Source organism: Populus alba, chromosome 3 (genome assembly GCF_005239225.2).
Source record: "Populus alba chromosome 3, ASM523922v2, whole genome shotgun sequence".
Taxonomy (NCBI): domain Eukaryota; kingdom Viridiplantae; phylum Streptophyta; class Magnoliopsida; order Malpighiales; family Salicaceae; genus Populus; species Populus alba.
In genome coordinates this window covers 11,698,390-11,823,615 of record NC_133286.1, presented here as the reverse complement: position 1 = coordinate 11,823,615, position 125,226 = coordinate 11,698,390, and the positions used below count along the sequence as shown (strand labels likewise).

At 31.2% G+C, this 125,226-nt stretch overlaps 11 protein-coding genes and 1 long non-coding RNA gene across 16 annotated transcripts; 7 read left to right on the top strand and 5 right to left on the bottom strand.

Annotated features, from left to right (window-relative positions):
- Nucleotides 1–1,889: 1,889 nt before the first annotated feature.
- Nucleotides 1,890–6,609, bottom strand: LOC118062937 (putative glucuronosyltransferase PGSIP8). The gene is made up of 5 exons (XM_035076827.2): nt 6,035–6,609; nt 3,417–3,675; nt 3,108–3,309; nt 2,792–2,939; nt 1,890–2,693 (listed from the first exon to the last, which is right to left on the bottom strand). The coding sequence occupies exons 1-5, from the start codon at nt 6,523–6,525 to the stop codon at nt 2,153–2,155; spliced, it is 1,641 nt and encodes a 546-aa protein (XP_034932718.1). The 5' UTR covers nt 6,526–6,609; the 3' UTR covers nt 1,890–2,152.
- An 11,881-nt stretch (nt 6,610–18,490) lies between these two features.
- Nucleotides 18,491–20,136, bottom strand: LOC118062936 (uncharacterized). The gene is made up of 2 exons (XR_004689848.2): nt 19,560–20,136; nt 18,491–18,974 (listed from the first exon to the last, which is right to left on the bottom strand). It is a non-coding gene; the product is annotated as an uncharacterized lncRNA (long non-coding RNA).
- Nucleotides 20,137–29,124: 8,988 nt separating this feature from the next.
- On the top strand, nt 29,125–37,480 carry LOC118062934 (chaperone protein dnaJ 13). Of its 3 annotated transcripts, XM_035076826.2 has the most exons (14): nt 29,125–29,304; nt 29,410–29,582; nt 29,756–30,042; nt 30,487–30,684; nt 30,774–30,888; nt 31,261–31,347; nt 31,854–31,942; nt 32,662–32,746; nt 33,874–33,927; nt 34,610–34,690; nt 35,420–35,497; nt 36,074–36,313; nt 37,031–37,138; nt 37,219–37,480. In XM_035076826.2, the coding sequence occupies exons 2-14, from the start codon at nt 29,439–29,441 to the stop codon at nt 37,270–37,272; spliced, it is 1,620 nt and encodes a 539-aa protein (XP_034932717.1). In that variant the 5' UTR covers nt 29,125–29,304; nt 29,410–29,438; the 3' UTR covers nt 37,273–37,480. The 3 variants fall into 3 exon arrangements, with proteins under 3 accessions (XP_034932717.1, XP_034932716.1, XP_073264138.1); XM_035076825.2 differs by having other exon boundaries at nt 29,125–29,582; XM_073408037.1 differs by lacking the exon at nt 29,125–29,304 and having other exon boundaries at nt 29,445–29,582; nt 29,691–30,042.
- A 1,087-nt stretch (nt 37,481–38,567) lies between these two features.
- On the bottom strand, nt 38,568–44,619 carry LOC118062933 (protein arginine N-methyltransferase 1.6). The gene is made up of 14 exons (XM_035076824.2): nt 44,139–44,619; nt 43,848–44,070; nt 43,467–43,592; nt 42,396–42,560; nt 42,196–42,314; nt 42,046–42,125; nt 41,091–41,356; nt 40,773–41,006; nt 40,467–40,540; nt 40,255–40,348; nt 40,017–40,166; nt 39,837–39,911; nt 39,053–39,149; nt 38,568–38,833 (listed from the first exon to the last, which is right to left on the bottom strand). The coding sequence occupies exons 1-14, from the start codon at nt 44,510–44,512 to the stop codon at nt 38,679–38,681; spliced, it is 2,232 nt and encodes a 743-aa protein (XP_034932715.1). The 5' UTR covers nt 44,513–44,619; the 3' UTR covers nt 38,568–38,678.
- Nucleotides 44,620–46,032: 1,413 nt separating this feature from the next.
- LOC118062932 (bifunctional adenosine 5'-phosphosulfate phosphorylase/adenylylsulfatase HINT4) lies at nt 46,033–48,055 on the top strand. Of its 3 annotated transcripts, none has more exons than XM_073408005.1 (6): nt 46,033–46,189; nt 46,315–46,361; nt 47,004–47,080; nt 47,202–47,268; nt 47,568–47,645; nt 47,755–48,055. In XM_073408005.1, the coding sequence occupies exons 1-6, from the start codon at nt 46,115–46,117 to the stop codon at nt 47,777–47,779; spliced, it is 369 nt and encodes a 122-aa protein (XP_073264106.1). In that variant the 5' UTR covers nt 46,033–46,114; the 3' UTR covers nt 47,780–48,055. The 3 variants fall into 3 exon arrangements, with proteins under 3 accessions (XP_073264106.1, XP_034932713.1, XP_034932714.1); XM_035076822.2 differs by having other exon boundaries at nt 46,034–46,189; nt 47,766–48,055; XM_035076823.2 differs by lacking the exon at nt 47,004–47,080 and having other exon boundaries at nt 46,035–46,189; nt 47,766–48,055.
- A 6,285-nt stretch (nt 48,056–54,340) lies between these two features.
- On the top strand, nt 54,341–56,261 carry LOC118062931 (probable aspartyl protease At4g16563). Its single transcript, XM_035076821.2, has one exon. It carries the CDS (start codon nt 54,536–54,538, stop codon nt 56,024–56,026), a length of 1,491 nt encoding a protein of 496 aa, XP_034932712.1. The 5' UTR covers nt 54,341–54,535; the 3' UTR covers nt 56,027–56,261.
- Nucleotides 56,262–68,588: 12,327 nt separating this feature from the next.
- On the top strand, nt 68,589–72,723 carry LOC118062929 (phosphatidylinositol/phosphatidylcholine transfer protein SFH11). Its single transcript, XM_073407802.1, has 11 exons — nt 68,589–69,648; nt 69,767–69,866; nt 70,025–70,291; nt 70,493–70,570; nt 71,338–71,439; nt 71,512–71,561; nt 71,690–71,798; nt 71,901–71,969; nt 72,121–72,213; nt 72,299–72,340; nt 72,431–72,723. The coding sequence occupies exons 1-11, from the start codon at nt 69,260–69,262 to the stop codon at nt 72,473–72,475; spliced, it is 1,344 nt and encodes a 447-aa protein (XP_073263903.1). The 5' UTR covers nt 68,589–69,259; the 3' UTR covers nt 72,476–72,723.
- Nucleotides 72,724–81,867: 9,144 nt separating this feature from the next.
- LOC118062927 (vesicle-associated protein 1-2) lies at nt 81,868–86,359 on the top strand. Its single transcript, XM_035076816.2, has 8 exons — nt 81,868–82,103; nt 82,192–82,262; nt 82,474–82,555; nt 82,661–82,776; nt 82,872–83,036; nt 83,132–83,182; nt 84,230–84,307; nt 85,865–86,359. The coding sequence occupies exons 1-8, from the start codon at nt 82,052–82,054 to the stop codon at nt 85,973–85,975; spliced, it is 726 nt and encodes a 241-aa protein (XP_034932707.1). The 5' UTR covers nt 81,868–82,051; the 3' UTR covers nt 85,976–86,359.
- Nucleotides 86,360–86,501: 142 nt separating this feature from the next.
- On the top strand, nt 86,502–88,033 carry LOC118062928 (small heat shock protein, chloroplastic). The gene is made up of 2 exons (XM_035076817.2): nt 86,502–86,962; nt 87,370–88,033. The coding sequence occupies exons 1-2, from the start codon at nt 86,728–86,730 to the stop codon at nt 87,789–87,791; spliced, it is 657 nt and encodes a 218-aa protein (XP_034932708.1). The 5' UTR covers nt 86,502–86,727; the 3' UTR covers nt 87,792–88,033.
- An 843-nt stretch (nt 88,034–88,876) lies between these two features.
- On the top strand, nt 88,877–90,599 carry LOC118062926 (uncharacterized). The gene is made up of 3 exons (XM_035076815.2): nt 88,877–89,267; nt 89,357–89,464; nt 90,110–90,599. The coding sequence occupies exons 1-3, from the start codon at nt 89,030–89,032 to the stop codon at nt 90,439–90,441; spliced, it is 678 nt and encodes a 225-aa protein (XP_034932706.1). The 5' UTR covers nt 88,877–89,029; the 3' UTR covers nt 90,442–90,599.
- Nucleotides 90,600–94,826: 4,227 nt separating this feature from the next.
- On the bottom strand, nt 94,827–95,800 carry LOC118062925 (uncharacterized). The gene has a single exon (XM_035076814.2). The coding sequence runs from the start codon at nt 95,628–95,630 to the stop codon at nt 94,944–94,946; it is 687 nt and encodes a 228-aa protein (XP_034932705.1). The 5' UTR covers nt 95,631–95,800; the 3' UTR covers nt 94,827–94,943.
- A 10,426-nt stretch (nt 95,801–106,226) lies between these two features.
- LOC118062924 (copper-transporting ATPase RAN1) lies at nt 106,227–115,017 on the bottom strand. Its single transcript, XM_035076813.2, has 9 exons — nt 114,565–115,017; nt 112,841–113,455; nt 112,063–112,492; nt 111,535–111,860; nt 110,676–110,734; nt 110,218–110,560; nt 109,687–109,887; nt 109,327–109,584; nt 106,227–106,907 (listed from the first exon to the last, which is right to left on the bottom strand). The coding sequence occupies exons 1-9, from the start codon at nt 114,880–114,882 to the stop codon at nt 106,431–106,433; spliced, it is 3,027 nt and encodes a 1,008-aa protein (XP_034932704.1). The 5' UTR covers nt 114,883–115,017; the 3' UTR covers nt 106,227–106,430.
- Between the last annotated feature and the right edge of the window lie 10,209 nt (nt 115,018–125,226).

Sequence of the window (125,226 nt, the reverse complement as noted above, 5' to 3'; positions counted from 1 at the left end):
TGGACAACCAACCTATTTGTTTGGGCTAAGGCCGAAACAAGTTCTCTTTTTTTTTTTCTTATCAGAATAAGTTTTATCATATTTTTATTTTTAGTAAGTAAAAAATTAAAATCTTGAGTTGAACTCGATGTATAAAAGAAGTCACTGAATATATAAGTTTGTTAAACCTCATGATAAATAAATAAAAATATCTACCAACATGATAATTAAGATTCTATTGGTTATGACGCTAGTTATGTCTTGTGGTAGCTTGTTGAGATACCAAACAACCTCTAAATGTTACTAGTTATTGGTTGTTATGCCTCGTTGTGTCATTAATAGGAAAGGTTGGCTCTCGTAAATGATTGACGTGAAAAGTTGGTGTCATATTGACAAGGTATGCATCGTACTTGTCGTTGTTGATGGTTATCAGAGAGAAAACTAAGTGTCGTACTAAAGTCTTAGAGTTTGTAACACTACATTATTGTGTGTGTCAATAGCTTGGCTTCTAGGAATTTGTATAAGATTAGGATTTGATCCCAAGGTTATTAAGACGAGACCCAGATATGATTTTTTTTGTTGAAAGCTTAAAAGACAAGGTTGTCGTAAACAAACATATTATCTTGAATGGACAACCAACCTATTTATTTAGGTTGAGCCCTAAACAGGTTCTCTCTCTTCCTTCTTATTTTTATATTTAATGGGTAAAAAAATTAAAGTCTCTACAAGTTGAACCTAATGTATGAAAGAAGTCATAAATAAGTTTTTTAAACCTTATGATAAATAAATAAAATATCTACCATAACTTTAATTCAGATTCTATTGGTTATGCTATAAGTTATGCATTGCAGTGGCCTCTTGAGATACCAAACAGCCTCTTAGGTGTTACTAATTTACTTCTCATGCTATGTTGTGGGTTGAATTATAAAAAAATAATGTAAAAAAAAAAAAATCCAAGGTATGAGGAGCTCTATGATATTGTTGGTAAATTTGGTATAACAAGTTAAATTTAAAAACTCCTAACTCGACTCGTTGCCGAGTCCAGGTTTCAAATTAAATCGTATGGAAGTTGCCTTGAAGTGATCGAGTTAGCTTGACGAATCTAAAAGAAAAAAACAAAGATTAAATGCATAAATTTAAAGATAATTTGGATAACCGACAAAAATTAATTTGAATTTTTTAAGAAAATTTGAAATTGATATCTTTTTTAATAAACTTTGAGACAATGATATATTAGATCACTTTTGGATAATCTAAATTAACTCGTAAAATCATGACCTAGGTTGTGGCCTCCAAGAATAACATTTTTTTTATTTTAATTATATAATAAAAAAATAAAATTAAAATTAAAATCAATCTAATATTAAATGATAAAAATAAATAAATAAATAATTCATCAAAATTTTAATATTAAAAGTAAAAAAAAAATTATACCAAACTTGCAGCTCCAGTGCCCAGAACTATAAGGTTTTAAAATGGCCTAATAAAAAAGAAGCTTGAAATTTTTTTTAAAAAAAAAAAATGTACACGAGGTTCATTTGCGTCCTAGTTTTTTCTAGTTTTTGTTAATTGATCATGTTTTTAGTCTCGTGTCTGGTGTGGTGGGTGGCTTGTTGAGCAAAATAATCTAGTACATGTAGTCAATTTTCAACAAATCCCTCACGAGTAAAAGGTTTCATAAATGAGACCGCATTATGGGCCGCGTATCCCTTTAGAGTGGCCCAGGACTGAGACATTTTATAGGACCTGGGCCCATCTCATCAAGGACCAGTCTGTCTTGTTAAAGTGAGGGGGCTTGGTATGGTCAAAGTCAATGCATAACATACATTGATAAGAATGCAATTGTGGCTACAAAATAGGGGGGTCGTAAATGGTAAATAAGTGTCAGAAGCATCTGTACAACAATGGAGTTTAAGAAATGAAATGGACTAACAAGCTAAGAATCAACGTCTACAATGGCCGCCTTTTCCTCTAACAGTAATAGCCAATCAGTAAGAAGTGTGGAAAGGCTTACAATGAGACACGACACAAGCAGAGGAAGCTTTATGCAAAATCAAACTTCCCCATTTATCTTTTCTTCCCTCGTGAACAACCACCTTTAAAATCTGTCTGGAATCATATGATGCTTTCAAGTCCCCGCGACGAAATCACGACGATTTGAACCATTAAGCCACTAATACAACTTGTTGAATCCAGAAGGCGGCGAAGATTCACCCAATCTAGGGAAGAAATTTTCCCTTTCAAGGGATGCTTGAAGGCTTGCCATGATCTTAACCACTGATACCCAGAGAAAAGGTGCAGCACAGAATGCGTAGCAAAAAATAGATAATGCTCTTATAATGCCATTCGAGTAAAAAGGAAATGCCATGACCAGAAGGACCCCAAATATCCCTAGACATGGAGTCAGAACTGGTAACGTCGGCAGCATAAATGCATTGATCGCTATAGTGCAAAGCGCAAACGAACCGAGCAAGTACAATCCCCAGCCTAATAATGGATGAATTGTGCAAGGAATGATGATGAAGGGGATTATATAGGCTGCAAGAATCGACCATATTGCTAACATTTTAAGACCGGCTTGGATAACGGAGACGTTCTTTTCTGTTCGCCGATAGCAAAGCTTGGAGATATTTGGCCGCGCTAGTCGTGTTACGGCTATTATTCCTCCGAAAACTATGCACTGAATGAGTGCCATGGTCGTCTCCGCTCCGTACCTGCATAAGAGATATTAATCACCGGCATCAATAAAACAGCTTTAAAAATCTCATGAAATGTTTGGCCGTCGAACCGAAAGCTTTGTCTTTTGACTTACCCCATATTTTGACGACGTTGTTCGTGCCATTGAATGCCCAGTGGCAAGACAGGCCATGACCACCAATACCATGGTTTCAACCACAGAGCACCGGGGAAAGTAATCACGCTGTTAGGCCCACAGGGTACATTCCAGCGGAGTCTAAGATCTGAAACCAACAAAAACCGAACACATTTCAGATATCGTCTCATCACACTTTTCTCGTCACTTTGATCATAAATTTGCAAACGTATCATGTGATGATACTCCAGAATTAGTGATAGAAGTAGTTCAAAGCGTTAAAAATTTAATATTTGAGCATTCTTGATTCACTCACAGTAATAAGTGGCGTCCATTTGGTAGCCTAAAGGAAGTCTATAAGACCCGTTGACCGTGGTGCCATTTAGAGGTGGATGGAACATTGGCATATCAAGCAGGTCAGGAAAGTAGCTACTAATAAAACCTTGGTCTGCACCGTCTGGGTTATGTTTCCCAATTTCCAACTGATGAAGCATGTCGTTGAACACTTCCATGGATGGCTGCAATACCAAATTCATAATGCCAAGCATAAGTAAAAAATAAAAATACTTTCATAGATGGAACTTTAAAATAAAAAAGCAGCGAGAGAGAGGTGGATTAAGATTACCTGTACGACAAAGAGGCCGGTATGGAAGATACAGGGGTTGATGAAGGCTGCACAGAATTGTCCACATTGGAACAACTCATCAGGTTTTCTGAGGAAAAGATTGTCAGCATCAAGCATGACCACCCTCTCATACTCCACCAATTTCCATACATAGAGTTTGTTCAATGTTAATAGAAATCTCCTATCAAAATTGGGTTGGTTCTTATACGGATTATTCACATTTTCCACTCTCATCACCCTTGCACCATCTTCCTGTTCCCTGGATCACAAAACATCAACTTGTTACTTATTTTTATCAATACAGGTGATGAAATTAAAGCTGCAGTACATTTAATTTAACTAATTTGTATTCATTACATAGAATGTCAAACTATGCATTTGTCTATCACCTGCTGTGAGAAATAAATTAGCTTTTGTATCAATTAAACTGGGGGTATGGAATAAGAACGTCATATATTTGACCTTAAGCATTTGTGTGTTGAAATAGGCTCATAAAACTTTATGACTTTAAGATATAATGGAGGATCTTTTATTGAAATCAATATCTAATATCACTAACTAGGCACATGCAGGTTAGGACTTTTGACCAAGAACAGCTAAATTAGATAGAAAATTAACAATTTTGCCTGAGCAGACATGGCATTCCAGCAAGAGACCAAGCGAGTTTCACATGCAAGAACGTGCTAATGAATAGTCACGGGACCGGCGGCAACAAAGCACAAGCAAATGGGTTGAATATTTTATAAATAATTACGGTTCATATAGAATAGGAGTAAAATTCAAAAAAATAAAATAATGTTTTGAACAATGGATGATGTTTTAGCCGACCCAAACTAAATCATGCACAACCCGAAATTTATTTAAAAAATCATGTAAAGACACACCCAGGCAACCCTTTCACGTTGCTACACATGAGACAATGGCATAGCCGGTGATGGTGCCCAGGTTTTTCATTGAAAAAAAAAGAAGAAACACCCCTTCACGTTGCCCGCAAAGCGCGGTGGCCATCGGTGGCCAGACCGTGTGTTGCACCACCCCATGCCATTCATGACCACCAACCACGCTACGTCTTTTGGGCCAAGGTCCAAACAGTCAAATTTTCTCCTCTTTAATCCTACATTTTTCCCACGCAATCTCTCTCATTCCACTTATTTTCCTCTAGTTTTTTCAATAACAAATGTTGTAGAGCAGGTATTTTTAAGGAATTGGGCTAAGAATATGTACTCAAAGTGTACGTAAAAACAAATAATAATAAAAAAGTTTGTTGAGCTTGGTTATTATGCCCGCTCTGTTCTTTTCAATTTAAATTTTTTTATTTTAATATACTATATCAAAAATAAATTTTAAAAATAAAAAAATATTATTTTAATATATTTATAAATAAAAATAATAATTATCACAATGCTAGTACGTCATACTCTTATCCACAGGACACTCCAGTACTCCACTGGAACTTTTCCTCATTCATGGAATAATTAAAATGTCAGCTATTATTACCATATAGATTAGCACTTTAAGCACTTTCCTACCTAAAGATATTGATTATCGGGATAATGTTCAACATCATGGAGTTAAGTGCGGTTGTCTATTTATTGGAACTTTCTCTAATTAGTGGGACCGCTTCTCATTTCCTTATACTGCATAAAAAAACATATTTCAAGAATTAAGTTTTTTTTTATTTTTGTTGATTTTAATTAGAAATATCTATGGTGTTAGATAAAGGAATTTGAAGTAGACTATCTTAAGAGATAAAAAAATAAATAAAAAAAAAAAAAAAAGCAAGTCAACCAGTAATCTTTCCTTCCCCGGTGATGGCATCTTAATTCAAGGAAAATCTCCGCTAGAAGAAGCACTATTGAAGCAAGTAATCGCCTCCCGCGATGCGAGGACACGTCTAAGTTCTGATATTGCATTTTAATTGGGGGGGGTTTAAAATTAAAAAAAAAAAAAAAGATTATTTAAAATTAAATTTTTATATTTTTAAATGGTTTTAATAATATATCAAAAATGATTTTAAAAAAAATATATATTATTTTAATATATTTTTAAATAAAAAAATATTTAGAAAAACAGTTATTAACAAACTTTAAAACACCCGTTATGTAACGTTGAATGGAAACTCGCTAGTAAATGGTAAATGCTAGAATAACTCGTGTCACGTGCTCTTTCCTGGCAGTTAATTGCCGCCCCCTTAAAAATAGATAGTGCCCAGCTCTATCAACCAATAAGGTTACGGGCCTAAATGGATTCTTATCAAAAACTCCATAGCTTTCCTCATGGTTTTGATTAGCAAGAACTGTGGATTAAGAACAACCATGACTGATGTTACTCCAGATAATTATACCCCATTAAACTTTTATTCTGCCGAGAAAAATCGGTATTGAATTATTGATCCCCAACCCAACCCCTATGCTCCTCTCCCGCAAATTGATTTCAACTAAGTTCACCTAATACCAAAATCTTCGTCTGACAAAAACAGTAGTAATTATAATAAACTTGAGAGGATTTAGCGGTGGCCCAAATTATAGCAATCTAAGTTGAACTGAGATAACGGCGGGGGGACAAAAACCGGCGACCTTAAATATAAAAAGCAGAGAGAGGGAGGGAGGGACGCTTACATGGTATGAACCCAACGACGAGGAACATCGTGGGAGGCAATGACGACGAGATCAGCGTCCACTTGTAATTTATCAAGAGATCTGAGCATGACCCGTATAGCAACGTAGAACTCGTAGTCTCTTGGTGTCCCCATGTACATCATCGTCGCGTATGCGTTTTTGTGCCGTTGCGGTGGCCCCTCCTGCTGGTGCTGTTGCTGCTGCTGCTCTATCTGGCTAGCCTTCACGACCTCTCCAAACGCTGTCGTTTTATATACAGCGAAGCCTAAAAGCAACAGAAACCTCAACATTAACCGAGGCTCTCGAGAAGAAGCCATGGTGGGTTTTTCTGTCTGGGTGATGGGTTTTAAAATTATATGAAATGAAGTGAGATTAAAGAGCCCTTTAAATTGAAAGAGAAGGTAGCAATGTGTGGTAGTTAATGTGATGAGCTTGAATAATATCTGATATATAAAATGCAGCTCATACGCGGATATTGTCTTGCTTGACATCCCAATGGGTGTGCTGTTAACCTTTATAGTAAACTAGCTATGAGAGAGAAGGGCATGTTTGGATTGGGGCCATGGAAGCGTACAGGGAGAGCTCTTCTAAAGTTTTAAAAAAGCTTTGGATTAGACAGGCAATTTTATTATTATTTTGCCTTCCAATCCTGTTAAAAAGATCTCCGCCGTTGGTTATGGGCAAAGTGGATTTTGGACTATCGTACTGCCATTATTGACCTGGTTTCATGTAATTATCATTTTGCTATTTTAACCAAATAAAAAATAAAAAAGAATTAGAGAAAACTACCTGCTATTTTATTGAAAAATAAAAATAAAAATAAAAATAAAAATAAATTTAACAAAAAAAATTAAAAAAATAAGAATCAAGTTGAAAAAAATAATATATAATAAATTTAGACTAATGATGAAATTGAAAACTAATAAAACTTTACAAAATAACCAAGAAAAAGAAATGAAAAATCAAAAAAATAAAGATTTATTGAAAAAAAATACTTTGCAATTGAGATTGAAGGATAAAATTAAAAATAAATAAAAATTTTACATATGGATCATGAAAAAAAATTAAAAATTAAAAGAATAAGGATTAAAGTTGAAACATCAACAAAAAAAAAAAAACAAACTTGTAATTTTCAGGAGAGGACAAAAAAAAAAAAAAAGCTTCACCAAAAATAAATTGTTCCGTCACAATTGACACACATTGCACCAAGAAAAAAAAGACAGTGATTCCAACGACATGATAAAATAATATTTTTTTCTACTAAAAGGCATTGTATGAGTTGCTCAAAAGTCAAAATTCGTTGTAGCCTTTTATGCATGGTTTAATTTTTTTGATTTAAAGTGAAAACTTATCATTTAATTGTATTTTAAAAAAAAAGACATAAATACTCTTGTGTGTCAGTTTTAAAATTTTTAATTTGGATGGTAATTAAATCACTTTAATATGCTTAAAAAAAATAAAAAAGACAGTTATACACCTCGTCAGTCCTTTAACGACTAAATAGGTTATGAAAAAAGACTGAAATATCTCCACCACCAATACATTTCAAAAGAAACCGAAGAAATGTATTGCATTTTCATTGAGGAGAAAAAAAAATGAAAATCTAGCAAAAACGAAATAGTTGGTGGTAGATCTTTTCTAGCTATTTACTCACCAGTACTAGTGTCTGGACACCATCCCGGCTAAAAATCAGAAGCTTCCGGAAAAGGGCCGAAGTTGTACGAGTGTTTGGACAACTTCCCGGCTGAAAATCGGAAACCACCGGAAAAGGGCCGCATGGTACACGCATTTCTGGAGAGCATGGATTGGCAGATTGTCACTTCACTTCTATATTCGAGCAGGTTTTTTTTTATTTAAAAATAATAACTTTTTATTTTTTTATTAATATAAATATCCAAATAAATTTATATATATCTTAATTAATCTTATAAATTCTAAAATTAACGATCATATTTATTTTTATTGGTTCTAAGATTTATAAAACTCCAATCGATAACCTCTAAAAAATAAATCTAAAATCTAATAGCTAATTTATATTTTTTTATAATTAAAAAAATAGTTTTAAACAACACTTTTAAACAATAGCCATATCTGATTACATAATTTATTTATTTATTTATTAATAATTCTCGAGGACTGGATTCATTTCCGAGATAACAAAATTGTTTGTTGATTTCATAAAAACAATTGCATCAGATTCTACCAACGTTTCGGTATTTTGACGGAATATCACAATATTTGCTCCAATCGAGATTGCCGAGCATAAAACTAATCAATTTTTTTTTATTACAATACAATTCTTTACATAGAATGCTGCTCTTTCTTTCCGTCAGATAGAAATCTTAGTATTTCAATCAAGGAGATACTAAAATAAAATAAACTTTTTAGCTTCCACTTGGGATTATTCAGCGTAGTTTGATTTTCTATTTTAATGAAAGTATGTTTGGTGCCTTAACTTAAATAGGAAGTGGTAGTGTCTAGAATTTATATTTTAAAATATTTTTTGTTTGAAAATATATTAAAATATTATTTTTTTTATTTTTTAATATATATTTTTAACATTACCATATCAAAAAAATTTAAAAATAAAAAAAAAAATTAATTCAAAACAAAAAAAAATCAAAAAATAACAAAACATTGATTCAATCGTAACACCAAACAAACGCTTAAATATTGGGGGTATTGAAAAGAAAAATGTATCAAATACAATTAGAAATCAAAAGAATAAGAGTCGAATTTAAAAAATATATATTACAAATAAGGATTGAATGATAAAATTAAAAAAAAAAAAAAAAAAAAAGGTCAAGAACAAAAGTTAAAAATCAAAATAATAAGGGCCGAAGTTAAAATATCAGTAACTATAAGAACAATTCTTAAATTTTGAATGGCCAGTGCAAATTTTAAAGGGAGTGAGATAAAAAACGGGAAAAAATAAAGGGTCATCGCCGATAAATTATGCCAACTCTATCGACTCAATAAGAAAAGGACATCGTGAAAATTCCAAAGACATTACGAAAAAAAGTTTTTGGTTGCAAGGAGGCTCAGCACTCGCATCTAAAAGAATGTGGGAGCCTTTCACATGCTAACAACTTTTCTATTAAAATATTATTTTATAATTATTAAAAGATTAATTTATTCTCAATCAAGTTCATAATAACAAAAAAAAAAAACTTAATGAAAACATGAAAAACTCATGAACTCAAGATTTATAAATTTTAACTTTAAGATTAATTGAGTCATTTTACTTTGCATAACGAAGCATAATGACTAAAAATCCCCTTGATAATAGTTCGAAATTTTTTTCTTTTAAGGTTAACGGGTCATTCCATTGTACTTTAAAAATTAAAAAGATAATTGTAGTCCTGATGGTTATAGTGATAACTAATAACCTTATAAAAAAATTAAAATACCCCCAACAGCAATGCCGTTGATTTTTTTAGGAAGGGAAAATGATAATTACATAGTCAAAATAAATAATAATTTTAGTCCATGTGTACAATGATTTTCCTTTCCACTTTAGTTTTTTTGTTTTGTTTTTTTACCAACACCGACCACTCCTTTTTGTTTGATTCTTTTCTTTTATTTTTTTTTCTTTTTTCTTGTTCTTGTTTTTTAAATTTCTAGAAATTTTCTATAGTTGTGATTTTTTTTTATCAAGGATCAAATCCAATTCAAATTTATATTAGATCTTCTATTTTTTATCTTGTGCTAGTCTAGATTAGTATATAAATTTATGTTTTACGAGCATTTTATAAAACACACACACCCCTTTTTTTAGGAGCATAGCTCCATGTTTATTAGGGTTTTAATCCTTCTAAATAATGTTTTCTTATTGTTTTTATTGGATGAAGGGCCTAGTAGTGTAATCCCTTGTTTTGTTCATGTGATATGATTAAACTCATATATAAGATGCAATTTAACAAATTTATGAAAAGACACCCCAATGCTAGAAAACTTGAAGGGTTTAGTTTGTCATCCAGATTAATAAAAGTACATGTTGCTACTTATAAAAGGTTAGTTTCAGCCGTGATTACTGTCAAGATCTTTTTAAAATATTAAGATTTAATTTCTACTATTGTTATCTTTCTCGTGATTGTAATGTAAAAATAATTTTGTATTTGTATCGTTTTTTTTACTAATGAAATACTATTTTTCATTCTAAAAAATTTAATTATTATTATCATTGCTAACTAATTCCTTATTGTTTGATTAAATTATCCTATTTTATATTAAAAATGAAAAGGATAAAAATAAAGATTCATTTACTCTTTAATGAATATACAAAAAACCAAAGGTCTGGAGAAAAATTAATTTAGTAAAATAATCAAAAAAATTCAAAAAAATAAGGATCAAAATTGACACAAATAATAAAAACAGTGTTTTGATTGAAAGGTGAAATTAAAAATAATAGTAATTTTTACAAAATAGCTAAGAAAAAAATTTAAATATAAGAACAATGATATTCAAATTGAAAAACATAAAATCATCAATTTGAATTGAATAATAAAATTGAAAATCAATCAAACTTTTACAAAAGGTACAAAGCAAAAAATTAGAAATCCAAAGAATGAAGATCAAATTTAAGAATATAATATCTAGTAAGTTGGGTTTGAATAATGAAATTGAAAATAAATAAATTTTTTATAAAAAGACCAAGACAAAAATTAGAAACCAAAAGAATAAAAACTAAAATTGAAATATCAACAACTAAGAAGGTCAAACTCTAATTTTCAAGGGAAAAAGAGAAAAGAATGAGGGAAAGGCCCACTAATGACAAATTAGATCACCACCGGAAACACATGTCACACTAACAAAAGGAGGGCAGACCAGCACTTCAAACAGCACCGCAGAAAAGTATTTTTGGATGCAAGAAGGTGCTGCATGGGCCGTTAGAAAGGTGCTGGCACCTCCCACTCCCCTTCAAGTGCGCCGCATGAGCACATCGTTTTTCAGTCAAACACCTAAGTGCCGTGATTTGACTTCATATTTAAGATTTTTGCATTCAATTGTATTTTCATTGTTTTATTATGTATTTTAATTGTTTATTATTTTTTAAATCTAGTTGAATATCAAATACATAGGTAGTTACCTAGAAAAAAAAAACACATGTCACGCTGTTGACCTCTCAAGTAAAACCAGTCATTGACATGATAGGCATATTTTAAGGGTGTTTGGGACAACTACAAAAGTTATGTTTTACTTGAAAAATATATTAAAATAATATTTTTTATTTTTAAAAATTTATTATAACATAAGCACCTTAAAATAATAAAAAAAACATTAAAAAATTAATTTAAAATACTCCAAAACATCGCCTCCAAGAAAGCATCCAACCGCTCTTCGAGAATCATAAACAACAAGTATTTCAGGAAAAAAAAAAAACAGGAATAAGAGGAAACATCAAATCGAGTCTTTTCTATTTTGTCTACATGACCGTTTTATGACATCCGTTTGTTTCTTTATTGCCTAATTGCTTATCTCCCGCTTTGCCTAGTTGCCGTCTCCACAAGTGACTTGTGTGAGAATGGTCGTTCATTAATTGAAAACATGCTGATGAATTATTGAAAAAACTTGAGATAAAAATTGACCTTTTTATAATTGGGTTTATGGATGATGATATAGCTGGGTTTGATTGCAGATCCTCTAATTTTTCTGCCAAAACAAGTTTCTTTATACACTCAGACCTTCAAAATTTTTAATAAAAAATATTAATTTAAAATAATAAAAAAAAAAATGTGTATTATCACATACAGTCTTGCTTTCACTTTCAAATGCGCGTGCTGAGACGCGCCTCGCGACTTGTCAACCAAAATATTATTTTGACGATGACAATTTTCAATTGGTCAGCAGCGCCACGACCTTAATTTTTTTCTTGTATTTTTGGTTGAGTCATCGTGCTAAATAAAATAATAAAGGCATCCAATGCAATATCCTTTTGAGGATATACCTGAACCTGATACGGTGATACCCTCACTCTTCAGCTTATCACCAATCTCGATTAATCTCGATTAAAAAAACATCAATATTAAATTTATGGCAGGCTATCTTTGTGCCGATTATTTTACTCTTTTTTGTGTGCATGTGTCTCCCCCGTTCGGTATTGCAATCTAAACGGGTTGGATAAATTTTGAAAAATAATTTATTTTAATATATTTTAAAGTAAAGAAATATTTTAAAAAATAATATTCAGCAGGATACTAAGTCTCGTAATTACGTAGATGAGTGGTACGGGTGGGGATCAACGAAGTAAATCATTGTATATTCAAGACTCCATTGATAATAAGAGCAGGCGGCCATTTTTTAAAATTAATTTCGCCCCCCCCCCCCCAGTTTAGCCACAGCAAATCAAGAACAGGTCAAGAATGCGAGAGAAATATTGTATAATCAATTTAAGTTTATTTTATTTCCGAAGCCGTTTAAATCCGTTAAACTCCTAAGAGTTTAATTATAATATATCAGGAACAAACTGGGCCAAATAAAATTTGACCCTTCCTGAATTTTTTATTTTTAATATGGCCCTCTATACCTGATATCCTGCTCCATCCCTGAACATAATCAAGATATTTTTTAGGGACAGATTAAACTAAAGCATAAATAATATATGCAACTTGTATATATTTTGTCCCAAGATCTTAATATGTAATTGTGATGAATTGACCTAGTTTTTCATGTATGGGCGGTTATTTTATATTTTTTGAGCAGCAGTTTGGTATCACTGCCATGTCCATCCCCAGCTAACGGTCAATGCGTTGTTGTTGACCGTTTCTTCTCCAGTGTAATTGATGTTTGGCATTTTCTGCTCATTGTTTTTCCAATGCACCATATTTTAAAGGAGTTTGGAAGTATAGTAATTAAATATTTTTTAATATTAACATGTTAAAATAATTTAAAATTAATTTTTATAAATGGACAGGGTGTTCGTACACCATGGTATTCCTACGGAGAGTAGCTGCACCAACCGCAGGTGACCAGCTGTCAATATATTTTATTGAATGATGGGATTGTATTTTAAAATATTTTTTAGTTTAAAATATTTAAAATAATATATTTTTTTTTTAAAATTATTTTAAAATTAAACGCGATTAAAATATATAAAATAATTAATTTTTAATAAAAAAAATTTAATTTTTTAAAAAATACAGATTAACCTGCGTTTTCAAATAATCACTTCCAAACGAAAACACCAGGGAAGGTTGCTTCCACCTTCTATTTCGTAGGCTAAATTCCTCTTCACGCGACATTCTTTCTGGATACATATATCTTGCTTCTTTTTTATTTTTGTTGCCCACTACAGATCATTAATCAGTGTAAGTTTAGCCGTCTTTTGTGACCGGATAATTCTAGTCTCCGGCCTCCAGGTTCCCGTGTTAAAAGAATTCTCTCTGACCAGAATAAATAGCTTGCTCAACAGACTTTTCAACCCACTCGTCTACAGTGACCTTGACACTTTTGAAACGCTTTTCATGGAAATTTAAATATTTATTTATTTTTTAAATTTTTTTGATATATTAATATCAAAAATAATTTTTAAAAATAAAAAATATTATTTTAATACATTTTAAAAAATAATTATTACCCTACTATTAAAATAAAAACATCTCAGACATAAAGTTCCCTTCTTGACTATCCGGCCCATATTATCATCAACGAGAGGGCTCTAATATAGGATGTATCACTTCCGAGTCATCAACGTGGAATGCCGGAGATACCTCGATTCTATAAAGATAATTATAACCTAGTTCCTGGACTTTATTAAAATAAATATATTATTTTTTATAAAATAAAAATGATTAAATAATCATTTATTCAGTATTGATTATGCTTAATTTGATAATATTTTATTCTGAATAATGTTTTTTTTCTCGTACATTCTTCAATCCTATTTTTTTTTTGTGTTTCTTAATATGAAAAATCAAAATAGACAGAAAGAATTAAGTCATGGGTCTATTAAATATATAGTTTCATAAATCACAAGGAGAAATTGCATAGTTTCTTTAAACTACATAGACTAAGTTATAATAAACTCCATTGCTATATTTACATGTATAGCTACGTACCATGTTGAATGTGGAATCAAGATCCACATTCTAGCTGAAGTAGTTCTATTATTTCTATAGACTCCAAGACCTTCCCTTCATTGTTTTTTTTAGATATTTAGTTATTTAGAACAATTTATCTTAATTGATGTATAAGTTTATTCAAGGAAACATTAATAATGGCATGGCAGTAAATACATACAACATAATTTAGGTAAATCCGAGACAAGTCCTTCGGTTATATAGGGATTACGATTCTTTTTATTTCTTGAACATTTGAAAGTGTTTTAATGGAAGTTTTAAAAAATAATATATTTTCAGAATTTAAGTCTTTTTTATTTGTAAATTCCTTTTCTATTGTTTTTTTTTCTAAAACATTTCTAAAAATCTTATTTATTGAATATCTTTGAAATATTTTATTTTAACAAGATAAAAAAAAAGATAAAAACTCGAAATAGCTTAAGTTGTGTTTGATTGGTATCTCAAGGCAGAAGAGACAGAGAAAATCAAGATAAGATAAAACATGAGATAAAAATAGAATTGTATTTGATAGTGATATAAAAAATAAAGTAGTTATTTCTATATCTATTTAATTAGTAATTAATAAGATATAAAAAAAATTTATTTTTTTTGTATTGCTATCAAACATGAAAGAGTTGTATTTAAAAGAATTGTATTATTTAAGATAACCCTTTCCTATAGTGTTTCCATATATAGTGCAATTACAACCAGCATGAAATATTTTTCCTATTAGAATGAACAAAACAATTCTATCTTTCGAATCCCTTAACAACAAATATATTTTTTTTCATTATTATTAGAATGATAATCAAATTTAAAATTGACTCGTAGGACTTGATTGAAAAATAATTGAGATTGTATTTATTGTAAAATATATGGATGCAAAACTTTAGTTAAGGTCTTACTGGGATAAAAAAATAAAATACAAGGACTAAAAAAGTTTCAAGACATTTTAAGGACTAAAATGTATATCAGTAAAAAATTGTTTACTTTGAGTAGATAAAACTTGTCATAATTTGTTAATGTTTGTGATAAGAGAGATAATATTAATATAAAAAGGCAGTATAGGGATTCCTTAAACACACCAAAAAAAAATGCAAATACATGCAACATTATCCCGAAAATGAGTAGCTCCCAATAATACAATCCCTCGGGTGATATCTTCTCTTTCTCCCTTGCATATAAATCATCATTGTCCACAACATACCAATAAACCACAAATGTGGCTCCTAAAGCATTGATGATGGCTCAAGCTATAGCAATAGCTAGCTATTTAACTCATATTCCGTGGCATGTTATATAATTTTTTTTTTAGTAAATAAAATAAATATGTAAGCTTTACCAATATGTTTTTTGACCATAAAAAATTAAAAAAGTTATACATGCATTTAAATAAATAAAATGAGAATTATTTGTGCCAATAAATACATAAAAAAGACATTAATGATTAGTAAAGATTAAACTAGAAAAATCAAGAGGTGAATGCAAATCAAGATATTTGATCCCACAAGTTGTGTTTACTAACTTTGTTTATTTGAATAAATATTTTATTTAATCAAAATAATTATTCATGCCAATAAAATGATGTCTACCAAATAATATTTTTTAATTTTATTTTTTAAAAATATCATGAAGTGAGCACCTTATGCTTACATTTAATCAATTAATTTAATGTAATTAAAAATATATTTTCTAAAAAGATAGTAAAATTTTAAAAAGAATGACAAATAAAAAGACCTGCGATAACCCAGATCATTTTCAAAATCATTGAAAATTATATAGAAAAAAAAATAAAAAATAAGGAAGCTCAATTCCAATTAAATAAATGTTGAGAGATAAAAATGAAAATATGAGCTTAGAAAGAGAAAATAAACAAAACAAATCTGAATGAATCTTTTAATCCCATGTTAATCTCTTAAACCCGCACCTATGAAATTCTAGACTCGGGCTCAATCAAGAAAATAAATTCCTGGTCAATTTAATGTTGGAGAATGAAACAAAAAAAAATCAATTTAAAAAGTTTGTAAAAAAAAAAAGGATCAAATATGATAAGAAAATATTGAACGATGAAATAAAAAAAAATCCAATCATAAAAGTTAATTAAAAAATAGTAATAAAAAGAATATAAACCTAATTTGACATACAAAAAATTAAGGGAGGATAAAATTAAAAATAATAATTTTATGAACTATGTCAAATAAAAAAATAGCAATCAAAAGAACATTAATCATATTTGAATGAAAAATAAATTGAAGTGCTGCTTTAAAACTTTACAAGATTAGGCGCGGAAATTAAAGAGAGCAAAAGGAACAAAAAAATTCTTGCCGACACCAAACCAAAGTTCCTTTCACCATACATGGTGTTCAAGGATGGAGAAGGCCATCAAGACGATTCAAATATCACCTTAAAAGCCATTGTTTGGCTGCCATAAACCTTACCACATGTCTTTTGAATGGCGTGAGAGCAGTCTACGCGCTAATGTGAGCAATGCACTTGGGAGAAGCTTTTTAAAGGAAAATAATGTTAGTTATCTAAAATTACCAAGTTTTCCCTCCATCAATTTAATTATATCAAAAATACCATAATGAAAATATCAAAACACCCCTAACCACTAGTAAATGAGAATTTATTTTTATGGACAGCTTAATTATTTTACTATGCATAAATAATTAAAAATACAGAAATACTCCTAGGCAGTGGTTTTAAAAAATTAATTTCAAGGGTAATGTAATGATTTTAGTGTGCATAAAAAATGCAAAAAAAACTGAACTAGCCTCAATAAAAACAGTAATGACCAATGGACCCCTATAAAAATATCATATTATCGCCATTAACTAGTTATTTGATTTGTTTTGAGAATAACAAAATATTTTACTACAGTATTTTATCCACGGTTTTAGTTTATGAACTAAGAGGTTGGAAGTGAGATCATTTAGGGAAACCCGAATCTTTTAAAAAAAAAAACCATCGGATAATCTTCTATCTTTTGCATCACAGTTGGGCTTGGGAGTCCATAATACTAGCCTTTATAAGCCTACATAGTAGAGTGGGCCATCTGTGCACCAACAAGCTAAGACAGGCTGATTCTATCTCCAATTTCATGAGACTGGGCCTTATCCTACCAAGGCCCAGATGGACTCTACCAGATTCTTTTCCAGCATTAATAATTTTTCTTTTCCAATATTTTGTAAAAGAAACATCGTTGATACATTTCTTAGGAAAAGAAAAGCAATGCAAATACACCGACGACACATTTTGGTGTGAAGAGAAACAATAATCTTTATCACAGATTTTATAACTTCTAACATTTTAAGATTTGATGTTAATCAATCCACTAAAAATTAATAAAAAATTATTTCAATATAATATGCACTTTTAAAACTCCACAGTATACTTTAATATATGTGATGATTGAAAACTTGATCATCTAATATATGGTTAGTGTAAAACATGATATTTTAAACACATGTTATAATAAGTAGAGATGAGAGAGAAAATAAAACAAAGAAATACACTTAAAAATAATCTGAAATTTTGATTATAACACTACTAACATTGTAAAAAAATCTTAACGAGATAAATTCAATAAAATTAAAAAAAATTATCAGCACAATTAAAATGAATTGCATTTTTTTTATAAATACAAGTGCAATTATAATAAGGAGAAAGGATAGAGAAAATAAAAGGAAAATATACCAAATGCCTTGTTTGCCACCAGCCACATCTTAAGATGTATTTTCTAATCATGATATGTAACAAACTGTGCTAATTCATTAAAAAAAATTTAAACTGTATTATTTTTTTTTTTTTTTAAACAGCGTTAATTTTTTTTTTAAAAAATGAGACCAGTTAGATCACATTTCCCTATATTGCCCAGTACAAATCTAACGACGTCCTGTCATTCCTTCCTTTCCATAGACAACCAATCTACAAGCCACTAGTTCTGATACAGAGCTTCACTAGTCAATTAACCTACGCTTTGCTACAAGTTGGATAAATGTTTCTTAACGCAAAAAAAGTGCGGTATTCTAAATGCACTTTTTAACATCAAAATAAATATAGAATTAGTTGTCACAATAAATATTCAAAAAAGTTATTTACGCTAACTAAAAATCAAATTAAAAATATAAAAAATAGATATAGATTAAACTATTTGACCTCATACAGTGAGAAGCCTCAGATTTGTTTTATTTAATTATATGAGGTTTAATTTATTTTTTTGGCAAAAAGAATATTAATTTAAATTATGTTAAAACAAGATGATCTATGGGTACAATTCCTATTTTCTTTTTTTTTTTCTACGAAGAAATATCACTTTTTTTGTCATATGTTCTCAATTTAATAAAAATAAAAAGAACTCAGAACAAATATATTCAAAAAGAAATTGAAATATTTGAAATAATAATAAAAATTTAGACCTCTAAATTAAATCCCTCCATCTCATCAACATGCTCCATTTTTTCTTAGCATTTTTAAAATACAATATTTGTTTTTTAGACAACGTATCATCATAATTATAAAACCATGTTTTAGTTACAGGAAAAGAAACCCTAATGAGTTAGACGCTGATGCACCACAAAACCTTTGATTGGTTGTTTATACGGGGAAATAAAAGGAGGGGTTGATGGGCCTTCTCGTCTGATCTCTGCATCAACAGGAATGCCGGAAAGACTAAACGGAGAAAGCAAAGCACCATTGGATGTGTGTTTCCCGGCCACTCAGTCTTGAACAGCCCCACATTTGGGCGGGACGGTGGCGCTATTTCAAGAGTTTGCTGAGCTTCTTGTGGATCAATGTCACTCCCCTTCGCCGCATCATTTATAAAACAGTGGACTGGATTGTCGCCGGTCTGACAACAGCCGTATCCACTTTTATCTGGATAACTACGTTAGCGATTTAGAATCGCAACATCTATTAAATATAACTGTGTTTTTGGCTAATTCTTTTTTAAACTATACTGCTTTGCTATTTTTTAATTAATTGTGCTCATATAGATATACACACACACACACATACATACACACACACTGAAAAAGGAAAGATTTTATAGCCATATATCAAACCGAAAATCTTCAAGCTGAGAAGTAATGCTTTCAAGATTTCGAAGGAAGAAAGGGTAATGGGCTATTTTATCATGTGAAAATAGAACGCAATGTTCATAGTTATAACAGTCTAATTTAAAAAATTTATATAAATTATTTTATTCTCAACAACATTGTTTGAAACAAAAAAATTTATAATTGCACTGTTCAACAGCATCATTTGTTAAACCGTGATATTATTTGTTGTTTTTAAAATCGTGATAGTTTTTTTTTTTTTATAAAAAAAATTACTTGCTATTTTGAAAAGAAAATCTGGATTCCAGTGCGAACAGGCCGAGGCCACCAAATTCTTAAAAGTGGAAACAAAATCATGGAGGTTGAAGACAAAAGTGAAAAGACATAATTAACACAGTAAAAGCCCATTACCTCTTTCCGTTACCATAACTTGACTAGAGAGAAAACATGGAGAGGGCATTGAAATTATCCTCATCATCTTGTGTGGTTTGTGACCTTCTTGTTCTTGTTACTCTCTGATAAATTAACCTCAGAGCTCTCCTCAGTCTGGTGCTATTATTGCCTACCGGAGCAGGTTGATCAGTATCGAAGGCGATTTGGCTCAACTGAAATAAGAAGAGCCTGGATGAGTGGAGCAGACCGGTGTAAGCTCGACGAAAAAGCCTGACAGTGAACGTGAGTTTAAGCACGTAAGGGAATAGCAAGAAAGTAACCAAGGAGGCTCTGGTGCGGGAAAGGAGGTTGAGCTTCGCCACCGCCACCATGGGTAACCCCATGGTTACATATAAGCAGATGAATCTTGAAGACAGAAGGTGGAATGTGGCTAATCAGTGAAAACAGTAAAAGAAATTCAAAGCAGCGCTGTCGTGCAACCTGTCAGAAATTGAGAAAGTGTACGTGAGTTTACTGTCCGAGACGTCCTTGTAATGTTCATTATTTATGCCTCAATTGCATTGTTTGGACAAATATGCCCATTATTGCAATGACATGATATACCTTTTTTTTTTTTTTCTAATAATAATAATAATAATATTTAAATTCCAACATGAAACATATTAGTAAATACTAGTTTATTGGGCAGTGCGGGTCAAACAATTTCTAAACATGAAAAAAAAATATCCACACCACATGCGATAAAAGTGAAGGGGGTTTCCCAATTCTATCCGTATAAAACTTAATTGTTAATTTACGCCAAAAAAAAAAAAGAGTAATTGTGAATAGATGAAAATCTAGAACCGGAAATCGCGTGTACCCATAATATAAAGCAAGTTTCCTAATCAAATTCAGTGGGATCTTTGATGACAGAGTAGCTTTATTTTATTTTATTTCAACAAGACTAGCTGTAATTAAATTATAAAAAACTTTAAAAGGTACTGGTATTTCACTGCAGCAATCAACAATAAAATATTCATTTTGCTCTAAAAAAATAAAATTATAAAATGTGTTATTGTAGGTAATTTTGTAATTTTACAATGTCTATATTTGTCTTTGTTAGATTTAAAAGGGGTAATTAAATCTTTTTATTTTTATAATGCATTGTAAAATAATTATTCTACCATTAAATTAAAAAAAAAAAAACTTACACACATGAGTTTTTTTATATATATTTTTAGTTTTTATGGAGAGTAAAATAACTTACATGCCTTTAAAGTGGAATTTTCTATATTATAAATATTATTTTATAAAAAAGTTGTTGACAAGTTTATTGCACAAGTTAGCATGTGAGTGACCCTCATGCCCTTTAGGTGGTAAGTGTGAGGTTTTTTGGTGACCAAACATTGCATTTTGCAGTGGTGTTTGAGTTATTTTGGCGTCTTTCTATGACATGTCAGCGTGTGTGCACAATTATTGTTGTTTAACCTCGCGATCTTTTTTTTTTCTTGTTTTTTTTTCCTTTCTCCTCTTTGATTTTTATGTCTTCCTCTTCAAAATTTTAAACAACCTTTCAATTTGTTATTTCTTCAGATTTGGTCCATATTTTTTTATTGCTTTTTGTTTTGTCTTGAATAATTTATAAAATTAGAATTATTTTTTAATTTCACCCATTTCAATTTTTTTCATCTTTCAAATTTGGTCTCCATTATTTAGATTACTATTTATTTTATTTGAGATAATTTTTAAATTATTTTCTTACAACTTCATCATCCATAGGTTTTTTTTCTATCAAATTTGATTCTCATTTATTTGATAGCTATTTTTCTCATTTTGGCAATTTTTTTTTTATTTGTTGCTTCAATATTAAATTGGTTTGGAATTGAGCGTCTTGATTGAGTTCGGGTTTAGAATTTCATGAGTTGCAAGTTTTAAAAATCAACTAATGTTTATGAAATTTGCTCTAGTTATTTTTTTTCCTTGCTTTTCTAATCTCAAGTTTTTTTTCTTTCACTTTCCGACTTTAGCATTTATTTAAATAGAGACTAGGTTTCGTTGTTTTTATTTATTTTCTTTCTATAGAAATTTTTACTAATTTAAAAACTAGTCGAGTTATCTTGATTTTTATTTATTTATCGTTCCTTGTTAATTTACCTTGACAGCTTTTTTAAATTAATATTTTTTTTCCAGTTTCATCATTCAACTCATTAGATTAATTTTAAATTATTATTTTTTCAAGCTTCGCCTTTCAACTTTGAGTTTTTATTTATATAGTTGAGTTTTGTAGTTTTAATCAATTTCTTTCGTTAACAACTTTTCTTTTATCTTTTATTTACACGGATAATCATTTGATTAGATAAAAAAATTTATTTTAAGAAATATAGTTATTAAACACCATTGAATACATGGTCTGTGTTGTAAAATGAAATATTTTAATTTTATTTATATCTTGATCAAATATATAAATTTAATTAATTAGATGTATATACAAGTATTTTAATTTATAATATTATAGTAGTGGTTGTTTTTTTAAATTTTTTTTTTGCATCAAAATAATATATTTTTTATTTTTTAAAATTTATTTTCAATATCATCAAATCAAAATAATCTAAAAACAGAAAAATAATAATTTGAAATAAATTCAAATTTTTTAAAAAATATGCAAAAACAAACTGTGATTAAAATAATAATAATCCGGACCTGATATAAGAATCTGTCCAGGAACATTAATTTATTTTTATTGTTGAACCATGTATTGTTTCAGGGATATATTGGTAATATCGTACGATAAAAGTTCTCGCAAAAAGCAATTCTATGAGTCCACATCACGCGTGCAGAATATATTTATTTTAAAACGTGTTTTTTAAAAAATTAACAGCTGAGAGAGATGGGAGGGGTAGATGGGATGCATCACCAACCACATTTATATGACTCTTCTTTGAAATAGCTGTCTCAATTATTTGCTTCCCTGGCATGAAAATACACATAGCATAGGTTTCGTTTTGTTATTGAAAATGAAAAGAATTGGAATAAAACTTGAAGAGCCTGGATCAAATTTTAATTTCAATATCTTGTTTGAAATAATAGTAAATAATTGAAATAAAATTAAGATTTCTTAATGTTATTCTTTTAAAATAAAAATAAATAATAATCAAAACACTGATTTTTTTTTAAAAAATGATGATAAAATAATAGAATTGATATTTATGGAGGTTATGTGAGGAGTTTAATAATAATAATAATAATAATAATGCATGATTAAAAAAATATTATTGAAAAAAATATAAGGATGATGATTGCAACAATAATGGTGAATGTTATAGAAATATATGGCTTTTTAGAGATTAACTGGGTTATTTTGAGCGCTATTACCGCTAAATGAGATTTTAAATTGAATTATATGAGAGTTGTTCTTGTATAATTATTGACTGGCCAAGTATATATAAAAAAATTAAAGGATAATAAAAGAAACAATCTAAGTTAATCTTAGTCAATTCAATCTTATTAAACTTGCGACCCGGGTTATGGATACCGTTGGATTAAATTATCATTATTTTATTTTATTATACGATAAAAAATAAAAAAACTGATTTATAATTAGTTTAATTCTAAAAGATGAAATCCAATAATCCAACCTAAATATAATCGTTTGGTTATTGCCTCTTGTCATGAAAGATGGAGGCAATTGAGACATAAATATGTTTTGGTCGAAGAGATAGAAACATAGACATGAAAATAAATATGTTATTTGAACAATTTTAAAATAAATTTTTATACTTTCAAAATAGGAGTTATAAAGAAAACATGTCTTTAGAAACAAAATTTATTAATTTTTATCATTAAAATGTTAATATAAAAAACTCTTAATTTCAAACTTGTTAAACTATAATTTACAATAATAAAAATGATTATTATTATAGTTTAAAACTCGATTCAGGAATTGCTATGGAACATGAATTGGGTCACATGTTAGGAGGGTTAACATGAATCAAATCAACATTTTTTTTTATAAAAAAAGACCAATGTCATTGTGACAGATTTATTTTAAAAAAAGATCAACAAATTTTGATTGATTTTTACCATGCATTAACCGGGTCGTAGATTGACTCGAGTTTTTGACAAGGTCATGGGGTCAATCCTTTATCTACTCCTTTTTACACCAGACTGGTTTAGGCTTCAGGTTGGTCAAGTCTCGAGTCAACCCACTAGATCGATCAAGGTTTTGTAACTAAAATTATTAATTTTAAAACTCAAGTATAAACATGAGAAACAATATCTAATTATAATTTCTAAACATATAATTTTTAAAAATAATATATATTAAGGTTAAAATATATATTTTATATTTTATCACAATCATTCTATTTTATATACTACTACTAGATACAATTTTATTTTCATCTCTTATTTTACCTTATCTTCTTTGTTTTTATTTTCTCTTTTGTTCATAAACAATAACTAAATGCTACCTAAAAGATGGAATTTTCTTAAGAAAAAAAAAAAATGAAGGGTCTGCTACATGAACGTATGGGAACAACAATCGTTCCTAAAAAAAATTAATTTTTTTTTGCAAAAAATTAATTTTTTTTATAAAAAATAATCTATGTTTGTATATTTTGATGTGCTAATTTTAAAAATAATTTTTTTTAAAATAAAAAAATATTATTTTAATATATTTCAGTATAAAAAATATTTTAAAAAATATTCAAAACAACTTTTAAACATACTGCTAAATCTTTTTTCTATTTACAGGGGCCCTTCTTTTTTGACAGATGGTCTGTCACCTTCAACCTAATAATATTAGCTTGACTCGAACCCGCAACATTCGAATCATTAGTCATACATTAACTAATTTAGCTAAAGGATAAAGATATTATAAATCAATTAAAAAATTATATTAACCTGGTTCAATTTCCATACAAAAATTAAACCAACCCGAGATACTTAGTTGTTTTATTAATTGGTCATTTTGTTTTACTTGTATAAATAAGGGCACTTAATCTGTGCTAATTTGGTACTCATTTCTGCCTTTCCAAGTAATTTGTTTCGGATTGACCAGTGTTTGAGAAATATAACTATTTGTATTTGTTTTTGTATTTTAAAAATATTTTTGAAATATTTTTGGATATTTTGAATTTTTTTTTTATTTAAAATTTTATTTTTTTTGATATTTTCATATCATTTTGATACGTTGATGTCAAAAATATTTTTTAAAAAATAAAATAAAAATTATTTTGATGTATTTTCAAGTATAAAATTCTTTGAAAAACAACAACAACTGCGCTCCCAAATATTCTTTTAAATTGAGAAGGAGTCACTCCTTTTTTTTCCTCTAAAGGTATTCACTTAAATAAGTAATGACTCAAAAAAAAAAAAACAATTAATAAAAGATATTGGTCAAAACAAAACAAAACAATTGGCATCAAGTAATTAAAAGAAAAACAAAATCCTTGGATCACACCTATTAGCTTATTTAGCAGTATAGTTTTGGTTGCTTTTTAAATAATTTTTTCATGTCAAAATGCATGCTAATAATTTTTTTTTTTTTAAATTATTTTTGACATCAACACATTAAAATGATTTGAAAACACTAAAAACGTATTAATTTAAAGTTAACAAAAAAATAAAATTAAATTAAATTTTTTCAAAAACGTTTTTAAAACGCAGAAACAAAAGACATGGCCATGCTAGTACAAGCATTCATATGATATACAACCATCAATTTAACTTGGCCCGATTGTGTTTTACTTTTAAGTCTGCTTGGGAGTGTGGTTGTGATTGTTTTTTAAAGTACTTTTCGTGCTGAAATATATAAAAATAATTTTTTTTTTTTTAAAAAAAATTATTATTAAGATCGGTGTATCAAAATAACCCAAAATATTAAAAAAAAATTGAACTTTTTAAGAATATGGTTTGCACCACAAAAAAAAATTGATGTATCTTGCTCCATTGTTCCTGTAATAATCTACTAGATCATGGACGAATCCTATAACGATTACAGAAGGACTTAAGTTGAATTTAAAAGATGGAGGTGGTAAATTCTAAAAGAAAAAAAAATTATTCATGAAACGACTTCACCTTAAACCAATATAGCTCAGGGTAATTTTTTAGTCTAATGTTATAAATATTGGACAACAAATTCAAATTTCGCACATTCAAACAAAGGAACGATGAATTATTTACAACATCAAAAGTTATGAGTTTTTTTTTTTTTTTAATAACAATTAGGGAGTACAGGGACGGTTATGTCAAGAGCATTATCCTCAATACAGTTCAAAAAATAATGTCTTCTGAATTATACAAAGAAGAAGAAGAAGAAGAAGAAGAAGAAAAGATGTCACCACTTAAACCAACATGTTTTTTTTAAGTTGGTGTTTGCAATAACGGAGCCGGAATATTTTAAATAATAGGACAAATTAATCATTAAATACTATATTATATAGATATGTATTAAAAATTAATTCGAAACAAATATACTAATTCATATAAAGTAAAATTAATTTAAAAATATTTTTTAAATAAAAAAACTTACATTATAATTATTCTCTTTAAGTTTTCATAATAATAAAATTAAGTTCAATTACATAATAATTGTAAATTTTTCATATGAAATCCATGATAAAATACATATTAATTTATCAAAACTCATTTCACACCCTCAGTACCATATAACATGCTGTATATAATGCATGTATATGAATCAACATTGATAGTTTAAATTTATCATGATAAATTATTTTTAAAAAAAAAAAAATAGTTTTTATCTTTTTTTTTAAGAAAAAAACAATATTTGATTTTGCAAATATCAATCTTTATTCACGACAACAATTGAAATATTTGCTTGTTTCATCTCGTAAAAAAATTTAATTCCATACCGTTACCAATTTAATTAAAAATAACATAATCTTTAATTAATTCAAAACAACCAAATTAATAATTACTATTAAAAAACAATTAAGGGGGCAATTGCCCCCTTAATATCCTATGTGGCTCTGCCACTAGGTGTTTGTGATAATTATAAAAATTATTTTTTAAAATATTTTTTTGTGTGAAAATGTATTAAAATATATTTTTTATTTTTAAAATTTATTTGTAATATTAGCACATCAAAATAATTTAAAAATATTTTAAAAAATTTAAAAATTTTAAAAGGCATTATTATACTGCATAAATAATTTGCAAAATGCATTCGCATTGAAAATACCTTAAATTTAATATTTTCTTAATACCTTATGGTGATTCTAATACCTTTATGTATTAAAATCATTAAAAAAAAAAAAAAACTACACACACTAAACGACGTTTGTGAGTTTGGTGATATGTTATGAAGTATATAATTTGTCATGTTGTGCAATATATTGCGCGAGTGATTACCCTTCCAACATCTTTTTTTCTGGATCATTTTTAATTATCAGTGTTTTTTAAGCCTTTTAGCAATAGATGGGAGTTGCTTCAATGTAAGAATCTGGCGGCCATTTCCCATCATAATACATCTCTAAACCCTTCTCTACATGGCGCAGTCACCTCCAAGCAGGCGCAGAATCGCAATTACAGGAGCAGGGATGCCAACGTGAAAAAAACTGGAGTAAACTTGAAAGTGGAATAGCAATGAACTAGATAAATCCCTGTGCTATGCTGCAGATTTTCTTCAAGTTGAGAAAATGAAGAATTTGTTTGTTTTTATATTTTAAAAATATATTATTTTTTTTTAAAAGATTTTCTTCTAGTTGAGAAAATGAAAAATTTGTTTGTTTTCATGTTTTAAAAAAACGTTTTAAAAAAATTTAATTTTTTTTTAATTTCAAATTATTTTTTTTAATGTTTTTATATCATTTTAATATGTTGGTATCAAAAATAATTTTTAAAAATAAAAAATATAATTTTAACACATTTATAAATAAAAAATATTTTTAAAAACAATCACAACTAGATACTTTTTTAAAAATATATGACACGAGCCTTTTACATCTATTCCTTTTATGAGCTTCGGAGCTTATTTTTTATTATTAATAATAATATGAATATCCGAGTGAGTTTATGTAGAATAATTCCACTCATACCTTCATAAATTTTAAACCCAGTTTATTATACCCATTTCAAGGAAAAATCAGACAAGGTTTATAACATAATAGCACAACATGCGATAATATAATCAATAAAGCTCTAAAATAATGTATATGATATAATTTTTTTTCCACTCTTAATTTCTTGCTCATCTCTTGATATTAAAATGCACAAAATGATTGGTATTTATAGAGAATTTAAGAAGCTACCAATTATTCATTACATGGAAGTAGCCTTTGTACAAAATATTTTCAAAGTGGTTAAAACCATGCACAATCGGGGCTCTTCTTGGCTAGTTAATTTTAAAGATTTTTTGTCCCCGATGCACTTGATTTTTCTCAAGTTCTTCTACCTAACTAGGTTCATATGACCCTCGTATTAATGCATGATCCTTCTAAGATCTATTTTAATATACATAGAGAGAGCAGAACCACATAGGAATAAAAAGGAGCTATTCCCCCTTAATTTTTATTTTAAATATTTTTTTTATATTAAAATATTAATATAATAGTTTGGTGAATGATTAATACACAGCAGTAAAGTTATTATTGTTTACTTATATCTTAATATTATATATAATATATATGTCCAGCTTATAACCCTAGATTTTTTATTTTATTTTTTTTTTCTTTCCCTAACTAACCGAGAGTTTTTTTTTTTTTTAGTTGTTATTAAGCAATTAACTTTTTTTACCTTTTTTTTTAGGTAAATTTTTTTTATTTGTTTTATTATCTAATTTTAGTTTTATTATTTTATAATTAGTTATTAAAAATATTAATTTTATGATAATTTAAGGGTTTTGATATGAATATGTTCAAAACAAATATTTGAATATGTTAATTTAATCAATTAAATGTTTATTTTCTTATTACAAAGAAATAGATTAATATTGTCAAGAGTAGATTGCGGAATAGGATAAGAGATAAGTGGATGAATTATAGTTTGATTGTATACATTGAAAAATATATATTCAATAAGATTGATAATAAAATTATTATGAAATGGTTTTTAAAATATGAAAACTTAAAGATAACAATTATAATGACAGTAAATTGTTTTCATTTTATTTTAGGTGAAATACACTTTTTAAATATTATAAAAAAATCATAAATATTTTTGTTATTTGTTGATTATATTAAATTTAGTCTTTAATTTTTTTATTGATATATATATATATATATTTAATTGTTTTTATTAATATATAGAGTGCAAATATTTTTACTAATATGTTTGTTGGAAGTATTTTTCTGTATAATTGTGAACAAAAAAACAAGATCTCTTTTGGTAGAGTGCAAACAACATCTTTTCAGATCTAGCAAAAAAACAAATGCAATAACTTAGTAATTCGTTTGTAATCTTTCTCAATTAACACAAATAAATAAAATTAAACATATAAAATAAATTAAAACTATATTTAAAAAACATTTTATTTTTTATGCTGGGCTGGCAAATCACGAGATTCTCAATTGGGCCGGTCTGCATTCTTTAGTCCAAATCTTCGTTAAATAAAAAAGCCCAAACGTTTTCCCCATGTACTTGGGTCTGACGTTAGTTTGTTTCGTCCTGAGTAGCCGGAACTGTGGGCAGTAATACGGCCACGAACCGAGGGAGTCAGTGACGGAACCCCCACGCTTTGCAAAACAAAACCCCTCGAACTCTAACCAGAAAGGAATAAAACCCAAACCCCTCTTTTCTCCTGCTGCTGATCCTCAAAACTTGAGTAGACGCACAAATACTCTCTCTCTCTGCTCGTAAAAATTGATTTTAATTAATAGGAACTAATAAGCTTTTCTTGATTTTGTTTGTTTGTAAATCGATTGAAAAGAAAAAAAGAAGGAAGCATAGAGGAAGAAAATGGAGGAAGAAGAGGCGGGACCGCCGAAGAGAGAACTGTACGCACTGCTCCAAGTGTCACCGGAAGCCACCGACGAAGAAATCAGAAAGGCTTATCGACATTGGGCTCAAGTTTATCATCCTGACAAGTACCAGGACTTTCATGTAATTCGTTTTTCTTTTTCTTCTTGTTTTTTTTTTAAGAAAAAGTTTTTCTAGTTGTCAAAAGTCCACAACTCGAGTGATTGGCTGGGGTTTTTTTTTTTCTCAAAGGGGGGGCTTCTCTTGGTTTCCTTTCGTTGTGATTCGTGATTTTGGTTGAAAATGGTTATATTCAGATGAAGCAAATAGCCACAGTGAACTTTCAACGAATATGTGAAGCTTATGAAATATTATCGGATGAGTATAAAAGGCAAATATATGACATATATGGCATGGAAGGTATAACTTCTGGTCTGGAGCTTGGTCCGAAGCTCAATAAAGTAGAAGAGTTGAAGGAAGAGCTTCAAAGGTTGCGAAAGAAGAAGGAAGAAGAGAAGATGTTTGCGCATTTTCGACCTTCTGGCACTATACTCGCCCATTTGTCCATGCCACAGTTTCTGGACGGTGATGGCATTATGCGAGGGTACAGTCCCCCCACCATTTTTAATTATTAGTTTAACCTTCATCCGATGTCAACTTCTAAAATGGTTTGATGATCTCTCTGCATAAACTTACCAGAAATTTTCTAGAAGCATGTCATGTAAATTCTGAGGATCGATTTGAAAAAGTGCAGTAACAAATTGTTTTTATGCAAAACTGAACTCGAAAGGTTTTTGTGCTCTCTCTTGCCTTCTTACGTGCATGCACACCCAGCAAGCACAGACAGTATTTTACTTTTGTTATCAAATGACGTTTCATTTTATTATGATTATCACGGTAGTCGGCAGTTATGCACATTACTGTTAAATTGTGTGTTTCTTGAATTTTACTATTTTATTTTGTTTCTCAATATATGATCGCATTTCGGATGAGTGCTGTATCTTGTGACTGCTTTCTTTGTTAACTGGTCTCTTGACTTCCTCTTCAGAATGGCTATGGCTAGCGAAGTTCAATCTCAATTATCTAAACGTACTGCGATTGCTATGGGTGGCAATTTGGAAGTTAATGGAAATTCTGGTGGTGGAGCTGCTTCGACTGTGCTCAGGCACCAGCTTTCTCCAGTCTCATCCATAGAACTCGTAGCATCAGCTGGTTTACGAGCACTTATTGGTGTGCAAACAACACGGTAGGGAATTTGATTTTGGAACCTACATAACTATCTGGCACATTTATTGGGTTTGCTTTATCTTTTTTTTTCCCCATCCGATCTTGTAGTAACCTATCTTCACACTCAACGGCTACAATTGCCATAGCAAAGTCTCTGAGGGATGGCTCAATTAATCTTTCCAATACCTGGACCCGCCAACTCTCTGAAACGGCAAATGGAAATGTAAATACTTCTGTTCATTTATATGTGCTTTTCTTTCTGCTTTGTAGCATTAGCATGATTATATAACTGGATGTTTATTTCAAGCATTGAACCAAATCGGTCAGTGGCTCTGATGCATATTATCCCAAGATTTTCAATGCAGCTGCTTTTATCTATCAGATAGAGGGTTTAACATAGTCAAATTAATAAAATAAAATACATTCTTGTATAATTACACAGACGCTTAAAAAATATCAATTACCAATTTGATTTAGTGGAATTATGGGTAAGGTCATAAAGGAAATAAAACAAAAGAGTTACGTTTGAATATCTTTTGTATTCTTATTGTAAAATCTTTGAGTTTTTGTATGTTTGGCACTTTCTATTTTTCAGATACAGCTTTTATTAGGTCCTGAATCATCTATAGCAGTTGGATGGCAAAAGAAGGAGGAAAAAATGTCTGCTTCTGGAGAGCTGAAGGTACATCTAATTACTTTTTCAACCAGGCAAAACATTAATGACAAAAAAGTCCACAAAACCTTGGGAAATAGTTTGAAGTAAGAAAAATCAAACCATATCATGACTGCTTCAAGTTATGTAGGGGTTTGCCTACAAGCTCTAAAGTCACATGCTTTGACCATTTTTAAAGTGACTAGTTATTGCTTGATACAGATTAGCCAAATGCTTAATCTTTGTTATCTGCACTAAGTTTACTTTTTGGTTACAATCAACTGTGAGAGAATAGGACCTATAGTTAATTTGATCTAACCTCAAGTTGCCCATGACCAATTGATTTGCTATGTACTTTTCTTTTGTTCTTTTTCATCCTTTTAAACCTCCATTTGTATCATGTTCAATTTTCTGTTTATCTTCAGCTATTTCATATTCCACACATATCACCTTGCTCGTACTATTTTTAGAAACTCACACTAAGTTTATGCTCATCTCTTCCCCTTTTCTTGTTTGTATATGATACTTGACTGCAGATTGGCACAAGTTCTTTTGCCGCATCAGCACATTATACTTGTCGCTTTTCTTCAAAGTCTCATGGTCGTATTGCAGGTAGATTTGGAAGGTATATGCTCGAAATATTTATAAATGAGGATTTTTCGGAAGTAACTAATATTATTTAGATTATGTTTTCCTTGTATTTACTAGTTTTTCATGTTCCCATTTGTACCAGTAGATGTATACAGTGAGTTTTCATTTGGACAAGATAGATCATTAATTGACCAAGTTTGCTTCGCGTATAGGAAATGTTATAATCCTGCTTTAAAATTACTATTGTCCATATCATTTGGATTAAGATGTTGAGTGGGAGCACACATTTGAAAGGGAGAGGAAAATTTCCATTATAGGAGCCATCACTCTCAAGAGGTATTTAACCAAGAAGGAAATAAGATAGAGAAAGAAATGCTCCTCATTCTACACTTGACTGCAGCTTATTAGGAACCACTTCTGATGTGCATATTCTTTTATAATAGGAGTTTTTCATGTCACTAATTAGAAACAAACTATTCTGTAGATTAGAAAGTCAAAGCATTTGGGTCATATTATTACTTGCACTGATGGGTAATGACAGCAACTATAAAACTACTGAAAGTTTTCATCATCTGTTGGAAAGAGGAGTAATGCACAACTTTCATGTGATACAAACAGCCAATCAGGAGAAATTTAGGGCACCAGATAGCTAGAAGTTGACAATAGTTTGTTATGTATTCACTTTTCTCTCATATATTTTATGTAAATACTTCTTCATAAAACATGCATAAAATGAATCAATTATTGTTGCAGCACTATGTTAGAGGTTGAAGCTGGCGGGGGAAGGAAATTGTCTAATTTCAGCACAGTTCGAATGCTGTATACAATTGGAATTCAGGTATCAAAAAACAAAAGGACCAAATTCAAGTGCTGTGCTTTTCTGTTATTTTTCTATTCCGTATGTATGTCCTGATTCTTAGAAAACCAGAATGAACCATAGAATTGGTTTGGTGGACATGTAAACCATTATATCATCCAGTTATCCCATCAAGTACAGGGTCCAATGAGGGAGAATTTGCTGATTGTCACTCTCAACATTCTTTCACAGGGCAGCCCTATCAAAACTTGCATTTGTTACCTTGGCAGCGTGGTTTGTTAATTTTTTTATGCTTCTTGGATTATACTTGGAGAAAATAAAGAAGCCAGAGCTTTTCTGCTAATGGAATCTTATGTAAATTATGCTATATCAATTAATGACTATAAAGGCACTGGAATAACAGAGAGTGGATAATTCATTTGCACTAATTTCCTGCAATTTTACTTAAAACATGAATGAAATTGATGCAAAAGAAAAAAAAAGAAGCAAAATTTCTCTATTTTTGTAGACGGGTATTTTTGTAATTTATTGATTTTCTGGAAAAATTGTCCAGTTCTAGGTTATTTTCTATTTAACATTCTACTAGTTCGAAAGTAACTAGCTTTATAGGGTTTTTCCTATTCTAAATAGATTTCTTATATAGGAAAATAAGTCCTTGCTGGACTAGGAGTGCTAGCATCTCTGTATAAAAGTTATGCAGTCTTTCAATATTTTAATTACAGTTTATATTAACGATTTGCTTTTGATTATGTGATTCAATCTCCCTTAGGTATGACTGCTAAGAACATTGTGGCTCCTTAGAATCCTAGGTGTGTTTTCTATGTTTTTTTCTATCCTATAGGCGTGACTTCTAGAAATCTCCCACATCCTTGCTCATATTCTGTCCAGGATCCACATTCATGCTGCTCTAAACAGCCCTAAAACAGTCTCTAAAGTCAGATCCAGGGCAGCCCCCAAAGCTACCCTGCATCAGCAATGAACTATGGTACCTAGTGGTTAAATCCTCCCAGGTTATAATGCAAAGATAAGAAAAAATAGATATGTTCTTTGATGTACATAATGGGCCAAATGCATTCAATTTATAACCCTAACTTACATGCCAACCACCACCAATAAGAAGAACTTTTATTTTCTCTTTCTTTTGGCAGGGCATCTTTTGGAAGTTTGAATTGCACCGTGGAGGACAAAAGTTGATTATTCCTGTAAGAAAATCTTATCCTTTCAGCTATTCATTTTGACAGGTCATGTTTGCTTACATTGTAATCTACTAGTTTTTGTGTCAAGTGTGATGGATATGATATTGTGTTTTCTGAATGCAAATTTTTCCTACTTATATAATAGTGAAAAAGATATTAAATTAATAAAAAAAATATTAATATTTTACTGCCTTTTAATGTAGGAAAAACAAATCAATTAAACCTAACACAGTCCTAAAGACATTTTAATATAGGCAAAAAAAATATATCAATCAAACCTTACATAATCTTATAGATATATTCATTTGTTTCGTAATAAACATATGGAAAACCACATCTCTTTGAACATTCAATTTCCAGTGAGATAAACAAATTTGATTACATACCTTCAAATTTCAAAATGTCCTTCTAACCAATAGATGGTAGCATGCATATAAAAATCTCTGCTCATATTTCTTAACAAAAGAATTGTTCCTTTTCATATCGTTTTGCACTCCTTTGGCAAGGTTCTAAAAACATCAAATGAATGGAGAAGATCTGTTATAGTGTATGTCACCTTAGCATGCTTCTATTTACTTGCAAGAAAGCAAGTGGAGCTAATTCCTGTTTGCAACTCAGTATTGCTGTGTTTTTGCCTTTCTGCTTCTTGTTTTTTATCATCTTGTTGCTGATGGATTGTCTTGTGCAGATGTTGCTGTCCAGGCATTTGAATCCAGTGTTTGCAATTGGAGCATTTGTAATTCCAACGTCTCTTTACTTCCTACTCAAGGTTATTACAAATGCAACTCTTAAGTTTTCTCTTGTGTGCTAAACAATTAATTATCTTATTCTTGTTTAAGTTTAGTTCCGTGTTTGTAAGCTGGAGTGATTGTGACTTACAAGAATGTAATCGAAAATAATATTATCATTTTGCTTTATTCTCCATGTTCACAAAAGCTATCAGCTTAATGTATGCAGTATACACTCAATTGAACCCAGGTGGCAGGAGCCAGACACCTAAAGAGAACTTAGGTTAAATCCTGTTTCAGGAAGGGGTCATTGTGCATTGATTTAACACTTTAACCTTTGATATAAATCTATGCTTTCATAAACCAGATGTTTGGGGGTCAGAACACAGCAGGCAATTATACATGTTTTTTAATTATCATGTCATAATATATCTGGCTAATTTAGTGTTTGTTTAGTACAGCTTTTCCTTATTGGAATTCTCAGCTTTTTAGGGTCTCCATTTTGTTGATTCATGTTTAGCGGTTGTCATTTATTGCTGCTTACTGCTTATATTAATTTCTACTGAAAATTCTAGTTATCACTTATCATTGTGCTTGGAATGACAACTGAACTTTGGACTTCTTATGGTTCTCGAGATGAAGTGACAACTGAAACTATTGCTTTCCATAAGTTGATGAAATTGTTTGACCATGATGGTTAAAAGAAGTTTTTGACTGCAGAAATGTCACTTGTATATTATCTGCTTAACTATGCACCCTCATAATGGCAGAAATTCGTAGTCAAATCTTATTACCTTCAAAGGGAAAAGCAGAAGACTTCAGAAATTAAAGAGAGATCTTCTGCCCAGGTATGGATTATGTAGGTTGCCTAAGTGCTTTCTTTTGGTTTTGGGAACTTTATAATATGCCAATATCCAATCTTGATTGTTCCATTTTGACTGCTCTGTGAAAATGCCAGATCCTTGATTATTTGGTTTTGATGCACAATTATGTTAGTAGTTCAATGGAGAGGAATTCCTTAATTTTTTCAGCAACTTCACTGCAAGCTCCTTTAGAGGAGGTTAAAACCTATGATGATATTCAATGGTATTAGAATACTTTATTCTCTTAGTTGTCATTTTCTTTTCAGTAGGCTGTCTTCTGCTTGTTGTGCTGCATAGTCTTTCTAATAGAATTTCTTTCTTTACATGAAAAGAATTATTACCCTTATTTGCACAGTGAATGCTGAGTGTCTGCAAATACAGAGCATTGTAGCATCTGTTCTAAAATGCAATGTCACATAGATTCTGGCTGAAGTTGGTACCTTTACATGCTTCTTTATCCATCTTTCTTTCTTTCCTTCTCTCTCTTTTTTTAATGGTTTTCTACATGCTTCATTATTTAGCCTAATTGATTTTGAAGAATGCTTCTGGATCATTTTATAGGTTCGAGAAGCAAGGATCGCGGCAGAAAAGGCACAGCAATTATTACAAACTGTGGCCAATAGGAAAAGAAGTAGGCAGTTAGAAACAAATGGACTTGTAATCACTAAAGCAGTGTATGGAAATAGTAAAGCTTTGAAGAAAGCAGATAAATCAAGAGAAGTAAACAACGAATCAGCTTCAGAAGTCATTGATGTTACAATACCTCTTAATTTCCTCATTAATGATTCTGGCCAGCTGCAGGTATATTTCATTTAAACCATGTTTTCTTCAATTATATATTAAAATGTGGTTCCATCTGTGGATGTGATAAATTATCATATATGTGTGTATTTATGCAAGTGTGTTTGTGTGTGTGTTAGAGAGAGCTAGTCACATGACCAACAAAATTGATGCTTTAATTCAACATGAGAGTGTTGTGGCTAAATGTTGAAGTATGTGTTTGGATGCTTGTTCGACTATTGGAGTGTTCATTTGATGTACTTTTTAATCTACCTAGAGGAAGAATATATGTGCATAAAATAATGCTGTAACTGCAGCCTATTCAGTCTGAAATGTTTGCAACTTTCATCTCTGCATCCAGGAGGATCGTGGGATAATGCAGTGAATGCAAATCTGAGGTGTTTAAGGATCATCCTTGTGTGATGGGACCATGTATTCCATCTGTCATGTTTGATAAATTGCTTGTACTTGTATTCGTTATTGCCCAAAGGAATATGCATGCCTTTGTCCTGAACCAGCGTCTATCATCTTCTTGTTTTTTTTTCTTCTTTTTTGATAACTTGACATCCTGGGTACAGCTCCTTGTACTGGTTATATATCTGATAAATTTGATAGGCCTGCTGTATGTTTTCTGGTTACCTTTGATAATATAATATATGCCAGTTTATTTCACACTTCTAGTCTAGATCCCATACTTTTGACATTTGTTTTAATTTGGCGTCGAAAATGCTTGTGCAGCTTCATGAGGGTGTAAAGAAGTCAGGAATTATGGGCTTCTGCGATCCTTGTCCAGGAGAACCTAAGCTTTTGCATGTGGAGTACACTTATGGTGGCCAAATATTTGAGGTACTGTAATTCTCTTTTGCTGTTAGGTTGAAGGCACGATGATGAACGCTGATTTTTCAACTTTCCATTTTTTTAATCAGGTGGAGGTTGATGATTATGCAGCATTGTTGATACCCGAGAATCCCAGAGTATGAATGTCTCTCACAGTAGTGTAATTTAGAACCTGTTACTGCTCAAATTTTGCTTCCTTTTACATGCCTTCTGAAGTAACTTAAAGACGAGCGGTTGACACATACTCGTTACTTCATGTTTAAGTAGCATGTTCAATTAGAGCATTCACGAGAATAATTATTTTGTGGTGCATTTCATTTCTAATAAAAGCCAGTTACACATCTTTTTTAAGCACTTATCTTCTTTTATTTATTTATTTTGTTATGGTTTTTTGTCCAGCAGTTAATTTCAGGTTTTATAGGCATCGAGTGAAAAAACATGCTATATTTTAAGATAGGAGGTTTCCATAACAAGTTCTCATACTCTCAGATGAATTACAATCACCAGTGATTTTTAAAACATTTACCACACATGCCGTTGCGAGGGTATGAGAACCTATTTTGAGAACTTGTAATTTAGTAAATCACCATGAGCATAGTTTTGAGCTTTAGACAGAATACATATGATACTTGATTCCAGGTGAATCAGCCGTCTGCTGGGACGATAATAATATGTTTTTGTTTTGACAAGTCTGCCTTGTGTCAGCCTTGGAAATACTAATTCTAGTGTGACAATGCTTCGGGTAGCAAGTATAGTAAAAAATGTATTGTTTTTAAAAAATAAAAAACCATAGTTTTCAGACTCAGCCCGGTCCAAGGCTTGGGTTCTGTGTTTTGACTGGGTCACCGGGTCACTTGGATTAATTTTTTTAAAAAAAAATTAAAACGACGTCGTTTTAGTAAAAAAAACAAAAGTTAATGGATTGTAACTAGGTTGTAGACCGGGTCTTATCGGGTTTTTTTTTCTATTTTTTCTTCAACCAGATCCAGTTTTAGTCTCGGATCGGCCAGGTTGTGGGTCAATTCACCGGGTTAGGCCAGATTTCAAAACTATAAATTAAACTAAAAGAAAATAAATATTGACATGCTGATTTAAAAATTGAAGGGTAAGACGAAAAAATTCTAGGAGAGAATAATTTGAACTTTCAAGTTAATCAGGTTTTTTAAATAACTTTTTATATATATATATGAAATTACAAAAAAAATCACCTCCTTGTAATTTCTCACTTTTAACGACATTAAAGTCATTCTATGCAAATAAAAAGCAAAATATGCTTATGCTTTTTATCCTCTATCAATTTTAAAGTGTCCAAAAGGTTTTTTTAAAAATAATTTTACCCAAGTATTAGCCCGTGAGGTTTTAAAAACATAGATACCATCAAAAGTGCATTTGTCCAGGGGAACATTGTTTTTTTTTTAAAAAAGGAGAGTTGCAAGACTTGAACCCGAAACCTCTTCTTTTCTTCTTTAATTTCAAGGAAAAATCACAGCAAGACCTCTCGTCAACTAAATTGTTCATCACATACTGGATTCCTTGGAGCAAACAATTTTTATGACCAAACATGTTTTACAGCGAGTTCACCGCTTGATGGATCGAAGGATGCTTCTAATAGTGTAGAACAACAGTTACCCGTGCTCGATCCACGACCTCCAACTTCCACAGGCTGTGACAGAAGCTTCACTCCTTGCTTCCAATATCTCTCATCTAATGCATGTATAACACAGATGAGTTAATGCTAGACAAAAGGGCTTCCAATTACTCTTGACAACTAACAAATGTTGCTTTTAACTCTTCAGAAAGGTAGCAATGCAAAAATAAAAAATTACAGAACACAGAAGATTGTCAAACAAATACAACTTAAAGCAGGCATGCTAGGTAGGAAAGCTTTGATTGAACCATCTACTGTGAAGAATAAAATTATACCTGGCCCTGTAGTTAGCACAACAGAATTCTTCGCATCCATCACCCAATCAATCCAAAGCACAAATCCATGGCACATCCCTTGCTCAGTAAATTCAACCTGCGGTGAGCACTCTTTTTCAGGATAAAATAGTAGAATACTGAATTCCACAGATAAAATATAGCCATAGGAATTGCCATGCAATGTTCAGCTCAAAAAATCTTTACTAATAAATAATCACTACTGTTACATCATAGACATCGACAGAAGTATTTAATTTGTCTGTATTGCTTAGTAAATATTTCCGGTGAACGAAAATTGTAAGATGACAATCACTTCTAGTTCGCAAATTATATAGACAATTGTGTATCTAATGCACATAACATGAGCTCAAATTAATTAATAAAATTCAAAGACCATGTTCTAGTAACATGTAATGGGGAAAAAAAAACATGCACAGATAACCCTCGGCAGGCTACATTAGTTTACAACATTACTGTTCACATCATTTCATGCCAATGATCTAAGGATACCTCAACATGCAATTAACCCATTCTCATCTATTGCACAACTAGATTGGATTAAAAACCTTAGCTTACAAATTTCATGTGTATGTGGAAAAAATTAACCAAAGGAGAAGCACATTCACATAAAACCACAATGAGATTAGAGAACAAACCAGCTCCTAGAATAGGGAATAATGTCTAGGAACTTGGATCCAAGGAAACGGACAACCAAATCCCAACAATAATGTCCCTGATGTTCGCTGTTACAGAAAAATGACAATGGGAGGTGCGGATTTATTACCTGGGCTTTTCCATAGCATGGACCAATAGATTTTGACAAATCAAATTCCATGATGGTAAACGTCTCACTAAGTTCCTAAGAAATTCCAATAGAATCATATCAATACAATGATGCTAACATATTCTGGAAAAGAATACAATACAATGTTCTTGTAGGCATAAATTTATGTATATCAGTTACCTTAGTCTCCCCACACTGCCATATAAAGAAAGGCAGAAGTGGACCCTCTAGTGGTGCGGGTAAGTCACCACAGGCTCCTAAGGTGTTATTTACAATTGAATGGTCAAAGTCTTCTATCTTGCTTAAGCAACGATGACTTTTCCAAAGATCCTGTACAGAAGGTATCCGATACCAGTTCCATCACTAGCCAAATACCAGGTTCAAACAACTAAAAATAACAAGACTGTTTTTCTCTTACTGGAAGGGACATCGCACAAGCCTTCAGCGTTGCTTTACAGGGCATTACTAACACATCTTCAGCAAGGACAGAGTCAAGCATAGTCCGTTCCTTCCTAAATTCCAAATCCATTACAAGAAAAAAGGCATCATATAAATTACTTGAATAGATGATGTGCGTTGATACTATAACATATTTGTTCTACTAATGCAATGCTCCATATTAGAGTATACCAAAACCGAAAGTTTTGCCATGGAAGCATCCCATCGTTTCCATAATAGTATGGTTCTCCAATCAATAGATCAACCTGCAAACAGAACACATAAAACTCAAATTGTTAAAGTCCATTTTGCAGTTGATCAAAAGCAAATCTAAGTAAAATACTCTAGCTTAGTTGTCGAGTAAGAGCTTGCACAGCTACAGGACTTAAAAAGGAAAAGACAAGCACAACAACAATATTCATACAGAACCTCAAAAATTACAAACTGAGAAAGTAAAAGCAATATGTGAAATGTCAATTAGTAACAAAACTAAGATACCTTCTTCTGCTTAGTATCATTCAGAGTCAAGTATTTCTTCTTTTGAAAAACTTCTATACGATCTGCTGTGATGCCATTAGCATCAGCAACTGCCTTCAAATACTGCACACCCCTCTCTCGCAACCCAGGAAACAGAGCTATCACATTTGAAGTTTTTGAGAGATGAGCTACAAGAAGTGATAAGAAAACACTATCATCCGCAACAACACATAGTGGGTGAACTCTTGCCTGCAACTGCAAAATGCAACTCGCATTTTAAAAATGAAACGCACTGAAAATGACTCCAGAGAGAGAGAGAGTGAGCCAGAGAGCTCGTACCAAATTCTTCAAAGCTGTTAACATGCAAGACCTCCATTTCCTGTCTCCATAGATTGCAATTCTTTCAGGACACAATGTGAGGTGAGAATCTCCAGCAATGGAATCACATTCCCTAATCTCAGTGGCTTGGGTTGCAAGATTATATGAGACACTCGTATCAGAATGAACAGCATGTAAATGAACCTCTTCACCCTTGGATATGGGTATACCTTCCCCTGGAATGAACCACACACACTGTTTCCAGTGGTCACACCAATTTCCAGTATCTAGTGAAGCATTAAATCAACTTCATTAGAATAATCAGAACAAATGGTGATGTTCCAGCACAAATCTAAAAAAATTGGTACAAGTTTCAAAATGTTTCTTGTCTATTCCTTGAAATTCTTAGGTATAGATGGATATCTAATATTCTCAAGAGCATATCTGAATAGGAACAACAATGAACAGCTCACTTAAATTACCTTCTCATAACATACTTTTTTCATGAGTTAGGTTACAAAACAATTTGCAAAGGAGATAATATTTATTCAGAATATTGCTCCTATCTGCTGCAATTTAGAAGTCTTGACATTGATCTTGTCTGTTACAATTTAGAAGTCTCAGGCACTGATTGATATCAAAAGTCCCACTTTTCCATACCTCAGGAACAGTCCATAGGAATTTATTTATTTTTCATTATAGACAACTTCTATAGCTCATTCTTAGCTATTTCACTTAATTGAAGTTGCCACAAGATTGCAAACTTTCACTATTGATATAAAAGTACTACCTAGTCAGCAAATCATGATCGACTGCTGTTCTATTTGCAAAAACATCCATAAAACATTGTCAGTCATTTAAACCCTTTCTTCATTGAATCGCTCAACTTCCTTCCAGGGATGCAGTATGTGCATGGTTATAGCACTTTAGAGCGGAATAAAAAGTGCCCAAGAAGAGAAAGGCATCTGGAACTTACATGTGGCTATTGGTGAAGTTATCCATCTAGGAGCAGTGGAATAAAAGATTGTCCCTTCCGAATCAAGCTGAAGAATCCACCTGAACAAACATAAATACAAATTTCATAGCTATCCGAAACATGTGACATAAACAATAGAGATAGGCTTACCATGATACTACAGCATGAATTCTACCATCATTAGTTGCCTTGATGAGCAATTTAGAGTCCCCTTGGCTGTCTGGCCGTTTCCAAAAGTCAAACTCAAAAATTTTGAAGGGTTCTGACAGCTGAATGAATCCTAAATTGAGCGACAATTAAAGAAATTTTCCTCTTGAAGAAGTCAGAAGGATAGTGACCAATGTCATTACCAGATTTATCTCTTTTGATATTGCATCACAATGCATGGGATGTTGTTTTGCTTGGACACGTAAAATTGTGTCCAAGCCAGCTGGAACAAGATGAATGCCGTCTGAGGCTTCTTCCTCATTATTAGATAGATCATGCAGCTTCCACAGGAACGTGCTTTCAACCAACTTGAAAAGGAAAAACAATACACTAGTGTGAGCTTTGATATCATAATGAGGATCAATTTTCAACCAAAAGATGAATAAATTGAAAAATAAACAAGTCAAGTTTATTGAATAAAAGGCCAATTGAAAAGCAGGGAAAAAAAACTTTTGAGGCGTGACAAGAAAACAACTCAAGGAATAAACATGGGTCAAATAATACAAAACAGGTTGGTACAGCAACTATCAGCAAAAGAAAATCACTTTATAGCCTAATTTTGATCTAGCCTAGGCCATTCAGCTAAACTTAGTAGCGTAAAAAGCAAAATATCAAAAATTTTCCAGGGTTCAGTGGAGGGAACATTATATCAATTTAACTAGAAACCCTTCCTCTATATTAATGGCTATATTTATCCTTCTCTAACGGATATGTAAATGGCCAGATTTCAAGTTTCCAGTAGATCCACTGTATAATGAATAAGTCAGCCGCCCAAGAATTTACTCCCACCCATGCACAGAAAAGTTAAAGCAAATTATTCCAGACTTTAGTGAAGCCTAAAGAAACGTATTCACATTCTGATTATGTGACTAATTTCTGTTGAGTTTTCAAAGGTGCCAATGGATACTAATTGCTCTAACAGTTGAGGAAGAAAGATTTGAAAGGTTTTTGGTCACTTAACACCACATATAACAAATTTAGTGTCAATTATTATTACTCAGAACCCTCAGCAGGAACATTGAGTTTTATACTGTCCCCCATTGTATGAGGAAAAGGCCATAGCCACATAGGCAAAATATGAGAATATGAACATTAGATGCTAAAAAGCAACAATTGACATGTAATGTAACATCTTCAAAGAGAAAATAAAGTGTCAAGAATACTTCCAGAATAAAAGAAAAAGAAACCGAACAGTAGATGGTCTATGCAAACACCTGGCCATAAGTCGTAGCTCGATACGGCACAGTCAGTGGATTGTCCACCAGCAGCATGTCATGTGCATGCTGTAGAGTCGGTATCAACCCTTCACCCAATAACTCTGAGTCTAGTATCTCACTAACCTGCAATCAAGTCAGAAACAAACTTCATAAGTAAGCAATTCCATAAGCTTAAACTACCAACAACTCACCAAGCCCAAACTATGACTTTAGAACCCTACTTTTGAAATGACAAATAACTTAGCAGTCACCTAACCACAAAACAATCAACTATTCGATAGCATTGGTGTTATGTTAGACAACTTTACCAGGTAAACAAGCGTTATAACACCCGAGAAGAAACGAATGTGCACGAAGAATACGAATTACTATACTTACAAGAACATCTGCTCTTGAAGGAATATCGACACCAACTTGGAGTTCATCAGAGCGTTTGTTAAAAATCTTAACATTCTTTCCCATGCCATTTAAATTCAATACTTTTCTCATTAATTTCACCATAGGAAGGTATGACTCACACGCTGTTACCATCCCCTTCTTGCTATCATCGCATGTCCCCATTGCTCTTGCTGCCATCATTGACAGCAGCCCTGTTCCAGCCCTGCCGCCATAAAAATTGTATATTAGTAGTAGAAGTAATTGTAATTGTAATTTAAAATATTGATGTACCCGATGTCTAAGACGTGGCAAGGTTTGGTTATGGTCTTGTCAATGGCTTCACGGAATGCTCTGTTTCTAGTATCGTCATTGAGCATGTCCAAATACGAGGTCGTGGCTAGAAGTGCATTGCTGGAACTCTTAAAAGTTTCTTCTTCTTCTTTGTTTCCGTCTTCGATGATGACCCATTCAGAGTTACCAGTGAGCGGGTCGAGTTTGAGCTGGAAGACGCGCTGAATCGAGTCAGAGCTCATGGGTCGGGTTTGTGTTGGAGTTGGAGTGGAAGTGAAGCGGGTGAATAGTGAGTGAGGAGTGAGAGTCAAGCGAGTTGAGCAACGTAGAGGGAGAGAGGGGATTGTTAGGGTTTTGGAAAGCAGGGGAATCATAAGGAAAAGGCTACTGGATTGAGTGGTGGCATGGTATGAGTTGCTTACGGCGTGGAAGAGTAAAGGCTTGCCTTTTGCCTACTGAGGTTTTAGGTGTTCCCAAAAGTCAAAATGCTGTTTTCTGGAGTATCTTATCTATTAATTAGACTAATTGCCCTTAACTTTATTTTAATTGCCGTAATTTCCCAGAGATTACAAAGTTTTAATGGTTGCTTCGGGCTCTAATTAGTAATTATTAGTAAGTTATTTGAAGTTGTATTATTATGGGTTGAAGTAGAGGTGAGTAAAAAAATTAAAAAAAAAATCAATTAAATTAAGAAATTTTTTAAAAAATAATAACTAAAAAACCCTAACCCAAACAAAAAAAACCAGAAAAAAAACTAAGCAAAACTGAAAAAAATTATGCCAAAACCGGTTTTTGTTCTAAAAACCAAATCAAAACTGGTAAGTTTGAACTGGTTTCATTTCAGTTTTATTTTTTAAAAAATTTAATTTGGTTATTTTTTTATAAAAAATAAATTGAATTGAAAATAATTACTTCTAAATTGATTTTTTTCTTCTTCTCATGTTTCTCTTCTCCAAATGAGATTTTTGAAATTAGATCAATCATTGATAAAATTCAGGATTAAGGGTACAAAATATGCTTCTATATGGATTCTCTAATTGCTAATTATGCATATTTTATTAATTAAATTAATTTTAAATTTATTATTCAAATTAGCTCTTTAAATCATATAGCTTGAGTTTTGAAAATACTTTTTTTCTTCAATTTTAAATTTTTGAGAGGATGGATAAATCACTCGTTTATATAAAATTAATTTTAAATTATAATTATAATAAATTATATATAAAAGGTTAAAATTTCCTTCCAAATGACAATGTCATTGTCATTGAAATTTACATGTTGTAAAGGAAAATTTGATAAGTTATTTTTAAGAATTATTTAGCTAAGCAGTTAAACAATGTTTTGTTATTTTTTGAATTTTTTCTTGAAATTAATTTATTTTTTATGTTTTTTGAATTTTTTGATACTCTATATCTAAAAATAAAATTTTTAATAATAATAATAATAATAATAATAAAATAATAATTTAATAAATTTCTAAATAAAACACAATCTTTATCATGGTACATACACCCTTTTAGGCACCGTTTGGCAGTGAGGTTATACTTGCGTTTTACCCAAATTTGAATTATTTTTTTTGGTTAAAATTGAGTTCGGTTTGTACTTTTTGGATCGTTTTGATGTGCTGATGTCAAAAATGATTTTTAAAAAATAAAAAAATATCATTGGCATGTATTTCAACACGAAAAGCTATTTGAAAAGCAACCACTATCACACTACCAAACACGCTCTTAATCATCTATTGTCAACAGCAGTCTCATGTCCAATTTCAAATCACAACAAGGATGAAATGTAACCATTCCCTCATCAAAATGAAGATGCAGTGTAATAAGTAAAACAATAGAGCCACCTGTGTAATAAAAACAAATTAAGTTGACTTTACGAAAGTCTTTTTTTCTTTTCCTTTCTTTTATGAAGTCTGAAATCTTAATTTTCGGAAATTCTGATAAATTGCGTGCGATAGCGGGGGTGGGCAAATGGAGGGAGCGACCGCATCATGTATCTTCTGCCAGATTGCCACCAAATCCGCTTCCACTACTCTCCTTCACTCTGTTCGTTTCTATCTCTCAAACTTCTGTTTGGTTCTGTTGCGGCCGTTTTTTCTCTCAGCAACCTAACGGGTCATTTCCGAAATATTTAATTAGAGGTTTTTTTTTTTTTTTTTTCCCTGTTGCAGGATGACAAGGTGGTCGCGTTTCAAGATATCAACCCTTCTGCTTTCAGGTTTGCCAACATCATTTTCTCTGGTTTTTTCCTCAAATTACATGATAACGTCATGCATAGGTTTTAGCTTTCTCTAATTTAAATCAGGGTTGGATTGAATCCAATAATATCATAATGGGGAAAATTATCCAATCTTTAACGGGAGGTCACCTTTTATTTTATAATTCTGGCTGCTTAAGATTTAATCATTATGATATGTTTATTTTTTGTGCTCGTAATCTCTTGATTGATGGATGCAAACATGGGCATTCATATGAAATGATGATATAGCAAACTAGTAGGAGTCCTGATCTCGGACAGACAGCGCAAGGGGATTCTAAACCTTTTAAATTCCAGATTGACTTTACTGGCGTTGTGTTTATGAAACTTTGTTTTGGTTGTCGTTTGGTTTTAAAGACAGTTTCTTTTGTTGAAGCGTGTTTTTTTTATCAAATACAAAGTTAATGCCAAACACATTAAACACAGGAGACATGTGTTTGTTCTATAGCAAGTATCTATCTTGTTTCTTTCAGTAGTTCTTTTAGCGTTGTTTGGGGTGATCTTGTATGAGTGTTTGGTGCCAATTTGTCTCCTCACTTACTCTTCTTGCTAAATTCTTTTAATATTTTCGTAAAATGTTCCTTTGGGTTTGCCTCATGGTAGGCATTTCTTGGTGATTCCTGTGGAGCACATTCCAACTGTCAATGATCTCCAGAAGAGAGATGAAGATTATTCTTTGGGTAAAGAACATTCAATACAGCAGTTCATTAGACTGAACTTCGAAGTTTGAGCTAGCGCATGATATATTCTTTTGTCACTTGTCTCGTGGCTAACCAATGGTTACCTATCTGTATTTTCTAGTAAATCACATGTTGAATGTGGGGAAAACACTACTACACCAAGATGCACCTCAGTCAAAGGATTACAGGTACTGGTCCATGCATGAAAGCACCTATGCCGTGATTTATATGTTTTTGGTCTGATTTATGTGTGGTGACCAATGCATAATTTAGATGATTTGTTAATTTACATTTGAGTGTAGCTATGAGCAACAAATGAAGTAGTGGCCCTGAGTAGAAAAAGTTTTTGAAGAAATGCCAAGGGAGTCATAAGCATGCATCATACTTTAAATAAAACATGCCAGATTACTATGAAGCTCGTTTACTTTGCACTGAAACTTTACTCCAAGAACAAGTTTAATTAAGAAATTATTTTTCTGTATGACAGATTTGGCTTTCATCGGCCTCCATTTAACAGTGTTGACCATCTACACCTCCATTGTTTGGCATTACCTTTCATACCCAGGTAAGCAATTTGATGATGTTTGGCAAGTACTGAAAGCTTGAATTATTCTCTTAATTATCTTTTCATACATTAATTGCCCATTAAAATGAAGAGATCTTAACTCATGAAGAGATTGGACAGATGGAAACATGTAAAATACATGTCTTTAGGACACCATGGGTTTGTTGAAGCTGAGCAGCTGCTGGAGAAAATAAAGCCTTCATAGGCATTCACTCCTTAGGTGGGTGGCTTGGTTTCTATGCTTTGTTCTGTCTAATGTCATTAACATTGTTTTTATAATATTGGTTGTTGATATCCAAGACCAATTAAACTCTTGCTTTCCCAAAAACCTTAAATACATTCTTTAATGTTCAAATTTAATCCAGACCTGCTATATGATTTTCAGTGTTGCATGTGAATCATGCATGTAAGGTCTTGTCTCAGATTCTAACAGCATAATCTACAACACCTTCATGGATAATCCTGTTTCGGGTATGAATAACAATATATGCTAATGTCAAACCATGTATCTCGTGTAATGAGATCAAAAACAGCTTGAAATGGCATTTTAAGTGTTCATATTCATGGTTAAATCTTGTAGAGATCGTGACTTTCAGTATTTTAGTGAGTAATGATAAAGGCACAGTGATCCATTTTTGGGTCCTGTAATAATCCAGAGTAGGAGTTCGCATTGGAAAGTAAGTGGAGCAGGAGCAATTAAACATGCATGCATACATTTTGGTATCCTTTTTCCCCCTCTTGATGGAGATTAGTGAATGGTTGGAAATTAGTTGGCGTGGCTCTTATGGAGCAGTAAATGGCATTTCTTACTGTTACAGTTAATTCAAACTGTATTTTTGGGCGTCATCATGCAGATAACTGGGCACATGAATCAGTTCATCAATATTTGTTAATTAAAATATCCGCCATGACACTGCCCAAAACTCTAAAAGACATGGAAAAATCACTTTGCACCCACATGCAAAAAACTGCTCATTGTTATAATGAAATTATTTTTTTGCCCTTCAAAGAAAAAATAATATGCATGCCTTTTTCTATGGTCCATTAGATAAAATGACTAAAATACTCCTGAAGTTAAAAAAAACAAAATTAAAGCTGTTGATAGATGGTGTTTGTCTTTTCTGTTTTATAAATAAGAAAAAGATGTTTTTACTTTTGAAGTCAAGAAAAAATAATTTGTGCGTGCAGGGGTATTTTTCTTTCGTTGAGGTTTTTTTGTTATTTCTAGATTTATGGAGGATATTTTGGTCTTTTTATATTGAATAATTAATTTTTTAAATTCAAAACGTTAATTGCATGCTTTACATTCGTTGGTCAATGGGAGGTGCCCATATATTTTAAGTGGTGTGTGCGATGCTTCTAAAATGAGTGTTTTGTTGCTGGTGGATTTTATTTTTATTTTGTTTAATTAAAATATCCCTATGGCATTGCCCAAAACTCTAAAAGACATGGATAAATCACTTTACACCCACATGCAAAAAACTGGTCATTGTTATAATGAAATTGTTTTTTGGCCCTTCAAAGAAAAAATAATATGCATGTCTTTTTCTAGAGTCCATTAGTTATTTTTAAAATGACTAAAATACTCTTTTAAGTTAAAATAAATAAATAAAGTTGTTGATAGATGGTGTTTGTCTTTTTTGTTTTATAAATACAGAAAAAAGATGTTTTCACTTTCGGAATGAAGAAAAAATAATTCGCGTGTGCAGGGGTTTTTTTCTTTCATAGAGGTTATTTTTATAGAGGATACTTTGTTTTTTTTTTTTTTTTTTTATGTTGAACAATTAAATTTTAAATTTAAAAAGTTGTCGCGTGCTTTATACATGCTAATGCATAGGAGGTGTCTGCATATTTGCGATGCTGGTGGTTTTTTTTTTTTTTTTTTTCTCTCTCCCCTCAAAAAATATATATTAATCTTCTTTGTTTTTAGTATTTTAATTTCAGTTTTTATTTTTTATTTTTATTTATAGTTAATTTATTAAAATTTTGTTTGTTTTCAAATAAATCCTTCAATTCAAATATGTCATATATTATTTTTTTGAATTTAGTTAGTATTTTTAAAATTTAAAATTTTTATTTATTGATAATTTATTAAAATTTTGTTTGTTTTCAATTAAATCCTTCAATTCAAACATGTCATATATATATATATATATATATATATATATTTTTTTTTTTAATTTAGTTATTATTCTTTTGATTTCTATTTTTTTCCTTGATTTTTTTTTGTTAAAGTTTTATTGGTTTTCAATTTCATACTTCAATTAAAATTTATGGTGTATTGTTTTTTTTTTTTTTTTTTGTTATAGTTTCTTTTCTTTTTAATTTAACCCTTCATTTAAAATTTTTTTATTACCTTTTATTTTTAATTTTTAATTTTGAATTTGAATTTTTTTTTAACACCTGGAATTTTTTTTATATAAAAAAAATGTGTTGAAAAACGTTTGCATTTAGCCGCTGCGGAGCATTGTTGAAATGACTAATTTCCTCTAATATGAGAATTCTCTGGCAGTCTGTAGTAAATGGTTTTTGCCTTTAATGGTGGTTAGAAGTCACGGTCGCTTGTGAGTCCGAATATAAATTATTTTGATAATCCTAGAGGTTGCGCTCAAAATATGTGGCGTCGTTTCAACAAAATTGAAATGTTTTACGAGTGACAGTGCATTTTGCTTGGATTGGTTGGACCTTTTTCATCATCAACCAGTCTCCGTTTTACGCTGTTGCTCTATGGATAGGAGTGGCAAGCAAGTCTAGTAGAACCCCAATCTGCCCCTGTTTTCATTTATTTGTTAGCAAGCTTCAAATGTAGAGCTGTTAATGCTCTATGCTTTGATTGGTTGGTGACCAGAGCCCTTTCCAAAGTTCTCTGTGGTCAAATAAAAAAAATAAAAAATTAAAGAGCCTGCGATGAAGACTTTTATTCATGTTTCTGTGTGTGATTGAACTTCAATTCACCATCAATTTTGTCAATCCCATTGTAGAGTTTTTTTTCGTTTTTTCCTTTTCCTTTTTTAGATGTTTCTTGTGGGTGACTGGGTTGAGGTTAAATGAGAGTAACCTTCCCCGATCTAGGTACTTAGAAGTTGTTTGGAAACATGTTTTTTAAAAATTAAAAAAACAAATTTTTTTATCTAAATTTTTTTTTTTATATGTTTTTGTACTGTTTAAAATTTTTTAAACAATTAAAAAAATATTATTTTAATATATTTCTAAAAAAAAAACTTTAAAAATCAACAGCTAGTGCAATGTTTTTTTATCAAACAACTTCGGCTTTGGCCCTGTAATCATTGGTTTAGTTTCTCTTTTCCTTATCTTTTAATGTCTGTGTTAGGTACTCAATTTTCAACCCATACCTTTTTATTTATTTATTATTATTATTAGTATTATTTTGTAAATCATGATTAGTGAACAAAAATAATGTAGAGGAAGCTAAGCCCTTTATCTTTTAGGTTGGTTCCACTACACAGAATGTGACAAAACGACACATTTTAAGATAGGTGTACCTTCCATTATGTCAACATACTTTAGACAAATATGTACAATAAAGCCACCATTAAGTCTGGGGTACCTTTGTTCGATATATCCTTCTGACCAGAGAAAAGAAATATTTAGCCAATTTAAAACAAAATCATGCTTATAAATAGAATCATGGACATCATTACTATACAGCTAGGTAGCTAGGAAACAGGTCGATATTTGTTTAGGAAGGGATTTTTTTTTTTTTTTGAACTTCGAACTTTAAAGGCGACGTTTGATAAGGACTTCGAGCAGCTGGCTCTCACCAAATCACAATGGACTTTGGTCATCGAAGTATGGTGCCAATAATGTTTTTTTATTTTTAAATTATTTTTGATATCAGCAAAACGATAGAAAGTACAAACCAAACAAAAAAAAAAAAAAAATTTAAAATTATCAAAAAGCCGTTTGTACCAAACGCCCTTGCTTGGCTGATAGAGGAGTCGTCTCTTTCAAGCGTGGTTCATACATGGCCGTGGGTTCATATATAATAATGATTTTAAAGGAATAGTATCGACTGTTAGTCATTTTCGAAGTTTGATTGGTAAATACCCTAGCTAGGTTTCCCATCCTCCATAGCCCTAACAACCTTCTCGTGGCTTCTTCTGGCTCACCGGGAAAATAATCGAACTCGAGATGCCCTGCTCCTCGATGCTCAACTCTCCCTTTTTTCCTCTATTTTTCGACATCAAAGAGTAAATTTAGATTTGAGTGACAATAGAGATTAAATTTCATTTTAAATTCTAAGTTGGTTTTGTGCATTAAATGGAATAAATTATTTCAATTTCAATACACACACACACTCAAATTGATAGTTTTATGAAGACATTATTGCGACGTGTTTTGTGATTTGTTTAAACATTGGGTTGGCTTCAATGTCGGCAGTTAGGGTTTGGCAACCCTTCTTTTCAATCAATTAAGAATCTTTTTTTGGTATGGCAATTCAAAGCTTTCTTGAAAAAAAAAAAAGTTTTAAATTAAATTTTTTTATATATTTTTGGATTATTTTAAAAATATTAATATTTAAAATATTTTTTTTAAAAAAATATATTATTTTAATCATTTAAAAAAACTTTAAAATCAAGATTTACTATATTCTAGTCTATTGAGCTGGTCTAATCATTATACTTCAGCTTACATGATAACCCCTAATAGTCTATGAAATTATCTCTCTAATCCTTGCAAACGCCCTAATACTCGAATGTGTCTCCGACAGTCCTTCATAAGCTATTAGAGCGAAGAAGATCTTCGAGAGAAGGTTGATTGAAAAGCAATTCAACAACTTTATATTATACCTCTAATTCCTGAAATATACCAAAGTTGAGAGTTACACATGAACGTATATGAAAGTTTTGTAAAAATAATTAATTTTTTTTAAAAAAAAAACTTGTATTTCGTACATAATTCACTCTTGTGTACGTATCGTAGGTCTCATGTATCTAAGTAGATTCCGCGCGTGAAATCGAGGACAAGATTATATCGATGGTGATTCAATGGACTTGGTACGTCCAAGGTACATTCACAAGTTATAGGACAAAAATTCGGCAGAGTTATCCATACGCATGGGGGCCCACTTTTAACATCAAACAGGACCAAACAAAATCTCCACGCTCCTTCTTCGTACGTTGTGGTGAAACGGAAGAAATATCCGTGCAACATCGGGGAAGGATTTCGACCGGTTTTTTTTAATGAAAATTTAAAAAAAATAATAATTTTTTAAATTAATTTTTTTAGTAATTTAGATAATTTAATATTAAAAATAAAAAATATTTTAAAATATTTTTAATTTTAATTTTAATTTTAATTTTAATTTTAATATATTTTTAAATAAAAAACACTTAAAAAAATTAACACACCCGAGTCTTGCTGAAACTGGGTTGAGTTAGGTTGGAAAGGAACAGCTGTGATGGCTCCTTTCCACGTGAAGTCGTTGATGTTATTGCTGTTGCATTGAAGCCCGAAACCTATATATTAGACCCAACCTGTATATATTCATTAACAGATTAGTCCTCGACCTTCAAAATCTTGCTGTTTTCGCCCTATATTTTCTTTGGTCTTACATGTCCATCCCTGGTTAGTTTCCATGCCATGTAATTGAGCTTATTAAACTCACTATTATGAATTAAATGCTGGAAATACAATCTTGAAGCGCATGGCTTTAGAAAAAAGAAGAATTATCATTATTTATAGAAGTGATTATAATAAAGTAAATTATAAACCATGTTATGCAATCAGTTTCTGTAATATTGTGGAGGCAGAAGCGGATAGAACATGCAAAGACAAAGAAAATCGGGGGGTAATTAGCAATATTTAGAAGATGGGGTACTTATTTGTTAATGACTATATAGGGTGGAAGCTGACTTGTAGTTATTGAGAGGAGAAAAAAGTCAAAAAGTCTTCTTAGTACAACACTTAAATGTTACTCTAGGGCCCGGTTCAGTGCCTTAAGTTTGACTTCCCTTTTGAAAATTCAACTGTAGTTCAATATTTTTATTTTATTTTATATTCTTTACTGGGGATTTAAGGCTTTGATTGGTTTCTCTCTACCATGTCCTGTCCTCTGTATCAAGGTAATCCATTGTATTAATTAAAGATTAAGAAACTAATGATGCTTATCCTAACCAAAGATAAACTCCAGGCCAGGCCAAGACAAGGCACGGATAATACTTTGCTTCGGTTAGGTAAAGTGAAATCAAATCTTAGAATACTCTCAAACTCCACATTCTATATATTTAGATATTATTTAGCTTTGTGGTATGATATACGTTTTTTAAAAAATTTAATTTTTAATTTTAAATTGTTTTGATATGTTAATATTAAAAATATATTTTAAAAAATAAAAAAATATATTAATATATTTTTAAATTTTAAAAAAACTTTGAAAACAATAAAAAAAAAAAACTAACCACAATTCCAAGATGTATTTGAAAACACAGTTCAAACTATATTTTTTAAAAATTTTAATTTTTTTATTTAAAATATTTTTTTATATTTTTAAATAATTTTAATGTACTATATTAAAAATAATTTTAATATATTTTTAAATAAAAAATAATTTAAATCACCACCACACTGACAATCCCAAACAATATCTATTTTAATCTCCCGTAATTATCACTCTCTCACTCACTCTAATCTGTACACACACACACACACACACACACACACATACATTTAAGCAAGCCTCCCCCGCTGGCAACCCAAACTCCATTCATCCCCCAGAATCTTCCTCCTCTCCTCTACAACCTCAACCTCTTAAAGACTCCCCCCTCAGCCTTCTCTCTCCTGAATCGAATTCAAATTTCAACTCCATTTTCTGTCTCTATGCTCCTCCTCTCTTCTTAACAAAAAAAAAAACCCTAAGTAGTTAACTCATGGCAACTTCTCACTCTTTGTTGCTCTGTTTCATACTCTGTTTCACTCACATTTTTATCTCAACTTCGCAAACTCTCTTTCTGCCTTTAATTCACTCCCTCTCCAAAACCCAATTCACCTCCACGCACCACCTCCTCAAATCCACCTCCACCCGCTCAACCACCCGCTTCCACCACCACCACCACAACAAGAACAGCCACAACCATCGTCAAGTCTCCCTCCCTCTCTCTCCTGGTAGTGACTACACTCTCTCCTTCACTATCAACTCCCAACCCATCTCTCTCTATCTTGACACCGGAAGTGACCTTGTTTGGTTCCCATGCCAGCCTTTCGAATGCATTCTCTGTGAAGGCAAAGCTGAAAACGCCACTCTCGCTTCCATCCCACCACCAAAACTATCTAAAACTGCCACGCCAGTCTCTTGTAAATCGTCTGCATGTTCGGCTGTACACTCCAATCTCCCAAGCTCCGATCTTTGTGCTATTTCCAACTGCCCGTTAGAATCCATCGAAATATCTGATTGTCGAAAACATTCTTGCCCACAATTCTATTATGCTTATGGTGATGGCAGCCTGATAGCTCGCCTTTACCGCGACTCTATTAGGCTACCGTTAAGCAACCAAACCAACTTGATATTCAATAATTTCACATTTGGCTGTGCCCACACCACGCTTGCCGAGCCTATTGGGGTTGCTGGGTTTGGGCGGGGAGTCCTTTCGTTGCCTGCTCAGCTTGCTACATTATCTCCCCAACTTGGGAATCAATTCTCTTATTGTTTGGTGTCTCATTCGTTTGATTCAGACGGGGTTCGTCGACCGAGTCCACTCATTCTAGGAAGGTATGATCATGATGAGAAAGAGAGAAGGGTAAACGGTGTTAATAAGCCTAGTTTTGTGTATACTTCTATGCTTGATAATCCAAGACACCCTTATTTTTATTGTGTTGGGCTTGAGGGTATTTCTATTGGTAGAAAAAAAATTCCAGCGCCGGATTTTTTGAGGAAGGTTGATAGAGAGGGGAGTGGTGGGGTGGTGGTGGATTCGGGGACTACTTTCACTATGTTGCCGGCGAGTTTGTATGACTTCGTCGTGGCAGAGTTTGAGAACCGAGTTGGGCGAGTTAATGAGCGAGCTAGTGTTATTGAGGAAAATACCGGGTTGAGCCCGTGTTATTATTTTGATAATAACGCGGTGAATGTACCAAGGGTGGTGTTGCATTTTGTGGGGAATGGATCCAGTGTGGTACTGCCGAGGAGGAATTATTTCTATGAGTTCTTGGATGGTGGTGATGGGAAGGGGAAGAAGAGGAAGGTTGGTTGTTTGATGCTGATGAACGGTGGCGATGAGGCTGAGTTGAGTGGTGGGCCCGGGGCTACTTTGGGGAATTACCAGCAACAGGGGTTCGAGGTTGTTTATGATTTGGAGAACAGAAGGGTTGGGTTTGCAAGAAGGCATTGTGCATCTTTATGGGAAGCCTTGAACCAGAATTAACAAACCCTAAGAGGGTTTAGTACAGGTTTATTCCATATTTGCACTTCACTTTTTCGCTTCTGGCATTTCACTCAGTAATGTATAGTGAAATGTTTATAGCCTCGCACATAAAAAGGTGGATGTGAGAAGCAAAAAAATGAAGTGCAAATTAGTGCATAAAATAAAAAAAGCTTATATGTAAAATCAGAAGTGAAATAGAGGGGAAAATGTGTTAAAATAATATTTTTTTATTTTTAATTTATATTTATTATTAACATGATAAAAAACATAATAAAATAAATTTTTTTAAATCTCATAACTTGGTACAAGCGAGGTGTGTTTGGGTAGAAGGTGTGGTGGGTTTTTTCAAAGGTATAGTTAATTTTGCATCACATCTTTTAAAAGTAAATAATTACATGTTTTTATATAATTATTTAATTTAACTTTGGGGTGTATAGTTTAATTGATTAGATTTCGAGTTTGCTCTTTAGATGTTACCAATTTAAATCTCATGAATTTTAGGGTTAACTTCAAAGCTCGTTAGATTAGTTAAAATACACGCAAGCTGGCTTAAACATCTATGTTAATAAAAAAATATATTTTTTATTAAAAAAATTACCACATCTCTCATCGGATGGTATGTTTAGATCGAGCAATGCTTAATTGTACATTTATTCAGTAAGAGCTGGCAATGATGATGCACAAGTTTTTTTTCCAGAATTCCCCTTCTCAATCATCGTGTGTTCGTTGAAGCTCTTTAAATTTTAATTTCCCCAATCCGTAGGTACTGGTCATGGTACCCAGAATTCAATGAAGAAGTTTACTTTTCAGCCATTGGTAAAAAACATTTCATGAAGGCACGATATTTTGCAACCTCACTAGGGATAATTTAAGGTTCGGTTCAGTTTTTATTAAAAAAAAATAATCAAACTGAATTTAAAAAAAAAAAAAAATCGAAAGCCGGTTCGAACCGGCTAGTTTTGGTTCGGTTTGGTTTTTTAGGGAAAAAACCGGGTTGGCTTAATTTTTTGGTTTAGCTCGGTTTTTTTCGGTTTTGGCTCGGTTTTTCCGGTTTTGGCTTGGTTTTTTTCCGGTTTTTTCGGTTATTTTTTCGGTTCGATTCAATTTTATAAGCCTAAAACCGATACCAAATCGAATCAGTCAATTTTTTTAAAATTTTAATCAGTTTAATCGGTTTATTTACTCAATTTGATTTTTTCAATTATTTTTTTCTCAGTTTCTCGATTTTTTTCTCACTCCTGAACCTTACCCTCGCAGTAGCTCTTCTCGATGCTGTTTGATACTCAAGATTCGAGTCCCGAATTGGCTGCGCAACGTGGATTATCTTGTGCTTCTTATCTGAATGGCGGCCTCCTCGTGGATGTTTAGGTACGTTGAAGATTTCTGTTCTTTTTTATCTATCTGAATGGCGGCCTCCTCATGGTTGTGGTTAGGTACGTTGAAGCTATTTTTTCTGTTCTTTTTTATCGTAGTAGTAAAATACTATATAATTACCCGCGTTATGTTACCGCGGGTAAAATAATTTTCTTAAAAAATATATAAAAAATTTAGATATTGTTAAATATGTTTTTTAACCAAAATAATAGTTTTAACTTTATAAAGATTGATTTGATTTGATTATGTTGATTATTTTTATGTTGATTTAAAAATAAACGGATGACTTATAAAAATATAATTAACTAAAAAAATCAAGATAAAATTTTAAAAAAATATAAAAATAACAACATATTTTTAATATTAAATTAAGTTAATTTATCAAATCTGTTATTCAGGTCATGAGACTTTGATAGTCCTATAAAAAAATATAGTTATTAATCAGACTAATATTGAAGAATGGAATTGAAAACAAAAATTCAATAAAAAAATAAATCAGGTCAACATGGGTTAACCTATAAAATTCAGGTTATGAAACAATGTAACCTCATAAAAAGTAAATCGAAACAAATTATAAAGCTTAGTTCTCAATCAACTAAATGTTGAATGATGAAATTAAAAAAAAATCAATTAAAAAGTGACATAAAAAACCACCTGACCATATTACCAGGATAAACTCATAAAATGTAGATCAAAAAATAATTTATGAAGGCTAATTTTCAGTTAATCTAATATGGAATGATGAAATTGAAAATTCAATTAAAAAAAGGACAAAAAAGCTTGAGTTAAACAAACTAACCTACGATCCGGGTCATAAGACCATGATAATCTCATGAAAAAAAAATGAAGCCTAGTACCATAGTCTTGAAACCAGGCCCATCGGGTCGACCCGGGACCCGGGGTTGTAACCGGGTCGGGTTGAAGAAAAAATAGAATAACAAAAAACCCGATGTGACCTAGTTGACTCGGCAAGACCCGGTCAAAAACCCAGTTGTAACCCGTTGACTTTTGTGTTTTTTTTTTTACTAAAACGACGTCGTTTTGATTAAAAAAATTGACTCGCTCGACCCGGTGACCCGGTCAAAACCCAAAACTTGGGCCTTAGACTGGGCTGGGTCTGAAAACTATGCCTAGTACCTAATAAAACCAATGTTAAATGATTAAATTGAAAAAAAAAATGGCTCAAGTCAAATAGCAAAACTCAGGTCATGAGTCTGATATAACTTCATATTAAATAAATTATTAAGTTTAATTCTAAATCAGCTCAATGTTGAAAGATAAAATTAAAAAAAAAATCAATTAAAAAAAGGGCAAAAAAAATATGAGTCAACCTGGCTAGCCTGCAGAACTCACGACCCAGATTATGATATCATGATAACTTTATAGAAAAAAAATAAAAAAATAATTATAAAGTCTAATTCTCATTTAATTCAATGTTGAGAGATGAAGTTAGGAAAAAAATAAAAAATAACCCTAGTTAATATGGCTAACCCGCGAAACTCTATACACGAGTCATAAGACCATGGTAACTTCATAAAAAATAAATTAAAAAGACTATAAAGTTCAATACCTAGGAAACTAAATAATAAAATAAAAAAAAAAAATTAAAAAAAAAAAATCTTCAGAATTTTCTAGGCCCGAAGTGAAATATGCCTTTACATATCACTGTTTATTATTACAATAAAATGCAAAAAAAAAAAAAAAAAACTTTTTAGTATGTATTAATTTTTTTAATAGCAATGAATAATGAAATTGAAAGGATTTTTTTTTTCTTCTATCAAAATTAAAAAAAAATTGGATGCTTCTAGAGAGACTCAAAAGGTATGAAGCCAGAAACCGAGCAATAAGTTGAAGATTTTATTCATGCCTTGATGACAAATTTAACCCTTTGAAGTTTAGATATAATTATTCAACTTACAACGCGTCGAGTCTCTTTAAGAGGTCAATAGCGTGAACCCTCAGCCAAGAAATGCATAAAGTGATGGTGCGTGCAGCTGTCATCTGGTAGATATTGTGTGAATCTTTCTGTGACGACAGCACTCGAAATCCAATTTTACGCCATCTTCTCGGGTTATGATTCTCCCGCTCCATCGACGCCTCGTAGGTGCCACTGCCACTCTTAAAGATGCGATCCCATTTCAACCACTCATCATATTCGTATATATATACTCGACCGTCCCAGATTCGGAATTCGAAAGTCCAAAAATGGCTGTGTTCACTTGTATGTGTCTCCATGAAGCTCTGATTCTTGGCTGGGGTTTGGTTTAATTATAACAAAAATTAAACGGCGTGGAGAAATCATAATGATTGAGAGAGTTTTTATTATGGATTGGAATAATAATTTTATTTTTTTTTTTATTGGATAAATATTATTTTGTTTTTTTTATAAGTATATTTCAAGTTTTTTTAATTTTCAATTACAGTAAATAACTCTTTAAATCTCGTAAAAGACAAAAAAGAAACTGTCTTTGGAGGTATTTTGATATTTTTACATAAGTATTTTGTGTGATTAAAAGACCATGAGACGTTTTAGTATTTTCATGATATTTGTTATTTTTTTTAATCGAAAAGTTGTAAACGCGTGTTCCTCATACCTCAACGAGTGGGCGGCGCCTACACCATTAAGGAGAGGCGTATGAAGCTTCTCGATGGCCAAATCTGGCCATCCGCTGTCTAATTAGATACACAGTCGAGTTATTTTTTACATGGTGTGACGTATGTAGACAAATAATTATTGAATTGCCGATTATGACCAATTGTTTGTACTTTTTCTTTATTTTATCTCTTCTGACAATAAAGTGTACAATTGTCTTCTTTATTTATTGTTTGTCAAATCATATATATTTGTCATACTCTGGTACCTTGAGTCTGACATGGTTGTTGCCAAACCCACACACCTTGGGTCTGGAGTGGCTACCAGACCCCAACGTCTCGGGTTTGGTGTTCAAAAGCACGATTGGACTACAAAAGCAAATATTGTATTATTCAAGCAGGATTTTTCATTCATATATAGTAAAAATTAATTGTAAATTCTTTTTTATTTGTGCAACTTATTTTATAAATTTGCTATGTTTTAAGAGAAAAGAATGGAAAAAAAATGATGGGTTCTAAGTGATTTATTTTAATTTTTTAATAATATTGAGTTCTAAATGGTTTATTTCAAGTCTTCAATAATAAATTTTTTTTTTTTTGTATGCATTGTGGATAAAAATATTAATTTTATGTTTTCATCTAAATATTGGATGGTTTTTTAAAGGAGTTCATGTTTTTTAAAAATTAAAATATTGTTGCATGATCTAATTGTCAAAATTGTTAGAAGGGAGATTTATTCTAGATTATAATTATTAGCATATACGAAAATTTGAAACATATGTTCATAAGAGAAAACTTTTAAATTTTTGAATTGATACATTATGTTGTAGGAAAAGAAAATACTATATATGCAAAAGATTTATTGTTTTTTGACTATCTTGATTTGTTTAATTTTATAGATGATTTTTTCACTAAAATTAGAGATTAATAAAAAAAAATGAGTGAATTTTAGAAATAAAAAATAAAAATATATTTGGTTATAGAAACAAATGAAAATACAAAATAAATATGTTTTTAGAATAATTATAAATTGAATTATTATATTTTCAAAAAAGATATATGAATCTGATATGATTGCTAAGTCGAGGCGTATGAGTCATGCTACATCCAGGCTCTTAGGTCTGGTGTGGCTCCAGACTCATGATACCTAGGTTGGCAAAGAATTGAGTAGATATTTAAAAATTAATCTACCTGAATATACCTAGAATATCATAATGATTGAGAGAGATTTTTTATTTTGGATTGGGATAGTAATTTTATTTTATATATTTTTTTTGTTAGCAGATAAATATTTATTTGGTTTTCTTTAATAAGTATATTAAGGTTTTTTTAATTTTTAAGTACAGTTAAATAATGCTTTTAGCTTCATATAAAACAAAAAAGAAGCCTTGTCTTTTGGAGGTATTTTGGTATTTTTATATGGGTATTTTGTGTAATTAAAAGGATCATGAGGATATTTTAGTATTTTCACGATGTATTTGTTATTTTTTAATCGAAAATTTGCGAGCACGTGTTCCTCACACCTTAGCGAACGAGCAGTGCCTACACCATTAACGAGGCGCGTATGACGTTTCCGGTAGCCAAATCTGACCATCCGCTGTCTAATTAAATATGCAGTCATGTCATTTTTCACATGATGTGACGTGTGTAGACAGATAATTATTGGATTACCGTTTAAGATCGATTGTTTGTGTTTTTTTTATGTTCTTTCTCCTAACAACTGAAGTGCACAATTGGCCTCTTTGTTTATTGTTTGTCAAATTATACATGTTTGTGAGACTCAGGCACCTTAGGTCTGCCATGGTTGTTGCCAAACTCACATACCTTGGGTTTGGAGTGGCTACCAGACCCCAGCGTCTCGGGTCTGGTGTTCAAAAGCATGATTGGACTGCAAAAACAAATAATGCATCATTCAAGCAGGATTTTTCATTCATATATAGTAAAAATTAATTGTAAACTCTTTTTTATTTGTGCAACTTATTTTATAAATTTGCTATGTTTTAAGAGAAAAGAATGAAAAAAAAAATGATGAGTTCTAAGTGATTTATTTTAATTTTTTTTAATAAATATTGAGTTCTAAATGATTTATTTTAAGTCTTCAATAATAAATTTCTCTTTTTTGTATGCATTGTGAATAAAAATATTAATTTTTGTTTTCATCTAAGTGTTGGATAGTTTTTTAAAGGGTTCATACTTTTTAAAAATTGAGATATTTTTGCATGATCTAATTGTCAAAATTTGTTAGAAGAGGGATTTATTCTACATTATGATTATTAGCATATACGAAAATTTGAAATATATGATCATAAAAAAAAACTTTTGAATTTTTGAATTAATACATTATGTTATAGGAAAAGAAAATACTATATATGTAAAAGAATTAGTGTTCTTTTGACTATCTAAATTTGTGTAATTTTATAGATGATTTTTTTCACTAAAATTAGATATTAATAAAAAAAAATGAGTGAATTTTAGGAATACATGTAATTAATGTCTCCAAATAAAACAAATATATAGAAAAGATAAAAATATATTTTCTTATAGAGACAAATGAAAATACAAAATAAGTATGTTTTTAGAATAATTATAAATGAATTTTTATACTTTTAAAAAAAATATTTGGATTTGACATGATTATTAGATCTAGACTAATAAGTCATGCTAAATCTAGACGTCTGGGTCTAGCGTGGCTCCATACTTATGATACATGGGTTGATAAAGAGTTGAGGAAGTATTTAAAAATTAATTTACTTGACTAATAAAACATTCATTATATTTTTTATATATTTTTTTATATTTTTTAAAAATTAATATTTATCCTATATGAAGCGCCCGATACTATTAACTATATAAAGTTGTCTTGGAAACGTTAATTGTTTTATATATATCCACGAGAAAAAGAATTGATTTGGGATCTAGTAAAAGAGATTATAGAAAGAACACAGTAAGGTGAAGACTGGTTCTTAAATGACATTAATTATAATCACTGTAAAGAAACAGAGTGACACTCTGTTACAAACGTTGAGAATTTATACACTGAATATTTGTTTAAAGTAATTATTATTTTTTCTTTCACAGACATATTCAAGCCACCAATTAGGTCACTGATAATACTTCAAATCTGGTGCAATTTACGCTGTATGTGGGTGTGATTACCATATAATACTGCGCAAGGCTAAACTGTTCCTCACTGCAAGTTTACAGCAGCTTTTATTGCTAGCACTGCATAATGCAGCTCATTGATGAGGAGGAGCAAAGCTTGTTTCTGCGACACCGTGTACTCCTCCATGACAACGGGGGCGGCGGGCTCGAGGGAAGATATATGTGTACACCTCCCAAAGACGAGCTGGCATGGCAGCAGAGGAGGGTCAACTCAGTCATGAAAAATGCTAACCAGCTGTCAATAAGTTAGAGTTTGGCTTCTTTTGCAGGAAGACCCAACTCACCATGCATCTCTTCCTTTCAATCCTTCCTTTTAGGAAGACCCAACTCACCATGCTCACGGATCCAAGATTAAGCCGATCACGGACTCGAGATTTTGGCAGTGACAACAAGTTTCAAACTTTATGAGTTGGAATTTAGGTTGTTAATTTTATTTCATTTTACTTAAAATAGTTGAAATATTTTATATCAATTCAAAAAACAGAACAAAATAAAATAATTTTTATTTCATTTTAAATCTCGAGCTGTTCCAGATTTTTCAGCTAAATTCCAGCCGGAACGTTCCGGTTTCATTTTCCACATGTTCTGTTCTGCTCTTAAAAAGCCATTGAATCAAATTGAACCTTGTTTAATTTCATTAATTAAATCATCCTAAGTATAAAAAGCTCATTTTCAATACTATTTTCAATAACAATGATATTAATAATATTAAAAATTATTATTACTATTTTCATTAACAATGATATTAATTTTTTAAAATTAGATTTATCACTAATATATATGGTTTATGAATATGTTGTTTTTTTTCATGTTTATACTTTATAGGAATTTGAGCAAAATAGAAAATACTTTAGATTCCATTAGCCTTGATAACATTGAGCTAACTTTATATTTAAAATATTTGTGTTAAAATATTTTACTTTCATAATATTTTGATATTTTGTTTAAGTTGAATTACTTTAAGTTAAAAATCTATTTAATCTTGACTATTTAGAAATATTTTAAATTTTAAAATTATATTTGTTTGGTATTGTGTTTGTATTGCATAATTTATAATTAATTTATTTTGAGTTTGAATTATGTTTGTTGAATATATATATATATATATATATATATATATATATATATATATACACAATCCAAAACGGTACACTGAAATACTCCAAAACTAAAATATTTCATTTCAATTAAAAAAAACAAAATACCTAATAAAACAAAATTGATAATTTTAGTTGGAATTACCAAGGAATGAAAAATGAATTGGGGGCAGCGTAGCAGAACACTAAATTTTGTAAACATGAAAAGTATTAGGATATTATAAGCATTAAAATTAATGTATATAATTAACGTCAGTAATGTAAGTAATAAGGAATCTCCAATTAGCCTGATGATGCCTAGCCACTATGTGTGCTGGATTTCCTTTTCCTGTAAACTATAGGTGTGTGCAAGTAGGGCGTAGCAGAGTCATCAAGAGGCGGCGATACAGGGTGGCGGAGTATGGCAGGTGGCGAATAGAACAGAAACGCCGCCAGGGTCTTCTCTTGAGATGAGATGAGGTAAAAACGTGTTCTCAATTCCCGAAGAGCCCCAACCCCAAAAGGTAATGTCTTTGTGTCTGTCACTCTTGACACAGCTGGCCACCCCATACGTGCGTTTCAAGATGCTTTTCCACGTATGATTACTTGGTCCCACCATCTCAGCTCTGGGTCCTGCAGTTTACGACAAAATGAATGGACTGCGAGATCTGATTTTAGGAATTTTTTTTTTTTATATAAATATAATGAATATAATTGTCTTAATTTTTTTACTACGAAAATTACAATCAAGGTGAGATTCTTATTACGTAAAATTTAAAATGAAAAATCTATGATTTTTAAAATTTAAAATAAAAAATATTTTAAAAAATAATTACTCTTATATTTACAAACACCCCTAACACTTTTTAGTTTGATATAATAATCATCATGATCCATCGAGTAGGCTTACCACCCACCTTGCTTTCTCAAATTTCCTTGGTTTGAGTTTGAGTAACCATAAAGGTGTCAGAAGAAAGTTTGATTGTGCCTGTCCGGTTAAAATATTATTTATTTAAAATTTAATCTATTTAATTTAAAATTAATTATTTTAGTAAATTTAAAATATTTTAACATGTTACTATTAAAAATAAAATAATATTACTTTAATATATTCTCAAACAAAATCTATATATCATGATATCATATATGCCTGATCAACAATAATTCGAGCTTCGCATATGACAATCTCAATCCTGTAGAACTGAAAGCCGGTTCTTGATCAATATAGGATAGGAGTTCAGGACAGTATCTCATTTTCTATGGCTCTCAATCCTCCATACACACCGTTTGGCTCTGCATTTTAATTTATGTTTTATCAAATTTTAATTTTTTTTTTTGCTAAAATTAAATACGGTTTATATTTTTTGGATTGTTTTGATGTGCTGATATCAAAAATAATTTTTTTAAAAAAATAAAAAAACATCATTGGCATGTATTTCAGCACGAAAAACTATTTGAAAAGCAACTGCTACCACACTGCCAAACACACTCGTATTCCTCGATGGCCATCCATCTATCTATCAAGATCTGTTTATTTATTTTTGTATTTTAAAAAAAAAAATTAATTTTTTTTTATTTTTTATTAACTTTAAATTAATATATTTTTAATGTTTTTATATCATTTTAATGTGTTGGTATTAAAAATATTCTTTTAAAAATAAAAAAATATTATTAATATTTATTTTAATATAAAAAATTATTTAAAAAATAACGAAGATAAATAAATTAGCTATCCCATCAAACTTTCTCGGTACATTGTTTCATATTACTTTCCACTTGGCTAGTTTTCTCTTTTTAGTGGATGGACGGTGCCGAAAAGAATGTCTTCAGCAGCCAGAAATAATAATCCTTTTCTTTTTCTTCCAGAGAATAATGGCAATTGTTTTAAGTGTATGGAAGACTAGTTTTGAGAGCTGGGGGCACCCGGATTGACCATTTATCACTACAAACAAGGAAAAGGGCGAACCACTTCAAAGTTTGAGACTTCTTGCCACCTACCAACCACCGAGCAGATAAATAAGTGTGTTTTACTTTGTGTTTTGAAAATGTTATTTTTAATTAATATTTTTTTATATATTATTTTAATATATTTATATTTTTTTAAAAAAAATACTATTTTAATATATTTTAAAAATAAAAAAGATTTTAAAAAGTAATTACTCTCTATTACACTTTCAAATACACTCAAAGGAGAGTCCTATTTAGTGATTGGAAATCAATACGAATTGTTATTATTTTTTCATGAAAAAATAGAGTGATTATGTGTGTTTTTTCTTATGAACTCAAATGTAAATTAAAAACCTTAGAAACGTAGCACTATGAGTTTCACAGATAAAATTAAATATTACTATTAAAAGGCAATTTACTAGCAAATTTAAGGTTACTATCGTTTTGAATCCTCCTTTTCTCAAATGTCACAAGTTTCAAAGAAAGCTAATTTAGTCATTCTGTAAAATTGATTTTCCCTCTTTCAGTAATTAAAACTAAAATCTTTAAATTAAAATCCGTTTAGCGTGACTTATAAAAACATAACCCCAACGATATTCTTTCACAGATAACTTGTGATAAAAATAAATTAAAATTACTTTAAGTTATAAATATATTTGGTAAGAATAAATTAAATCAATTTTTTAAAAAATAAAAGATGTGGTGTGAGTTAGAGATCAAAAGTTGAGAGTTAAAAGCTATAAAATTTGATTAAATTAAAAATTTTAATTTTGATTTAAAAAATGTTTTTAACCAAAGATAGTTATGACTTTTCTATAAGTCAATTTTTTTTTTAAAAAAATAAATAACTTGAATTTATTTTAAAAAACCATACTAAAGCGGGATCTTAATATAATTCCTCTAATTTTTGCTTCTATCATACTCTAATGACATTTTATTGCTACAATTATATGCTATGCTATGTGTTACGGGGTCAAATTTATGATGGTATGTCGATGAAAAACACTTTTGTAAAAACATGAGTAGTGACAACCTGTGGGATAGTGTTGAAATTGGCACAAGTGGTGAAATCAGTAGTAATGTCATAATTTATAGCAAATTTTTTATTATTATTAATGTGGATATTCAAAAAAATTTATATGTATTAACAATTGAACAGTTGGTTCGTGGAAGACAAATCAAAGAAGGGATAATAATTGGCATTTTTTTATACAAGGAAGAATTGGCCAAAACATAACTACGTATAATTTAACTGATTAGGTTTTAAGTTTGTTTTTTATAAATTGCTAGTTCGAGTGCTATAAAATCAATGTTATTGGAGGCTTATCTAATCGTTAACTTTAGAGTTTTAGGGGATTAGTCAAGATGCAAGTAAGGTAGCTCGAACACACATGATTGTTTTTTTAAAAAAAAAAAAAACAAGAATTGGCCAAAACATAAAGTAGTTGTCGTGATCTTTATAGGATCCTAGGGAGCCATTTCCATTCTAACCTCTCCTATTTTGTATTATAAGTGGATTGTATATATTGTGTCGCGAGTTATCTGGGTAGTCAGAACTTTGTGCATAATACGCACAAACAGATTCATGTATTCCTTTGCTATAAAGTTAATAAAAGTTGGGATTTCCTCCTATAATTCAGTGTGTTCGTCTGTGCATATAATCCCTTTTTACACGTGTATTTTCGTTTTGGAGCATTGAGAGACCTTTTCCTGGTAAGAGGACCACTTTTTCTATAGCTTGTTTGTTTGTCTACCCGCTCTAGTCAATGTATCATTGGTGCATTCCGCTTAGCATGCATCTGTGTTCATCGAACTAACATTATGTTAGATTGACTTGACACAATCTTGGTGGATGTACCATGTTGTCTGATAATTTTTTATTATCAAGGAAACAGTTAGTTGCTAGGCAAACATAATTGAATCGATAAAAGAGATGCCGCTCCCTGACTGGTCTTTTGAGTTGTGAAAAACATTAGCCAAATCCTCTTGGGATATATATTTCGACTCTTGATCGAACTATTACTATAAATATTATTTCTCCAAAAAAAAAAAAAACACTAAGGATTTGATTTCCCAAGAGTTGCAGAAATCTTGGATTTTTTTCTTCTTTTGGACGAGCTGCCAAGGGCCATGGTGGTCATTGTTATCGTCAGTTGTGGGTTGAGGGTGGAGTATGTTGATCAATCAAGTGTTTAACCTGAGTCCCCGGACCTGTTTATGGGCCATTTCGTGTCTTTTCTGGGCTTTTAGGACCTGAGAAAGCAAGACACTGCGAAGCAAAGGAACAAAAACACCGTTAATTTCAGTTAAAGGTGCTTGGCTCCCATACCCCCTCCCATGCCATGCTTTGCTTAAGAAAACCCTTACTGTTTCGTGAGGCACTCCTATATTTTGCTTGCTGAAACAAAAAAGAAAGAAGAGGTTACTTGGTAGCGAAATATTCCAACCTAATGTTGGAAGACCAAGCAAGCATTGGATCGCATTCGATGCTTTCTTAATTATTCACTGCTCTGCAAAGGTGTAGATGTCTGCCTTTATTTCTCTTTTTCCTTGTTGCTTTTTTTCACTCGTATACAATGCAGTTTTCTGCTGCCAGGCTCACTTAATTTGGACAGACTCGGACTCTGCAATCTCTTCCTGTTTCAACAATTATTACTCTGTCATGGGTTCGTCTTGCTTTTGGGTCGTTGATATGTTTTCTCGTTGCACTTCTTTCATTGTAAGTTGTAACCAGTTTGGCAATTTCCTTTTTCGTGTGCTCCAGTCGTTTTTGTAGAACCTCGAATGACTTGATAGTTTACCATGATTTCTTGAAATTTCATCAATTCTCGATTACATTTTGAGTTGAAGTTTGTCTCTTAACTCTGCACTTGAATTGTGTCTAGTTTGATAGCAAGTGACTTTGCAAATGCCAGACTAATTGAAGGAGACCTTCAAGTTTTCGTTACTTTTAGCCATATGATAGTTGCTGGATAAATGAATACAATTTGATTCTGCAGGAACAGATTTTTGTACTCTTGTGTTGATAATTCTTTTTGACGAATGCGCTCGTTGAGTTGATTGGATATCACTATCAGTACATATGTTTAAACAAAAGGAGACTTCTCGGGAGATAATCATAATGAGAGCTAGTGGAGAAGGTGAGGAATCTTCAGACTCGAAGCGTTCTCAGCTAGGAAAAGTAAGGACAAAATCTATCCATCCACCCATTGAATCCCAGTGGCTTCTCCATCCTCGAGAAGAAATTAAGCCTTCTTCTTCATTGCCTAAACCAGGCGTCAAGTCAATGTTAAATTACCCTCGCAAGATTCGGAACTCGTTGAAGAAACTTGGAAGGGGCAAAAGCTTGCGAATAGTTCTTGAAGGAGTTCATGATCCAAAATACGAACAGCTTGTTGATTCTCTCCGTGAACAACTTTTTGTTGAAGGTCATCTAATGGAGAGGCAAACTGACTATCATTCTCTTTTAAGGTAAGTTTGATCGTACCAGTTTTAGTTTTATTGCCTGAAATGATATATTGTAAGCCAATATTCTTGGTTATTGACTGTTAATTTACGATAAGATGGTGTTTAATGTAATTCCTGTCAGGTTTCTCCGGGTGAGAGACTTTGATCTTTCAAAAGCAAAGGACACGTTTGTGCAATATCTCGGGTGGCGTGAGGAATATGGGGTTGATGAAATTCTGAAGGTGAAGAACGAGTTTATTTGTTACCATTTATGTATGGTTTGACAATTGACATTCAAATCCAACCATTCCTTTTACATTAACTTCTGCCATATCGAAGTCGACTCTTGCCTTTGTCTGTAAATTCTTCAAGGGGTTCATTTGTTTGGAACTCAGTGCAGGAATTCAAGTTTGAAGAATATGCAGAAGTAAAGAAATGTTATCCTCATGGATATCATGGGGTTGATAGAAATGGAAGACCGATATACATTGAACGGATCGGAATGGTAGACCTTAATGCCCTGTTACAGGCAACTACAGTTGACAGATTTGTCAGATATCACGTGTCGGAACAGGAGAAGACATTAAATATTAGGTTCCCTGCATGTTCAATTGCAGCTAAGAGACATATAGCATCCATCACAAGTATTTTAGATGTGAAGGGAGTGGTGAGCATCGCATTCAATACCTGTATCTTGCAAATTATCAGCACTGAGAAAGAGTTACTTGACCTATAAGTCATAAGTTCTGTCTCTTTTCTGTCTGTTCATGTTGGGGGAAACCATGTGATCGTTTTGTTAGTTAAGTTTTAATTCCGAGCCTTTTTGCGGTATGTCCTGATCAATAGTTTGATTCTTGCCTTTGCTTAGGGAATGTCCAATTTCTCAAAAACTGCGAGATCTCTCTTTATGGAAATTCAGAAAATTGATAGCAACTACTATCCAGAGGTATATATAGCTTTTCTTTGAAGGTTGATGAAGGTCATAATGCGGCAAAAGGGCAAGCTCTTAAAATAAAGAAGAATCATAAACACAAAATGATACTATCACAAGTCCAGGACGAATTCTTTTGTTTTAACATCTTTTAATCATCTTATTTATTTATTTATTTTGAAGTATCCATGCTTTTCGGCTAGCCATGGAAATTTCATTTTGCCACATTTGATCTTTTTGACCTCCCCTTTTCCTTTTCCATGCTTTCTTTTTTACTATAGTTATATATTAGATGGGAAAGCATGTCAAGACATTCTAGGTGGACAAGTTTGATAGAGTTAGTTCATATATAGTAGCTTCCATGAATTTTGATTGGATTTAGGAGACATAGCATTCCAGCTCTGACAGCTGCAATCATGCTGTAGAAAGATTTACTTCAGCGATAGTTAGAATATGCACTGGTTTATTGTTGAGCAATATTCTGCTTAAGCAAATGGTATCGAGATATCATGTGCTGTGAATAATTCACATTTTATTATTTGTTTACTATATTGGAAAATAATTAAGCTGATATGTTTTCTGTAAAACGATTTTTAAGTTCAGCCATTGATTTTGTTTAAAGTTGTTAATCGAGAGGTAACTCAGCAGCAGTCTCATGGGTCATTGATTTCAGAGAAACCCTAGTTGATGTACTAGTTATCGTATTCATTGTATTGCCTGGATTTTGAATGTTTTAAGGATCCCTGATAGCTTCAGGGAAAAAACTGCGTTGAAATTTTCAGATTCTGAATCGGCTCTTTATAGTCAATGCCGGAAATGGGTTCAGGATGCTGTGGAAAGCACTCGGGGCTTTTCTTGATGAACGCACATTAGCGAAGATTCATGTGAGGATTTTAAAAACACAATTGCATTTCCCTTCCCAAGCTGCACGAATCAAGTGTTTGTTCCAATTGCAGGTTTTGGGAAACAACTATCAAAGTAACCTGCTTGAAGTAATTGATCAGAGGTGCAAGTCCATGCAATTAATCTTCGGCAGATATATAAATTATTGTTCTGAAAGCATTGTTAGCTTCGGATACGAATGTTTCTTTCATATGTTAGCACCACTAAGTCGTCTTCCTATTTCCTCTACAGTAATTTGCCAAGTTTTCTGGGAGGTGACTGCACATGTTCTGATTATGGCGGCTGCCTGTTTAGCGATGAAGGACCTTGGAAGAACCCTGAAATTCTAGAAATGCTCCAGGTTACCTTCTGAGTGGAGGAAACACTCCCTTAAACCGTTTTACATGTTTACCGACCTGAATTCAGTCGAGACTTCCACGAATATTTAATTTCTTCCTTGCAGTCAACGTCTATAACGGAGGAGATTTACGACAGTGAAGCAGATAGTGATGTTCCTTCAGAGGAGGCTATGGTAATTTATCAATACCTTGCTCAACCATGTTATATCTGACACTTGCAATGCTGATCTGTTCATCGCCTACAGGCTCTCTAGAACAGTGGTTTTAATACGATACGATAGAATTTCAACCTCTCAGCCAACATTTTCCTGCTGCATAATGCAGGAAACAAGCCAAAATGAAGACTGCGGTGACGGAGGAAACACGGAGGCGCAAAAAATCCACGCACTGGAAGTTGCGCTAATGGACACCAACGAAGTAAGTGATATATACACACACAACTTGCTTCTGACAGGTTCAATATACGCCAGGCACTGTTGCTGAATAACAGGTTGTGTTACAGGAAATCCAAGCATTGAAAGCCGCTCTTGACAACACGAAGGCGGTGAGCCTAGAGATGTTTGTGGTTTCTTGCTGCCAATTTCTATATATCTCGTCAAGTTTTGTTTATCTTAACCATTCTTTCGCCTCACAGGTTTTGGAACGACTTGAACAACACATTAAAGCATTGAGAGTTTAAGATTATAATTAAGCCAGCGTGCCGGGTCCGAAATTCCGGTGCTGTTATATATCTTAATTATCTCGTTTAACCACAAAAATCAATGATAATGGTGAAAGAAGAGCTTTCTGAAGGTGCTGCATGCAGCGTGCTGATGAGTGATGACGCTGCGGTGCAGTGATGGGCTGATTTTACTTTATATTCTACTGGTTAAATTTCTATGCAGAGCTCGGGTCCAATCTGAAAAAACTTTAAAAATTAATTTATTTATGGCTTAGATTCTATTTATTTTTTAAAAAAATAAATAAATTCTATCAACCCTTAGTTGATGAACATTTGAAGAAAAATATTTTAACCTCCCAAAAATATTTTCTCTCAACTTCTACTATCATTATCTATTTTTAATGTAATAATCATTTTATTATCATCTCACCATAACTTTTCATTACCATTACAATTATTCTATCGTTATCACTTTATTATTATTATTAACTACTATTTTATTATCAATATAACCATTATTTTATTATATTTTATCATTACTTTCTAAAATTATCATCGTTACAAGTAATTATTATTATCTCACTATCATCATTATCATAATTAATAGTACTATTGTCAACATTATCATATTATTAAGTAATTATTATTTCATTATTATTGTTGCTATCACAACTACCATAACAACCACTATTATATAGCCACCAATATTATTAATATCATAAATAATATAAACATAATCATTGTTGTATTGTCACTGTAACTCTTACTAGCACCACCATTACTATAGTGATGCAAGATAGCTTGTTGAAGGAATTCTAAACTGAAATTACAGCCATGACCCTTTTCTTATTTAAACATAGATTTTTATTTGGGGTTCTTGTTGTTTTGCTAATATTGCTGCATAAGTTTAAACTTGATTTATATCTTTAATGGATATTTTTCTATTTTCCTTATTTTGCTATTTATTTCTGTAAGTAATTGTTTGATTAGACTTAGGGTTGACAATTTATAAATGCAAGCAGCCCTCGCTCATTGCAGAAACTTTTGATTTTGGAATAAGAATTTCTTTTAGAAACATTACTCTGTTACTCGTGGATTCAGGTGTTGTATTTCACTCATGGATTCGATTATTTCCTAGGAAAAAGATAGTGATTTTTTTTTGTTGTTAGCCTTCCGCTAAATCATATATTTTATCATAAATATTGTAATTTGTTTTTATCTTGTACCTATTACTCAAAAACCACGAAAAAAATTAATTTATTTATGTAAAAATATTTTTAGATATATCCAAATAACAAAAAATAACTAATTTTTCTATGAATTTAGATAGTCCCAATTACCCTTATTTGCGAGAGAAAAAAGAAGAAATTATTACGCAGCGATGAAGTAAATTGCCTACTACGTTGGAGATAAAAGATGGCACCTACGCATAGTTTTTATACTCCATTCGGTTTAAGGTTTGGGTTTTAAATTTTAATCTGGTTATTTGAATTAATTTGAAAAAAAATTAAAATAATATTATTTTAGTTAAAAAAAAATCAACAAATTACAATTAAATTTTTAACCGGGTCTTGCCGGATCACCAGATTATACTAAATTTTTTCTTTTCTTATTTTTTTTCAATCTAAATTAATTTTAATTTCAAGATAGTCGAGTCTCGAAACCATCTATCAGCCAGCCAGATTACAAAAGTATGGCTCTCAGCTTCACAGCATCTATGTTTTAAGAATGTTTTTATAAAAATTTAAAAGATTTTATTTTTATTTTTAAAAAATAATATTTTTAAACTATTTTAATATATTTATATTAATATTAAAAATAAAATTTACTGAAACGATGCTATTATTGTGGTCAAGAAGAGGACTCTTCTCTCTTGGGGCCCATTTTTAATTCTAGACAAGACTGCCTCCGAGATACTCAATGCATGGTCCACATTTAAATCGAGCTGATTGGAGGTTTTTTATTTTGACTTTTTGACAAGGAGCTGGTGGCAGTTGAGATTTTTTGGTTTTTGATTGTACGGTACGACTTGAGATTTATGATTATAGTTGAATGATGACAATAATTGTTTTTTAAAATATATTTTTATTTAAAAATATATTAAAATTATTTTTGATATTAGAATATATTAAAATAATATAAAAAATATTAAAAAGTTAATTTGGAGTAAAAAAATAATTTTAAAATGCAAATAATAAGAAGACGGCTACCTCTTTGTTTTTGTGTTTTCAGGAGGGGTGGTACCATAGTTTTGAAACCCAACCCGGTCACTGACCCGGTCAAGTGATCGGGTCACGGGTCAGATGGGTTGACCCGGTTCAACCCGGGTCAGATGGGTTGACCCGGTTCAACCCGGATCAACCCAAAAAAAATAATTATAATCCACTGGCCCATTCAATTCATCATGAACATCTTCACCAGCACATGAACTATACTCATAATAAAATCCCTTACGAGGAACCAAGGAATTTCCAAAATCAACACGCTTACAATCCATGTTTAGTTTATTTTTACCTTGGCAACTATCACCAGCTTTTCCATTAGCTTCAATCGAGTAGAAGAGGAAGATGATTGATTCATTTAAAAATTAAAAAAAATAATTAATTGAACATTGTTCTGTTCACAAAATCCTTAGCTGTTACTGAAAGGGAATACAAATACCCTTAGCGGAAAAATTGATAAAAACAAGAATACAAAAGCAAAGATAACAAAAATTCTAAAATCACTAATCTTTCTTTCTTTCTTTTTTACAGTTATAGCTCAAATCTTACAACAGCTAATCCATTGTACTTTCCTCAACAACCACAAAAGACAAACACGATTAGTACTTTTAAGCTAGGATTACCTGGATTGGGAGGGTTCCGTTTGGATCGACGCCTATTCTTCTTCTTTTCCTTATCAACAGTATCATCACCCCCCTCAACCACCGTTATTGCCGATTGCTCACTCAAACTTCTCATACCTGAAACCAGGGCACCTTCTGATTGTTAAAAAATATATCATGGAAGAACCGATGATAATGGGACATAAAATTAAAAAGAAAATCAAGAAAGAAAAAAAGGGGAAAGAGATGTAGCTTCTTATAAAGAGGTAGTGTGGGAAACTAAAAAGGAAAAGAGGGACGTGATTATTGATCGGCTGAGACAAACTCTTATAACGACGTCGTTTAATGGCTGCTAATATTAAAAAAAAAATAGACCGGGTCTCACCCGGGTTTGACCGGGTGGACCGGGTCACGGGTCAACCCGCCGGGTTGACCGGGTTTCACCGGGCCAACTCTCAAGCGGGTTTTTACCTCCGCCCGGACCGGTCCTAGGCCCGGGTCGTCCGGGTCGCGGGTCAACCCGCCGGGCCGGTCCGGGTTTCAAAACACTGGGTGGTACTGTTACATTTGTCTTGATTAGGTGTTTTGTTGTGTTAAATTGATTAAATGATTGAAAATCAGAGTGTACATGTCGAGGTTTTTTCCACGGTTGACAATGGATTGGGTTATTCTTGGTGTCGTTACCTGCAAAACAGAATCTTTGTGTATTTAGGAGACCTTCTACAGTTAGTTTTAATGGTGTGGAAAACTGGAAAAAAAAAAAGGGTGCAGGCTTTTTCTTTCATGGAGCATTGGATCCCTATAAAAATACCTCACCCTTCGACTTTCTGCAAAGGCAAAGGAGGGTACCTTGTCATCGCATACAAAATTAGAGGTAAGTAAAAGAATTGATTAAATTAAAGAAAAAATAATTGAAAAAAATTGAATGGTATTAAAAAACTGATTAGAATATTTAAAAAATTAATTGGTTCGGTTCGGTTTCGGTTCCATAAACTTAAAATTGAAAAATCAAACCGAATTAAATCGAAAACTGAAAAAACTAAAACCAAGCCCATTTGAAATTGCACAAAAAAAAACATCCCAAAAAACAATATACCTTTTGATTTTTAATATAAAATAACCAAATCGAACTAGAGCTGGTCGGTTGGATTTTTTTTTTGTTCTAAAATAACAAAATCGAAACCAATCAGTTCGAACCGGTTTCTATTTTTTAAAAAAGAAAAATTGATTTGGTTATTTTTATAGGTAAAATCTGAACCAAACAAAAAATGATCACTCTTATAAAAAAATCTTTTTTTAAAATTTTTTATTGGTGTAAATGTGTAATATCAATTTTTTTTATATATATAAGAAAAATATTCTTTAACTAATGTTGTCATCCCCAATTTAGTTGTTTTTGTTATAAAATATTTATTTTTTCTTCAAAATTTCCACCTTGCTTATTTTTTCTATGCAAAAATAAAAATAACATGAGTAAGATCTATCATGTAATCGATGGGAATAATTAGTAAAAATAAAAAAATCATTTAAAGACTAAACTAACTATTTGACCTATGATTTTAGCTAGTCAGATTATTTTTTGGTGAAAAATAAACTTGTAGTCTTTTTCAATATATTTTTCCAAAAAAAAAAAAATAATTATAAATTGAAAAGCTTATAAATATATTTAATTAAATAACTGAAGAACCACATGTGCCACTAAATAAATAAAAAAATATTAATGTTTCTATTTGACTTGTCTCGCAACGGATCAAATAATTTTTTTTCTATGCAAAAAATCAATACTTACATATAATAAAATAAAATAAAGATCATGTGCATTAATTAATAAAAATATATAAGATCTTGAATTAATTTTTACAGTGAAACACCATTTAATTTTAGTTTTGTATGATAGTTTGTCTTAAAAAAAAGTATAAAGAAAAAATTATAAAAGAATGAAGACAAAAAACACAAAGAAATGTATAAATAGGTAACTGTAGAGTGATAAATATTTTAAGTGTAAAGAATAAAAAATAATATTTTTTACAATAAAAAAATACAAAGAAAAAAACTAAAAAAAATATTATAAAAAAATAAAGATAAAAAAGTTAATAAATAACCAGGTATAAAGTGGTAAATATGCTAAGCATAACAAAAAAAAAAATCTAAAACATATAAATTTTTCCTCGTTATGGCACCTTAAATTTGCTATTTATGCAATGAAAGAGAGTTTCCTTAATAATATTATATAATTATAATTAATCCGAAAAAGTGAAGGCCGGAAGTTAAGTTATCAATTCAGTCATGATATCTCTTTGAATTACGTGTAATCAACTTTACTAGATAGAAGTCACTTCTCGTTTTCCTGAGTTCTGTAGTAGGATTTTTTTAAGAAAAAAAAATAGCACATTTAAAAAATTAATTTGAAAAACGATACAATTTAAAGATTTGCATTATAGTTGACATATGCAACTCTAACGTTGCATGTCTCGTTGGCAAATTTAGGCATAGTTATTAAAGCAGATACGGGGTTCACCTGACTAATCGGTCAGATTCCAGATTTTGTGGTTCAATCTAAAAAAAATTTAAAATAATTTAAAATTTTAGTATTTTATATATATATATATATATTCATCTGAATATAGATTATACATGTTGTAAATAATGAACTTTAAAAAAATATTTTAAAAAGATATTTTTATCTCGTATTAAAAAAATATTATATTATCTTTTTAAGTTAAAGTATTATATTATTTTTTTAAAAAAATTTTTTTTATTTTATATTAAAACAATATAATTTTTTTTTTATAAATATAAAATATATATACTAAAAAAATTTAAATTCCACATTAAAAAGTAAACGGCAAAAAGAGTCATGTAAAATGCTTCTGAAAAAAGTTGGGATCCCGCATGATGATTTTGCCACATGGCAGATTTTAATTGTTGGACCACCTAATTTCTCCCTCTACGGCTCTACTTCCAACCACTTCCACACGCTCTCTGAATTAAACTTTGCACATACAATATTTTTAGCTTTAAGAAGATAAGCGATGCAAAATGTTGGCAAAAATAGTGAAAAATAACAATTTTTAGCTTTAGCAAAACATGCGGCTTGAACTCATTTTTCAGTGAGACCCACCTTTAAATCAGACATTAACTTCTCTAACAAAACAACTATAAATTGTGGTTGGGGCAAAATGCAACCTCAACTACAATACCAATCGGACACTATATATATATAATATATATATATATATATATAAAGGTTTCAAATCTCACATTGAAGATATTATGTTATTTTTTTAAATTGAAGTATTCAATTCAAAAGGTTTTTTATCCCACATTAAAAAAATATAATTTTTTTCTTGTGAACATAGAATATATCTACAAAAGGGCTTCAAATCCTACATTAAAAAAATAACTTTTTTCTTAGCAACATAGAGTATATATAGTACAGAGTTTCAAATCTCACATTGAAAAAACATAACTTTTTTCTTGTGAATATAGAGTATTTATACGAAAGGGCTTCAAATTCCATATTGAAAAATAATTTTTTTCTTGGGAACATGGAGTATGTATACTAAAGGGTTTTAATTTTCTCATTGAACAAATAAAATATTTTTCTAATATTTATACAGTAAACTTTAAAAATATGAAAAAAATATGAGGTGCAAGAGAAAAACCACATTTTTTTAAAAAAGTATTATCTAGGTCACCTGGGTCATGGGTTGACCCATCAGGTCGACCAAGTTTTGTAAAGTTGTTATACCAGCCGGTCTTTTAATAAACTTGAACCAGTTCAGCCACTGGGTCAACCAGGTCGATCCATCAGGCCAGTCCGGATTTAATAACTGTGAATTTAGGTAGCGTTTAGAAGTAGATAAAAAAATAATAGAAATAGAAGAAACAAGAAAAAAAAAATTTAGATGGTGACATTATTATTTCTAGTAGTAATATACAAGATAAAGTAATTTTCTTTGTATTTTGTTTAGTTATGTGAACAAGACAAAATAAAATATAAAAAAAGTATATTTTACTCTTAATATGTATTATTGTGGGCTTGCAAATTTTAAAAAATACTTTTTTTTTTAATTTAGTTTATATTGAGTGTTGAAATTATTAATGCTATAATAACTCTAATTATAAAACTAGGACTAGGTTGACATGTTAACCTGGTGCTTGAATTGGTCTGAGTTTAAGAAAGAATATATGAATGATTAACTCAAACCTGATTCGGTAAAAAATTCAGGTCAACTCAAAATAAAACACTGGTCAAAACTTCATTGACTTTTTTGAAAAGAAATTTGATCAAAATAAAGTTGCTATGACTATTAAAAAATATATATATTGGGCTAGTCAGGTTGGCCCTCCATAATCGTGACCCTTGTCTGAAGTCAACTCTCAGGTCGAGTTATAAAATTATGATAATAATCACTTTATTTATATGTTGACTCAGTTAACTCATGTTGATCTTCTTAATCATTGAACTAAATCTTATTCTATTTAATTTGTAATTTAAGTTTTAAAATTATAATAATAATAAATTTTACGAAGCGTTTTGTGAAAGTTAGGTGCTACTAATATTTATGGGTATTTAAGAGTATCTAAAGCACGGGGCTATCTAGCAAGCAACTACCATGGCAATTCAATTACTGCTTCCTTTCAAGGTCAATTCACATGTACTCCAAGGAAAAATATGAGCTTTCGATGTTTTCATTTTGGCGTATTTAAATCATAGATAAATACCAAAATGAAAATTTGGAGAATATTGAAGATGCATACCACTGGTGTCCAATTTTAAATAACATCTTCTCAATTCTCCCTTTATTTTAAAGGATGTCTCTATGTCGTTACTCAATGAATATCAAATAAAAATACTAAAATCACCAGTTCCAATAGATAACCACCGACACCAGACTCAATAAAAATAAATATAAAGGGATTTTTGATAAGTATAGCTTAATTAGTTACATTATGAATTTATTTTATAGAAATTATCAGTTTAAATCTCATAAATTTTAGGACTACCAAAAATTTATATAATTATTAATTTTAAAACTCGTAAAATTAATTAAGATACACATAAATTAATTCAAACATCCTAATTAAAAAGAAAAAAACCGAACACAGAGGATTTTTTTATTTTTCCCCAGTTAAGTCCCAAACGGTAAATGAGGACGATGACGAGTCCGGGATACATGCCCCCGCCCCGGGGGAAACCTGACTCTCCATTGTAAATATCCTCATATGTATTAAAAATAAACGTGTTATTGGATTTACATATGAGAGTTATTGTAAATTTTAATATGTACTTAATATTAAATTCTCATTGGATATTAAATATCAAATATTAATTATAAATATAAAAAAAATATTTTTTCTCTCTCCCAAATCTTAAGAGAAAAAGTTTTTTTTCGATTATAGAATATTTGAAAATATGATAATGGTTGTTTGTTAAAATATTTTTTATTCAGAAATATATTAAAATAATATAATTTTTAATTTTTTTTAAAATATTTTTGAAATTAATACATTAAGATAATTTAAAAATAAAAATTAATAATTTTTAATAATTTTTTTATAAAATACTATTTAAAACGCAATTTCAACCCTGGCTTACCATCCTCAAATCCCAAACTACTATATATTTGTTTCAAAATCTCACAAAACATGAAAGAGTTGTTTTAATTGTTAAAAAATGCGGCAAAAAGAGAGGCGCTTCCCTAGTCATCATCAATTATAAAAATAATTTAGTTTTTGAGTCAAAAGTTAAAAAAAGTTTTTTTTAGTTTACCTTAATCAATTTTAAAAAAATCATATCAAAAAAAATTTAAAAATAATTATTTTCGATTCAGTTTGATTTTTATAAAAAAAATAACCAAACTGAACCGAAACCTGCTAGTTTCGGTTCTATTCAGTTTTTTAGAACAAAAACCGATTCAAACCGGCTTGGCTTGATTTTGTTTCGATTTTGGTTTGATTTTAGATTTATAAAACCAAAACCAAACCGGTCAGTTTTTAAAATTTTAATAAGTTTAATCGGTTTTTTTTCCGGTTCAGTTTTATCAGTTATTTTTTTTCTAGTTTTTTTAGTTTAATCGATTTTTAAATTTTTTTACTTGCCCCTAATAAAATCTTATTTTTGAGATAAATTGTGTAATTTCATAATCTTACGAGGTTAATGTTAGTGGAATAACTTTTTGAAGAAACTTTAAGAACTGAAATTATGATCCTGCAAATAACAAGAACTATAATATACTACATCATAATAATCGTCTTTATAGCAAAATGATTCCTTTCCATTCCCAACGCACGAATGTATATAAATATTATTTTAAATGATAAAATCAACCTTAAATAGACTTATATATATATATATATATAAAAACAAAACAGCTGCCCTGTATTTCTAAAAGCTTTTGTTTCCGTTTTCACATGTTTTTTAATAAAATAATATTTTTAGTTTTTTTCTAACAATTTTAATATGAATATATCATAAAAAAAACTTATTTTTATACATTTTTAAATAAAAAACTATTTTAAAAAACAATTTAGTCAACAACCCCAAACACCCCTTACATCATAAATATAAGACGTAACAACACATTTCAATTCCCAAGCCGAAGGCAAAAGCAAAGCCCATCCCTTCCCTCCCCCCTCTTGTCCCTCTTTCTCTCGATCTGTCCGCCCTGCGATCCATCTCGTTTACAAAACCAAACAGATTCTTATATTTATTTTTGGATCAATTTCTTTCGAACACCAGTCACTTTGTTTTGTTTGACGAGAAGATGAGCACAGGAGAGCTCCTCAGCATCGAACCTCTTGAGCTCAAATTTCCCTGTAAGTCACCGATGCACGGTTTCCTTCCCTCCCTTCTTCATCTTTCTTTATTTCTGCGTTTGATTTCCATGTATTTTTTTTGGATTAGTTGAATTGAAGAAGCAGATCTCTTGTTCTCTTCAACTCTCCAATAAAACTGATAATTATGTCGCTTTCAAGGTAAATTGATTTCCCTCTTCATTTCTTTCTTTATATGTCTGTTTTGTCTTTTATTCATTTGGATCAAAAGGGTTCCTGTCGCGAGAGAAATTATTAAATTTCATGCATTATTTCAGCTCAGCATCAACAAGAACAGTAACGAACTCCAATCCAGTATTTTACAATATAGATTTGTGGGATATTCCAATCTCTAATTATGTTTGATGCTTAGGTCAAAACAACAAATCCCAAGAAGTACTGTGTCCGACCAAATGCTGGGATTGTGTTGCCTCGCTCCACCTGTGATGTTATTGGTGCCCATTTCGTTCATTTTATTATAATGTTTTTTTTTTTAAATAGACTTTTTGTGATCTGATTTTTAGTGCTGCTTTGTAATTTTTGACATTGATTTGATTTAGTTACGATGCAAGCGCAAAAGGAAGCTCCTCCTGACATGCAATGCAAGGACAAGTTCTTGCTTCAAAGTGTAAAAACAAATGACGGTGTCACTGTAAAGGATATTAATGCAGAAATGGTAAACTATGGACTTAAATTTATTTTGTTTACTTTGCACGTGGGTTTAGTTATGGATAGTGGGGTTATGGCTTGTGGTGATTTTTGGTTGTGCAGTTCAGTAAGGAGGCAGGGCATCATGTCGAGGAGTGCAAATTGAGAGTGCTTTATGTTTCTCCCCCTCAACCACCTTCTCCTGTTCAAGAAGGGTCTGAGGAAGGGTCATCCCCCAGGGGTTCAGTGTCGGACAATGGGAATGCTACTGGCACTGATTTATCTACTGTGAGTACATGAGACTATCTTTTATTGATGTTGTCATTGTGACCCTCCATCATCCTAAAGGTATCGATGCCTTGCTTTTTTGTTGGTGAACACAGGCATCAAGGGCATTTATTGAGCGTCTTGAACCTCAAGAAAAATCTTTGGAGGTAAAATTCAGCTGCATTTGTTTACTGATAAAAAATTTACATGCCTTGTTGGGTAGCTTTACTAGCAAGCTCAGTTTTATTTTCATGGATAGGACTTAGGAGCTACTATATGTGTACCTCACCCTATTATACATGTATAAAAACTGTTCGTCCAGCTTTTGTTTAACTTATGGTTTCTAAATCAGCTAATCATCCATGTCATTTATCAAGGTCCCTGTTGAGTTACTGACAGCTAATACATTCTACATCTATACTGAAATGGTTAAGGATGAGGTCAAGCTGGCTTTGGTCTCTATTTGACCAAGGTGGTCTGTGACAATGTTATTTTCTTCTTTAGATGGGCTTGTTTGGACCCCTAAGCTATTACTTCTGCATAACTCAGAAGCGAGCGTTTAAGTTCTAGTGACATATCACTTGGTGTTTGAAGCATATGGGTGTTGATGATCGCTACCTGATTTTAATTAGGTTTATTGGAGCGGTAAAATAATTGGGTGTAACTTCAGTCCGGCCATGATTGCTGCAATGATTGTTTATTCTTTCTGTATTTATGACTATAATGAGATATCCATCAAATTAGTATTTTCTATCTTCGATTTGGAAAGTTGCAATTTTCTGGTAGACTTTTTATCTAGTTTTAACTTCGCTCTAATTTTTGTCACATTGGGGTTCCTTCTCTAGAGACATATCTATTTCTTCCTTTCTGTAATTCATCCTAGATGGATAGATTGAATTCCTTTTCATGTGCTCCTGTGAAATTAGATTCTAAATCTATCTATTGAAATTTAAGGTTTATGGTTGATACTCATCATGTCATTTATTTGTGAGCAATCATAAAAATAGTAATCTATGCAACTCTCTCTCTCTCTCTGTCTCTCCCCCACTCACCCACACACACACTTGCTATGTGGTTTAACTTGCCATTTAATTCTGTATATGCTGCTATGCTACAGTAGGATTGCATCTGGTGATTTTTTTTTTTTATGAATTGTATGTCTTGATCAAGGATGTGATAAATTACTCTGTAATAAATACTTTGATTAATTGCAGGCTAGAGCCCTTATTTCAAAGCTGACTGATGAGAAGAATAATGCGATTCAACAAAATAACAAGCTGCGTCAAGAATTGGTGAGTCTTTACGTATCATTTGGCAATTCTCTTGTGAGGTTAGATTTTATGGAGATTCAATATTCTGAGTACAAGTCTTGACTTCTCTGTATTGTTTTGTCTCCTTGCCTCTCATTTTCTATGTCCTTGCAGAAGGTCATGTTTGTCGTGGAAAGTGAGAGAAGTGGAAATAATGAAACTATACAGTCTGTCTCTCCTGTCTTTTATTCATATGAAATTCAACCAGAGGTGGCAAATTTCTGAAATCTGAACATCACTCACTCTCTAAAATTCTTGCATTCCAAGTTAAATATACTTGTAGGTTCTCCAAATCTGTAATGACTATCAATCCTGCATAGACTACTAATAGAACCGATGCTTTACCTAGGAAAATAAGACATACAGTCTGCAACAACATCCTGTTGCTGATATTCTGGATTTTTACACAAAGCCAATATATGCCAAAAATTAGAACAGGACTCAGTTCTATTCTAAGAACATCATTCAAGCTCCTTTGCCCGTGATGCACAAGTTTTGGAACTCCAAATCAATGCTTGAGCAACAGAATAAGCTTTCCCACCTTCTTATAGTAGTGGACAGGCTGAAACCAGTTACTTTTTCAGCAAACACCAGCATTAGTATCTTAAATTTTTTTTCTTTGGATTTTTCCTCCCTATTTTTAACCATCAAACCGTATCTCTGTTTTTTCCTCGTCGGTAATTATTTGATTTCCAGCTGTTGTTTAGTGAATTTTACAGATATTGCCTGTTGGGATGAAAGTGATAGGTGCTAGTATTGTTGGGTTGTACTCGCTAGCTGCATCTGGTCTATCATACTTTTTGTTTGTAATTTTTTTAAGGAAATCCATGTTGACACTTCAGCATCTTTTGCTATGTATTCCTTTTTCTCTAGTCATCCCTAATTGTAAATTTTATCATCCCTGTAATCACTGCTTTACTAATTGATTTGATGTGAGGTTAATCTTTCATAATATGTGCCCTTTCACCCAACTATTAATGGAAATAGAAAAGAAATTTAAAGCTGGATGATATGGTGCCATTTAGGCTTGATGGTTTTATCATAAGCTCCTTAGGTTTGAAACAGAGGGTTGGAGCTTATTATAATGTAGTTAATATACTATCATCACAGGACCAATCCAAGTAAAAGGACATGTTATGCACCTGGATACTTTGATGGGATGTTTGGTTTGTAATTAGGCTTGGTTTCCGTGATTCTGTTGTACTTTTATCCATTATACTTTCTGCTATAATATCTACTATCTCATCTTTCCCATTTATTTTTGCCTTCTGTTTCAGTTTCACCATTTTAGCTTTTCCTTGATTTTCCTGTCATCAGTTCACTCCATAAGTGAGTTTATTAGCTGCAAGTTTGTATAATCAGTTGCCTTAGGACTGCCTTTTTTCTTTCCTCATTCAATCTCTTTAAGTTAGAAAGCTCATATGTAAGAAAGAAAGTTAAAAAGCTTTTTATTGTGATTATTTCTGTATATATATGCCTTTGTCTGAATCCTATGATCTTCAACAGCAGTACATAGTTGCTTAATAACTTATGATGCAGGAACTCCTGAGACACCAAGGCAACAAAAACCGTGGTGGTGTATCGATAATGTTCGTCATCTTTGTTGGCTTGCTTGGCATATTTTTGGGGTATCTCGTGAAGAAGACTTAAGCAGCTGCCCTCTATATATCTTTGGCCAGCAGTTTCTTCATCTTTCCTTTCCTCACCAGTCAAAGAATGATGATGAAAGGAAAAGAAACTAATGAACAGAACTTGGTGGATTTCTTAGTTTTCTGCAACTAGCAAAATTGTTTAGGTCAGGTGATATGTTGTCTGTAGCCGCCATGCGGTGTGACCTGTGCTTTTATTGACACCTTCACGAAGATTCTTTTTGTAACCTAAGGTGGATGATTATGCCCCCCCCCCCCCCCCCTTCAATTTGAGTGATTCTGGTAATGGGATGCCAAGAACTATTCATAATCCACACAATTTCGTTATGCTGGAAAAAACATTGAGATGCATGGTGTTATTAGCAATTTCTTTTATTTTTCATAAGCGATTTGCACATGCAAAATTATTATGTTTGGATTTGAAGTACTCATTTTCTTTTTTGATAATTTTTTTTTTAAATAACGAAATAATTATATGATGAATAGAAGGATATACTTTCATAAGAAAAGCCCCAGAAAATATGAAATCCGGAATTCTATCGTGTAAAAAAAGGCGGTGAATTCACTTGTGTGCTGATGAGGTAATTGTAGAACATTGTTTCTCCACCGCTCTGGAACTTTCGGTTCCCCTCTCTTTTACTCGAGGATGATTTCTAAGCTTCTTATATAATTAAACCCACCCACGCCTCCAAGTTGCCGCACCACCTTGAACCCCACGCCAAATTAAGCAACATTTCTCCAGTCCAAAACAAAATGGCAACATCTGTCGCTCTAAGGAGAGCCACCGCTTCTCCTCTGTTTGCTAAGCTCACTAACCCTGTTCGTTCCGTCTCTGTTTTTCGTTCCTTCAACACTGATTCTCAGGCTCAGGTCGCCAACACCGGAGACAATGCCCCAGGTGACTATGGTAGGGTCGAGCTTGATCGTCGCAGTTCCTCTGATCGTAGCCCTGCTCGCCGTGGTGATACTACTCCAAGCTTCTTCTCAGGTACCTGTTATATTTAAGCAAGATTTTAAATTACCACAACTGCCTGGCAAGAAATCACAGGTGATCGGACTTTTCAACAATTGAGTGAAACACCTGATCATTAAGCACTTTTCAACAATTGAGTGAAACCCCTGAACATCAAACATTTTCAGTAGTTTCATTTGATGAGTAATTAGAGGACAATAAACTTGAGGCTTCTTATCAAACTTGGATAGTCTCTTGTGATTTGTTTTAAGTTAATTCACTCATATTTCCTGCAATAAATTTTCCATAGGAATTTTATTACAAATATCTTTTGATTTATCTTGTAGTTTTTGTATATAATGCAACACAAGGAAAATTATCCAATCCAATAAATGAAAGATCTGATTTATTTATTTAATATAAATACTTTTTTTGGTACACAGATGCGTTCGATCCATTATTCCCAAAGAGGAGTCTAAGCCAGGTCCTGAACCTAATGGACCAGTTCTTGGACAACCCTTTCCTTCCGGCCGCCTCACGCGGTGCTGGAGCTTCGATTGCAAGGCGAGGTTTTGATGTGAAGGAGGACGAGTATGGTCTTTTTATATGCATGGACATGCCTGGGCTTAGCAAAGAGGATGTAAAGGTGACCGTGGAGCAGAATACCCTTGTCATCAAAGGCGAAGAATCGAAGGAAGGCGATGGGAGTGGAAGGAGGAGGTACTCTAGCAGACTCGAGTTGCCTTCAAATCTTTACAAGCTTGATGGGATTAAAGGTGAAATGAAGAACGGTGTTTTGAAGTTAATGGTGCCTAAAGTGAAAGAGGAAGAGATGAAGAACGTGCACGAGGTTAAGATTGAGTGAGGTTTTATTATTTGACAGTTGGTTATGTAGGGGATGTTCTAGCTCTGTATCTTCGTTTGTTAATCTTTCTTTATGGTTGCTGCTGCCGCCATGGAAGTCCTGTACTGCGCAGACCAAAAGGTGATGTTTAGATGATAAATAAATTGTAAATTAAGCTCTATTTATGCTGACTTGATTCGTTATGTATTTCATATAATTCAATGAGTTATTGATTTTTAAAAATAAAAGAATATGTAAAAATCAACATAATAATTATTAGATCTTGTGATTAATAATTAAAAGTGCAAGTGAATTATTTATAGAATAATTTAAATTTAGTACATTTAAGTTTTGTTCTATATGATGAACTTAATGCATGTAAAAATTTAAAATTCACATTTAAATTTAGAATTTTTATAATATTATGCATTTATTTATTTGTGATTTTTTAAAATATAACTTGTGTTATGTAAAATATATTTGTGATTGTCAAGGATTGTTAAAATAAAAAATATATTTATGATCAACCTAGCCAAAAGTTTTTAAAATTTTTTATTTAATAGTTGTATCATATTCAAATTTTATAATTAACCAATTTAAAAGTTTTTATTCGAGTTAATTTTTTTTTTGAGTTTTTTGATTTATTTTGTTTATGCTAGTTTTTAAATTTATTATAAAGTCTAGAGGATTGCATAATTAGTAATAAGATTTTGGTTTAAAATTTATGCAATGATCCTATTCAACATAATTTAATTTTATTAATTTTTGTTGTGTTTTTTATTATGTTGTTTCCATCCTTGTCACTTTATATTAGTAGGTTTTGTTTAGAATATGTTTCGAGATACAATTGAACCGTGTTTCTAAAATATTTTGATTTTTTTAGGTTTTTAGATTATTTCAATATACTTGTATTAAAAATAAATTTTTAAAAATAAAAAATATTTTAAAATATTTTCAAAATAAAAATCATTTTAAAACATAAATTTCTATCACATTCTTAAAAATACCTTTAATAGCCATGGATAAAATTCTTTATATATCTAATTATCTGATCAGGTAGGCCCTTTAAAATCACAGGAGCATATCAAATTTTTATATACTGGGCTCCGCAAATCCCGTACCAAAACAATATCCTTTTATGGAACGCCACCGGCCCTATTAGCTGAGAAATTGCCTCCTCGTCACATTTCATAAACCCTAAACCCTCAAAAATAAAATAAACCCACCCATCATCAAATCAATAATCCCATTCCCCTGTAATGGCTTTCTCAAGATCAGCACTCATCTCCAGGCTTCTCCGCTTGAACCACCCTCGCCCCGCCGTTACCGCCGCCCGCTCTTTCCACGCCACCACGTCCACGCTCAGCGCTCCACCCAAAGATGACCCAGCCGATTCCACTCAAAGCCTCGAACAAAACGAAGATATGGAAACTCTTGCAGAGAAAGCTTCAAGAATGATCAGTGATATGAAGGAGAAAATAAAGTCCATCAATCCAGGTTATAATCATTACTAATTTTTTGTTATTTATTTAGTTTCTGTTTCACTGTAAAAAATGTAATAGTTGATAACTTTAACTGCTTGTCAGATTTTCAATTTCCGAATTTTGATAATCGTGAAGACTTTGAAGGCCTAACGAAGACAGCACATAGGATGGTCAGTGATATGAGAAAGAAAATAAAGGCTGATCATCCAGGTTATTTATCTCTAATCACCATCTCTTTTTGTAAATTTTGTAGAGCGATAATCATGGGCAGATTCTGCATTTTTTTCTTAAATGTTTCAGTTTAGGGGTTTAAAAAAGACTAATTATTGAGTTGGCCATGCTTTTATTTCTTTGAAGAATTTTTGGCCTTTTATTTTAAGGGTTATCTCACTTGTATCTTCTAAACTTGCTTGTTTTCTTCAGTGCTAGAACCTTTCTTTGATTTATTTTATTGATTAACCCTTGGATTATCTTATATTTATACTATAAAGTTCTAGTTCTCCCTTTGAGTTTTGAAGCGATGCTATCAGCTTTTTCTTTCTTTCTTTTTTATTTTGATGTCGATAAATTTTGAATGAAAATGTTATACGCTAGGTGTAAATTTTCAAAGTACATGATTTTTTCTGTGGTGGTAGTAGAAAATTTTCTGGGAGAGTTTGCTAAGAGAAAATATTGCTATTCATTTCGAATTATATATAAATTCCACTTATAAAACCACCCCTGGTAATCATTGTTGTTCCAAGAGCATGGAGGCTAACAATGGCTGAGCCAGGGCTTTTTTCTGTAATGGACTAGTAATGCCTCCCTCTAATCAATATTTTGTTTATGTGTGTTTTGGAATTCATTCAATTTCAGAAGTTAGCCCAAAATTTTGGGAGGTGCTTTACTGGCATCCCTTTCAAGATGAAGGAAATCAACTTCCATATGACGTCAAAGTGGAAGATGATTGTTGGTATGGGAGGGTTGATATGCCTGGAATTGGAAGCAAAGGAGTGAGGGTGTGGTTTGAAAACAACACTTTGCATTTCAAAGGTGAAGAGAAAGATAAGGGCCCGTTTCATGGTGCTAGAAACTATTCAGGCAAATTTAATATCCCTGCTAGTGAGTATCAGATTGATAAGATTAGTGCTGTTATGAATGATGGGGTGCTTAACATTGTCATTCCCAAGATCGATGGTGCTTTATAATTCGTACTCTATTTTTTTTCTTAGTAGTTGGTTGTGAATGATTTGAAGTTGGTTATAGTTTAGAAGACCCCTGTGATTTCTGTATGTTTTAGCAATGCTTTCTTTCATGTAACTATATAGGCAGATGCTTTTGAATGAGTGATTTTTTTTTCTTTTCAGATGATTTGAGAACATTATCCCAAAGTGTTAATGTATTGAATGATTTGCTTGTCTAACTGAATTGCATTCCTAGTTTGTTTATCAATTTAACTGCTGATTTGGTGGTTATCTAGCATTAAGTATTCATACGATATACAATGAACCAGGCTTCCACATCATGGTTTATAGTCAAAGTCCCTTAAAAACATATCTTTAATGTCAATTGTGTTTTTGTTTGAATTGACATTGGTTATGATTCAAGTATGTTTGCATTAAAATGGAAACTGTTTATTGAAGGGATTTGTTTTTTCATTGAATCTTCAAGCTTTATAGTTTAGAGTGTGGTGAAAGTGTTTTTGTAAAAATAATTTTTACATGTGTGTTTAGGATTTTGCAAGCTTTTTTAATCGTTGTATGAAAAAATAGGTTTAAAAAAGCTACAAAATACAGCTTTTAGTTAGCCAAGATATTTTTTTTAAATAACATATATTAATTAACCAAATATTTTTAATTTTTAAATATGTGTTTAAAGCAAAACGCCCCATGTTAAATAAAAGATGGCGAGCCTTTATTTTTTGTTGAATTGCATATAAAGAAAGCTAGCTACTCCTGGAATTCTTGCATTTCATCAAAGTTTCACGATGGTACATGCTGTATTTGTTAGATTAATATGTCAAGTAATCAATAGGTGGGTTATATATAACATTATTATATTCATGTAAATATATATTTATTATTAATAAATGTTTAATTTATCTTTAATATTTATATAATATTAGATTAACGAATCTAATATTTTATTTATGAATCTAGAGTAAAGATAAAGTCTATCAGACAAAAATGCTTTGCAAATAAAATTATAAAGTTATTATAATTATAAAATTTTTATTTATATCAAAGTATTGTTTCTAAAATGTTTGTGGTCGATATACTCTTAAATATAGAATATCATTATATATATATTTTTTTTTTTTATGAAAGGAAACAATTATTCTTATAAGCTAAGATATAAGAGATGTCTAGAACTACTATATAGATGCTTGTCAAAAAATATGTACATTGAACTGACTCGCGTGAGTATTTTGTAAGGAAAGATCACTTATATCCATGAAAAAGTTATGTGGTTTTTTAGACTCGAGATTACCAAGTTATATTATATAAAAAATGTTATACTTTGATCTTGTTACAAGTTATTTTAATCGAGGTAACGAGAGGTTTGACATTGGATATAAAATTGAACTATATAAAAATACTTGAGTGATTAGAAGATGATTCATTACCTTAGATCAATCACGAAAAATATTTTGAAAAAATCATTGGCTAATATGGAATGAGATTTGAAAAGAGTTTCAAATCTTATTCAAATGATCAATGACTATAATATAGAAAACAAATATGATTTAACATGACAAAAATACTTTATGTTTTAATATTAAATTGAAACATTATTAAAAAAAGAACATTAATTAAACTGAGAAATCAGTCACTAATGATTTATAATGTAAAACACGAAGCAAGGCCTTGAGTAAAAAAACTAATTAATCATGAAATGTATTTAGAAGTCGAAAGCATGAATACAAATTACATATATTTGGATCTAGGGTTGACACGTGGCCTAAATGTTGCATTGGATTCGGATGGGAGACTACTTTCAAAAAATCTATTTGCCTAACTAGCCCACAATCAATTAGCCTCCACTATAAGCCTAGTGTTCATACAACCTAACAATGCAACACTCTTGAAAAAAAAAGATCAGCCTACTCGAAGACACAGACTTGGACACAAACATTTTAAAAAACACAAGCCTAGACAGGAGAAACTTGACTTTGAATCATTGCAACTACTCTCTGTAAAATAAGTATTTAGCATTAAATACTCTCGCATTATTCCATCATAACCAAGTCCATAGAACAATGTTAAGGATTATGATATTCCAAAAAATCCAAATAGCTTAGAAACACGGTTCTTGGGTTGGATAATTGGTTAATCAATTAATCTTAGTAATCTCATATATTCTTCTTAACCAAAGTAGTTAATAATTTGTACTTGATGCTTAGTAGGCCAATGTAGCTTATAACTAATACCTGCAAAAGATCTCATCTGGTAGATATGAGAACTCTCAAATGCTTAAGGAAGTATCTTTTTAAAAAGAAAAAATACAATAATATTCTAGAAAGAGATGTTATGGAAATATATATGTAGTAGAGAATGAAGATTGTAAGACTTTATTTTGAAGGATCCATTATGTATTTATAGCTCTAAATCTTGTCATTTTATAGAGAGACAGAGCTGGAGTGTAATTTCACCTTTGATATTTTGAGTTGTATTGTGAGCTATATTCCACTAATTTTGTCTAGCTAAAAGTTGGAGACATGAGAAACCATGAAGGATTTAATACACCTAAGGGTGTTGGTGGAGTGTAAATTTGTTTAATTAAGCCTATTTGTTGAGAAATAATTCCTCTAAAATTTATGTAAAAATCTATGAAATTGATGATGTTAGATAGCCTACCTTGTTGGCTTGGCAGCGCGTTAGGCCAAGTTGCTGGGTCTAGTAGGCATCAAATTCAGATTTTGTCTGGGTCTAGCAGGCACCAAGCTTAAGTTGCGCTTAAACCTAACTAATTTTCAAACCCACATGCTGGGCTTGGTAGCACCAGACCTAGCAACAATTTGATTTGGCATTGACCAAACTCAAATTGTGCCTAGACCTATTAGGTGCTAGACCCAACCATATTTTGGGTCTTGCTTTGGCCAAACCTAACAACACTTGGGTTTGGCCAGCGCTAGACTCAGCTCAACTTGCTTGAGAATATAAGAAAAATATTATTTGTATGTTTTTCTTTATCCAATATTTTCTTGGAAAGAACATATATAAAAATATACTGATAAATCTTAATTCATCATAATGGATGACCTTCATGATAATATCTTTTTCATTAAAATGAACTATCAATCATATGAGGCTATTATCTCAAATTATTGTTATTAAAGTAAGTATTATAGTGTGTTCCTTACTCTACCTCTATCCGTATGCATGTTGGTATGGTTATTAAAGTAAGTATCATGTTAGCATGGTTCAAGGCTATATAAATGATCTTGAACAACTAGATAATATAGAGTATAACTTCATAAATTCTTACTCTATGAGCTTTAATGCCAAGAATTATTAGTGCATTTTTTTTTATTATCTTCTTTATTATATTTCAATAAACATAAACACTACATAGTCTCCAAGACTCTTATAATTTGAGATAAAACAAGAAAGAACAGGAGAGGAGGTGTGAGAGGAAGGGGAGGCTATGTTTTGAGAGGACTGAGTAGGGTTTAATTTTAGGGTTTCCTTTTATACTTGTTAGCATTTTATAGTAGGGTTTAATACTAGTTGAACTGGTTCAATTTTGCTAAATTGATTTTAGATTTTTAAAACCGAAATCAAATCAAAGTTTTTTTTAGGTTTTTTAATCGGTTAATTCGATTTTTTTTCTCTGTTTGGTTATTTTAGTTATTTTTTTTGTTTTTTTAGTTTAATTGGTTTTTTTACTCACTCTTAGTTTTTATCTTGGTTAAATTAGGTTTATAATTTTTTAAAGAGAGAGGGAGAGATAATGTGATTGGAGAAAGAGAGTTTTTTGATTGTCTATTTATAGGTGTTGATTATATATATAAAGACTAGTTTAGTCATATCATTTGATTTGAAAATTTTGATTCACTAGTGTAATTTTTCAAGATATAAAAAGAAAGCAAAAAACAATCAAACCAATAGGAAACTCGATATAATTTTCTCTAATTTAAATATTGGAGAATCATGTATTTTGGCAGTTACTCATGATTTTCAAGTTCAATAATTTATCCTCGTTATTTTTTAGCCCAGTCATATTTCCTTGGAAAGGCCTTGATCCAGTGGGGTTTTTTTTTTTTTACTATGTCAATACATTTTATTATTTGTTTTAGATTTTTTATGTCTTAGTTTTTTTTTTAATTTTGTAAATATTTGGTACCCACAAAGACACACCTCCCAATCTTACCTTTTCAATATTTTCATTAGAAAAAATTCATTATTTTCAGAAAATGCTTCAAGAATAATCTAAAAGAAGACATACTGCCCCTCCAAGAAAAATAAAAAATCCAAGCTCCTCGTAAAGAAAAGTAACTAAATATAAACGTTAATTTTTAAAGGAAGTCATGAACCATCCCGTTGAGGAGCACCCTGTAATGTCATACATCATGACATAAAGAACAAAAATAACCCTGCTTGCTTGCATACATGCGTGTGAAAATGATGGATAAACATACAATATGGCTCTCTGAGAGAGGGAGATCCTGAAAACAATACCTCGTCTGGTATATGGTTAAGTACCATCCCTAAAAGCAATCGATATTGTTCATGTTTTCATCGGAGAAAGACTCGTTAACAAGCTCTTGCAGAGCAATATCGTCCATATTGAAAAGCCCATAATCAGCCGGCATCTCTAAACGTGGTCCAAGGTCACCAGAAACCGAGAAGTAAGCATTGCTATTAGGAAGATTATCAAGTGAAACATTGCATCCTTTGTCCTGGTGCAGTTGCTGTGCATTTTGCCTCGGTTGCTGCATCTGAGATAGTCGTCTATGACAATAACTGTTTCCAAGAGGCTCCGTTTCTGCAGTAGCACAGCTATGGTTCTGTGCACTTCCGAGTCCAAAATTCAAGTTGATTGGGCCCTTGTGGCTCCCAAATGAAATTGAGGTACTCGGAGGACAGCCAGTGAATTGTTGCACTAAAGCTCTAAAATTAGCAGTGCTGGCATTGATGAGGGTTGCTGGCGTCTTCTTTGAAGCTCTAGACCTCCTTTTGACTGGCTTCGACACACAGCCTTGAGGGGTCAACCTCCGATCACCAGTACTTGATGTAATCGATGAGCTGCTTGGATTTATGATATCAGATGCACCACTTGCTACAACAATGGTGGCATCCGAGAATCCAAAGGAAGATGTTGCCTGTCTATGAATGCTGGCCTGTTGATAGAGTTGCACCCCATCGCTCGACTGACTAGCCATAGTGTCACTCATGGTGGCTTTGATTTGTACTCTTCAATTCTCGGTCTGATGCTGTATCAACATGTGTTCTTTAGCACGGAAAGGAACAAACATGGAGGCTAGTCATATACATCCCGAGGAGACAATCTTCGGTCAAAGTAAAAGTGCATACTTTTCACCATTCCTCGGGAGAGAAACAAAGACTGGGCCACTTCGGGCCCAAGTAAGTGTATGTAGCTTCCTCGAAGCAACTTCTGTTTTCGTCAACTTAGACTTATAGCAGGTTGTTTTTGGAGCTATTCGAGATGGTCTTAGCATCTTGTTTATATTATTAATATAGGATCATCCGAAGGATATTTTATTGCATGCATGGAATCATCCTAACAATGAATTAATTAATCCTACATATATTATTGTACTAAATCATTTTTTTTCCTTACACCGTTTCCTTTGGATGGACCGAGTTTAACACATAGTTGTGAATCAAATTAGAGTATGGATTTTATATAGTTTTCATATCTTTCACCAGCATATAGATTTATCATTATCTCTATAAATTAAGATCCATAAAAAATGATTTGATTTAATGATGTGTCAAGTTATTTAAATTATTGCTAGGTCGGGGCTACATGTGCAGACAGATAAGTCTCCATCGCAGTACTAACTTTGATTTTTCAACCCAAGAAATCGCGTCAACTCGTACATCTCTAGCATAGCATGTACACCCAAGTCTCTTTTGACTACAATCAAACATCCAATTGGGCTGTCCCTTCAATACAAGAAACGTCAACAAGCCATTCAATTTCCCTTCTTTTATTTTTTTTTTATTTTCTATAAATATGAAAAAAAACCCCTCCATCCCAGATAATTAAAGGCAGCTTAGTTATCAAGAAAGATCATTTTTATCAAATTATCAAAAGTACCTTTGTAGAATCAGAAGGACCCATGAGTGATTAATTTTTCCTTTCAACTTGGCTATCTAATGGTGTATATATTTAAGTAATCAATGAATAATTAATTTAACTCTTAATAGCTTGTTTAATATAATAATAATAGTTATTTTTCAAAAATTAATTTTTAATACCAATACATCAAAATAATCTAAAATAATACCAAAAAATTATTTTTTAATAAAAACACTTTCCAACCATAAAAACAAACATATACGTAATCTTGTATAACTAATTCTTATTATATTAAACAAGCTATTAAAAGAGTATTTGAAAATGCAATGCAAACCGTGTTTCTAAAAAAATTAATTTTTTTTTGTTAAAATTTAATATGTTTGTATATTTGAATTATTTGATGTGCTGATGTCAAATATGATTTTTTAAAAAAATAAAAAAAAATTATTTACATGCATTTTCAGCACAAAACGTTATTTAAAAAACAACTGCTACCACACTACCAAACATACTCTAAGAGTTAAATTATTAATGTGAACATGGTAATAATAATGACGTTATTTGTCATTAATGTATTTCTTAAATATTTTTACATGAAATAGGACATGTAGCAGGAATATCAACACGATCAACAATTCATTAATTTTCACGAACTTGGTTTTTTTTTACGGAACACCCATCATAGATGTAAGTTTCTTGGAAGTTCCAGCTCTTATATTATCAATGTGAACATGTAATTAATTAATGAAACCAGCTAATACAAGATGGGTTTGAACATAATAAAACCCTATTCAGTATTCGATTTTGTTACAAATTGATGACCTATAACTAATCTCCAGAACATTTGTGCCATCACCCTGACCTTGCAAATTAATTAAGTAGGAATATCAATTCTAAAAATAAGAATTAACTACTTATATTTTAAATTACTTTTTAAAAGTAATAAGTTTGAGTTCTAATAAACTTTAAATTACTGAATGCTTACATGATTATTAATTTTAGAATCTGGTAAAATTAATTGAGATAAATATAAATTAATTAAACATTTATATTAATAATAATAATAATTACGTAGTAGCATCAGAATAATCAATAATTAGCGTTCACAAATGGATCTGAATGATGATATCGAAGTTTGTGACCTAGCATTGATGTATTTCTGATCACGTTGTTTAATGGATTAGGTAGGATTATGTTCCCACCTGATCCAAATGGAAACGAAGTAAATGCCTAAAACAAGGCCTCTACAGATCTCTAAAATTAAGAGTCAATTCAGGAAATATGATTCCAACATGGTTTAGCCATCAATTAGCTTGCAAAGTAAGCAAGTGTAAAAGATGTGGTTTTGACCAAGGGTCATTTCCAAATTCCCATAATAATGTTTGAAAGAATTGTCAAATATCCTTGGTTGACAGATTTGATATATCCAAGGACTAATTTGACAAAAAATCTAATTAATTTGGTTATCGTGCTCATATGTACATCACTGAGTTATCAATCTTTATTAAAATAATATTTTTTCTAGTTTTTTAATTTTTTTTTATCTAGATCTAATTAAGTTTGCTAAGTCAATTAGATCACTAAGGATTTTTAATGTTTTAATTAAGTTTTACTAAATTAACATTTAATCAGATTTAATTAAAACTTTGATTTCTAAAATTTTAGATTAAGCTCAGACCAGATTTAACAGTTATGATTACCAAAACCATGTTAAAAAGTTTCCCCTTCAATTGATCTTTTTCCTTTTCTTCTATATTCAGCTGGTAGAGTTCTTTCTTCCAACAAAAAAAAAAAGATTATTGCAAGTCAATTCTATTATAAGTTCAAAAATTGAAAAAACAGGTATGTAATAATTTATATATATTTACCACTCTGATTGTCAAAATCCAAGACTTAGCATGATATATCAATTTCCATTTTAGCTAAACTATATTTTTGCCTTTGTAGATTCTTGACTGCTCCACTTCTATCCCCATACTTTATAATTTCCTAATATCACCCCTATTGTTATTAAAAAGTGCCAATTTCATCATTTATTACCAAATAACTAACAGCAAGCTCACCTTGTTTTGTTCATATTTTATTTTAGCTTTTCTATTTTTTCCTCTTAAATCCCCATAAAAATGTTAGAATCTCCATAAAAACACTTAAAAAAAACTCAAAAACCATAAAAATTTACAAAGTAAGGTATGTAATTATTCAGAGCAAAATTGGAACTTTAGTAAAGTAGAAGGGTAACGATGAAAACATTTTAAACTATATAGAAAGAAGTGGAAATCTCTTCGGTTTAGGTGACCTTATGCAATTACGTTGAAAAAGAAAAGGAAAGAAAGAAAGATGAAAATAGAGTTAATTATAACTTAGATCCTATAGTTTAACATATTTAATTAGTTAGTCCTTACAGTTTTTAAAAATCATTATTTTAATCCTTTTGGTTTTAAATGCACTTGTGACTTGGTCCTTTTGACAAGTCAACATTTTTTTTTTTAATATTATTTTGAAGAAAAAAAAAGGAGAGAGAGAAGTTGAAAATTTTACTTAAACCATATTTGTTCGCTGGAAAGTGTTTTTTTTTTTTTAAATAAATTTTTAAAAAAGTGAATTATTTTTCGTTGTTTGGTAGTGTTATAAAAATAAATTTGAAAAATATTTTTTAGTATTTGGTTATGCTATGAAAAATAAACTGAAAAAATAATTTATCAATGAATTAATTTTTAAAAATTTATCTAATATATGAAAATATTAAATATAAATATATAATCACTTACAATAAAAGAATTAAAATCTAAAAAGTGTATTGATGAATTTTTTTATTATATCATATATTCATATATAGCTTATTTTATAAAATATAACTATATATTATTTATAAAAAAAAATCTTATTTTCATTTTAATACTTTATATTCTCGTCTTCCTCATATTCATTTATCCTCCGTGTGAATAAAATTTTCACTATACTATTGTTATTACCAAAGCACTAGAAAAATAACAAAGCACTAGGAAATTAAAAAACAAAATGAAAAAACAAGGAAAATGAAATTACCAATAAGAAAAAAAGGCTAAAGACAAATAAAAAAAAAATAAAAGAAACAAAGCGGTTGTTTATAATAATAATAAAAAAAGGATGAAAACTAAATCACCCCACACACAATAGGGGCAAAATAAAAATTTATATTAATAAAAAAGAAAAAGAAAATAAAGCATGTGTTTGGCAAGTGTAAATTTATTTGGATAGATTGTGTTAATGAAGATGTACGTGGTTCTGTGATTTTTTGCTTATCACGAAGAGAAATAGACAAACACATGTTTTTTTATTTTTTTTGTTTAAACAAAGAAAAATATTTTTTCTTAGGATAAGAAAGGAAAACACTTTTCTAGCCCATAAAGCTTTATTTTTTTCTTTTTATTGGAATTCAGTTTTTTTGACCAATTTTTTTTATGTTTATCAAACACAAAAAAGTGAGGAAAATAGTTTTCAAAAATAAATTTCTAAAAACAAATAAGGCATTAGATAGGAAGGTAACTTTGAAAACATGGATAGTCAACTTTGGTCAAAGGAGTAATTAATTATTTTCAACAGCGCAGGGATTAATTAATTAACTATGATTAATCATAGACCAAGTTATAATTAACTAATGAGAATACATCTGCCTAGGTAGGAACAGTTTTGGACAGTTTTTTATTTTTAATATTGTTTTTTAAAATATTTTTTTTTTTAATATAAGAACACATGAGAGCACACTTAAAGTATTGTAATGACTTGGAATAAAAAGTAGGTACATGACAGAGACAATTTAAAGAACATGAATCAATTTATGGCCAACCAACTTTTTTTCTATGTTTGACTTGAAATGTTAATTTGATGAATCTGTGGGCACATTTTTTTTTTTTTGATTTACGTGGGTGTCCGGGCCAGCTTGCGCGCACCACGACTAATCCCACGGCTCACTGAACATCCTGCAAACTCAGTGAGCATGTAAGGCACCGCGAGGGTGACAGGCGTGTACGGTGAGGTTTGAACCTAGGATGCAGAGGAAGGGAACAAGTCCATTCAACTATTGAGCCAAGACCTCAAGTGCATTTGTGGGCACATTTTGCTCGGCCCGGTTCTGGCTGGGTTTCAAATAGATAAAATCTGAGCCTGTAATTCGCTAAATTGATTTTGTTTGCACACCCTATAAAAACCTTTTTTTTTTTTTTTTTTTTTTTACAAAATTGAAAAATTAAAAAAGAAGAAGAAGTCCATAGCATGTCCATGGAACAAAACATATATTCTATGGTGAAACCTCATTGAAGGAGTTGTGGTTTAGCAGGATGGAAAAAAAAAATAGCGGTTTAGTTAAAGAACGAATATAAATAAATTATTAATGAGGACATAAGAGATAAAAAATATAGGCGTTGCATCACACATATAAAAGATAATTAGAGATTTCTTTTTATCTTGGCTCAATCTTATATACACAAGTTTATTATCATTTCCTTGTTGATTACTGATCAATATCAAAGTTTATTATGTAAAATATTATGAGAAGTTTTTATTTTTTCAATATGAGTATTGAAAAACGTTATATATATATATATATATATATATATATATATATATATATATATATATGTATTTTATGTTTACAATAAAAAAAAATTATATTTTTTCAATAAAAAATAAAAAAACACTTTTTAATTTAAATACTTTATTTAAAATGAGAAAATAATATATTTTCAATATGAGATAAAAAAATATTTTTGAAAATAATCTTTAAATTTTTATATTTATAACATGTGTCCACGCCGACATCGCGGCGGCCTTAAAAAATAATTCTCTTGAATTATGGAAAAAGAACAGATTTCTGGTATCCGGTTCTTTAAGAAAATGTCTCGTTTGAGGAGTCGTCACCTAGTATTATGGTCACTAGGAACCCTAACTGGTCAACAGAGATTCTATGGCTCGGGATTTGGTTACGTAAAAGGGAAGATATTATCACCCCTGTTTAAACGTTCTGCCTAAAGGCAGAGCTGCATTGCTGGTTTTTATCTTAAATTGTTAAATGTTTATTAGTTTTATGTTATGATGATTTGTTTATAATATTCCTGACTCTGGCGCCAGTGAAATATTCGAGCTCGAATAATTCCAACTCTAGCGTTGGTAAAAATTCGTAGCTACGATAAAAATTAGATCAATATATTTTATTCCTACTCTAGCGTCAGTGAATAAATAAATAAAAATAAATTTATTTTTTTTACGCATGCACACATTTTTTTTATTTTTCTAGCTAAACAAAATAAAAATACAAACGAATAAAAATAATATAAATTTAAACTGGTATTTTTTATTCCTGACTCTGGCGTCAGTGAATAAACCAATAAATTTACATTATTTTTTATTCATGCATACACATTTTTATTTTTTTATTTTTTTATTTTTTATTTTTCTATCTTTTCTATTTTTTTTGTATTTTTTGGGGTTGGGCCCAGCTCAGCCCACATGGGCTGGGCTGGGCCAGACTAAGCACGCGTGATCTAAATCACGCGTGCATGGCTCTGTTATGGAATTAAGAAAAAGCGGACGGCGAAAACACGAAGTGAGGCAAAGCGGGGGAAACAAAACAGAGGACTTACCCCGGTTCGTTGCAGGGATTTGCGCGTGATTACTGAGGACGAAGCTTCTGCTTCGAGTTTCTTCTTACTCCTTCTGTTTTTTCACGTTATATTCCTTTCTGCGTCTCTGTTTCGGTTTATTTTTCTTCGTTTCTTTCGCTCTGTTTTCTGGACAAAGCCTCCTCTCTCTCTCGGTCAGTTTTCGTTTTTGTGCTTTGGGACAGTTTGGTGAGGGAAAACTTTGCTTCTGGCGTGGGGTTCTAAAGAAAGCTAAAAAATTCGGCTGGTATATGTGTGTTCTTCTCTTTTGGTATTCGTTCGTCTCTCTCTCTCTCTCTACAACTCTGCTGTGTTTTCTTTCGTTCACCTTGTTTGCGTTCGGAGAATTATCTTGCAAGGCTGGGAACGCTGGCGTTTTGCTCTTCCCTTTTCCTAGTAGTATTTTTCGTCCTCTGGTTCTGTGTTTCTCCAGTCATCTCCGGTTTTTTCACTCTCTTTTTTCTCCCCTCGTCCCCTGCCGTGCATGACTTTCTTTCTTTCTCTCTGTTTTTTGCTCTCCTGCGCTCTCTCATCTTCTCTGGCTTTATAGCCAGAGAATACCAACCATTTGAAACGGCTTCAAGGCCATTACTGCCAGAAACGGCTCCTGAAGAAGAAGGCGATGAACAGTGCTGTGTTTAATGGCCGTTTGCATTTTGGTCCTTGAAGTTCTGAAATCATGCAATCAAGCCCCTGGATAAAATTCAATTAGATCCTTGTATTTCCGCGCCATTTTCAAGATGGTCCTTGTATTTTAAGTTTTGCAATTTGGACCCCAATTAAACTCTAAACTTTGATATTCTTCAATTAAGTCCCTAATTTCATTAATTTAATTAAATCCAAAGTCCAATTAAGTCTCAAAACTTATCGATTCTCCAATTAAACCTTAATTGGATTAATTAAATTAATTCCAAGCTAATTAAGTCTCAAAACTTATCAATTCTCCAATTAAACCCTTAATTGGATAAATTAAATTTATTCCAGCTCAATTAAGTCTCAAAACTTATCAAATTCTCCATAAAACCTTAATTGGATTAATTAAATTAATTTCAAGCTTATTAGATTAATTCCAAAGTTTAATTAAACCCCACAAATTCCAATCATTTTGCCATTAACCAAATTTTAATTCATTCTTCCTTTATTTCATTTTACTTATTTTTCATCATTATTATTTTTTCATCATTTTTTTTTAATCATTTTCAGTAAATAAAAATAATAATAATAATTAAAATAAAATGGTCAAAAATTAGGTTATGACAACATGTATACGCCTACACTTACATAGATTATTTATTTAATTTTTTTATGTGAGAAATTATAACTCAAATATTTTTTTTGTTTTTTCCGAGTTGACTCGGGTCAACCCGTGGTGACCCAACCACTTGGCCAGATCAACCCCATACCAGGTTTACTCACTATGTTTGTGGGTAGGCGTGGTACTTTGGACATCATTGCACTCACCACTTTCCCTATACAACAAGCATCAATTCATGATTTTCGAGTGTGTTTGTTTGTGTGATTTGATTATGTTTTTTTTTTAAAAAATTATTTTTAAATTAATATTTTTTGAAGTTTTTTTTATTGTTTAGATATGAAAAATAAAAAAAATATTATTTTAATATATTTTTAAATAAAAAACATTTTAAATAACTCTTTCAACACTTCTTGTGATAACTCTTCCTTCCCCAGCTTAATATTTATTTCATTTATATTTTAATTTCGTCAAGTCCACATGATCCATGTGAGTTCATTATTTGAGTTGTCCAAAATATAATATTATAGGTTGTTTCTTGACCCCCAACTTTCAAATTTAATTAATAATTTTGGAACCTTTTTCTTTAGTATTCGGTGATTCTCCAAAATGTAATTCTTGGATTTTAAACTATTCTGCAAAGTATTAATCTAATTATCACACAACAATTCTGCAATTAATTATCGCACAACAATTCTGCAAAGTATTAATCTAATTATCACACCGCGATTAATTATCACACAACAATTCCGCGATTAATTATCACACAACAATTCTGCAAGGTATTAATCTAATTATCACACAAATACTACACTTAGTTCATAACCATATTAAATCCTGGCGGGCCTCTTACCATTAGTCATTGTAAGCTAGTGTGTTTTGTAACATGGTGTGGTGTTTTTTTTTAAAGTGTTTTTAATTAAAAAATATATTAAAATTATTTTTTATTTTAATATTAGCATATTAAAATCATAAAAAAAACACACTTAAAATAAATTAATTTAATATTTTTTCAAATAAAAAATAATTTTAAAAACAAAAAATATCACATTGCCAATTCCCAAATGGGACACTTAACCACAATCTCAAATGTCAACCATATAGCGTTGAGGATTCAATATGATATTTTAAACTTGCTATTATAAAGGGATAAACTTTGCATTTTTTTGGTGGTGCTTGTGTTTTTTTTTTTTTTTGAAAAAAAATTAGTGAAAAATAATAATTTTTTGTTGATAACCCCCACTAGTGAAAAATAAATACCAATTTATTTTTCAATACATTTAAAGTACTTTTCTTTTACCATCTAGTAGGTTTTTCCCGTGTAATATTTCTGGCCAACGAAATGAGCAGGCTATTAAAGCTGTTCTTTTATTTTGAGTTTAAAATAAAGTACAATAGCATGACTGTATATAAAGGGTGATGTTTTGCTCACTCCATAAATTAATTATTAGCACTCCATTTAAAATAGAGATTAAAAGCACTCTTACTGAATAATGTGATTTGATTGCTCTTTAATTTTACCTTTCTAAAAATACTCCTTTTAATTTTCCTTTTAATTCGAGGAGTATTTCAGATTTAGTAAGAAAGACAATACTTGTCTTCATGTCATTTGTATCCTTATCTCTAGTTTTCTGGTGAATCAAGTTCTATGATGTGATGTTGGATCGTAAATACACTCAAGATCCAAAATACTATTATAGTGAATACTATTTTATAAGTGTCGTTACAGTAATTTAACTATACTATTCAATGTTTTGTTGATTATATCATAAAAATAATATATTAAAAATTTACAATATCTACCACCCCAATATTAAATTTTTAAGAAAAAAAAAATTTATGTGACTTGCATTTTTGAAAAATAAAATCATAAATACTTAGATATAATCTATTATTTTTATTGTATATATTTTATTTAAGGATATAAAGAAAGGTCCATTTCAAAATCAATTACTTTTAAATTTTCAATAAAATAGAAGAAATACATTAAACAAGCCTATTTTAGTCTCTATAATAATTAATGGAGTGAGAATAGGAAAAATCGAAGTAGGAATAACATCACATTTGTATAAAAAGAAACAAATGTCAACCAAGATATTGAGAAAAAAAGAATTATAAAATTTTATACAGTTTCCATTCCCCCCAATTCCTCCATCCAAACATTAAAGAGAGTTTTTTTTTTTTCTTATCTCATTAACTCTGTATCATCCATTCAATTTCTTGACTTTCCATATATACAAAATATAAATTGGATGCAAAACTTTTTTTTTAAAAAAAGAAACTTAATTTGAACTTACACCATCATTTTGTGGTTTTCTACTTTTTAATGTGTGATTGCATGGAATAAAATACAGAATTTATTCGAAATCTACTCCACGGAATGGAAAAAAAATAATAAAAGAAAGCATGAAACCACAATCTATTTTATATTCCACCATAAATCATTAATGAATCAGCAAGAAAAAAAACACATGAAAATGAAAATATGCAGCAATATCTTCATATATATATATATATATATAATATCCCAGAGCCGATTCATATGTTCTGTTTTGAAGGCAAGCTGCCATTGCGCCCATAAAGACCAAGAATAAGCCTAGCTCCAACTACAAATCCAAGGTTTCCGGTTTCCAGCAACGCCCAATCCTGATCAAGTCTTGCAAATAGAAATTCCCAAAAGGAAAGATGTGAACTAGGTCCCTCCATCTAATATTTTCCAATACTTTATTTTAATTTCCAAAAACTAAAATTGTTTTCACACTCATAAACTGTCACAAAGTACTAAAAACGAGAGAGGGTAACCAAGCCCTTCTCAATGAAAGGGAAAACCACAAGAAAACACAACAATGATGATATTATACAATCACATTTACATTTTGGGTGATAAAATATTGCAGCCCCTCAGTATATAGTTGTGAAAGAAAGTAACAAAAACATACAAGATTGGAAGTTTCATGCTTCGTTCTCCACCTCATCTACATTTTTAATTATTTATTTCCTACAGATTTGAATGAAACCTAGAGTTTTTATTTTTCTCCTCCTAATCTACAGTTATTTCCAAGATGGTGGTAAGTCTGGGTTTTCTATATCTTCTAAGAAGTAAAGACGAGCATACAACACTTACAGATGAGAGAGCCATGCAAGCACCGGCTACCCATGGCGGCAACATGATCCCTAGGGAAGGAAAGAACATCCCAGCAGCGATGGGTATTGCGATCACATTGTAAGCCATGGCAAAAATATAATTCAATCTAATGCGAGAGAAGGTTTTTCTTGAGAGATCAATGGCTGTGATTACATCCTCCAAGTTATTCCTCATCAAGACATAGTCAGCAGCTTCTATGGCGATATCTGTCCCCGCACCAATAGCCATGCCAACATCTGCAGCAGCAAGAGCAGGAGAGTCATTGATGCCATCACCCACCATTGCTACTATGCTTCCATCTTTTTGAAAAGACTGGATAACATCGGCTTTGCCAGCTGGCATTACTTCAGCCCTAACATCTTGAATGCCCACCTGCTCAGCAAAAAAGTACTTCAAGACTATTAAGTCCTTTTTTATATATACACATAAACCTTTCAAACAATACAAGGAAAACGTGAATTTATTTTCGTTGCAAAAAAAAAAAGCCCACCCAATGTAAATCGATATTTTCTTTTCCACAAAGAAAAATCACAATAGTTTGTTTTTGTCCTACGAGCAGGCAAGGTGCAACTAAAATCAGGATATAAAGAGCCATTTAGCATAATAACAATGACCAACACAAAGCTAGTTAGGGAGCACCTTTGTTTCAAAAAGAGACCTATCAATAACAGCACAAATGAGAGGGAATGAGCAATAAATGATGCCAGCAACCAACAGTTACTTAATCAACAAAACTAAGAATCTATCTGTTGTTTCATGTGGGTTGCTAAAAACATCATCATCAACTGCAAAATCACTACTAAAAACTGTTATAAAACATGTCATAATACAAAATTTTCACTTCATGAGAAGTATAGAAAAATAATATTTTGGTAAAGATAAAAATGAAACTGTCACAGCAGAACGTCAAAGGATTTGAGATTCTATTGTCTTGGTAGAATTAAGAGAAACGTAAAAGATAGATCAGAACCAGGATATATAAATAGGGTTTTTTCTATTACCAGAAAGTTGGTGTCTACTTTCATGAAAGAGTGCATACCAACAAGGTGATTATTGCATTCAATTCAGTCATGAGTCTACAAACTGTTTATAATTGTGTGAAAATAGATTGTCCTTTTGTGGAAATAGTAGGTACTTCTACCAAAGTTTCTAGATAAATTTTTTGGGCAAGACATCATAGAAATTACTATTTTATTGCCTCGTGCTACACCATAGGTCGATTCAAACTTTTCTTGAATGTAAAAAAAACTGATCAGATGTTGCTAATGTTTTTTTTAGCAAAAAATTAAATCGTGTGAAGGTTGACTCGATGTAACTAGGTTACCTTTGCGAGTCTAAAAACAACTCATACAACCCGTAAAATAATAGCTTGACTAAAAAAAATTTAAGATGATTTCTTTTTTTAATATTAGAATAACAATTTATTAGATTGACTTGAGTCAACTCGGGTTCCCATGTCAAATTCACGACCTAAATTATGAGACTATGATAACTCCATAGAAAGCAAATCAAAATAAATTATGAAGCATAATTCTTAATCAACCCAAAATGAAGAATGCAATTGAAAAAAAAAAAAACAACTAAAAATGACTTAAAAAGGTAATTCGAGTCAACTTGTCAAACCCGCGACTTGGATGAAAAGCAAATCGAAACAAATTACAATCCTCAATTCACCAAAATGTTGAAGGATGAGATTAAAAAAAATCAATTAAAAAAACACAAGTCAATCAACCAAACTTATGATCCAGATTATCAAATCGAAATAACCTCATAAAAAAAAAAACATTACTTGATGTAATCCGGTTTAACCTGTCAAATCCGCGACTTTGGTCATGAGACTGAGATAACCATATAGAGAGTAAATCAAAACAAATTATAAAGCTCAATTTCCAATCACCTTTGTCGGATCCAATGTTGAATAATGAAATTTATAAAAAATCTAATTAAGAAAATGACCCAAAAGGTGAATCAAGTCAATTCGGGTTAACCGATTAATCACTATCATCAGGTCATGAGATAAAAATAACCTAATAAGAAACAAACAAAAAAAATCATGAAGCCTTATTCCCAATTAAACACAATATTAAATGATGAAATTCGAGAAAAAATCAATTAAAAAAAGAAGAAAAATAACTGAGACAACTGTATCAACTCACTAAACTCGCGATCTGGGTCATGAAATGCGGACAACCCAATAAAAAGCAAACTCAATGTTGAAAGACTCGTGACCCAAGTCATGAGACCAAAATAACCTCTTAGAAAGAAAATAAAAAAACAACCCGATTTAACTGGGGTTAAAATACCAAAACCCGTGACCTTGATCTTAAGACCAAGATATCCCCATAGAAAGCATATAAAAAAAATATTATGAAGCTCAATTACTAATCGACCCAGTGTTGAACGATAAAATTGAAAAAAAAATCAATTAAAAAATGATACAAAAAACGACTCAAGTCAACTCCGGTTAATCCGTTAAGCACTATTCTCGGGTCTTGAGGCTGAAATAACATAATAGAAACAAAACAAAACAAATCATGAAGTATAATTCGCAATCAACTAAATATTAAATAATAAAACTAGAAAAAAAAAGGGAATTAAGAGAAAAAAAATTGAATCAATTGGATTAACCCGTTAAACCCACGATCCGTGTTATGAGAGCATTATAACTTAATAAAAAACAAATGATGAAATTATATATATAAAAAAAAAACATGGATTAAAAGAAAATCAAAGAAAAAAAAAGATGAAGCGCAAAGCAGCTTTGTGAGGAGTTATAGTTAATAATACAAACCTCCTTAGCAACTGCACGTGCTGTCCTCCAATTATCCCCTGTCACCATGACTGGTTTGACACCCATTTTCAGAAGGCCCTCAATTACTACAGCAGCTTCTCTCTTTAATGGATCTGCAATCCCCAAAACACCAATTATGTTGTCATCAAATGCAACAAGGACACCTGTCTTTGCACTTTCTTCGAGCTTTACTACAAAATTTTCTACTTGGTCTGGAATGGCAATTCCACTTTCAGTCATCAGTTTCCGGTTACCAACCTGTTAAGGATACAGTCATATGAGTATTAACAGACATGATTGAACATCTTTCTAGAGATTAAAGCTGAATTATATGTTACAGGTTTATGCCAAGGAACTCACCAAAATTCGTTTTCCATCTATGAGGCACTTCACACCACTTCCAGGATGAGCCAAGAAGTCTGAGACATCAAGAAGCCACCCAGAGATTGTAGACCCTTTGCTGGGGGTTTGGCCATCATTGGTTGCAGGAGGTTCATCAAAGGAATGGAAATGGCGTGCATATTCCACAATTGCTTTTGCCAATGGATGTTCACTGCTAGCCTGAGACATGTGAACAGGGTAATGGGGAAACAGAGATTGCCTTCATATTTTTTTAATAATTACAAAGAAGAATGGGGGGAGGAGGGGGTGATTTCCTTCGATACCTAATTATGTCTAGCATGTCACACGATGCATTATGGCATATATTCCTTTACTTTTAAATTATGGGTCATTTCTGTACCACCCCCTTAAAGGCACTAACTTTGAAACCATAAATGGACACCAAAGACAGTACCAACAGAGCTCTGATAGAATGTGTATGCACACACATCATAAGAACACGCCCAAACACATTCAAATATACATTTGTCAAAAAGAAAAAAGAATCACCTCTGCAGAAGCCACCCATCTGAGAAATTCTCCACGACCCATTCCAGTGACAACTTTTACATCAGTTACTGTGGCTTTTCCCTGGGTTAGTGTACCTGTTTTATCCAATATCACGTACTTAATCTTCTGAGCCCTTTCCAAAGCATCTCCTCCTTTTATCAGCACACCATGGTTAGCACCAACCCCAGTAGCAACCATGACAGCAGTTGGTGTTGCCAGACCAAGTGCACACGGACATGCAATCACCACCACTGAGATCGAAAACATGAGGGAAAAAACAAAGTAATTGCCATGTTCTGGAAGCCATTCTTCCGGGTAAGCCCCGCAAATTCCACTAATGTACCTGCAAGAAATTACAGAAAATATTTAACCAAAAGTTATGAATACAACTACAAAGTTATCAATATATGTATATATAAGATACCACATCAACAAAGCAAAACAAGCCATGAAATTACCAGCTACACAATGTCACTAGAGCCAATCCAACAACTGTAGGAACAAAAATGCTTGCCACCTGCAACTCATAAAAATATCTAAGATAAGATGAATATAGAAGTAAGAGCATCTGAGTGCATTCTATCCATATGCATAATAGCAGCAATTCTTGCGGACTCACAGAAAAAAGAGTGGCCAGAAAGAAATGAACTTGGATATGCATACAAAACAAGACACAAGTTTGATGGTTTTGGCTGGTAATGTAAATCAAACGAGCTAAAACATCCTGTTGGTTTAATTCTATCCAAGACCTAGCAATGCCCGTAATACAGTAGAGTGGAACAGATAAAGACAAACTTGATTACAAGGTTTAAGAAATTGATTGAACCCTAAGGCACTGTCCCAGTGATGTTATATCAAGTAATACATGATCCATATCTGTAAAAACAGCTGACAGAAACAAGAACCATAAAATATTCCAGCAAGACAAAATGGCAATCTTAAAGGTGGTTTATATTCTGATCATACTTATGTCTCTACATCCCAATAAAACTAGCTCAAATTTTTAACAACAATAAAATTGCAAGCAGACCTTTTGTTCATCAAAATATGGGACAACTAAGCTACTGCATAGCATATATCTGGCATATAATAATATGGATCAACAATTTAAAAAGGACACGTATTATAATTGATATCTTGGCAACAGAAAACAAGTGTTTAACAAAGGTACGGTTTACTTAGTGCACGAAAACTAGGCAAGCAACAGGAACTGCGGTTCTTCCCAAAGCAGATGTCATATTGCCATGAAATTTTTCTGGCAGAAGAAAAATAATAATAATTAAAAAAATAAAATTAAAGCACATAAATGCTACTTACATAATCTGCAAATTTCTGTATTGGAGCTTTGGACATCTGGGCTGTCTCAACCAAACTAATTATCTGGCTCAAAACAGCATCTGATCCTACTTTAGTAGCTTGTATGTGAAGAGCACCATGTAAATTTATTGTACCTCCAATAACTGATGAACTAGCTTCCTTCAGAACAGGAGCAGATTCACCAGTTACCATGCTTTCATTCACATGACTTGAACCCCATACAACAACACCGTCTGCAGGAACTTTGGTACCAGGAGGAACTTTTAATGTGTCACCAGGCTGAATAAGTAATGAATCTATCTCCCTTTCTCCAATGCTCTTTCCACCTAGAATATGAACCAATATCTGCTTAGTTATTCAATGGTTTGGTTTTCTTTATTATTATTTTTTTAGCCTGACTAAGATTGACAGGAAATTATCTATATTTCGATATTGGTGATAGGTATATTTATAAAATTTTGAAAGAGATAATTCCGAACCATATCTCAAGTACAAGAGGTTAAAAAAAGAAAAGCTAAAAAAAAATACCTTTGTCTTTGACAACCAGCAGTGCTGTTGCTGGAGCAAGTTGTACTAGCTTCTTGATGGCATCCGATGTTTTTCCCTTGGCAAGGCTCTCCAAATACTTTCCCAACAATACAAATGTTATCAGCATGGAACTTGTTTCAAAGTATGTTGGGGACCAAAAGCCAGTGACTGCACCATATAGTAGCGCACAAACAGAGTAGAAGTACGAGGCTGAAGTTCCCAATGCAACTAAAACATCCATGTTTGTTGAACCATTTCGAAGGGCTCTCCAAGCTGCCACATAGAACCGCTTCCCAATTACAAATTGAATAACACTCACCAATGCCCACTTTAACCAATCACCCATTAGGAAGGGTCCACAGCGCCAGAGTAGCAAGGAATACAGCAGTGGTATGTGAGGACAAATTACTCGCATGAAAAAGATGGGAATCTGGAACCAATTCATCAAATGCTAATGATGAATACAATGATAAACAATAAAAAAAAGACTAACAAAGAAACAAAGAGATGCCTACATGGGCTTTTCAAGTATACTAAGAGAAGATGTCATGGTAGCAAGATTCCCAGAAGAATGCATGAATACACAATACCTTAGAAGAAACCGCGGAAGTGTATAGTGCAAACTTGTGTACGCAAGCAGCAGATAATGAAACCAATTGTAAACTAACATCAATGCATTCAACAACCCCCACACAAATACTCGTAAAGAAAAAAAAAACATTAGGAATACCATGTTGAAGAGGTAATCAAAACCATTAGCATGTTAAAAAATACTCACACTAAGAAACAGACTGGAAATGAAAAGTCGAAACATAACAGAAATTTCTCCAACATCCTTAGAAGTCATTCTTGAGTAAGGGTTAATGGCATGTAATTTGAACTTCCCATTGCTCCCTCCCTCAACTCCATCAACCAAGGATCTAGAATCTACAACTTCAGGGTCAAAGAGGACTTCTAGTTCACTGGATAACTGGTTGTAACGGAATTGCCGTACTCCTTTAAGCCTTGTCAGTATTCCCTCTAAAAGCTGCACATCCATCTCACTGAATATCCCAGCAACTCCTAGTAATATTTTATCCTGTTGACTACTCTGTACAAGAGATGCATCAAAGCCTGCATCTTCAATAGCATTCACTATATCATCTTTGCTAATTACAGTAGGGTCATACTCAACTTCCCCTAAAGAAGTAGCCAATGCCACCACAGCCCTTTTCACACCAGGAAGATTTCTCAAAATACCTTCAACAGAGTTCACACAGGCTGCACAGGTCATACCTCCAATTGTGAATTGCCCCAAAAGGGTTCCATTTGGCTTTGTTTTTAATATACTAGGTTCAGATAGAATCTCTGCTTCAAAACCTGCATCCTCAATTGCATTCTTGATATCATCGTCCTGAATTAAGACACATTATAAAATACTTCAGTAAATTTATGTAAACAGCAGTTAAGCCATGCAACGTAATAGCCCATGCAGTTTTTTAAGCCATTACAGAGAAGGAAACCATGAGACATAAACCTCTCAATAGTAATATAAAGTTATAAACATCTCAGAGAACCCGTTGTCAAGTTGTCTTTAAGCAACTGTGGAAACTCATTTTCATAAGCAACAAATACATAACCTTGAAATTCATAAATCAAATAGAGTTGAAGCATTGCAATCAAGTAATTCGCATATATAATTTAGTTGAAGCATTGCAATCAAGTATGGGGGGGTTTTAGAGTACCTGAAGATTTCATTTTACCAAATCCCCATACCACAGCAAGAAATTTAACCAGAAATAGGGACACAGAATTTCAAAGTCAAACTTTCTGAGTGTATCCATGCACAAAAATGTAGGAGCAAGAAATCTTTAACTAGAATGCATCCCGAGTAACTGGTAATATAGTATATGCCCAGTTGTTCAGCCTTATCAATAGCAATGTCAAAGCATACCTCTCTTATCATGTAGGACTAATATGTCTTCTTAGATCTCTTCTAACATCAGAAGCACTATAACCATAAAGAAATTCCTCAATAAAATTCTATCCAATTATCCATAAATGCATATAAAAAAAAATTACCATGTTCAAAATCATACGAACTCAACATCGATCAGAAAACTAACCTGGCGCTTCAAAGTCAAAGTACATCAGTTTTAAAAACTTTGAACAGCTAATAATTCAGCTCAAAACACCATGCTATAAAAACAACTTCCAATCCATCATCAGCTATAATATTTAAAGAAAAAAACAAAAAAAAACACAAGCTGACAATATACAACTTCTTCAGATTCAGAACTAACGTATGATCGATCCATCTCAGTACCATAAACCAGTAACTAAAGATATACCAAAACAAAATTTCAAAATAACCAACACAAAATCAAAGTTACTAACTAAATTATAAGAAGCTACGAGTTTCAAAATAAAACAAAAAAAGGTAACAAAAACATACATCTCCTAATTCACAACCAAGCACCAAAATCAAAATTCAATTAGCCACCACCACCAATACCAACCTACCTTAACCAAAGCAGGGTCAAATACGACGTCAGCTTTATTTTGAAGCAAGGCAACAGAAGCTCTGGAAACCCCATGAACACTCTTCAATGCTGATTCAACAGAATTGGAACAAGCAGCACAAGTCATCCCTGTAACTCTCACTTGAATTCTCTTAAACCCATCTTCTCCGATCACAATTGCATGCGAACCGTCATTATGATCGTCCCGGCTTTCACAGGAATCAAGAAGCCTAACATCCTCCATCATCTCATCGGTGTAAACCATAGCCATAGGGGATTGCCGGGTGCCGGCCACCTGGGTCAGCTGTAGGTCTCTCATGCTTGTGACGTCAATACGGGTCACAAGCAGAGCCAATCTCTCTCGATGTAATCAAAGAAATTAAAAATGGAAATGGAAAGAAACATGGAAGAAAGAGAGAGATTCTGGGAGGTAGAGAGGGGGAAGACTTGATGGTGGATAGAATATTAAAATAATATGTGTTTTATTTTTTAAAATTAGTATATTAAAATAATTTAAAATATAAAATAATTAATTTAAACTAAAAAAAAATTAAAAATATTTTTTAACCAAAAAATTAAATACATTCTAAAAACATATTTAACCTCATATTTTAACCAAAAAATTATATATTTTTAAATTATTATAATAAGCTGATGTTAAAATTAAATTTTAAAAAATTAAAAAATATATTTTAATATGTTTTTTAATATAAAATATTTTAAAAAACAATATTTATAATTGAAATAAATTAAGTTTACATTTACATAATTACCTTTGTACTTGCATTGTTGGTGGTTTTGTACTCCCATCAGGCCGCTCTGTTGCTTTTAATATATAATTTTTTTTTTAAAAATAAATATCAGTTGATTGTGTTTTTCTTTGATAAATAATATTTGTAAGACTAGAGGGAAAACATATGTTAAGACACTGTTTGTTTACTTGCTGAACAATGTTTTTTTTATTTAGAAAATGAATTTTAAAAAAGTAAATTATTTTTTAATGTTTGGTAGTTTAATAAAAAATAAATTAAAAAATACTTTTCAATGTTTGGTTATATCATAGAAAATAAGCTGAAAAATAACTTATTAATTTTTTTTATTTTTTTTCAAGTTTATTAAATAATGAGAAACAAATCTTACAAATTTAAAAGTTGAATGAGAATAAAATTGAACAAAAATATAATTTTATAAATTATTTCAAATAAAATAAATAATAATCAAAATAATAGAGATCAAATCTAAAAAATAAAAAAATAAAAGATAAATAAATTAAAATAATAATAATTAACATTTTATAAATTATTTCAAATAAAATAAGTAACAATAAAAAGAATAAGAATTAAATCTGATAGATAAAAAAAATTTCAATAAAAAAATAATAAGGAAAAAACAAATAACAATTATTAAAATGAGAACCAAAGTTAATATAAAAATTAAATTAAAATTAAAAAAATTGAAAAATAAATATTCAAAACAAAATATATATAGCAATCAAAAGTTTGATGACCAAATTTGATATAATCAGCAAATAATATGACATTTCTAAATTTTTCACAACTTCTAGAAAAATGTTTTTCGCTCAAATTTTATAGGGAAATACTTTCCTGGAAACCAAGCTAAATTTTTCTTTAACTAAAAAGTATTTTTCGTTGATCAACTTTTTTAATGGCAAACAAACACAAAAAAGTTTGGAAAGTGATTTCCCGAAAACCACTTTCCAGGAAACAAACATAGCTGTTCATTAGAGTTTTTTGAACTCCAACGTTGTGAAAAATGATAAAAAAAAATAGGATAAAAAAATAACAAAGTTTAAAGAGTTACATATGATATTTATAATTTGTGAGTTGCATATGTTATTTGTAACTTTTTTAAATTGTAAAATTATTAGATATAAGATTTGATAAAAAGACAGGAGAGAGGAGAGGGAAAGAAGAAAAAACAGAAAGAAAGAAAACAATCATGAAACTACCTCTAAAACTGATGATAATATTACTGGTACTATTAAAAGATCTTGATAAGACGGTTCTAATGACACAAAACAAGATTACTAATGACGTCGGGAATGGGTCACATGAGAAACCTAAATGTAAATGAGTCACGACACCTTTGAACAGCTCGTGGGACTCACTTTGTTTAGCGTTTGTGATCTTCTTTTGTGTTTTTTGGTTCGACTTATCGAGATCTTTTTATAATATCAATGATGTGATGATGTCATTATCAAAGTTTTAGTGTGTTAAATGATACAATTTTGATTTTTGTTTATTCTTATATAATCATTTTTAATAATTTAATTGTATTATTATAATCTCATTTGTGTGTTCTATAATTATATAATTATGTTTATTTACATTATTTTTATAGTTTTTAAATGCTATTAATAATAGATCTATATCCCTAAAAAATAGCGTAATTCTTTAGTTTTTGTAGCATTTTATTTATTTTCCAACCGAGTACTAATATTTAAATTTTTTTTATTGATTCAAATTAAATTTAGAAAATTTCTATTCTAAACTAAAATCAAATGGTAATAAAATTTTAAGAAATGTACACCAATAACGGATCTATAACTCAAATTGCAGATTTTTTCTTCTTCTTTAAAAGACTTCAATAAATAACACTTGAATATTATTTTCTACATTAAAAAAGATTCAACCCGGCTCACAGTGACACGTACACCACCTGTATAGTTGTCTATCAAGACTTATCATTATTTTAGGAAAGAATTAATGAGCTAGCGGAAATCACGTACAAACTAGACGAATACATGAACGGACGAGTGGCACTGTTCAATGTATATAATGTTTAAAAAATTAATAAAAATAACCCTTTAATGGGTGAAATAGTAGTAAAAATTTAGAACCAAAAAGTTTAGTTCTCTTGTGGTATCAAATTTGAGTCTTGAGGTTAGTAATATGATGATTATTAAAGATTTATATAATTATTAATTTTATAACCCATAAAATTAATTGTGGTATATACAAACTGACCCTTATATTTATACTAATAAAAATAAAAATTATAAATTTAAATAACTGGAATGTTAATGATAAATCATGAGATTCAATCTATATATACGATAGTAAAACAAATGCAATTTTAAGAGTGTTATATGGTTATGATAGATGGATTGTTTATGTTTAAATACTTTAAAATCTTTGAAATCAAATAAAAAAATTAACACATTTATTAGTTCCCTCTTGTCATCCATGTAGGTAAAAAGGAGAAAAATTAAGACGTTAATTTCAAGTTGAAAAAAAGAAAAAAGCATGAAAAGCTTTTTTTGAATAGAAACTTTAATTCACAATTTTTTAATATAGTTTTATTGTAAAGTAATTTTTACTTAAACCAAATGAAAAATCATATCATATGTTTTAATTTTAAATGCTTATTGAATATTTTGAGATGGAATATAAAATTAAAAAAAAAACATTTCTTATACTTATCAATCTATATCAAAATCCTTCAAGTTGGTAAACGAATTTATGATAGTATAGAAATTGAATTATTATTATTTGAACCCTTAATATTTTTCAGTTAAACCTCTTTTAAATAAAAATTATAAAATCAAGTGATACAATATTATTTATTTAAATAATAATAATAATTAAGAATTTAAATTTAATATATTGTATATTTCTTAAAACTTTATGACCATTTGATTTTAGTTCCAGAATAGAAAATTTCTAAATTCAATTTGAATCAAGTGATATAATATTATTCACACACCTCCCACTCAGCCCAAGAAACACACTAATAGCCACCATAATATCTCCTTCCTCATCTGCAACCAGCCCCCAAAGTATTTTTATTTTTATTTTAAATATCTTCAAAATAATTTTTTCATCACTTCTAAAAACTTTGCTATCATCTTTTTGCGTACCTGAAAAAAAAAGTATTTTTTTTAAAATTAACAACTTTTCACTTATCCATTTATTTATTTATTTTTACTAGCTTTGAAATAGTGTATATGTAAATATTTATTTTTTCAAACAAAAATAAAAATTATATTAATGATTTTTTTTAAGTTTGCATCATGTTTTTATTAAAGATGAGTTCCTAACCAACTACAAAAACATGTCTCCTGATTTATAGTGACCGACATAGATTTAATATTATGTTTCTAACTTTAATTAAAATATATTTAAAAATATATATATCAACAAGTTTTTATCAAGTTAATGATATGTTTTTGTTAAATTTTAATTTTAACAGTTAGGTTGATGAGTCTTTTAATTTTAAAGATTCAATACAGGCTTAGCATTATACTTTTAATTAAAAAAAAGGAGAAAGAAAATTAAAAATAATTGTTGAATTACGAGACTTTTGATTCAATCCCCAATTAATAGAAACTTGACGAACATACACAGACAATAAATGACTTGCGAATCTTCTTGGAAATCATTTAAACAATTATTAGCATGTGTATAATATATTTAAAAAAAAACACAAAATAAAAATAATTTTTTTTAAAAAAGGACAGGGTAAGAATAATGTTTATCTTTTTTAAAGTATAATCTATTCCTTATTAAAATCTCTGAAACTAATATATATTTTAGGATTTTTTGTTTCTTTGAAAATTAGGGTTGATTCTATTTTTTTACAGTTTCCTTTTAATTTTGGAGTTCTTATTTTTATATTGGGTAGCAACAATCCTAATCTTGATCCATCATGGTCGATTATATTCATTCTTAATTGATTATGTTCAGTCGGACATGGATGATTTTATTTAAATTAAATGTAAACACCTTCCTTTCCAATAAACACTAAATAAAATAGATGTACTTGTCGTAGAATCACGTATGATCAAAGAAGTTAAATAATGCTCCTATCAAGGACTCGACCTGTTGTGTTTATGGTTTAATTTCCCGTCACTATGTGCAAATAGTCTAGCCTTCCAGTATTTCAACGAGCACATTAACTATTTTTCGAAGAGAAAACTACGATAATTTTGTTAGATGGAGGAATAAAATGTTGTTGAATGATCTACACGGGCTAAAAAGCAAAACAATTCTCGGTTAAATTTGAGATTTATATTTTAGCGTCTTTACTTATCCTCAAAGAATTGATGTTAGAACTTTTTATTGAGTTTTTGGGAAATTTAAAAACTTTCTGTGACAGCTAACTTTGTTGTATATGACGTGTTGTCCACCAGCAAATAGCAAAGTCAAATTAGCAAAGCTAAAGACAATCTTGGCCACCCAGGACGTGACAATACATTCAAGAAAATGGATTATTTCATCTTTCCACCCAAAAAATAATAATAATAAAAAAACATAGTTTAATTTCACCATTCAAAGAGATGGGTTTTCTCATCCTTCCACCAAAACGTAAAGTTTCCTGGTAAAAGTGGACTGATGTGGTGTCCATTCGCACCGACTTGTAAAGTGTGAAAAAGTGTGCATGCATGCACATTGCGCGCGCACTCTCGCTGGATTTATGATTATCAACGTTGAATTTCATATAAAATAATCATCTTTAACTTAATATATAATATAATTTATATTAAATTTCATATAAAAATTTTGAGCTTGAAACTTACATATTTATATTAACTTATCCTTATTTTTTATCAAATAAATAAAAATGATGAGATTCAAATTCATAATTACTTGATCATCAAAACTCCGATATTATGTTAAAGAATCAATTCAACTCAAAAATTTAAGTTATATTAAAAAACCATCTCAATCTAATAACTTACGTAAAATTTTAAAATATAATTTATATTATTTTTTATTCAGGAATGAAAAAGGATAAAATGCACAAGATGATGACATCACAACACAGAGGATCACCACGTACCATCAACTATATATCAAGTACTGATCTTACAAATTATAAATTATTCATAGCCATTAAATGCATCATAAGCTTTATGCTCTCTAACCCAAATCTGCTTGGCTTTGCAATCCCACAAAGGCGACCCATTTGCATTAATTAGGAGCCCCTTTACCAAAAATGGAAACACCATTAACCAGGTGAAAGCGACGCCAACTGTTAGCTCCTCCAAGTTGGCGATAATCACCAGGAGGAGCCACTAGCTAGCTAGGTTGCCATCAATCTTTGTAGTAATATCAAGGTTTCTGCAGTTAGAACATTCAAAGTACACAGAGTTTAACTCGATTGACATGCATGAAATTTATAATGAAAGAGTCATTTAGTTAATGAAGCAATCGCATCTCTCTAAGATATTGCCGGTCTACGAACAAAAGCTATCAAAAGTGATGTTAAACTAAACTTTTCTTCTGTTTTACAATCAGGAAGTGATTTTAGATTAGCTTTTGCACGTTGGAAATTAATTCATTTTTCCCAGTTCGTTCAGAGATATGTCATCTCTGCATCTAAACTACAGAATTCATGATTTGTTTTTCATAACCCATTACTGAATTTAAATCTCACTCCAAAATCATTGCACCCATCCTCCATTCCTCCCAGGAAACAAGGCTAACAGATGAGGGAAGCTAGCCCCCGCTGTGAAACCCAAGCTCGTTACTGTTGAGCCGGTAAAAAAAAGCTGCACCATTGGAAGCGCCTTGTGCTAACCAAGTCCCAGGCTTTGCAGGGCATAGTTAATTACAAATATTATCTTGTAAGAAATAACTAAAAGACGAGAAATGGAATGATTGATAATAATTAATAAACACATAATATTTTAAGAAGTAAACAAAGAAACCCGGGAGAGCATGTATATCTTAGAAAGAAAATGAATACAGTAAACTCTTGATGATCGAATCCTGTAAAAATAAAGTTCGGAATTTTCCAATATATTATCAACTCTTATTCTAGCTAAAAAACACCCTAATTTTTCTGAATGGACTCTTCTAAAAATGTAGGTTGATTTGTATATATCCCTGTGAGCTTGCCCACTCGAAGAATTCATATTTACCCACGAATTGGAAAACGAAGGCATTGAAAAACCAACACTGAATAAAGAAATGGAAAGAATGAAAAACCTGCTGATGTATTCGCTTTTCTGTACACTTATAAATTGACAATCAGTCCCAAAAAATCACAAGTTCTATTCAAACTCACCTCAAAAACCGATGACATATATATAAAAAAAAAATCTTGGTTCCACTGCCGTCACCAAAACAACGAGCTCCCACAGCTGGGAGTATGGTTTTTTTAATTGGATCGAAGTGGTGCTTTTCGTTTAGGGTTGGTGGTGGAGTGGCCACTCAGCCATGATGTATTGTTTCTTATCTCAATAATGGATGCGGTGTCCGTGCTTTGAGTGGATTGCTTGCTGGTATGAAAAGAAGATGGATGTCGGGTCAAGGTTACGTCCTTACGCGTGCTAAATCAGAGAGTGAAAAGGATGACAGAGAGGAGAAGCTTTTTAAAGTGGCGATACTGAAATGATGGGTGCGGTGGTGGCGGAGGTTGGAGGGAGGGAGGCTACTTCTAAATGTATTGGGCCAGATGCTGCCTGGTGAACGGACATCCTTTCTATAATAACTCTATTTGGGCTGGCTTCGTACCAAGTTTTTGTAAAGCCGTGGACTGTAAGATCATTAATTGTTTGAGAATATAATACTGATTAAAAAAAAACAATTATTTAAGAATATATTAAATAATACTTTTATTTTTTTTAAAATTATTTTTTACACTAGCACATCAAAATAATAAAAAAACATAAAGAAAATAAGTTAACTCAGGTTGGCTCTTTTTATTTTTTGGGTTATTTTATAATTGAATATTTTTTTAATTGGGCATCATAATTTTTTTTATTTGTTTTTTTATTTGTTTTTTTATGGATTTATCATGATCTCATTATTGAATTGAGCTTCTTTTTTTTTAAATTTTTTTTTTTGAGGATTTATCCTGGTCTCATGGATTTATTTATTTTTTAATTTCAACCTTTAACATTAAATTTGTTGGAAAAAAAAGCTTTTTAATTTTTTAATTTACTTTTATGAAATTACTATAGTCTTATGATCTATATTGTCAGTTTAATAGTTTAGTCTTTGTTGATTTAGATTTTTTTATTATTATTTTTTTAATCAAACTTTTTAGTTCATCTTTTAGCATTAGATTGATTAGGAATTGATCTTAATAATTTATTTTTTATAAGGTTATCACGATCTCATGATACAGGTCATATATTTGACAGGTTAACCCGGATCAACCCAATATATCCGTGTCTCAATATTTAAAAGAACATGTCATCCAATAAATTACTGCATCAATATTTAAAAAGATAATCTTCCATATATATTACATTTGAAGTTCATAATTAAATTTTTTTACTAGAAAAATGTTAATAATATTTAAATATTTTTTATTTTTTAAAAAATTAAAGCAACATTTCTATTTGGTGATGCCTGATGTGAGATCATGTAATGGTTCTATTGTTTATTGCCAATGCCAGGCGGCTGCTCTTGGTTGAAGAACAGTGGTCTGCGAGTCACAGTTGTTTGGACTTAAATTTTTATTTATCCCAAAAAGCTTTTATTCTCCTAGTTGTATGTGTACATTACTCTCCATATACAGCTACTTCATTTATACCTCAAAAAGAAGCTTTTATTCTCCTAGTTGTATGTGTACTTTACTCTCCATATACAGCTACTTAATTCATTTATACCTCAAAAAGAAGCCTTGCCTATTCGTGCACATTTACATTCCGGAGGGTTTCTGCCTAAAATCTTGCTGATTTGAGCCTTCTTCTGCATCCAACTCTGGATTTCTACAAAAAATGGCATAAAGGCAGCTGCAATTTTTGGTGCTGATGTTGCCGAGTTGAAGAACACCATGGAATCTCTCTTCGAGTAATTTCCAAGTGGATTAGTTTTGACTTTGCCTATGCTTCTGAATGTTAGTGACTGCTAGATAATACATCATTACCTGTTCGTGAAGCAAACTTTATGTATTTGGCATTATATATATATATATATATGTTAGCTTGTGATATTTAGATCTCATATCTGTATAACCTCATAGTGCTTACATAACTCGTGATGTCTATTGTCTACGTATCATCCTGCAACTTTCGAAATGCCATTAGAGTGCTTGAAGGAAGTAATTTAAACTTTGCATGTCTATATATGATGCTGCTATGACTTTTTGTTCCTTACAAGCCGATAAAAGAGGCGGAAATATTTAAATTCCCTGCCCAGTTTTTGTCTTTTGAGAATGATTAATGACTCTAACTTGATGAAATCTAATCACTGATATTTGTATGCATCAGCTCGTGTGTGATTTGTGCTCAGACTTCCGAGCACTGATCTTGTATATTTGTCAACAAGGTGAATGTCCTTTGTTTAACTAACATATTTTGTGTCTTGTAATGGTTTTCATTTGGGGTTATGTTCCACTTTCAGTACGTTGTTTCCAAAGATCTCACCTCTGAAAGCAGTTCCTGCTAGATTAGCATTGAATTATTTTACCACACTTTATAATTTGTCAAAATTCAGTTTAAAGAGGCGGTGTGATCGGAATCAGGTGTGATTGGAAGTCAGGTTTCTACTGAATCTGACTCTTTTTCTATACATTAGGGGGTGAGTGTTGATTTGGGTAGAGTTCAAAAAAGTTTCCCAGCGATATTGTTAGTCTCTATTGAGTCCCCTAACAATTTTCTATCTCAATTAGGTCCCTTTAAGTGTCAGCTATATTGTTAATGTATACCGTTAAGAACATATCTAGAGCTTGGACAGAAAACTTCATGAGGATTTTCAATACTTTAGGCATCCAATTGAGACCTTAATGTGAAAATCGCATTTGTCTAAGGATACTATCTCTTTTTTTTTTTTTCCCAGGGACGATTAAAGGAAGATGCAGAAGCATTGATATTGCTAATGGATCATGAAAGTGTTTAAGCGATGATGGTTTGTGGATATCTCTCTGGAAAAGTTCTTAAGATGCTTTTTGTCTCAGAAATTATTCTGTAGTGCTTCATGATTCGTTGGTAGAATATGCTGTGAAAAAGACTTGGGGATAATTTAATTTGTCCAGAGTTGATGCTTGCACATTAGCTGATCATGCTCATAAGTTTGGCTCATCGAATATACCAGAAAATATGTAGCCATTCGGCAAACAACTTGAGCAATAAAGGGCTGCCAATTGGATTTACCTTCCTTCAAGGGAAAAAAAAAATTCTCCTTGAAGTATTTTCAATATGGGCCTTCTTGTTATTGAGTTCATACGAAGACAATGATCAACGAGTGTTCCAAATTCTCTCAAAATGAAAAAAAAAAAAAAGGTTAAGAAAAATGTAAATCCTGACTCTTGTTGCCGTGAACGTGGTTACATGGTAGAGAATAGAGATTCAGACTTCAGAGAATAGGACCTGCACAAAAATCCAACTTTATTCTGAGACGGGGAACCCCTGTGCCGGTGCTATACTGAGATTCTTTCTCGCGGGTACACCTGTGGAATAAAAAAACATCGCCTGGAAATTCGTAGGGCTCCGGGCTGCCAATCTTACCTGTCCTTGTCAGTTCTGAATCCATCCACATGCAAAGGTTAGAATATTATGATTGGAGTTTTCATGGGCCGGCCATGAATGCAATGTGCTGTACAAGACAACAAGTTGGGAGGGAGGTCCACCGCAAACATTTAGCGGAGGTTTGCTTGCCCGTGAACAATTTGGATCTTGGTTTCAAAATCCTCTCCGTTTGTTTCCTTCCGTCGACTAATTTCCACAGCTGCTATATTTCCTAGCTAA

Coding starts and splice junctions, on each gene's coding strand:
- LOC118062929 (XM_073407802.1), top strand. CDS start 69,260: ATGTTTAAACAAAAGGAGACTTCTCGGGAGATAATCATAATGAGAGCT. Junction 71,440..71,511: donor GCACATTAGCGAAGATTCAT/GTGAGGATTTTA, acceptor TTCCAATTGCAG/GTTTTGGGAAACAACTATCA. Junction 72,214..72,298: donor CGCTAATGGACACCAACGAA/GTAAGTGATATA, acceptor GTTGTGTTACAG/GAAATCCAAGCATTGAAAGC.
- LOC118062926 (XM_035076815.2), top strand. CDS start 89,030: ATGGCTTTCTCAAGATCAGCACTCATCTCCAGGCTTCTCCGCTTGAAC. Junction 89,268..89,356: donor AATAAAGTCCATCAATCCAG/GTTATAATCATT, acceptor ACTGCTTGTCAG/ATTTTCAATTTCCGAATTTT. Junction 89,465..90,109: donor AATAAAGGCTGATCATCCAG/GTTATTTATCTC, acceptor ATTCAATTTCAG/AAGTTAGCCCAAAATTTTGG.
- LOC118062927 (XM_035076816.2), top strand. CDS start 82,052: ATGAGCACAGGAGAGCTCCTCAGCATCGAACCTCTTGAGCTCAAATTT. Junction 82,556..82,660: donor CTCCACCTGTGATGTTATTG/GTGCCCATTTCG, acceptor GATTTGATTTAG/TTACGATGCAAGCGCAAAAG. Junction 83,183..84,229: donor CTCAAGAAAAATCTTTGGAG/GTAAAATTCAGC, acceptor GATTAATTGCAG/GCTAGAGCCCTTATTTCAAA.
- LOC118062931 (XM_035076821.2), top strand. CDS start 54,536: ATGGCAACTTCTCACTCTTTGTTGCTCTGTTTCATACTCTGTTTCACT.
- LOC118062932 (XM_035076822.2), top strand. CDS start 46,115: ATGGAGGGAGCGACCGCATCATGTATCTTCTGCCAGATTGCCACCAAA. Junction 46,362..47,003: donor ATCAACCCTTCTGCTTTCAG/GTTTGCCAACAT, acceptor GCCTCATGGTAG/GCATTTCTTGGTGATTCCTG. Junction 47,646..47,765: donor GCATTACCTTTCATACCCAG/GTAAGCAATTTG, acceptor GAGATTGGACAG/ATGGAAACATGTAAAATACA.
- LOC118062937 (XM_035076827.2), bottom strand. CDS start 6,525: ATGTCAAGCAAGACAATATCCGCGTATGAGCTGCATTTTATATATCAG. Junction 3,676..6,034: donor CGTCGTTGGGTTCATACCAT/GTAAGCGTCCCT, acceptor TTTGTGATCCAG/GGAACAGGAAGATGGTGCAA. Junction 2,940..3,107: donor AATGGACGCCACTTATTACT/GTGAGTGAATCA, acceptor TGTTGGTTTCAG/ATCTTAGACTCCGCTGGAAT.
- LOC118062933 (XM_035076824.2), bottom strand. CDS start 44,512: ATGATTCCCCTGCTTTCCAAAACCCTAACAATCCCCTCTCTCCCTCTA. Junction 42,561..43,466: donor GAGCTACGACTTATGGCCAG/GTGTTTGCATAG, acceptor TTCCTTTTCAAG/TTGGTTGAAAGCACGTTCCT. Junction 39,150..39,836: donor CATGCTATGGAAAAGCCCAG/GTAATAAATCCG, acceptor TGCTCACCGCAG/GTTGAATTTACTGAGCAAGG.
- LOC118062925 (XM_035076814.2), bottom strand. CDS start 95,630: ATGAGTGACACTATGGCTAGTCAGTCGAGCGATGGGGTGCAACTCTAT.
- LOC118062924 (XM_035076813.2), bottom strand. CDS start 114,882: ATGAGAGACCTACAGCTGACCCAGGTGGCCGGCACCCGGCAATCCCCT. Junction 112,493..112,840: donor TTTCCAGTCTGTTTCTTAGT/GTGAGTATTTTT, acceptor AATTGGTTCCAG/ATTCCCATCTTTTTCATGCG. Junction 109,585..109,686: donor TAGATGGAAAACGAATTTTG/GTGAGTTCCTTG, acceptor TATCCTTAACAG/GTTGGTAACCGGAAACTGAT.
- LOC118062934 (XM_035076826.2), top strand. CDS start 29,439: ATGGAGGAAGAAGAGGCGGGACCGCCGAAGAGAGAACTGTACGCACTG. Junction 31,348..31,853: donor CTGCTTCTGGAGAGCTGAAG/GTACATCTAATT, acceptor ACTTGACTGCAG/ATTGGCACAAGTTCTTTTGC. Junction 31,943..32,661: donor ATTGCAGGTAGATTTGGAAG/GTATATGCTCGA, acceptor TTATTGTTGCAG/CACTATGTTAGAGGTTGAAG.
- LOC118062928 (XM_035076817.2), top strand. CDS start 86,728: ATGGCAACATCTGTCGCTCTAAGGAGAGCCACCGCTTCTCCTCTGTTT. Junction 86,963..87,369: donor TACTCCAAGCTTCTTCTCAG/GTACCTGTTATA, acceptor TTTGGTACACAG/ATGCGTTCGATCCATTATTC.